At 38.2% G+C, this 131981-nt stretch overlaps 1 protein-coding gene across 8 annotated transcripts; it reads right to left on the bottom strand.

Moving 5' to 3' along the window:
* Nucleotides 1–11408: 11408 nt before the first annotated feature.
* Nucleotides 11409–114780, bottom strand: LOC127435398 (protein phosphatase 1 regulatory subunit 12A-like). Of its 8 annotated transcripts, XM_051688854.1 has the most exons (27): nucleotides 114444–114779; nucleotides 66833–66963; nucleotides 63836–63954; nucleotides 51171–51330; nucleotides 50146–50290; nucleotides 49944–50018; nucleotides 49760–49851; nucleotides 47086–47243; nucleotides 46806–46930; nucleotides 39217–39438; nucleotides 37906–37985; nucleotides 37084–37200; nucleotides 36255–36401; nucleotides 33702–33815; nucleotides 33478–33618; nucleotides 31571–31661; nucleotides 31045–31224; nucleotides 30668–30839; nucleotides 30205–30332; nucleotides 29335–29400; nucleotides 27025–27041; nucleotides 25609–25702; nucleotides 25414–25518; nucleotides 23804–23851; nucleotides 22356–22392; nucleotides 21521–21571; nucleotides 11409–13342 (listed from the first exon to the last, which is right to left on the bottom strand). In XM_051688854.1, the coding sequence occupies exons 1-26, from the start codon at nucleotides 114678–114680 to the stop codon at nucleotides 21540–21542; spliced, it is 3033 nt and encodes a 1010-aa protein (XP_051544814.1). In that variant the 5' UTR covers nucleotides 114681–114779; the 3' UTR covers nucleotides 11409–13342; nucleotides 21521–21539. The 8 variants fall into 8 exon arrangements, with proteins under 8 accessions (XP_051544814.1, XP_051544813.1, XP_051544811.1 ...); XM_051688853.1 differs by lacking the exon at nucleotides 22356–22392 and having other exon boundaries at nucleotides 23798–23851; nucleotides 37084–37170; nucleotides 114444–114778; XM_051688851.1 differs by lacking the exon at nucleotides 22356–22392 and having other exon boundaries at nucleotides 23798–23851; nucleotides 114444–114777.
* Between the last annotated feature and the right edge of the window lie 17201 nt (nucleotides 114781–131981).

The raw sequence follows: 131981 nt of genomic DNA, 5'->3' as shown, positions 1-131981 counted from the left end.
TGAAGTCTTGACCTTGTAGACTTGGTATTGAGACCTTTCAGGTGGATCTGGGTCTCAGGCAAGTTTATGATCTCAGGTAAGAGCACAATTTATTTGTCAGAGGGTGAGGGGAGACAAAGGGACCCAAACGCAGAAGGAAACAGTCAATGAGTTTATTAACAACAACATTTGTAAACAAGGACAGGCGAACAGGAAGGTAACCACACCTCTAGAGACAGGCAACCAAAAGACATACAAGCAATCTCCAGCTAAACAAGAAAGCACGGTTTACACTTGACAGCAAACAATAAACTGGCAAATAAAGAGGGAAAACACAAGGAATAAGTAGGGAGTGCATTCAGAGAGAAGCAGGTGGAACGGGCAAGTAAATCATTGCGATGATCAGTGCCTCCCCGGGAACGATCAGCATTCCCATGGAAACGCTGAGCACGTGTGCCGGCTCCACCTGTGAGACGTGAGGGAGAGGGAAAAATAACAACAGTATGAGCTGGTACAAATGCCAGAACTGTGACAGTATCCTTTCCATCTGAGGGTGTCCGCTGTGAGAGGACCGCTCCAACAACGACCTCGGACGCATCCACCTCCACTATGAACTGACTAGCAGGGTCGGGAGTAATTAAAATAGGTGCGGTGGAAAGCCACTCTTTAAGTTTAGAAAACCCACGAAGACCAACAAAAGTCAGTGCACGTGGAGGTGAGATCTGTCAGGGGCGCGGTGAGTTGGCTATAATTTCTTATAAACCTCCGATAAAAGTTGCCGAACCCCAGAAACCTCTGCAATACCTTGCGAGAATCTGGGGTTGGCCACTCAGAGACGGCTTTAACCTTGGCCGGGTCCATACGCACTCCCTCAGACAAAACGAAGAACCCCAAGAACGGAACTGACTGTGCATGAAAAGCGCACTTCTCTGCATTGACAAACAGCCGATTCTCCAACAGGGAGAAGAAATATTCTGGGAGAAGATCAGAATTATGTCAAGATAAACAAAAACAAAATGATCGACCATATCTCTAAGCATGTCATTCATGAGCCCCAGGAAGACAGTGGAGGCGTTGACTGATCCGAAAAGCATGACCAAATATTCAAAGTGCCCCCTATGGGTGTTAAATTCCATCTTCCACTCATTTCCCTTCCTGATACAGACCAGGTGATAAGCATTGCGTAGGTCCAACTTCGTAAAGATGGACTCCCCCTGCAAGAGTTCAAAGGCTGAGGACATCAATGGTAAAGGATAATGGTTCTTCACCGTCATGTCATTCAGCCCCCAATAATCTATGCAGGGTCTAAGTGAGCCATCTTTCTTCTCCACGAAGAAGAACCCTGCCCCTGAGGGCGAAGAGGAAGGGCGGATGAGACCAGCTGCTAAAGAATCATTTATATACCTGTCCATGGCCTCCCTCTCGGGAGCTGAGAGTGAATACAGCCATCCTCGAGGAGGAGAGGTGCTAGGATGCAATTCTATAGCACAGTCGTACAGGCGATGAGGAGGGAGGGTCGCAGCGTGAGATCGGCTGAACACCGCCCTCAAGTCGTGGTACGCCAACGGAACTCTGGACAAATCCGCTGACTCATCCTGCAACAAAACACAAGACTGGATGGGGGAGACAGCAGAGTTAAGACAATGTGAAGAACAAAAGGAGCTTCAAGCAAGGACAATGTTGGTTGCCCAATCTATGTGTGGGTTGTGCGTTACCAACCAGGGATGTCCCAGCACAACTGGTGTCGATGGGGACCGGATGAGATAGAAGGACAACTGTTCAGAGTGGTTACCGTAGACGAAGGTGATTGGCTTTGTGGAATGGGTGATGACTGACAGGGGCGTGCCACTAAGTGTGTGGGCGGTGATGGGCTCATCCAATCGGACCCTGTGGTATTGCCATTTGGAAGCCAAGTCTGTGTCAATGAAATTCCCAATGGCACCGGAATCCACCAAAGCCGAAATCGTTTGACTGTCCGTTCCATTCTGCAGCCAGTCCGGGAGAAGTGTGCGATGTCCAGGGGCTTTGTCCAAGGGTGTCACGCTCACCAGTAACCCCCTTACTACTGACGAGCATTATCTTTTAACGGGCATGTTGCAGAGAGGTGGCCCGAACGGCCGCAAGAAAAACATAGCCCCTTAAGAAGCCACCGCTGCCTTTCCTTATGTGACACCGGAAGTCTACCCACATGCATGGGCTCAGAGTCGAGACAAGAGTCAGGTGATCTGGTAGAAGGAGCGGGTCGTGGGTGAAGATCAGCTGCCCGAGTGGGCGAAGAGCGGCATCAACGATGATCACAATGCTGAGTCAGGCGTTGATTGACTCGGATGGCTAGGTCCACCAAATCATCCAATCTCATCCTGGATAGTATCAGAAAGTCCCCGCAAGAACAGGTCCCACATAGCATGATCGTTCCAGTTGCTGGAAGCGGCCAGGGTGCGAAACTCTATAGCATAGTCGGCTACTGACCGATTACCCTGGGATAGTCCTGATAATATCCTTCGAGCCTCCTGACCTTGAGCTGCATGGTCAAACACTCTGTGAAGTTCCAAGGAGAAAGCTTCATAGGTGGAGCAGCACGGATGTCGGTTATCCCACATTGCCGTTCCCCATTATCCAGCCCTTCCGGAGAGGAGCGTGATTACACACGCATTCTTCGTCTTGTCTCAGGAAAATGTGGAGGGCTGCAAGGAGAAGAACAGTGAGTATCGCGAGAGAAAAGCTCTAACAGATCTCTCACTTGAGAATGGAGCTGGAGGGAGGATGCGCGCCTCTTGGCGCCATGTTGCCGAAGGAGATGGGGGTGTGTCCTGTGCGAGACTGGGATCGAGAGGAGGGTGGAGCTGCTGGACCACCGCGATGAGTTCCATAAGCTGCAAAGCCATCATTTCCAGAGCGCAGTGAGAGGCAGAGATTTGATCTTGGTGTCGTCCAAGCAGAGCTACTTGTTGTGAAAGGGCGGAGCGAAGAGTAGTCTCCTCCACTGGGTTTATTCTGTCAGAGGGTGAGGGGAGACAAAGGGACCCAAACGCAGATGGAAACAGTCAATGAGTTTATTAACAACAACGTTTGTAAGCAAGGATAGGCACACCCAGCACCAGCTGCAGTGATGAGCAGAGTCAAAAGCTATAGCTGCTCAGTGGGCTAAGGAATGTGTGTGTTAGTATGATGAGTGCTTGCACTGTGGAAGTCAGGAGCAATCCGAAGAGAGTCCGTCGAAGCTGGTGTGGTGCGAAGCAAAGCCCAGGTGAGTTTCTCCCCTGACACGTGGGCAGAGGCCGAGGAATCCTCCAAGGGAACTGAGCGACAATACAGGCGAAGGCAACGGCAAACAGGAAGGTAACCACACCTCTAGAGACAGGCAACCAACAGACACACAAGCAATCTCCAACTAAACAAGACAACACGGTTAACACTTGACAGCAAAAAATAAACTGGCAAAGAAAGAGGGAAAACCCAAGGAATAAGTAGGAAGTGCAATCAGTGAGAAGCAGGTGGAACAGATGAGTAAATCATTGCCATGATCAGCGCCTCCCTGGGAACAATTAGTGTTCCCATGGAAATGCTGTTCACGCATGATGACTCTACCTGTGAAACATGAGGGTGAGAGAAAAACAAACAACATTATGAGCCGGCACAAATGCCGGAACCGTGACATTATTTGAAAGAGTATTCAGCCAAGGTGGTCATGACCCCATACTGGGCAAAGATGTCCCCACAGCTCATTTCCTCCTCGGTAAACTTCAGCTGTAACAAACAGCTGAGAGTCTTGTGTTTTCTGGTCATTAGGAAAAACTAGTCTGAGTTTATCACGTGAAACTGATTGAATGCTGCAATAAATTCAGCATTTTCTCTACTGCAGTTAATTAACATGGACAGCCTGGCTCTTAGACATACTCTGGATCTGGGTCATGGGGGTCTGGTATTGGTCTGGGTCTTATGAGGTTTGGTATTGATCTAGGTCTGGGTCTTAGAGGGGCTGGTATTTGTCTGGATCAGGGTCTTAGGAGGTTTGGTAGAGATCTGGGTCTGTGTTCTAGGGGATCTGGTATTGGTCTGGGTCATGGAGGATCTGGTATTGGTCTGGGTCTTAGGAGGTCTAGTATTGGTCTGAGTTTGGGTTTTAGGGGGTCTGGTATTGGTCTGGGTCCGGGCCTTTATACCAGCTCTGCCAGGAGCAGCAACAACAGAAATGAGTCTATTAACTAATTACTGTTCTGTTGAAGTTTCCTCCCTTTCAATGCATATTACCACTGCTACTATGACAGCCTTCATCCTCTGATTTAAAGTTATGGAAGCTATACTGTATCGAGAAACAAGCCATGTCAGATCATCATAATGACTCTAATTCTTTTGTTTCAAGTTTTAGGCACTCATCACCGGACATATTTATGAGAACTTGAGACCTAGACTAGTATGGAATTTGTTGTTTAATTCCAGGAACACATATGACTGGAATTTTCTAATAGCTTGCCAGAAAATGGCTTGATGAGTCATTGGCTAATTTCAGTCAAACCTAGTAGCTAATATACAATCCAAACCAATTTGTCAGAACAGTAAGGAAAGAAATTATTTTTATACTTGAATCTACTGTATAGTGCTTCGTCGTCACCCAACAACGGCAAGGCATTGCCCTATTGTCAATGATACACAGCCAGTCAAAAGTTTCGACACAACTACTCATTCTTATAATTACTATTTCTTCACATTTTGGCATAATAGGAAAGTCATTCAAACTATTCAAAAACACGCATGGAAGTATGGGAATTATGGTATTAATGAAATGTAAATGATGTCAGAATTAAACATTTTTGGGTGAATTATCCTTTTAAGTGAAATAATCCTAAAGCCAACAGGGCCATTGCAAATGCCATTTCCTACTACGGTGCCATGTCTATCTGCTTGGTTCTTCCTGGTATACTTTGACAAAGATAATTGAGAGGAATCAGTAGGGAAAACAATAAGGCGTCTGCTCTATAAATAGCCTCTGATGTAGAGACTGAGGTCATACTAAAGCATTTTTAGGATTTTTCAGTTTGCTTTTGGGAAACTCACTTACAGAGCAAACACTCATGTGTCACTCATTGCTTTGGGCTCTGACTCCAGCACAAACACTGCTTCTTTTTAAAGCAAATTCCACTTAACATTCTAATAATGCATCCTCCAAATGAGCAGATGAGTTGAGAGTTACTCCAAACAATTTTTTATACATTTTTTTGGATCCTGCTGTGAATACACAAGATTTTGCATGAAGAATATTTAAAAAAAAAAAAATCACAGCCATACAGCCATATATGGATCTGCACAACGAATGGAACTGGCTCCTTGTCACTTTCGCCATATTTGTGTTACATTTCAACCCACCTATCGGCTTATATTAGACTGGAAATAATGGCTTCATCATCGACGGAACGGTCACAGTGACAGACATTTCACTAAGCCCTAAAATGACTTCCACATTTCAATTCGGAACTGAGAATCATACAGGACTAACATGACAATCAAAAGTTTATGCCTACCAAAATCAGGTTTTACTTCAGGTGAAATTTTCATATAGATTCATACAGGCACATTTATATTTGTACTTCTCTTTAAATGAAATAAAGCAATACAGTAGATGTTAATGAAATGGTTGATGCCAACCATAGATTTGAGTCCTGTAAATGTAAATTACTAATACAGTGGCCCCAAAGAGTAGACTGAACACTTAAATGTCATTGCATTAGATAATAAAATAATAATAATAATAATAATAAATACAAATGTAACCAAGTGGCATTTATTTTAAAAGATAGCACAAGCACAAAATGAAGACAAAACTTACTTGAGCACTTTGATTTGAGTGTTTCTTACTGGGACAGTTCACCCAAAAATGAAAATTCTCTCATCATTTACTCACCCTCATGCCATCCTAGATGTGTATGACTTTCTGTCTTCTGCTGAACACAAAGTCTTTTAGAAGAATATCTCAGCTCTGTTGGTCCATATAATGTAAGTGAATGGTGGGCAGAACTTTGAAGGTCCAAAATGCATATAAAGGCAGCATAAAAGTAAACCATACAACTATAACAGTGGTTAAATACATATCTTCAGAAGTGATATGATAGGTGTGAGTCAGAAAAAGATCAATATTTAAGTCCTTTTTCACTGTACATTTTACTCCTCTTTCACTTTCACATTCTTCTTCTTTTGTTTTGGGCGATTCACATTTTTCATGCATATCGCCACCAACTGGGAAGGGAGGAGAATTTATAGTAAAAAAAAGGACTTAAATACTGATCTGTTTCTTAACCACACCTATCATATCACTTATGAAGATATGGATTTAACCACTGGAGGCGCATGGATTACGTTTATGCTGCCTTTATGTGATTTTTGGAGCTTTAAATCTCTGGCTACCATTCACTTGCATGGTGTGGACCTACAGAATGTTATAAGTCATCTTATAATGTAAAATAATTAACAGAGCATATGATTCATTGCATCACTATCTTCTGGTGGACATTGACCATTCATATGATCGCTGAATAAATGTTGCTTGGTAACAACTGTGCAACCAACAAATGAGGATACATACAGTAGCATATTGCAACATTCTGCACAGAGGAACATTTATCTTCAAACAGAATGTAATTGTTAGCCTTCTTGTATAAATATTGTTCATTATAACCTCTGGTCATTGTGACTCCCAACATCCTTGTAATCAGTATAAAAGCAAAGGCATGGTGGTTACATTCCCTCTTTCTCTACTCTAATGGTGGACAATAACCATGCCATCTGCTGAGATGGGTGAGGGGTGTTCGACAAAATGGGTCACTCAGCTTGTTCTGTGTGCCACCCATAATTTAACTGGTTTGATCTGTCTGTTAATTTGAGTTGGTGGCACCGGGGGTAACTTTGTGTCCCTGAACATCTCAGATGATCTTAATCAGTATGTTAAAATTTTGTCAGCATGTTTACTGGTTGAACTGAGGCATGGGAATGATTTTAAAGTTACAACACTTTAAAAAGTACCAGCTGTACTCATTTATACACCCGAATGTCAAATGTACAATGTCTTTCAGAAAGGCTACTTTTCTTTGTTTCAACACACAGTTATGCACTCCTCAGGGTGACCACGTGATATTAGTCATAAAACTGAAATTATTAGATCACTAAATGCTTCAATCAAGCACAATAACAGATGCCTTGCACAATACAAGTGTTGGGGAGTAGTTGACTAAAAGTAGCGACGCTACTAACTTGACATTTTTCAGTAGTGTGACAGAAGCTCAGCTATTTTCGCAATTGTGTAGCTTTTCCAGTAACAAGCTACATTTTCCAATGAGTAGCCTAGCGCTTTAGCATCACAAAACACAACTTTTGTCACAGTGTATTGCCAACGCAGCAATGGAGCCATGGAGTAATCAAACACACTCAGTGAATCGGTTCTTTTGGACAGTTCATGTAAATGAATCATTTAAAATAAATGAATCCCTTACAACTTAAGTTGTGTTCCAAATGACGCACTATACACTATGCACTTACAGAATACCCTATGCACTCAGCCATATAGTGTTTGAATTTTCAAAGTTTAGTATGGTCTCAAATGGAACACTGAAGGTGCGTCCCAAACCGCACACTTCACTCTTTTACATCATTTTGAAGTGTAAGTAGTGCGAGTAGCATGTTAACACTGAAAATGCAACAAAAAGAAGTGTACTACGAGTACCCGGATGATGCATTTTTCAGCCGTCAAAACAAAGTGTGGAATGTTGGACACTTCGTGCACTCAGCGCACGTGGCTTGCCGTACATAGCAGAAGGGGCGGAGTCACCGGCAGCGATGGTGATTTGGCAAAACAGTTGTAAATAATGGAGAAACTAGCGAAACTTTTGTGAAGACAGCACCTTACAAAAGTGAGTTAAATGCTTTACCATCATACCATGCTGTGTGAATATGTATATTATTGAGATATAAGTGTTAAACTGAGGGTGGATAGCGCGCTAAAGCTAGCTGCAAAACAGCGCTTGGGTTTGAAACGTCACTTCCGTCAGCTGTTAAACAGCAAACGCTTCCGTGTAGTAAAAAACCATCAAGTGTTCCATTTGGGATGATGTTACACTTTGAAAATTAATACACTACATGGCTGAGTGCATAGTAAATGTTTTAAGTGCATAGTGTGTCATTTGGGACACAGCTTTAACATCTTTTTTACTACACAGAAGCATTCGCTGTTTAACTGACAGAAGTGACGTTTCAAATGCATGCAATGTGTTACCGTTAGCTTTAGCGTGTTAGCCAATCTCAGGTCAACACTTGTATCTCAAACAATGTACATATTCACACAGCGTGGGGTGATGGTAAAGCATTCAACTCACATTTGTAAGGTGCTGTCTAAACTGAAGTTTCGTAGTTGCTTTATTCTCCATTATTTACAATTGTTTTGTCAGACCAGCAATGCAGCCAGGTAACTCCTCCCCTTCCACTACGTGCAGCAAGCCGCGAGCGCTGAGTGCATGAAGTGTCCAACATTCCACACGGTTGAAGAACTGTCTTATCCAGGTACTCCTAGGACACTTCTTTTTGTTACATTTTCAGTGTAAACATACCTACAACTCGCACTACTTACACTTCAAAATGGCGCAGAACAGTGCAGAAGTGTGCGGTTTGGGATGACCTTTAGCATAGGGAAATCCAATTCATTTTAGTGAACTGGGTCTTTTGGGGGTTCTGTAAATTAATGATTTCACATAAATGATTCACTGATTCACTTGAGTCATGCATGCAGTAATTTTGCCTTCTTTGTTTAAAGCAGTTAATGTAGTAATCATGACTGTAGTAACCCTTTTTCTTTTCTTTTTTTTTTTTTTTCATAAACCATGATTTTGATACAATTAACCATGGTTGTACAACAGTAATAGTATCCATATAATAATCATGATTTTACTATAGTAATATTGTAGTAACCATAGCTGCAGTACCCATGGTTAATTTTGTGGTTACTAGGGTTTTACTACAAAAACTATGGTTATTTTTATTTATTTTTTGTAAGGGAATGTGACATCAGTTTTTATGATGTAATAAAAATGGTTTTGTTTATCTGAGTGGTATAAGACTTTGTGACTTTTCCTTCACTAGCCATCTGAACACACACACAAAAATGTGGACTTTATCTGATAAGTCTAAATGATCGAAAAAAGAAAAAAAAAAGTAACCTTTGCTGTTAGCAGTCAAAATTGACTGACCACAGAAAATGAATGGGAAACACACACACACACACAAAAAGAGCAACTTTTTTTATTTGTCAAATAAAATATATAAATTAGCCACAATGCAGAAAAAACACATAAGAAGTGAGACTTGACAACATGCAGAATGCAAAACAAACACAAAATGTTTATTTTATATCTTCTCTTTGTAACACCAGATCAGGATTGACTGCAAGCAAAATGTGACATTGCAAAAAAGAAAAAAAAAAACTTTGACAAATAATAGTTTAATAATATTTAAATATATATTTATATGCATAACTTATGATAAAATGTAAAATTACTACACAGTGGGTGGCTGCACAGAACACTGCAGCCATCTACTGGCTATTATTGTCATAACATCATTTTCATGTCATGTCATTTTTTCTTTTTTCACCAGATGGCAGAAATTTGCCCTCAATACAGGACACATTCTCATCTGTTCTTCATGTTTCAACTAGACTTTTGCTGCAGTGATGTTTAATAAATGTGCTAATTTGCATATGCAAATGAGGTGAAATCGATAAATGTATATGTAAATAAGATCTAAAAATCATAAAATCCCAATAGAAGTGCATCATTTTATTGTGTTTATTTCAGATAAGAAATTTCATCATTTCTTTATAAAAAAAAAAAAAAAAAGACAGCAAACAGCAAAGTGGTTGATCAGAATAGGAGGGTTAGGTGACTGAACAATGATATACTGCCTGAAAATCCACATCCCAAGACACAAGTCACCTATCAAGATAAATCATATCAGTCTTAGATTAGCAAGTTTAGCTAATCACTCAGGAATGTATTTGGCCTAATAGTGAGGTAATTTAAGCAGTAAATCATAAAATCCTTAGAGTAAGCCTACTAATACTGCAATAGTCCTACTAACAGTGCAACCGAAAAAGTGTTTCATTGCAATTATCTTCATAATTTTATCCATTTTGTCCTTGTTAATTCAATCAAGCAACAAAATACTCACTTTCCCTTTCTTGTAATGCCAAATACTACTTTCTTGAGCACTTGGATATCTGCAAAATGCTGTGTGAAGCATGCACAGCTGCAATGTGACCAAAGTCGCCCTCCTGGTGCAAATCAGCTAAAGAAAAAATGGAATTCTTTTGTTTCTATAATTATCTTGCAATTACATATTTTTTCCCCTCTGTAATAGGAAACTATCCAACAGTTTTTTCCACATTATTTTTGGTAAAAAAATCAAATAAAAATCTGATTAGACTAGTGAGCTTTGAGCTAGAACTGAAGAAATGTGGGGGTCACCGAAAGACTCCAAGAGGGAAATGGAAAAATGCAAGTGCTATTTTATGACTATGTACAATTACTGCCCATACCACCACTTATCCCCAAAGCATTATTTGAGCTGTTCATGCTTAAACACCACAATGAAAACATGCTCTGCCAAACTCATTTATCAATGTAGTGTCACAAGTCTGGAAATGGCTTTGTTATTGTGGTGCAATATAGAACAGCTAAAACCATTTGTTTGAGATGTGTTAAGATGCCATAAAGATGAAATAATGTTTTTTTTTTTTTTTGGTTTGTTTCTTTTTCCTTTGGATATATGCCTTTGCATGAGAATGCCTGGTACTTTCAAGCCCCAAAGGAAGGGGCAAACAAAACATACTAGCAGACCTCACATACGGAAATGCAAGACTTATGTAAGACCAGGAAAAATAAACTCAACTCTCATCAGGCAACACTTTTCCTGTATTTCCTTTGAACAAAAGAATGCCAGGTTGAGAGCTGATTGGAGCAGAGCATCTGGTGCGAGACTGTTTGGACTCTGTCACGCGCCATCTAGTGGCACTGATGCCACTGTCAACCTGGCATCAGTAGTCTAACTCTTTTAGATGTCAAACGTAGATTTTCTCCTGCAAATTACGTTTTGGTCATTTCAAGATGAGCTATTACATTTAAGCATTTGAAAAAAAAAAAAAAAAAAAAAAAAAAAAAATTATAATAATACTTTTAAAAAATCCATCCAAAAAAACTTTTTGTACAATTGCATGCATGACATCACAGATCTCTAACTTTGTATGCCGTGATAGTTTATTACTATTAAATATAATTAGTAGTATATAATATGAACACTATTTTACAGTGTCTGTTACACATATTATACATTACTATTAATTATTGCAGTAATAACAATAGCAATATGAAAGAACAAACAGCTCAACAAAATAATTACACAGTAAATACATGTCGTTTATTCAGTAACTATCCATGTAAATACACAGTAACATGAACACTGTAAAATAAAATGTGACCTAGTTTTTTTTTTTTTTTTTAAATAGCATTTAACACCATGAAAATCCCCCCAAAATGTATTGACTTCTCATATTTAAATACACCAAGTTCTTCAGAGAAATCAAAAAACAAACAGGACACAAAAGGCGAAGAGATTTTTACAATGTACAAGTTTATTTTAATGAACTCTCAGTGGTTGGTAGTCACAGCACAGCTTGCACGGATGAAGCCACACATCTATTTTACAAGATGATGGGAAATTTAAAAAGGAAAAAAAAAAAAAAAAAAAAAAAAAAACATTTTTTAAAACCTTTAAACCAAAGCGGAGACTGCTGACAGTCCAACTACAGCGACATCTTTTTTTATTTCGACTACAGTATTTTAATTAAAAGGCCACTGAAATGCATAAAACATGTTTCAGATGCATGGACTTCATCTTACGTGGTGGCAAAAAAGTTCGCTAAACCGGACAGCACGACTCCTGACATGGCATTGACAGTGCATGTAGACATTGTAAAAAGGACTGAGTTAGCAATATCTAGGCTTTTCTTTTTAGTGACAACACCTTGGCTAACACTACAGCTTAAAAAAATAAAATAAAAAGGGGGACCAAAAAAGGGGGGGGGGGGGGGGGCGGAAATGAACAGCACTCTTCCAAAGATACTGAATAAAATGAGTGAAATGTAGTGAAGCAATTATATTATCATCATCATCTCACAATTACTGTGAACACTTAAAACTGAAAAGAATGCACTGAACACCTGCGGCACCTTCCCTTCCAAGAGGGTGGGGCTCTATTGTTATTCAATGACTATTTAGACTATAAAAGAAGAAAATAGTTAAAACACACTTTGTTGTCCTCTGGAGTTGGTATATTTCAATAGTAACAGACAGGTAACCATAAACGCATGCCATGTGCCGTCTCAAACAATACATACAGGTATATACAACTTCACTCAGTACCTGCTAAAACAACGTGAGGAGTACAAGATATAAACCAACGACTACACTACAAACTTAAAGAAACGGGAGAAAAGGAGAAGGGAAAGAGGAAGGAAATCGGGTGAGCCATGGAAGTGAACATTTACTAGTGATGGACTCATTCTTAAAGCATTTTTAGAAGAAATAAATGCGTATATTGCACATACAAGTGAAAGCTTAGATTCCACAAGGTCCACCTGTTCTGTAGAGCCAGAGGTCCATTGACTCGCTCGGTCTGAGTTGCCGAGCGAGACGAAAGTGTATAGAGTGTGTGTGCGTGCACGGGAGGAGAGTAAACGGGATTTGTGCGCCAACATTGAATGCTGGGAAGTCTTCTGCTGAGAGACAGTGCCTCCGACTCGGAGGCGGGACTTCGAGCGCAATGGGGAGGTTGGTCAGGAAGTAGGAAATAGAGCTAGAGCTGCACATTGCATACCACACCTATACAGGAAGAGATTAAAGAGCAGAGCAACAACAAAAAAAAGTGTGGCACAAATAAAATCAGGTGTTCCGTGACAGCCAAGAGAAACTGATGCAAGTGACGTATGTACAACTAAGGCTTATTGGTTAAATAGTTTTGTTTTTTTCAGGCATTCCCCGCCAGCAAAGGTTCAATGCCATTCACTCGTCTAGCGCTTTTCCTTAGTTCTGTAAACGCAGTGGTTCTGTGTGGGCCGTCGGGCGTTAGATGGAGTAGAGAAGCGTGGAAAAGCGAGGGACTGAGAAACAGAAGTTGCGACGGAGCCTTCTTGTTGCTGTTGTCTCGTATTAATATCTAGATGTGCAACGGGAGAGCTTCTTTTCTATTTGGAAAGCTTGCTAATAACTCGGATCAGCGCACCGTTTTCGTCCTTTAGTCTCTGGTTGTCTGCTTTCAAGTCTGGTAGCGTCTGAAAGAGAAAACAGGAGAGAAAGATGGTTAGATTAACCGGACAAAGGACAAGTGTTGTGTCATTAGCCCGGCTTTAGACATTGACGTTTGTTAATTGCCACCTCCCCACGTCCTTTAATCAGCACTTCCTGTCCAAAACAAGCCCCTTTTCCACCGACAGGTTGATAATGCATGATCTGGAACCATTTTGTGTATTTTCACTGTAAAAAAGACAGTTCTGCACTGTAAAAAGCTGGCCGTAACTTTAACGGAAAAAGAACGTAAAATTGCTAAAGTAAAAAGGTAGTAACTTTCCCTTGTTTTTAGATGTAAAAAATTTGTACAAAAACCGAGGTTCTACTGAGGCACATACGATGGAAGTGAATAAGGCCAATTTTTGGAGGGTTTATGGGCAGAAATGTGAAGCATATAATTTTATAAAGCACTTTAACTCTTCTGTAAAAACATATTGATGTATCATTTGAGCAGAAAAATTGTTTAAATCATCGTTTTTACGGTTGTTTAGGGTTTACAGCATTCTGTTATCATGTCCTAAAATTTTATATAACTTCAAACAGAAAAGGTTAGCAAGTTATTTGATCACACTACAATCATGTTAACACGCATTTTGTTTACATCTTGTGGCTATACTTTAAAAATAGTGAGAATTTTGGGGCCTGGGTAGCTCAGTGGTAAAGACGCTGGCTAACACCCCTGGAGTTCACTAGTTTGAATCCCAGGGCGTGCTGAGTGACTCCAGCCAGGTCTCCTAAGCAACCAAATTGGCCCGGTTGCTAGGGAGGGTAGAGTCACATGGGGTAACCTCCATGTGGTCACGATAATGTGGTTTGTTCTCGGTGGGGCGCGTGGTGAGTTGAGCGTGGATGCCGCGGCGGATGGTGTGAAGCCTCCACACGCGCTATGTCTCCGTGGCAATGCGCTCAAGCCACGTGATAAGATGTGCGGGTTGCCTGTCTCAAACGCAGAGGAAGCTGGGATTCGTCCTCTGCCACCCGGATTGAGGCGAATCACTACGTGATCACGAGGACTTAAGCGCATTGGGAATTAGGCATACCAAATTGGGTGAAAAAGGGGTGAAAAAAATCCCCCCCCCCGTTTATGGATTGGCCCCACTCACTTCCATTGGGAGTGTCTCACTGTAACCCAGATTTTTCCGCACTGGTTCCTAAAGCCTGCTGGTCTCGAACCAGGAAATCGGTTAGCATGCTTACTAACGTATTTGCATGTTGACTCTAAACTTGGCATGTCTCTTTGCCATTGCAAAGACATTTCAACTGTGTGGTGCAGTGTGTAAATCTCTGGAATAGCACCTCAAAGGTTGGGGGTTTGAATCCCCAAATTGAGTGTGGCTGTTAAAAGTGTACTTCAGCTGACCTGTCTCCACATTAGGCTTCCTACAATATAAACCATACTTCACTGTATAATCCCCACTTAAATTCAAAACCACTTTTTCAGACATTTCAGGTGGCACTTTGGGTAACACACTACAACACCAAAGGTTGAGTGGTCGTTTGCGAGGTTAGTGACATCAAATCTTTTAAAGATTTTCAGAGTTTCATTTGAGGCATGTAGCAGCAAGTAAAGAACGGCATATTCTGCTTTAATATATTAGTTATGTGTGAAATATTTAGTGTCTTTATTTATTTTTTTATTGTTTTTTGTGCTGCACTTTAGAGTTTTCCGTGCTGAGTGACTCCAGCCAGGTCTCCTAAGCAACCAAATTGGCCCGGTTGCTAGGGAGGGTAGAGTCACATGGGGTAACCTCCTCGTGGTCATGATTAGTGGTTCTCACTCTCAATGGGGCGCGTGGCAATTTGTGCGTGGATCGCGGAGAGTAGCATGAGCCTCCACATGCCGAGAGTCTCCGCGGTGTCATGCACAATGAGCCACGTGATATATTCTGAGATTGACTGTCTCAGAAGCGGAGGCAACTGAGACTTGTCCTCCACCACCCAGATTGAGGTGAGTAACCGGGCCGCCATGAGGTCTTATTAAGTAGTGGGAATTGGGCATTCCAAATTGGGAGAAAAAGGGGACAAAAATAAATCAATTAATTAAAAAAGGATGATTTATACTTCTGCATTCAACCTACGGCGTAGGCTCTGCGTAGTGGCCAACGCGTTGGATTGCATTTATAGTTCTGCGTTGGTTTCTGTGTCGTTCTACGATTACACAGCCAAAATGCTAATTAAACATTCATACGCTTGCTCGAATCACTTAAATAATATAAATAAATATTTTGGCATACTTTTGGCATTCCGTGCTGAAAAAGAAATCAAATTAATTAATAACTATACCACGCTTAGCGAACACTAAATGGATGTCATTTTAAAGTCTTTACAATGCATATAGGCAATATAAACAACTCTTATCAGGTGATTTTTATTTGCTGACAAATTAGAAGTGTTCCATTTCCATATCTTATGAAATGATTATTTACTGTGCACAATACTGTCAAACATACGGTCAAATCATCGTGCAGATTGGAAATTTCGTGAGTAGAATACAACACATATTGTTTCACTCACATATCAAATTAATGTCAAGTAAAAGCCTGGAGAAAAAAACTGTAAGAGTTTATAAGCTGTAAACCGATATCTTGTGTCACGTTTCGCTTGTAACAGAACATAAAAACAGCAGATGCTCCCGATGAGAATTGCTTTAATGGTCCCAAGTCCAAATACAATGTGATATAAAGCATGGATATTAAAATAATCCTAAGTAAAATGCGATGCTACCTCAGATATCGTTATCATCATCCTGGGGGGTGGTCTCTGGTTACAAAGTGCACCAATCAAAGCGGTTGTGGTCTGCGTCAACGCGGTGTGCAGTTAAATGTTTGAAGAGGTGCACGTCAGCCTACGGCGTAGGTTTCGATGCTGCAGTATAAATCGGCCTTTAATCGCAGACCTTTTGACATTTTACGCAAGTGGCCGTATAATGCCTGCACCAAGTTAAGATTTCTAAATAAAGGCAAAACAAAACTAAATGTGGCGTTGTGAGACACGTTCAATTCACAATCAATGTACTGTGTCACGTGGTGCACACTTCATTTTCTAGGTCTAAAATGATTTACATATATCATGTGTGTGAACTGATTGCAATGAATGTTATTTGTTTTAACTTCTGACCACTGCAATCAAAGGTAACTTGTGAGATGATTAAGCAAATTACTTGGGATGATAAAATGTTCTCAAGACTTGTATACAAAGACTGAGGTGGCATGTTTGTTTATGGGGAGGTGATGTAGTCACATATCAGTTGAACTATCACTATCATGGAACTGTGGGTCGCTTCTGAAAAAGAAGTTCGCAGATCCCCCTGGCCAAGCATCAGCTCTAGCATCATTTCGATGGAAAAGGGGCCACAGACCCACACACAACTAGCAGGCACACTGTCGTTCAATCGAAAACTGTAGCCATGCAACTCTCCACCACAGTTCTCAGATACAGGGGAAAGATAAGGACGGTGCTAAGGCCAGGCAGTCCACTCTCTCTGAACACAGAGTCCCTTTGTGTGACCTCCAGTGGATGGAATAAAGAGGCTAGAAAACAAGAGTTGTCTGTATGAACTGCTCTCAGTGGCACTTGTTACCCGACCCAATTCAATCTTCAGGTTAAAGTGTTTAGGTAGAGCACTGCTGCTTAGATTTTGTGAAGGAATCTGACCCACTGTCAACAGACAGATTGAATATTTTTAGTGATATCCAAGTGGAAATTTAGAGTAACAACTTTGGAAACAGCTTTTTCCTAATTGGACACAGACCCATGTAAACACATAGATTATATATACATAATTTAAAAGGGCAGATCATACATCATAAACTAACTTCCTTTCATTAACTTTAATGTAATAGATTATTGTGTTCATTGTTCACCCTTATGCTGTTCCAAACAAAGTCACGCATGACTTTAGGTTTTATTCCGTTAAACACAAAAGGAGTTAAAGTTGCTTTTTTATGGACAAAAAAGGTGGATAGTGACTGAGGGTGTTAAGCTCCAAAAGGGAAAAAAAAAAAAAAAAAACCCATATAAGTAGTCCATATGACTTGTGTGCTACATTTAAAGTCTTCTAAAGCCAAACAATAATTTTGTAGGAGGAACCAACCGAAACTGTATTTGTTATTCACTGATAAACTCCTCCACCGCCGTAGCTCTCCAATCTCTTTTGTATGCATACATTCAAATTTGCCACTTCAAGACGTGTCTTGGCAGGTTTGACATCAATGATACCAAACGGCATGGATTCTTGTGTGTCGTAACAAATCATATGATATGAATATGCAGAAAAGTGAATGAAAGCTACAGCAGAGGGGACGCTTTTCAGTGAATGGCTGCTGTGATAGCAATAGTTTGTTCCTCACAAAAAGTTAAAGGACTTAGAAGACTTATAGATTACTTTTATGATGCTTTTTTGTCACTTTTGGAGCTCAACGACAACCGTCCACATCATTCAAAATGTCTCCTTTTGTGTTCCACAGGTTTGAGAGGGTGAGTAAAAAAAACCTGTCTTTATTTTTTGGTCAACTATTCCTTTGCCAAAAAACGTCTGTGACAGTGTGAAAATCTTGAGTATTTCTCCTGGAACACAAAGAAACAACTTTCCTGTTATAAGCTAGTAGCTGAACTAGCCATTGACAATTACATTTAACAAGATACTCATGCCTCCCAGAGAGAGGTTTACAGTCAGTAAGCACTGCAGTTATAGACTGGAAACATCCATTAAAAAACAGAGTGCTAAAATAAGACCAAAATAACCAAAAAAGCCCTTTGTAAAGAAAATTTGCAGCAGTATAGTGTTTTAGGATTGTCGGCAAACAGACAGCATCAAAATAATAATAATAATAAAAAAAGAGAAAACTAGTTCTCATTTCTATTCAGTATATGTTGCCTTTGATTGCACAAGAGAAGCTTTGAATGTAATTGTGTTGCCAGCGACAATCTGTATATTAAAATGCATGAATTTCCAGAAGCCATGCAATCCAGATTAGCCACAGGCAGAGCATACATGGCAATTCAGCTCCAGAAAAATCAATTCTGAACTGGGATTGGGGGAAAAGGGGGACATCTTCAAAGAAATAAAAAAGCTGAAAAACTGTGTGTTTATTATTAAAAAATGTTTTTAAAAAGTTTTTAAAAAAAGGCAAGCACCTCATGCAGGATGCCAGAACCATCCAAAATCAGCACTTCAAAGCAACACTTTTAAAACTAGGGGCTGAAAAAAAAATCCAAACAAACTCATAAACAGTACAATTTATTGCTTAGAAATAGTTTATAAATAGCATGAACTGTGCAATGGATATGAGCAATATTTAATGAAAATGTTTTTTAAATTTTTTTTATGTGTCACGTGTCATTTGTAAAATTGATTCAATGTCATTGTAACAATTACAATAAATATAAGGTCATTTTTAATGTATGTTGCGAAAATGTATATTCTTCCTATTCATATAATTGTCAATAGTAAAAATATTATTATTATTTAAAAAAAATGTTAAGTACACATCAAAACATGGCATATTTTGTAGCCATTTTGTTTTAGCAATAATTGTATTGTGTAAAAAATACAAATAAAAAAGCCCCAAAAACCTCCCTTTAAGAAAAGCAGGGAGCATTAAGAGAGCCAGAGCAACAGCTCAGACACAGGCTGGCACCTGCCTTATATGGCCGTAGGCAGAGATGAATGGAGCATGAGGAGGGATGCAAGGGGAGGTGGGGGCGGGTCTACAGGTCTGCGGCAGGCAGGTGGCTGCAGCCCTGCGAGAGTTTGGAGAGCACGCGGGCCAGCGCCCTGTTCTCTGCCTGCAAACGCTCGTTATACTGACGCAGAGATTGTATCTGCTTTACCTGAGGAAGATTCTACAGAGAGAGACACAACACACAAAGAAAGAAAGAAAGCAGCAAAGAAAGAAACAAAAAAAAGGAAAGAAAATGTACGAAACAAAGATTAAAAAAGAAAAAGAGAAAGTAAGAAGAGAGGAAAAAGAGAGAAATAAAAAGGAAACAAAGAAAAAAGTACGCGAAAAACAGAGAGAAAGGAAAAAGAGAGAGAAAGAAAATGGAAAAAAGAAAGAAAAAGAGAGAGGAAAGAGAGAAGAAAATGGAAAAAAGAGAACGAAAAAGAGAACGAAAGAAAAAAGAAAGAAAAAGAAATAGAGAGAGAAAGGAGAAGAAAAAGGAAAAAGAACAAGGAAAGAAAGAAAAAGGAGAAAGAGAAGTGAGAAGAAAATGGAAAAAGAAAGAACAAAAGAGTGAAAGAAAAAGAAAAAAGACAGAGAAAGAAAGAAGAAAAGGAAAAACAAGAGAAGGAAAGAAAGAAAAAAGAAAAAGAGAAAAGGAAAGAAAGAAGAAAGTGGAAAAAAGAGAACGAAAAAGAACAAAAGAGAACGAAAGAAAAAAGACAGAAAGGAGAAGGAAAAAAGAGAGAGAAAAGGAAAGAAAGAGAGAAGAAAGTGGAAAAAAGAACAAAAGAGTGAAAAAAGAAAAAGAAAGAAAAAAGACAGAAAGGAGAAGAAAAGGAAAAAAGAACAAGGAAAGAAAGAAAAAGAAAGAGAAGAAAATAGAAAAAGAACGAAAAAGAACGAAAGAGTGAAAGACAAAGAAAAAGAAAAAAAGAGAAGAAAAAAGAAAAAGAAATAAAGAGAGAAAGGAGAAGAAAAAGGAAAAAGAACAAGCAAGAAAGAAAGAAAGAAATAAAGGGAGAGATGAGCAACATAAGGTAACAAAATAAAAGAGAAATGGAAGAATGTAGAAGAGTGTAAATGACAGATTGTAGACAAAGTCATAAAATGAAGATATGGGACCATCAAATTAACCAAAAAAAAAAACAAAAAAAAAAAAACACAACAAGCAACAGAGATAAAGAACAACTTCGGCCTGTCAATCAATTAAAATTACATTATATGCAGATTCATTAATCAAATTAATTGCAATTAATCGCATATCAATATTTGCTGAGAAAGACCCCAAATAAATACTGAAATATTCTTAGAACTAAAATAATTATAATATAAATCAAAATACACAATTATTCAAATACAAATCACATTATTGTGGCAGATGAGTAAAGCATTGATTAGACTACACAAAATGTGACTTTAGAAGTCAATATATTGTTTGTTTTATTTCTATATCATTGAACATAAGCCTATTATTGGCCTACTCTCAAGATCAATTCATTTTCAGTTCAGTTCGTCAATCTCTCAAAGGACACGTCTACTCAGCTCATGCTTTTCTATGCATGTTGTCATGCATCAGACGGATGCTCTTGAAGCGTCTCACTTTGGTCGCGTTTCACCGCCTCACGCCTTTAACATCGCGTTTAAGGACACTGTGTCAACTTAAAAGTAGGCTGAAACTTTAAAACTTCCTCGAGATCCATGCATTCTACTGTGCTCTGTCCAGCTATTTTAGAACGCAAAAGCACGTTCACGCTTATTCATTTTATGCTGCCTGCTCTCGATGGTCTGACGAAGCGCGTTGCCTGTACAGCTGAGGTTGCGCTGACTGCCCCCTGCTGACTGCAGAACACAAATATATCAAAGCTTATTACAGAATTTATGGACGGGTCAGGGGGCATGATTAATTGCGTACATTTTTAAAACGCATTATTTTAACATATAAAAAGATTGAAAATCATGAATCATGAACATGTACAAAGACTTTGTTCCAATACTTGAAATGAACACACTTTCATAAACTAAAACGAAAAGGACTACGCAATAACATCACACTCCACAGCACAAAAAAGCCAACTCATCTTCAGATAATCGAGTGAAGAGCGATTCCAAACAGCTTGCACACAACACGTCATATGTATACTTGTAGCTGTCAAACTCACTTTGGATCAGACATAACAATGACAGGCTCTTTATAAAAGCTGAATATGAAAGGGAGTGACAGACTTTCCTTGTGGTTCTTATGGTCTATTTATAGTTGTATTTGATGAAAGAGTATTGTACTGTTAGCAGTAAAGCAGACTTAAAACCAAATAAAGGTATAACCTCTTTTACTCTCGTCTAATATTTAGAGACCTTTGAAGTTCAAATAAAACATGTCAAATTAAGCTTGAATGTCAAAACAATTGTTCTCAATTATATATTGATTTTATATGAGGAAAAGGTGAAGTATGCACACAATACACACAAACACAAATTTGAAAGCACAAACAAAAATACCTTCAGTTCCTCCTCCATCTCAGAGATCTTCCTTTCTAGAGCTCTTCTTTCCTGCAGACACACACAGAGACAAGTTAACACACATACCCATAAAACACACACATTAAGAACTGCATGATCCACTGCAAACAAAGATACACACACACACACAGAAAGTGGATGCATTAAATGAAAAGATGTCAAAATTGAGAGAAGATAGTGAAGAGAAACACAAACCGCTTAGTACCGCAGGTAAAAACTAGAAACCTAGTCTAGTAGGTTATGAAAATGTTACATAATCATAGTTGTATAGGTCAGATAGAAACACTGAGTGTAGTTGTATCCAACTGGTCAGTGTTATTGAGATTAATAAGTGATGAGAAATTTAGAATGGGGACAGATTACTGAAAGTGAGCTCATAGAGCTATTTCGTCACATTCAGATCATGTTAACACATATAATGTTGACATTTTGTGGCAATCCTTTTGAAACAATAGCTATTATAATGTTTATGGACTGGCCCCATTTGCTTCCACTGTAAGTGCCTCAATGCAACCACAATATTTGCTTGTACTTGTATTGAACATTCCTTTAACAGAAGACTGCACACAAAGATAATGTCAAACGCATGCATATACAATACTTGAAAGAGAAATCGCACAATAAGTGTAGAAAAATATTCGCTATTACAACTTTGAAAAGTGACCATGTGTTGCATTAGTGACTCAAACACAAATCGTGAAAGAGGGCTGTTGTGATTGGCTGATGGGGTTGTTCCACCCCCTGCGGCTGTGGTAGGCATGTGATTCAGCCAATAGCAGAGCTGTAAACGCTTTAAACTCAGGTTAGACATTACCCATAGCACTCAGGTGGGACTGAGACCTGCCTGCAACCTTCAGACATAAACCAGTGGGCAACAGTTACCAACCACTTGGAGATGCAGGCCTGGATCAGTGTCATTCTAAACTGGCCGGCCCAAAAAAAAGTTGCATACTCTAATATTTTGTCGGACCGTCTTTAGCTTTGATTACGACGCGCATTCCTTGTGGCATTGTTTTGATGACCTTATGCAACGTCACAACATTTATTTCCGTCCAGAGTTGCATTCATTTTTGGCCGAGATCTTGTATTGATGACGGGAGAGTCGAACCACTCCGTAAAGACTGCGCATCCCATAGACTTTCAATGGGGTTAAGGTCAGGACACTGTGGTGGCCAATTCATGTGTGAAAATGATTCCTCATGCTCTCTGAACCACTCTTTCACAATTTGAGCCCGTGAATCTTTGCATTGTCGTCCTGGAATATGCTCATGCCGTCAGGGATGACAAAAATCTATTGATGGGATGACCTGGTCATTCAGTACATTCAGGTTGTCAGCTGACTTCATTTTATTGCCGCATAACGTTGCTGAGCCTAGACCTGACCAATTGAAGCAACCCCAGATCATAACCCTGCCTCAAGAGGCTTGTACAGTGAGCACTATGCATGACGGGTGCATCACTTCATGTGCTTACCTCCTTACCCTGACGCGCCCATCGCTTTGGTATAGGATAAATCTGTTTAGTCCCAGTCCTGTAAGTTCAAGTCAAACTGTGCATGCGGAAATGCTCTTAATTTCACTATTAAACATAGCCGTGAGTTCTACTGTCGATTTTTTACGATGTGACTTCAAGCGTTTTAGTGATCTCCAAACACAATCATTCAAGACTGTTTTCTGACCACATTTCTTCCGCAAAGCTGATGGTTCACCACTATCCTTCCAGGTTTTAATAATGCGCTGGACAGTTCTTAACCCAGTTCCAGTGATTTCAGTAATCTCTTTAGTTGTTTTCTTTGCTTGAATCAGGCCAATAATTTGTCCCTTCTGAAACACAGTAACTTATTTTCCACGACCACGGGATACGTCTTCCAACATGGTTGTTTAAGAAATGAGAAGCTAACACTGCATCAGTTAGGATTAAAAGAATTGTTGCCAGCTGAAACATATTAATCACTGCAATAATGATCCACTCATAGGTTCTTAAGTATCTGCTTATTTAAATCCAAACGGCAACTTTTTTTTGGCCAGGCTGTGTACATTTGCATTGGGATCCTAGAGACCCTTGATTTCTAACCCTATCTAAACACAGCTAAAATCTCAGCATTTGAGCAGAGATGTATGACTTGATTCTTTTATGGATGCAATGGCCCATGACTGAAACTGCGATCGACTGACTGAGATTGATGGTTTGATACATAATAAAAAAAACACCACCACAAATGTTTCATGAGATATGAAATTAAGGTAATGATATTACTTTTACCCTTTTCTCCATTTCCAGCTGTGATCGGTCAGCAAAGCGCTCCTGCCTCTGTAAAAAAAAAAAAAAAAAAATACAATAACAGATGAGTTTGCTACCAACAGCACTAAGGCATGTTAGGTTTCCGATCAGGGTTCTCACATGTTTTGAACACTGAATTTGCATGACTTTTCCAGTCATTTGTGATTACTGGATTAAAAAAAATATATTTTTATAAAGATTGCACTCACAAAGAGCAATTTGTAGCCTTTTAAATATTTCTGAGCTAAGAATTTAAACTTTTAGGGCAATTTTTAAAAACAAAGTTATGTATATTCACTATTCAATTTTCATGACTTTTCCGTGCCTGGAAATCACAATTTTAAAATTCCCTGATATTTCCAGGTTTTCCATGACTGTGGGAATCCTGTCAGATGCAACGAAACATATACACAAACTGTTTTCAGATTAAAGAATAACAGTAATCACTTTAACAATAAACAATTTTTTTTGCACAAAAAAATTATCCGAAACCAACTCCGACGAACAATTATTTATTCTTTGGAAAAAAATACAAAATAAAGGGAACCACTTTATATTAGGTGTCTTTAACTACTATGTACTTAAGCATTTGATACAATGTACTTAATATGTACATACATGTTGATGCACTGTACTTACATTTAATTACATCTGTAGTTATACTGTTAACCTTACCCTTAACCCTACCCCTACCCATACCCTAAACCCTTACCCAACCCTACTTCTAAACCTACCCGTACTTCAACCTCAGGAGCAGCAAATATGAATCCTGTGAGAATTTTGCAGAACAACATGTAGTTACACAATAAATACATTGTATTGTATGAATTTTTAATGTCAGTACATAGTAGTTAAAGACACCTAATATAAAGTGGGACCAAAAAAAGAATGGTTGGTGAGTTTAAGGCACAATAATCAATTAAAACAAAGGACCATCGAGGTACAGTTTTTATGGGGACTCAGAGTAAAGGCCTTCATAAAGATTCATCTTACAGTTTTAAAATCTTGTTGCGAATTTCATGTCCAAAATATGGACTTTGTGTGAACAGGCTTTTACGGCCCCTCGAAAGTCCGAAAGAAGAGGTGGCCTGGGTAGCTCAGCAAGTATTGACGCTGATTACCACCCCTGGAGTCACGAGTTCAAATTCAGGGTGTGCTGAGTGACTCCAGCCAGGTTTCCTAAGCAACCTAATTGGCCCGGTTGCTAGGGAGGGTAGAGTCACATGGGGTAACCTCCTCGTGGTCGCGATTAGTGGTTCTCGCTCTCAATGGGGCGCGTGGTAATTTGTGCATGGATCGCGGAGAACAGCATGAGCCTCCACATACTATGAGTCACCACGGTGTCATGCACAGCGAGCCACATGTTAAGAGGCACGGGCTGACTATCTCAGAAGTGGAGGCAACTGAGACTTGTCCTCTGCCACCTGGATTGAGGTGAGTAACTACGCCACCATGAGGACCTAGTAAGCAGTGGGAATCGGGCATGCCAAATTGGGGAGAAAAAGGGATAAAAAAATAAATAAATACAAATAAATAAAAAGTCAGAAGAACTGTACCAAGAACATTTTCTGGAAAGGAACCCCCAGACTCACCTGTGTGGCCTTCTCCAACTGCAGCTTCAGGTCAGATAGCTCCAGATCTGTATCACGTAACTGAGCTTTCAACTTTTCGTTTTCAGCTAAGATCTGCTCATAAAGCTGCAAGTGGAGAGAAAGTATCGAGTAAACACTGCACTGTAAGAAAACTATTATTTATCAGGGTGTAAGCATATAGGGATGTGTTTGTACCTTTTTATAATCAGTGGAGTCATCTCTGTCGAGGCGCAAGTACGGCCGACGGCTCTCATAGCGGTCGTAAGTGCTAGTAGAGACAGGGTCATTCCTGAGGCAAAAAGGGAAGGTCACTTCAAGTACCCACTAGTTTTCTAAAATCTCTTATAACTAGGGCTGTCAATTTAATTCAGTGCAAATTATGTGAAAAATGCTGTTTATGACGCCATGCAACCAAAGTGATATGCTCCAAAAGCGTCCGTCTGAGGCATGTGCATATAGACGTGTCCTACCTCGGACATATGGATGAGTTTTATTTCAAAATGAATTGCTGTGGACTGTAGGCCAATGATTAGATAATTCAATGATAGGTTTATGTTAAATGAAATTAACAATATTTTGCCTTCTAAAAACACTTTTTGTATTGCCTAATCAATGCTTTACTCATCTTCTACAATAACGTCATGTATTTTAGTTATAGGAATTATCATATTTATTGTATATAATATTTAAAATTATTTAAACATTTATTTATCATGTTATTTTTGTATTTTTTTGAGGGCCTGTCACAGCAAATATTAATAAATACATGCAATTAATTGCAATTAATAAATCAGCACATCATGTTTTTAATTCGATTAAAGATATTAATCGATTGACAGCCCTACTTGCAACGAATCTAAGCAAAAAAGAGTTTGTAGAGTCTTTGAAAATTATAAAGTCTAAGGAGGCACAAAGATAACATAATAACATTCTTAACCCATTTGACTTTTCTAACATGAAAAAACGTAGGGTAGGACTTTCAATTCCATTATTATTAGCTATTTGTAAGAGTGCCATCACGTTTATTACATTAACATTACATTAATCGCAAGCCCTTTTGACATTTAATTACGAGCAGGATATGAATTATAAATAATTCAATTTTCACAAATTATTGAAATCAGTTTTTACATTTGCACTAGTAAAAACATTATTTTTTGATACAAAAAATGACGTCAATACATGCACAATACTTGTATACCAAAAATGGAATTTCAACTAGTAAAAAACAATAATTCTTAATATTTCTAAGAGCATTTTTACTAGTAGAATTATTCAAAACACAATTACACATATCTATCTATATACGCAAGTGTATATATATATATATAGTGAAAAATGCAATTACAGATTTTTCAATTTTTTATATCAAGAATTTGTATTTCTGTGAGAAATTGTCATTTATTTTTTTCAAAAATAAGCATTTTTACTAGTGAATTGTTGATATCTATAATTGATATCCTTCACATGATTAAATGTCAATACGGCTTGCCATACATTAACCAGTATTAAAGTGATGTCTTGGTGGAATATACCTACAACGAGCTAAAGGACTCCTACAGTGTGGTATAAACTCTTATACAGTAAAAAGTGTATTCGTTGGGAACATACCTGGATAGTCTGTCGCTCTGTGAATGTGGAGAGAAAGAGAGAGAGAGAGAGAGAGAGAGAGAGAGAGAGAGAGAGAGAGAGAGAGAGAGAGAGAGAGAGAGGAGGTTGATACACTTATTTACTTGTCGTTAATCAATCACATGCTCATAATGCATTTACTGTCTCAGTTTTGCTGCGGTCTAGACTATCAGTGTCTAGAATGCAGATTATCAATTAGTTCAGGATGGATTGCGAAGCTCTTGTTCCCAACTCTGATGTCCTGCTTAATTCTGCTATTTAATGAGAATCTGTGCAGGTCAGAAATCAATCATTTCCCATTCATCAATCATTAAACACGTCTACGGAAGTGTTTAAAGACATCTGGGTGTAATCCTTTTTATTTTGTCCCCGCAACAATAAGAATTACGTCTCAAAAACCAAGGTTCAACTTCGTCACATTTAACCAAGGAGGTACTGTCAAAAAGGAAGTAAAAGGATGTCTTCCTTTCCTCTTTCCTTGTTCTTAGAGACCTTTCAGTTCGAATGCTAGAATTCCAGTCCGCACATAGTTGCACTGAAGCCTCAGTGCTGAGATAAGTGAACAAGCTCAGGGCATGGGCTGTTCGAATCTACAGCCCACTTACTGTAGCTGATTGCCCTGGAGGCGTACAGCAGCACTTAGCTTTGTGTCAGAACTTCCTCCGTTCCTTTTCAAAGCAGCAAAGCTCACTGAGAGGAAATGTGTGCTATTCATCAAACAAAAAAGAAGCTGTCTCTTGAAGAACCTAGAACATCCATTAGACTTGATTTCATATTGCGACCTGCTAAATACATAGCATTTGCATCTACCCAATCAGGAACTGATATTTAGCTCTATGGGACCATATGTAAGCTGATAACTGCATTTGGAAAAGTATTGAAATAAGAAGCCAAAGTGAGCCGTCTACTGGTTTCTCTTCCTCTGCATACACACAAGGATAAAGGGCACTTCCTGTTCTTCTTCAGCTGACCCAGCCCTCAACAACAAAGCTACATTGTAGTCTTTTGTTTTCTCGATCCTGCTCAATTTTCCTGACTCTACTTGTTTAATTCTATAACTTTTGTATCAGTCATTCCCAGTTTTCCGCCCAAAACGTGTGATCTCGTTCCAGGATAATGTTGGCACAGGATATCCAGGATATTGTCATATCCTCACAGTGATTTATAGTATCGCCCCCTGAACAAGAACACTGAGCGAATCTGCACAATAACAGACGATCAGAACATACATTTGATCTTTAGTAAACAGTTCAATGGAAAGGGATTTGTCCAATCAGATTTCACTGTGGGCAGGGCTTCCCTGCAGAGCGTTATAAAACGTCCTGTCGCTAGTCACTTCACCCAGTTTATTTGGAAGAGATACCCTTACAGTATCAAACTGCAATTAGCTCAGTTAATTGGTTACAGTAAGTAGTTTGTTTTTTAGATTACAAAAGCTACAGGGACAATTCCAGGAAGCTGGAGTGAGGGGAGGGATCACAGTCAGCAGACAAGCAGTAATGTGAGTAAATTGTTTGTCCTGCCCAAATTGAAGGAAAGTCAAACTGCTCTTAGACTATGCAAGGTGAAAGACAGTGAGCTGGGCAAAGAAAGCTCTTCTAACTCCTTCAAAATAAACCAAGCACAATAAGCTGATGATTTTAAAAAAAGGAATTCAGTAGCACTGAACTTCCAGACAGCAAACCATAACTCCGAAGACAATAAAGCTAAAATTTGCCTACATTCAAGTGCCTAATGACGACTTTATTTTTGCTATCTGTTTATATTAGAGGTTGACCGATAGTGGATTTTGCGATACCGATAACTAAGGAGGTGGGAAAGGCTGATAACTGATTAATCAGTCAATTGTTTTTAAACATTATTTATAGAATGTCAAAAACATTTCTTATTCTTTCTTTACTATGGCAGGTAAAAGCAAAGAGTCCAAAATGAATAAATTCTCAGATGCAGTTTTTGCTTCAATGAAAATCCCAATAATAACCAGAAAAAAGTTCAGATTTGGTGCATAATGTGGGACTTTTAAGCATAAACTACACTGAAACACACTGGGAACTCTTATTTTGAAATGACGAAAAATCTATCAGCAACTATAGGCATAGATTTTTGCCGATAACCGACAGTTCCAAAAAACAACTATCTGCACCGATTAATCGGTAAAACTGATATATCAGTCTACCTCTAGTTTATACCATGAAGGTTGTAACTTTAAATACATTAAAGAAAGGTTCTTATCAGGCAGTAGTCATTCAGTACTACTCTTTGCAGGTAAATTGTGGGTGGACTGACATTCACCTGTGACTCTCCTTTAGTGCTGCCATCTTCTGAATCTGACGGCTGATCCGGATCATTCTCGTCACTCTGTAACACACAAAAACAGACAATTCAAATTACACACTTGACTATTTTGGTTCTATCCAGTTTTTGCATTATTAAAAACTCTATCAAAGTTGTTCTTGCTAATAATGCTCCAACAATAACTGTAAACAATGTCCAAGAGTAACAATCAGCAAACGTATGCCAAAGGTGCATAAAATTGGCTTTTATCTTTAGGGGTAGGGTTTGGATTGGTCTGTAGTAATTAACTTTATTCATTACACGGCTCTCTGGAATACTCTATTTTGATTGGTCAATGGTGCCATCTAGTGGTCTGATATCTCTGAGTAACAACCGCACAGCAATCATTCCTGCTTCTTGGATCACTGTGCTATCTCTACAAGTAATAAAATACTTACTAAACTCAATGTTTCATGTGCATTTATTTTTTTATTTGGCAAGTAGTCTTGTAATAAGCTGTATAATGAGCAGTCAGGCGTTCATTAATTACAAAATAAACCAACAGAACTCTGGAGGTGGATTTCAACTGTTCAGCAATTGATTTCTTCTCACATAATAACAATTTCAACGCAAATCGATGTTTCATGTCCATTTGTTTGTTTATTTGGCAAGCAGTCTTGTAATAAGCTGGATAATGAGTCAGGGGATCATTTTCACAGAATAAAAACCACAGAACTATGACTCAAACTGTCTGAACACCCTGTCTGGGTTTATTTTGTGATAACAACTGGCTGACTGTAAATTATCCCTTACTTACAAAAATAGAAGTGTAAGGTATGTCCTCATTTAGAGAGCTTGGTGTGTGTATTTGTAGTATGTTTTTATTACATCCTGGGTCCAGAAGGATACTCCAGTGGAACGTCTTTTCTCTCGTGGTCGTCTGCGGTCTCGTATGGAGCGAGGTTGAGACTTGTCCTCTCCATCCTTGTCCTCATCCTTTTCTTTTCTATCAGACCCTGTTTAGAAAACAGAAACATGGTGCTTTCAGAGTACAAAAATCTGTTTAGTGTGACATGAGTTTTCCTGAAAGAGACATGCACATTTTAACTGTACATGTCTGCTATTTTGTCAACTTTTAGAGTACACTACCTTATAGATGGCTTCAAAACTAATAGACATGGACTAAAAGCCACAAAACAAAATTTCGAATGTCAATGCAAAAAATCTTTTTTTCTTTATGTAACAATTTCCTATTTGCTTCTTGATTTGAGTGAAATATGACCTGGATATTTCTTTGTAAGATCCTTCCATACAACTTTAGGACTGTAGTATGTGTGTTAGCATGCTATACCTCGCTCAATGTCGCGTGTGGAGAGGCCGTAGGTGGAGGTAAGGCCAGTTAGGCTGTTGGGCCTGTTCACAGAGGAGGTGCTATAGAGAGAAGAGGTGCTGCTGGACGAGGAGGAGGGCAGGGTGGAGGAAGCCGTGGTGGTGGAGGTTAAGGAGGAAGTGCTACGATACTTCTGGAGGAACAAGAAGAAATATGTTTGGTCAGAATATTTCATTCGTGATAAAAAAAAAACTAAAAAACGTAAAGCCATTTATTTAATCTCTGTAAAAACGAGGGAATAATATCAAACGAAATTCCACATAAACTGTCATCCCTACTAAAAAAAACAATCCAGCTAAAACCAGCTTCTGATGGCAGCTGGTTTCACATGGTTTCACCTCCTCAAAGCTGCGGTATCGTGACCTGTAGTCATCCTCCTTGGTCTCGGTCTCTTTCTTCTCCTCCTGTTTCTCTTTGTCCTGTTTCTCCTTTTCTTCTTTCTCGTCTTCTCGAGGCCGCGTGGGGCGAGCGTGACCGATGGTCTTCTTTGCCTCCTGGAGATCAGTTAAGGTCACACCCTGAAAAAGTCAAAGTCAAAGGATCAAAAGAGATGTTCTGCCTGGTAAATGATTCCACTTCCTAGAGAGACTTCCAAGATGTGGTTTCCAGAGTTGGGCAGTAACTAACCAAGTAGTAGTAACTACAAAGCATTTAGACCCGAGTCACAACCAAAGAGAAAACATGGCCTTGCTTTAAGAGAGGAAATGCTCAATTTCCTCTATATCCTGCTGAAAAACTCACGTGTTTAAAAAAAACCACAAAGCAATGAAAGATCCCAACAAATCATTCATAAACACCACTGTTTTCTTCTCCGTTACTAGAGAGACTTCTTGCAGAGGTGTTTGAAGGAGAGTCTAGACTTGCCTGTGTGGACCTCCTGGACTGCCGCGCCTGTTTGGATCTAGCTTTCCTCTGAGACTCGGACTCTTCGTCACGCACAGGGGTGAGGTATGATCTACAGACACAACACAAATGCACAAAATGCTCTTAATCCAGTGTAGTCATACCAGCAGCTGAAGCAACACGTTCTCACCTGTTGTTGTTCATTAATCAGCAAGTTCACCAATTAATTTGTATAAAACACAAATGTATGTTTTTTTTTTAAACCCTTCTATTGTCTTAGGGTCATATTTGACCCAGGACAGGTAAAGACTATATGTTATAAATACCGCCTAGTTTCGTCAAGATCATCAAAACAAATATATGTATATGTATATATATATATTTTTTTTTTTTATTTTTTATTTTTTTATTTTATATAAGAGAAATAATGATTTAAATCAAATTGTTCCTTCCATTGCCTAAACAGGTCAATTTTGACCCATATAGGAAGACCCAGCTGTGACCTTTTACCTTCAGAATTTCTGTATTTTATCCAGCTTTAAATAGTTTGTTGTGCATCTATGAATCAAATTAGACAAAACTATTTCAAATTTAGCCCCTAGCCCCACTGTACTGTTTTGAATGCTGGAATAGGCCATCGAGATTCATTTGTGAAATAGGCATGTACTAAATTTATAACTATAAAATGTACACTGTTATAAAAGTTAAGATAATATAAAATGCCAAACATTATTGAAATAAAATTTAAATTGAGGCATCATTAGCCAGTGTTTGCAAAGTTTTTAAACTTAAAAGAAAAATTTATATATATATATATTATTATTATTATTTAAAAACAATGTTACTCCATTAAAATTCAGAATATTTAATAACTCAAAGTAAATGCATAATAATGTCAAGAAAATGAACATCAAGATACAGAAATGAACTGCAAAATTCTGAAAATTCAATTACAGTATAGAACAGAACAATCAGAGTAAACATTTTGCAATTTCAAACTTACAATAGAAAAAGTTTATTTTGCAAACGTGTTCAGATTGCTGTCATCAGCTGGAAAACAACAGATGACTTGTAATGCCAACAATGACCAAAAGATGCCTGTAGAGATCCAATTATTGATGCCCTGGTTCTGTGTGTGTGTGTGTGTGTGTGCGTGTGTGTGTGTGTGTGTGTTATCGTCTCACTCCTTTACTGAGTTTGTGTGTTTAGCATTGTGACTGATTTACTGTTTTGTTGTTGTTTTGTAATAAAATAGTCTCACCAGTTCTTTTTGTAAGTATTTTTGTGGGTGAATGGGTGTGCATGTTTTGCACTGAGGATGTTTTAGAGTCTCACCCTGTAATTTCCGCATTGTGGCTGATTTATTGATTGTATTTGAAATAAAAAATAAATAAATAAATAAATAAACTGTTTTTGGTCATTGCCATTCATTTTCAATTTTGACCGTGAATACCAAAGGTGTCACTATTTTTATTTTTTTTTTACGACCACTTAGACTTATCAAGTCAAGCACAAATGTTCTGTGTATGTTCAGATGACAAATTGAGGAAATGTCACCAAATCTTGTACTGCTTTTTAGTAAATGAGGAAAATGTATTTCGGTCAAAAAATACCGAATACCATAGGAGGGTTAAGACAATAGGAGGGTTAAATTATTTTAGACCAATGAGACTTCTCTGAGGGTGGAGCCACACAGTGCAACATGATAAAAACACAATGTCATGTCATGCTACACTTTATCAAGTCACATTCAACTCAGATTTACTTGGAAGAGATGTGATCACTTGGTTTGTCTTATAGTGGCTGCTTAGGATATAGTATTAGTCTTCACATCTGCTCTTAGATACCTACTAATAGCAGATTGTGCATTCTCCCTTCACATATAAGCAACACCCACTGTGACATTGTTATGTGGTGTATTTGTGTACCTGCGTCTTTCTCGTCCATCGGAGCCCAGTACAGTTCCAGTAGTGGAGGTGGTAGTGGTGGTGGCTGCAGTGTTGATCGTGGGGAGGACTGTGGCCGACTCCTTCTCTTTCTCCTTGTCCGCACTCTCCTCTGCCCAATATCTGTGACATTCACATTTGTCACATACAAATCCTATTATGAATCACTTTGTTATAGTCTGGAAATCATGAGTGTGTGTGTGTACCTGGAGAACAGGCTGCAGTGTCCTGTGGGTGAGGTTACGGAGGAGGTGGAGGTCGTCGTCGTGGTGGAGGAGGTGGAACTTAAAGCATCGTCATGCCTCCTTCCATAGGAGCTACTATAACAACATATGAAACAGTCAGGGTACGGGACACAGAGAAGAGAGAAAAAAAAAGAAAAAGGGGAAAGAGGCCCGAAAGAAGATGTTGAAGACCTCAGCAAGGTTCTTAATGCACAAATAAAAAAATTTAAAAATACCTAATTTACAGGTACAATAGTTAACAGTATAAGGAAAACAAATGACATAATAACATTCAAAATCAACCCAGGTTGTTAAATTAGGGCTGGGTGATATACAGTATTTACAAAGCTGATATCTTGATATTTTTCAGCCTTTATTTAATATGCATATTGATATTTACTGGTATTACGGCGTTTATCAGATTACAGTAGGGCTGGGTAAATATATCTATTTTCTGATGCATTGCGATCTTCGTTTGAAAAATCTCGATATCGATTCTTAAATCCCAAGATCGATATCTCACTCTATGTGGCAACCCTCTGTAACGCAAGTAACTCACATATGGGACCAAATCTCACGCTATACGAATAAAATGTCTTTGATTAGCCACTGGCTGGTAAATGTTCAGATTTCACTCACATGAATGATTTGAGTAGCATAATGGAGAAGAATTTATTAGCAATAGCACAGAGGTCCATTCACTGTGTGTTGAGAGTAAAAGTTTGGTTTAACTCATTCTGTGTGTCTACAGATGAGAGCCATGGATCCAAATGTTATTGAATAATGTCTCTTAAAACCCTTTCTGTTCTTAGTCAGTAGTTGATTACATTTCATTCTAATCACAAATGGCTGTGCTACAGAAACCATGCACGTCCTCTCATATATGCACTCACTGGCTGATGCCGGTAGTCTTAAAGAGACAGTACCGATTTAGAACGTGTAACAAAAATATATATTCAACATAAAATATGCAAATTCAAGACAAATGGAGTGAATTTGAACATTTTTCAAAGGCTAAAATGTGACCAATTTGATGAAAAACTAATGATAAAATAGAATTTTTTTAAATTAATATTTTCGAATTGTACCTAGAAGCGTTGCCTAGAAGGTTCCTTTATAATTAAGAGCATTAGCTGAGAGTGAATTTATTTTATATGTAAGCAAAATGGACATTGTAACAGACATGTACCAATGTGAATCAGTATCTAAACAAATCAAGATCAGAATCAAATCAAAAGCTTGTGAATCGGAATCGAATTGGGAAATCTGTATCAATACCCAGCCCTAGGTTACAGTTTATCAGTGTTACGTTGTCATGACAACAATGTTGTAATATATTTGATAACTACACAGATTTAGTATGCAATTTTATCACACTACAATCATGATAAGACATACAGTATATTTACATATTTTAGCTATAATTCTGACACAGTGTGTATTTTTGTGTTTATGATCTTGCCCCATTCACTTCCATTGTAAATGGCTTACTGAAATATTTTTGTATTTTTATTAATGTGGGTTATTTTTTTTGTATAAATCAACATTATGCCACAAATGCTGTCGATTGAGATTAACTTGTATTTACCCAAAAACATTCCTTTAAAAGGTTGATCATCATTTAAACTGAACAGCCATTGTTGTCAAGATTTAGAATTATTTAAAATGATTATTCAGAACCCAAAGTACAGAAGAAAAAAAAAGTTGCTACAAAGAATTCAAGAATTTTCCACTCTGTGTTTTTGTTTTTCATAGTAACACACTTATCAATATTTAATTAGTTAAATTGGTAACACTTTACAATAAGGTTCCAATTGTTTACATTAGTTAACATGAACTAACAATGAACAATACTTTTACAGCATTTATTAATCTTGGTAAATGTTAATTTAAATATATTGTAATACATTTTTAAAATCAAAAGTTGTATTAGTTAACATTAGTTAATGCACTATGAACTAACATGAACTAACAATGAGCAATTGTATTTTTATTAACTAACATTACGATTAATAAATGCTGTAAAAATATGTTTTTCATTGTTAGTTCATGATACCTAATGCATGAACTAATTTTAACGAATGGAACCTTATTGTAAAGTGTTACCATTAAATCAAATCAAAAGTACAACAAAATGGCCCACTGGAAATTCTGTGTACACTTTTGAGTGATGACGCAAATAAAAACTTTTAACTGATTCACTGTTCGAAAGAATTGATTTGCGGAAATATGTTAATATTCCCATATTAGCAAGTTGCAAAACAGATAGGGTGTTTCTCAAGAGCCGTCCATTTTTTACAATGTGTTCTAATTCTATATAGGCAACAAAATCATTGTAAAAGTATTGTAAATATCCAGCATATCGCACAGCCCAACAGTCAATACCTTCTTGTTTAATTAAAAACTGCATAAACCCCCAGAAGCCCACAGACAAATAAATCAGACAGTGAGAATGGCAGGAATGCGTGTGGAACACAAAGACACATGAAGAACGTGTAGTGTGTGTGTTTGGCTGGGCAGAGGACAGGCAGGTACCTGTGGTGAATGCTGTAAGACTGGTAGTAGGAAGAAGGCTGCTGCCAGGCTTTAGAGTTGTTAGGTTCCAGACTGGAGGCAGAAGGCGATTTGGCGGGCAGGTCGCGAGAGCTAGACGTGCGGCCTAACGCTAGCGTGTGAGACGTACTGCCGCGCGAGCGTGGCAGGGTGAGAAAGGCGAGTTTGCAGGGAGCGGACACACAAACACATTAAAACATGAATACACACAGACAAAACACATGTTACACACGTTTAAACACTGACTCGCATGAGGTGGACTTGGTTTCGTATGAGGTAGCAACATAATAATGACTTTAGTACCAAAGAGTCTGAAACCAAGCGAAGTGGCACAAGTGCAGTCATGCAAATTCATCGTTAAACATTGACAGATAAGCGCTTGTGTCATTTGCATGGTAATTTGGAAGCTTTTATTTATTAGACAAGCGCATGAATACTCAGTCAACTATCACCTTCAAAGATTTAGATAAACCAAAGTAGGAAAATACTGAGTAATGAATAATAGTACATATCTAGACGTCTACTAAAGTTAGCTGATAGTTAGTTTTGCACCTACCCTGCGGCATAAATTGTTATGTGGTTTAAGATGGTTAGAATAAAGATCAAAGCATTCGGTACTTCAACGTAAGCCAATACAAGCAAGCTACTCTAAACACTTTACAGTAAGACGAAGGGGGCTAGATGCATCTCAGAAGGTAGCAACAGTGATTGACCTTTGAAATGCACTTTGTAGAATTGTTCGTACTGTTAACAGTTTTTTTTTTAGTAGTTCAGCAGTAAAACGGATATAGTTACTGAAATAAAAGCTAACCTGCGCTGATAGCCGGAGGTTCTGTTTAGCGAGCTCATTCCGTCGCTGTTCTTCAAATCATCTTCACAGCGCCTCCTGGTGTAGGAGCTGCAACGTACCAGACTAGCAGCTGAATCCCTGAGAACCACAAGCTACAAATAGTATCTCCGATTCCAGAGAACAACTACTCATACATTTATATATGGGGCCGTTCACACAGGACGCGTTCTTGCATCCGCCGGTGCAATTTTTTTAATTGTTGGTCTATGTAAACGTGCCGAGACGAGATTCCAGCGACTGAAAATTATGCACGATGTGGCACGATCACAGCCAACAGGAAGACATTTGATGCTAAACATATTGCTATAAAGAGTGGGATTTTGTCCCAAAGTTAGTTCGCAGTGGGCACAACACTGCAAAAACAAACCAAATGATGAATAGATCATGCCGCTTGTCAGCGTTTTAAAAAAACGCATCTCGCAACCACTGCGCTTCATTTCGCTGCACTTCAAGCTGTTTTTGAACGTAAGAACGTGTTCTGTGTGAACAGCCTCTTAATCTGCCAAAAAACCTTTTATCTACTGAAATACTGTTGATCGTAGTTCAAATGTAGAAATACAAATAAACATCTTTAAGACTTTTGCTCTAAATTGTTTAAAATTCTTGTATTGGTATATTGGACACCGTTTAACCAACGTAATTTGATTCCTCCAAAATCAAAGCGGGGCAAGTACAAAAAAACATGCTGCACTGGAGTTTGCTCTTCTCACACTGCAACACACAACATGGAGCAACAGGATGCGCTCTCAGCAATACATATCAGAATTTGCATTTTTTATTCACCCGTTTTCTTTCTCGTCGATGTCTGATGTGCTAACGTGTCTCCTCGGGATGGGTGCAACCAAACGCGTCTTCTCCTTCTCCTGTTGTAAATACAATGAAACGGACACGTCAACTGACATCACTGTAGCTCCAGAAAAATTTATAATTTGGACAGGATATTGCAAAAAGAACTCTAGGATGAAATGCAAACAGCTTCATGGGTCGCTATTCATTGACTGTTTTTTTTTTTATGTTTGACAATATATAAATGCTCCTGTTTCTTCTTTAAAAGAGCACCCAATTTTTTTCTCTCAATACAACTTTTTTACACAAAGGAAATGAAAAGTACTTAAAAAGTATGTTTAGAATGACGTACATTCACATACATTTTTTTTGGGGGGGGGGGGTGTTCCCCTTTTTCACCCAATTTGGAATGCCCAATTCCCAATGCGCTTTCAATTCCGCGTGGTCACGTAATGATTCGCCTCAATCCCGGTGGCGGAGGACGAATCCCAGTTGCCTCCGTGTCTGAGACCGTCAACCCACACATCTTAACACGTGGCTTGCCGAGCGTGTTGCCACGGAGACACAGCACATGTCGAGGCTTCACGCCACCAGCCGCGGCATCCATGCTCAACTCACCACGCACCCCACCGAGAACAAATCACATTATAGCGACCACGAGGAGGTTACCCCATGTGACTCTACCCTCCCTAGCAACCGGGCCAATTTGGTTGCTTAGGAGACCTGGCTGGAATCACTCAGCACGCTACATTCACATAAATTAAGAATTTACTCAAACTCTTTATTTGGAAACCTTCTCTTTGTAAATATATTAAAGCTGAAGTATGTAACTTTTTCGGTGTTAAATACTTTCTTCAATTCCAGCTTAATAAGCTGAGACAATTATAATACGGCATTCAATGATACATTTTCTCTGTAAGAACGGTGTTTCTGTGGGTGCTATGAAAATTGCTTTGTTCATTTTGAGCAACCCACTTAGACCCACCCTAACAATTTTACTCAACCAATGGCGTGAGTTGGGGGTGGGACTATCTCTTTGTTTGACCAACAGCAGATGGGAAGTGTATTCAGAAAACTGTTTTGAAAAAGTTAATTTTTGCAAATTTCGTTTGGTGGCGTAAAAATGACAAACTTCAGCTTTAAACGTAGCTGCAACGTCATCTTTGCGTGATTCTGCATCCACAACATTAGGTGTCAGTATAGGGTTCAAGATTCCAGTCATATCATCCAGTGCAACAAAAACAAAAAACGATAAAGTACTCCAGGAGACTATATAAGCGATCCGTATAAATGTGAAAAACGACCAACCTTTTCTTTGTCCTTGTTGTCCAGTGAGGACGAAAGGCGAGGAGAAGACGCCGAGCGCATTACGCCGGCGGTGTCCTTCACTTTCTGCGACTCTTTAGTTGTGCTGATTTCCGCCAGTGCTCCATAACTCCCAGTTTTCCGAAGGCCCAGTCTCCATGAGGCAGGAGATTCATCCTTCCTATCCTCCTCTTTAGGAGACATCTTATCTGCAGGTATGCTTACCTGAGAAGAAAAAGCAAAAGACATGATTAAGTTTTGGTTGTGCCTCCAGGGTCAATCTCACTACCCTAATAGTTTCAAACAAACTCAAATTTCCGATGTGGGAATGTCAGCAGTGGAAACATGATCAATTCTTATTCTAAACCCAAATTCTAGCTTTACAATGTTTTGATCACATGAATTTCTAAAGCACACACTTGTGGAGTGGAAATATTTTCTAGACCATAGCAGCACACTTAAATGTGTCGACATCAAGGGTTGTTTTGTGCGGGTGAGAAAACAGGGAATTCGGATCAGCTTGACAGGTAAAAGTGGGGCGTAAATACTGGGATCCCTAAAATTCAATGAACAAACAAAGGGTGGGCAATATACCAGTTGAACCTGTAAAAATTAACAAAATAGTTACATTTTTGAGTAACGCTTCTGTTTCAGCCGTGAATTTTCTTAGGAATTATTAGTACATGTATTAACCCAAAAAGGTCTTTAGTATGTCATGGATGGCTACATCCAAAACATGAAATTCGGAAGAGAAATGAACAAGTTTTTATCATCAACTAAAAAGAAGCCTCAGTTTAAAATAAATAAATATGCAGAACAGATGAAATAGTACTTTTTAATTGGTTATTTTAAAAAAAACAAAATAAACAAAAAAAAAAAACATGGCTGTTAAAAATAAATCAACATTCTTTCAATGTGTCATATAGGACTGTGAAACGATTTAATCACAGTTTTCTGTGATTAAATGTGATTAATCATAGTACATTGTACATTAAAACAAACATTTTAAAAAATAATCGAAAATACAGGTGCATCTCAATAAATTAGAATGTCGTGGAAAAGTTCATTTATTTCAGTAATTCAACTCAAATTGTGAAACTCGTGTATTAAATAAATTCAGTGCACACAGACTGAAGTAGTTTAAGTCTTTGGTTCTTTTAATTGTGATGATTTTGGCTCACATTTAACAAAAACCCACCAATTCACTATCTCAAAAAATTAGAATATGGTGACATGCCAACCAGCTAATCAACTCAAAACACCTGCAAAAGTTTCCTGAGCCTTCAAAATGGTCTCTCAGTTTGGTTCACTAGGCTACACAATCATGGGGAAGACTGCTGATCTGACAGTTGTCCAGAAGACAATCATTGACACCCTTTACAAGGAGGGTAAGCCACAAACATTCATTGCCAAAGAAGCTGGCTGTTCACAGAGTGCTGTATCCAAGCATGTTAACAGAAAGTTGAGTGGAAGGAAAAAGTGTGGAAGAAAAAGATGCACAACCAACCGAGAGAACCGCAGCCTTATGATTGTCAAACAAAATCGATTCAAGAATTTGGGTGAACTTCACAAGGAATGGACTGAGGCTGCGGTCAAGGCATCAAGAGCCACCACTCACAGACGTGTCAAGGAATTTGGCTACAGTTGTCGTATTCCTCTTGTCAAGCCACTCCTGAACCACAGACAACGTCAGAGGTGTCTTACCTGGGCTAAGGAGAAGAAGAACTGGACTGTTGCCCAGTGTTCCAAAGTCCTCTTTTCAGATGAGAGCAAGTTTTGTATTTCATTTGGAAACCAAGGTCCTAGAGTCTGGAGGAAGGGTGGAGAAGCTCATAGCCCAAGTTGCTTGAAGTTCAGTGTTAAGTTTCCACAGTCTGTGATGATTTGGGGTGCAATGTCATCTGCTGGTGTTGGTCCATTGTGTTTTTTGAAAACCAAAGTCACTGCACCCGTTTACCAAGAAATTTTGGAGCACTTCAGGCTTCCTTCTGCTGACCAGCTTTTTAAAGATGCTGATTTCATTTTCCAGCAGGATTTGGCACCTGCCCACACTGCCAAAAGCACCAAAAGTTGGTTAAATGACCATGGTGTTGGTGTGCTTGACTGGCCAGCAAACTCACCAGACCTAAACCCCATAGAGAATCTATGGGGTATTGTCAAGAGGAAAATGAGAAACAAGAGACCAAAAAATGCAGATGAGCTGAAGGCCACTGTCAAAGAAACCTGGGCTTCCATACCACCTCAGCAGTGCCACAAACCGATCACCTCCATGCCACACCGAATTGAGGCAGTAATTAAAGCAAAAGGAGCCCCTACCAAGTATTGAGTACATATACAGTAAATGAACATACTTTCCAGAAGGCCAACAATTCACTAAAAATGTTTTTTTTATTGGTCTTATGATGTATTCTAATTTTTTGAGATAGTGAATTGGTGGGTTTTTGTTAAATGTGAGCCAAAATCATCACAATTAAAAGAACCAAAGACTTAAACTACTTCAGTCTGTGTGCATTGAATTTTATTTAATACACGAGTTTCACAATTTGAGTTGAATTACTGAAATAAATGAACTTTTCCACGACATTCTAATTTATTGAGATGCACCTGTATATTTACTTTATACTTTGAAAGATCTTGCAAGAAATTGGTTAGTAATAATTTAATTAAACATGCACTTTTTTTGTTACAAAGTTGTTTTTTTGCAGATAGTTAATCAGACGCATTTTGACAAGTAAAAGTCTTTGATACAAGTATATGTTTACATGCCATAAAATCAGTGGACATGCTGTAATTAAAAGTTGGCCAAACTCTTCTGGGGTTTTCAAGTGGCCTTTTTTAATAATAGGATCAAATGGGCAGATTCCATTATATCAAGCTTTATTGGCAAGATAAACTTAAGTGTACATTGCCAATGCATTAAAAGACACTATATGTACAGATTTAAAACAAACTGAATGCTAAAGTTTGATTTGCTGAAATGTAAAACCTCTGGCTGTCATTGAGTCTATCGTGCACACGATGGGTTTCTCTTGACACTGGTTCAGATTAGATGTCGACCGATATTTCAGTTTTACAGATTAATCGGTGCCAATAGTTGCTTTTTGGAACTATCGGTTATCGTCAAAAATCAATGCCGATAGTTGCCGATAGTTTTTCATTATTCCTCAGTGTTCCTCTGGAGCTTATTGCTCATTCAGTATTTATAGCCCATATGACAATGTTTAGTTGTGTGTTTCTATTGAAATACACTGTACATGATTGTAAATGTATTGTAATTGTGCATGTTTTGTTTCCCTTATGTGTTTGTGTGAGCTGGAAGCACAGATTCTTCAAAATAAGTGTCGCCAGTGTATTTCGGGTTTGTTTATAGTTAAAAGTCCTGCATTCTGTACCAAATCTTAATTTTTTATTGTTATTATTTGGATTTTGGTTGCACAATAAAACTACATCTGGGATTTGATTCACTTTGGACTCTTGTTGCCTCGATGCCTGTGCCAATCACAGTAATGAAGGACTAAGAACAAATCTACAGATTAATCGGTTATCGCCATTTTCCATCACCTTAGTTATAGTTATCGGCAAAATCAATTATCGGTCGACCTCTAGTCAGATGAAAGTGTGTGAGCGTTATCAGATGATGCAAAGAGATACGGCAGCTTGCATGATTTCTCCCACACCTGGCTCATGCTTGCGGGTGAAGTCTCCATTCTTCGTACAGTAAATCTGCTCCTGTGTTTATTATGCACGGGACATGCATCGCATGTGTACCTCCTGTAAATTCATATATGCCAATTCTAGCCACAGGAAGTGATTCAAAAAGTTTTTTTTTTTAATAAATCTAAGTTGAAAAAAATAATAATAGTAATGTTAAATTAAAACTTTACTTTGAATATTATTATTTTTTCTGTAGTTTTTAAATCACTTTTCCATATCAGATATACATATATTTTTATTGACCAAGTTATTTTTTAATTACTTATTTCCCCTATCCTTTTTGGACCACATTTTGAATTTTTTTTGAGACTGCACCACCCTTAGACATGCAAACTTGAAACTCTTGCTAACATACATAACAGCATACTGGTGACCTGTTAGGGTTTAGAGTGTGTAAATGTAACCACCCTTATAAAACTGCTTATTGTACACACAACCCTGATGACACCCTGTAATACATGATCCACCACATTCAAGTATAAAGCTATGACACAGATGGCTTTGAGCAACAGAAAACAACACGTCATCACATCTGCGACTGACAGCAAAAACACCATGCAGTGAGCCAGTAGCAGGAAGAGGTCTTGGATTAGGCAGGTGTGACAAGGAGAAGGGCGGGGCCGGGCCAGGCCGTGACTATGCACGCCCGGCCCCCAGTCGGGCTAAACAGCCGAGGAGGCGGGAACCGGACGAAGCATCAAAGTAATGTTTTAATAAACTCAAACACAAAAACACACAAACATAAACGCATACAGGGAAGCTGCCTGTAGCTCTCTATCTGCCGAACTTCCGCATCTCGTTGCACTTATCCCTCTCCTCGGCTGATTAGCCCGATTGGGGGCCGGGCGTGCTTAGTCACGGCCCGGACCCGCCCTCCTCCTCGTCACAACAGGAGTTATTGGATTGGTTAGGTATGTGGTCATGTAGGGTACATTTAGGTAATAGGGTGGAATCACAATGCTGAACACACCGAGGCCTCACCATCGCTTTTTTGGGCACAAGTGAAATGCCAGTTTTGCGCAAGCCTTGACGCCACAACGCAGGACAGCCTGGCTCCCCCCCAGGCACAAGGGCAGAAAAGTTATCAGACTAAAGCCATCCAAGACAACAGCAATGATGAGTAGAGAGAGAAGAAAAAGACAAGGCGATTGTGGAAAAAAAAAAAAAAAATGAAGTAAAAAAAGAACCCCTGAACAAAACAAAAATATTGGTTATAGTGAGGCACCTACAATGAAAGTGAATGGGGCCAATCTGTAAATGTTACATTTCTCAACGTTTAAAATGTTAACCACTGATAAATAGAACTGGATTGCTGATGCAAAGGTTAACTGTCAGCAGGAGGTGAAGCCACCAGAAGTGTTCGATCGGCCATATTGGTATTTCCCAACTGCCATAGACCCTCAATAGCCACGTTTTCACTATTGGGCCAAATGAGGGTGCGCTAGTGCATTCCAAGCCAGTTGCGTTTCTACTGTCACTTCCAGGGCTTCATCGTGCCTCCTCTGTGCTTTCTCAGGGCCAACGGCCAAGTATCTTTGGCCTGCTGATAACCCTTAGGCCAAAGAAGGCCAACTGGGGATTGAGGTGGGGTCAATGTCAAACACGGAGTTTCGCTGAGTAAGGTCTCGCTTTCCACCAAGCCAAGACCAAAATAAGCGAACAAACGACAGATTCAGTCTCCACCATGTTCATTTTGAGGGCTAGCTAGTCTCCAGAGTCTGATTCCTAAGCTTGAGCTTCCCTCTTGCTTGAGAAATGGGCGGGGTGTGTGACTATGGCACCATGGTGGCGTAATAAGGGTAGTTTTATGGCACAGCAAAGATATAGGCAGCCCCTAACCCTAACCGTGTGTGGAAGTGGACGCCCCCTTTTGTAGTTGGCGCAACCTCATTTTGGAGTAACCCCTCCATCTTTTAGAGATTCCTCCCCCCACCCATTTGGAGATCTCTGGCCTGCAGCTATACATACTTGGGGCTATTGCCCTGATGGTGGGAATGCAGATCGATTTTGGTCTTGCTGCTCGAAGTCTATTGACACGGCTGATCAGTTGATAGCCCTGGCCCGATAGTGTAAACGCAGCTAATGACTGATAGCAGACTTTTACCGTCGCCACCCTCCATATACAAAAGTCGCATTTCACCCCCAAGTGACAGTAGTGGTTGATTTTTAATTTGTACGTTATGGATAATAATCACCACAAGGGAGATATACGCGGATCACGATGTCAGAGCATCCACCAGACCAGTGTGCTCCTTAATAATGCAGTACAAGTTTCACCAAGGGATGTAGCAAAATTGTCAAAAAGTTGAAATGCAAGTAGGAAAAGCATCCTTTTCCCCGGATATCCTCTTTCTCGGACCTTAAAGTCTGACCGGGATTTCTAAATTGCCTAAAACGCCTGTTTTCACATTGACAAAACCTCTATAGTCATAGATATATGTCATACATTCTGTGAGTGTGTTTGTCATTTAAAATTCATTTAAACCTAGCCTAGCATATGTTTAATTTGATCCATCTCAGAGAGAGAGAGAGAGAGAGAGAGAGCGAGCGAGCGAGAATGCGCGCTCTCAAGTTTGAAATTAGATGTTTTCCTTTTAAGTCAACAGGCACACTGGAATGTTTGGGCATACAAATATGGTGGTGCAGTGGCTTCAATGTTACGACGTCATCAGCAATCCAGTTCTAGTGCAATCCAATTTTAGTGTCATAAATTTGCTTACTAATTTATATGTATATGAGTTTATATAAATTACATAACACTAAACCCTGTAATCCCTCAAATGAAATTAAACAACTTTACAGCTCAATTACTTGAGTTTTAACAGAATTAAATGGAAGTGCTTTTATAAAATTATAAGCTTTACATTTCTGCCTTTAAACCCTCCAAAAATTGGCTCTATTCACTTCCATTGTAAGTGCCTCACTGTTACCTCGATTTTTGCTTTTTTTTTTTAAAGAAAAGGAGGGATGAGTTGAAATTAATGTTTGTGGTAATCAACATTATGCCCCAATTCCGTTGATTGACCTTAACTTGTGTTGAACCTGGAATATTCCTTGTCATTTAGCAGGCCCACTGGCTGGGAATCGAACCTATGACCTTAACATTGCTAGCGCCATGCTACAGAAACTATATAGTTATGTATGCAATATAAATAAATCTGAGAAATCATAATAAGCTTAGCCTACACATTTAAGAACAGTATTGGATAATAGCAAAGTTCAAATAACAGGACGTTTTAACCTGAATTATAACCATAAATAACTAAAACAATTATTTTAAAGTAATAATAGCCTAAACAATAACCTAAATTGTTAACGGTGTACAGTGACATAAAATGTGATGTCATTAACACGAAACAACAACAATTCCCCCATTATCCAGCAGAGGGCAGCAATCACATGTTAAAGAGATGTGGAAGACATTTTCTCCCATCTAGTCATGCACAGTACCAGAAATCACTGCACACTTACATTCCCAAATAAGAAAATCAGTTGACTTTTGAAGGCTATCAACCTGCTGTGTGGATGCTATGTCTAGTAACATTCGTATTATTTTGCTACGTTGTAAAATTTTGCTACATATCAGAATGCTTGCTACAGTCTGTTTACTTTGAAACAGAGACAATAACATACATTCTGAAAAAGTTGCATAAGCAAAATTTTCTCACTTAATGAAACATGCTCAAAACCATCACATATGCAAGCTATGCATGGAGCATATTTCTATGATGTCGTAAATGTATATACATTTTTGAATGTATAATATTTCCCAGGAGAACCCTTGCTGTGTGCTGATGTGTAAAACATGGAGACACTCCACTACACAGAGGCTGGGTGGAGGGGATGTTGGACAGCACTTTCAAGTGAAGAACACATACCTTTTTGGTAGGTGAGGTGGGGGTGGTCACCTGGTTGGTTGGGGTAGTTGGAGACATGACGGTGACACTAGCAGGTGTGGGTGCACTGTTGGAATTGCTCGTCGGTACAGAAGACTTAGTTTTGTCTGAAAAGAGAGCGGCAAGTACATAAAACGTATATTTTCACAGTATTACTATAATTTAGAGGCTGTGACTACCAATATTACTGTAAGCATAGTTGCAATATCATGTGAACCTGTGCAGTTGTGCGTATATTTGCATGTTTTGAACAGGTACGCACCTGCTTCGTTTTCAGACTCTGAGTCTTCCTCCTCCTCTTCCTCACTAGAGCAGCTGGACTCATCTTTCTTTCCCTCGCCCTCTTCTTCATCCACCTTCTCTGGCTCCAGAGTCTCGATTGGTGGGGCAGTCTTCTCTGGCTCCAGAAGCGTTTCTTTACTAAAAAAAAACAAACAAAAAAAAAAAAAACACACACAAACGCGCACACCAGTTACACACTAGGGAGGCTCCAATGAGGATTTATACAGCTGATATGGAAAATAAACATCCAGGTCACACTGCTTTCTTTTTGCATAAGTTTTTTGCAAACAACACTGTTTTTTTTTTTTTTAATTGCCAAATCAAGTTTGTTGGCTTGCAACATTCTGCCAATATTCCCCACACAATATCTTCTGCAACTTGGGTGATTGGTTCATGTGATTGGCCAATTCATGAGACCACCAACTGAGTCATAGTAAGGGAGTATCAGCCCATACCGATCAGTGGACAATCAATCGGAGCATCCCTACACACAGGATGAGTTCTTGTGTCCAAAAACAGATATATATGAAGCAAAGCAGAATGGAATTAGAATAAAGGGGTTTTGAAGTTTAATATCTGGTAAACTGACACCACGTCTTCAAAATGTGCTGCTCATAGCACAGGAAGCTGAGAACAAAAACAGCATGGAGAGATGGATCACAACAGTTATAGACATCCATCAAATGCATGTTTAGGTGGGCCGTTATGTAAGGGATAATGTTCAGTGTTATCGCAAAATAAACCCTGACAGGGTGATCAGGACTTGAAAGGTCTTGTATCACCTTGAAGGGGTTTATTTTATGAAAATGACCATCTTTTGGCATCAGGTTCAGTGTCAATAGTGATGCAAAAACTGTGATACAGTTGAAGTCAGAAGTTTACATACACTTAGGTTGAAGTCATTAAAACAAATTTTTTAACCACTCCACAGAGTTAATATTAGCAAACTATAGTTTTGTCAAGTCGTTTAGGACATCTACTTTGTGCATGACATGAGTAATTTTTCCAACAATTGATCACAGACATATTGTTTTACTTTTAATTAACTATCACAACTCCAGTGGGTCAGAAGTTTACATACACTAAGTTAACTGTGCCTTTAAGCAGCTTGGAAAATTCTAGAAAATGATGTCAAGCCTTTAAACAGTTAGCTTCTGATAGGAGGTGTACTGAATTGGAGGTGTACCTGTGGATGTATTTTAAGGCCTACCTTCAAACTCAGTGCCTCTTTGCTTGACATCATGGGAAAATCAAAAGAAATCAGCCAAGACCTCAGAAAAAAAAAATAAAAAATTGTGGACCTCCACAAGTCTGGTTCATCCTTGGGAGCAGTCTCCAAATGCCTGACGGTACCACGTTCATCGGTACCAACAATAGTACACAAGAATAAACGCCATGGGACCACGCAACCATTATACCGTTCAGGAAAGAGACACGTTCTATCTCCAAGAAATGAACGTAGTTTGGTGCGAAAAGTGCAAATCAATCCCAGAACAACAGCAAAGGACCTTGTGAAGATGCTGGAGGAATCAGGTAGACAAGAATCTATAACCACAGTAAACCGAGTCCTATATCGACATAACCTGAAAGGCTGCTCAGCAAGGAAGAAGCCACTGCTCCAAAACTGCCATAAAAAAGCCAGACTACAGTTTGCAAGTGCACATGGGGATAAAGATCTTACTTTTTGGAGAAATGTCCTCTGGTCTAATGAAACAAAAACTGAACTGTTTGGCCATAATGACCATCACTATGTTTGGAGGAAAAAGGGTGAGGCTTGAAAGCCGAAGAATACCATCCCAGCTGTAAAGCATGGGGGTGGCAGCATCATGTTGTGGGAGTGCTTTGCTGCAGGACGGACTGGTGCACTTCACAAAATAGATGGCACCATGCGGAAAATCTCAAGACAAAAGCCAGGAAGTTAAAACTTGGACGCAAATGGGTCTTCCAAATGGACAATGACCCCAAGCATACCTCCAAAGTTGTGGCAAAATGGCTTAAGGACAGCAAAGTCAAGGTATTGGAGTGGCCATCACAAAGCCCTGACCTCAATCCGATAGAAAAATTGTGGGCAGAACTGAAAAAGCGTGTGCGAGCAAGGAGGCCTACAAACCTGACTCAGTTACACCATTTTTCTCTGGAGGAATGGGCCAAAATTCCAGCAACTTATTGTGAGAAGCTTGTGGAAGGCTACTCAAAAGGTTTTACCTAAGTTAAGCAATTTAAAGGAAATGCTACCAAATATTAACAAAGTGCATGTAAACTTCCGACCCACTGGGAATGTGATGAAAGAAATAAAAGCTGAAATAAATCATTCTCCCTACTATTATTCTGACATTACACATTCTTAAAATAAAGTAGTGATCCTAACTGACGTAAGACAGGGAATGTTTTCTATGATTAAATGTCAGGAATTGTGAAAAACTGAGTTTAAAAGTATTTGGCTAAGGTGTATGTAAACTTCTGAATTCAACTGTACATAACTATGTTATGTTTGGTGCAAAAACTCCATTTTTTTCATGCAGTTTAAGTCAGCATCTAAAGAGCTGTGAAAAGGCTTCAAGGCTAAATCTTTACGATAAGGTCAAGACATTCGATCAACAACGTAAATCAATTGCATCAAGATGGTTTCCCTCTAGTAAGCAGTAGTTTTTTACCTCTTCAGTGTTTTCACAGATTGATTATTGTCCCCAGTGGTGGCAGTTTCAATCAAAGGGGACTTCTTAACATCCTTCTTTTCACTCAGAAGCTGAAAAAAAAAAAAGGAAAAAAAGAAGAAATGCCTTTATTTAGTTTATGTATCAAAGATCTGATGCTAAACATAGAATTTAAAAAGATTACCAGATTCTGTTTCTTTTGCAGCTCTTCTAAATAACCCAAGATATCTTCATCAGCTACATCAAATGCAGTCTGACCCTGAGAACAAAAATACAACCTTGTTAGCATTCATTTCAAATCAGATACATTTGTAACTGTATTTTAATCTTTGAAATGTTACTATTTTCAACTTTGCAAGCCAACTCAGCAGCTAAATAACCCATACCACTTTATTGAGGACGTCCATATCACACAGATTCTCTACCAGTATCCGGCAAGCCTCTTCTTTGCCCCAGTGTGCAGCAGCGTGGAGCGGACTCCAGCCGTCATAGTCTTTAATATTTACATCATACCCTGCTTGGATTAAAAGCCTGCAAACAGTCAGAAATCCACATTCAATACAAGTGACAAAAATAGCATGATGAGATTAGACAAATCTGGGTTTCATGGATTTTGGTGCCGCAATCTGAGCTTGGCCTCATTGGCCAAAGGTCTGGGATATTGTGTGCACCAATGGGCCTGATTACAAGTTTATTCTTTTTCCATTTCCTCGAAGGCACATTATGAATACCAACAGCACCTCAAAATGTAGGCGTTGGTCATCGAACATAAAAATATATATAGACAGAATGTTTTCCGAGATTCCACTAAAAAAATTAAGTCCAATTACAATCCTGTTTTGGTGTAGTGGCAAATGAAGCGGTTGTCATTGACTGACAGTCATTCAAATATGACTCTAAAGGTATCGTAAACGGAGACACAACTAGGCTTCCTAACTCCTGCCACCCATCCCGAGTAGTGTTTGTTCAACAGCTCATGATAATCTACTCTTAAGGAGACAGATAAACAGGTTACACTCTGTCTCACCCTGTGCACAAGAAACCTTAAGGATCTTTCACACAGAATGCGTATTTGCATCCGTCTGCACTGTTTTTCAATAGTTTTTCATATGCTTTATTTAGCGCAAGAATGCACTCAGTCTGAACAGCTCCTTAGCATATAAAAATAATTAAAAGTTAAAGAGGAATGGGATAAGTTGAGGAAAATGAGAAAGCCTCTACACCTGGAGTACAAAAACAGATCAAGGCAGTTAAAGCTCAAGTTTCATTTGATTTCACCAGCTTCTAAGTCACTTATTGGCAAAAGAATAAAGACAAATATTATTATAAATGCACAACCAGTGAAAAGCAAATGAATCCCCTTGAGGGCAACAAAATATGGCACCTTTATGCTTAAAGAATAAGAACTTACTTTAAAACCTCAGTGTATCCCTTGGCTGCAGCAACGTGCAGTGCAGTCCCCCCAGACTTGGTGTGCCGAACGTCATTGATCTGGCCGCTGTTAAGCCACTGTCGCGCATCCCGTAGCATGATCCGCTCCTCCTCTTTCCTGGCCGCCTCGATATCAATGCCTGGAGCAAGACGGAAGGAGGGGGCAGATCATTAGGATTAGTGCATATACTTAACCTGACATTCTCAAACCATTCTCAATCCAACTGACAGTACTGCAAGAGACTGAAAAACTTGCGTCTTCTAATACACAAAAAATTTTACAAATTCAGAACAGCTCATTTCACAATGTTCAGCTCCAGGTAAAGTGATAATTACAAAGGATCACTAAATTGATAAAACAAAACATTCCTATTGGGCTGCAAGGAAAACAATAATGGTAAAAATAACCACAGGCACAAAGATCATACTGGCCTGTAATGGAAATGCTAATGGTCCAATTCAAAAGAACCCATATCCAAGTTTCCACGATATTCTGATTCTTAAATATTTTCCCTCGTCACAAGTTCATGGGACTTTCCCCCCCCATTTTATCGTTTGTCAGGTGAAAGATCACCTTGAAAAAGTAGCCTAATAGCACATCTCTCTTCAACAAGCTGCACAAATTTAGGTATTATTCATGGCCATAGCACAAACTATGCTTCTGAAAACTCTCAAAATAGCTAGACAGCATCAAAGATAACACTAGATGAGGTCATTTAGAATGTGAACTTCTTGTTAGGAGCCAGAACTTTACGCGCATTTCAAAAAAATATTTTATACATACTTGAATTCATTGTATTGTTCCCCAAGCAAAACAAGTAAACCAGTCCATACTGGAAGACTGCCAAATGGGGCACTGTGTCTCTGCTCTTAGCATATACCTTGACATTTACACAGGCATGTAGAGATCTGACAACATTAGGTTAGAAAAGGAAGAACTTTTAGAAACTAATAGAAACTTCAGAGTTCGTAATTTTGGAGTGAGCGACCACATTTCGTGCCTCCAAATGCTTAGCAACATCACCATTGATAGAGAAAACAGTATAGGGTTCATGGATGAGTGAAAAACCCAAACAATATCAATGCTTTCAGAAAACACACTTATAAAATGGCTGTTTTTGTCCAAGTGTAGGCAGCAGAAAGCAGATTAACCAATTTATATAGCTATCGCAGAATCTGAATGTTTTTTAGCTATGGTTGCCAGAATATAGACCAGAAAAAGGAAATTTATCCTAGATTTATCCAATGTCCCTTTTTACTTATTTTACCTTTTCATTAATTTTATCCACAAAATGAATGTAAAAGGATGCATCCATCTTGGATTACAAATGAAAAACAAGAGGCTCCTGCCACGTCCCTTATATGGATAAAGGGCCAGCTGAATGGCTGGCAGGTGCAGCCGCTGGGGGAAGTGAACTGTGACATGATGAAAGAGACAGATTCTGATCAGTTTAGCTGAAGATGGGAGGCCTGACTTTGACGAGAGATGGGCATGAGTCAGTGGCAGGAAAAGACGGGGCCAAGGGACAGAGATCTGGTGACTCTGGAAGAATTCCTGTGCAAATTCCTTGACAGAGCTGCGCTGGTGTAACTACTAATTTCCAATCGTGGGAAGAAATTAAAAGACTCGAAAGCAAACCCTTCTGGTCTAAATGGGTTACCTCTACAAAAGTAATAAGTACTGATTATTTCATAGATTATTTCATTATGTTTTCGTAGACATAAATAACAAAACAAAAACAAAGTTTATGCACAATTAAAATAAAAATTGGAATATACAATTCTTCTAAATGGATATTAGAGTTCTGCAACCCAACCCAGGCCGGACGGGACCCAAGAAACCCTGGATTCATGATTGTAATTAAAAAAACAACAGGCCAACCTAACTTGTTGTTTCGCACACACACTCTCACTCACAGAGACGTACGAATGGACGAATTAGGGACGGTTCACACAGAACATGTTTTTGTCTTCATCAGATTTGTTTGTCCATTGTTTACCTATATAAACATGCTAGATGTACGTTTTTAACTGTTGCACTGCGTCTCGCTATTTCTTTGGCATCTCGTGCAGGACCGGTACATGTTTTGACACCGTGTCGAACTCGAAAACGCATGAGTCTAGCTTGTTTTTAGCACAGGTGTCACAAATACTTAATGTTCTGAACAAGTTCAGGCTGAAGAGAGGGAACTTTTACATTGTTTCACATTGTTCCAGATTGTTCTGCACCAAGCACAGTCTCGGCGCTTAATTAACAATAAGCCAATGTTTTGTTTTTCTTCTGCTCTAGTGTGATGAGGGGCCCATGCAGACCTCTAATGGACATCAAGTTAACATGTTCCCTAATGCTTTAAACCAATCTTTGAATATCTTTCAAAGATTTCAAGTCACAAATCAGGCACATTTCCAGTTGAAGTACATTTTCAAAAGCGTTCATTGTATCAAACCCGCATACTGTATCTTGTCAATCTTTCTAGGTGTAAAGATACAAAAATAAACTTGAGCTCGCACCATCAAGAAAGTCGAATATGCATCAGATGATCAGTGAATGGACTCTGGGCAGTCCGTGGGCATGTAGCCTGAGGCTGATACTAGGGTTAAGGCCAAAGTAGAGTGATGTGAAAAAAGTATTTGCCCCCTTCCTGATTTCTTCTATTTTTGTGTATTTTTCATACTAAATTGTTCTAGATCTTCAAACGAGATATAACATAAAACAAAGGCAACCTGAGTAAAAATACAGTTTCAAATATATATATATTGTTGAAGCAAAAAAGTTATCCAACACCTATATCACCCATGTGAAAAACTAACTGCCCCTTAAACTTAATAGCTGGTTGTGCCACCTTTAGCAGCAACAACTGCAACCAAACGCTTCCAATAACTGGAGATCAGTCTTTCACAATGCTGTGGTGGAATTTTGGCCCACTCTTCTTTGCAGAACTGCTTTAGTTCAGCCACATTGGAGAGTTTGAGCATGAACTGCCTGTTTAAGGTCCTGCCACAGCATCTCAATCGGGTTCAAAACAGGACTTTGACAAGGCCACTCCAAAACTTTAATTTTCCTTCTTTTGAGCCATTCAGAGGTGAACTTACTCCTCTGCTTTGGATCATTGTCTTGCTGCATAATCTAGTTGCGCTTGAGCTTCAACTCATGGATTGATGACCGGACATTCTCCTTTAGGATTTTTTGGCAGAAAGCAGAATTCATGTTTCCCTCAATTATCGCAAGTCACCCTGGCCCTGAAGCAGCAAAGCATCCCCACACCATCACACTACCACCACCATGCTTGACTGTAGGAATGATGTTCTTTTTGTGGAAGTTTCTGTTTGATTTATGCCAAATGTAACGGGACACCTGTCTTCCAAACAGTTCTACTTTCGACTCATCAGTCCACAGAACATTCTTCAAAAAGGTTTGAGGATCATCAAGATGTGTTTTGGAAAAATTCAGACAAGCCTTAATGTTCTTCTGGATTAGAAGTGGTTTTCGCCACTCTTCCATGGTTGCCATTTTTGGCCCTTTCTTTCTGATAGTGGAGTCATGAACAGCGACTTTTATTGATGGGAGAGAGGCCTGCAGTTCCTTGGGTGTTGTCCTTTGCTTTTTTGTGACTTCCTGGATGAGTCGTCACTGTGCTTGTGGAGAAATTTTGGAAGGTCGGCCACTTCTGGAAGGTTCACTACTGTTATAAATCCTCCATTTGGAGATAATGGCTCTCACTGTGGTTCTTTGGAGTCCCAGGGCCTTTGAAATAGCTTTGTAACCCTTGCAGACTGATGTATTTCAATCACCTTTATCCTCCTCATCATTTCTGGAATTTCTATCGACCTTGGTATTGTGTGCTACTGAGCGAGACCTTTTAGCCAACTTCATGCTGCTGAAAAAGTTCTACTTAGGTGTTGATTTCATTTAACAGGGCTGGTATTAATCAGGCCTGGGTGTGTCTAGTCCAGCTGAATCCCATTATGAATGCAGTTTCATAGATTTTGGGATTTAGTAACTAAGGGGGCAAATACTTTTCCACACAGGCCCAGTTGGTATTGGATAACTTTTTTGCTTCAATAAATAACAATATCATTTGTTTTATGTTAGATTTTGTTAGAATTTTTGAAAAAAATTAGCATGAGATATACACAAAAACAAGAGCAGCACAATATTTCTAGACAAACAAAAAGTTCACGTATATGCATGCGCAGTTGACTTTACTAAACGTATCACAAGGCAGTCATACTGAGCATGCATTGAACACTTCTGTATGGGGATGAGGTCAAAAGAGTATACATTGAAAGGCTGAGCGATCGACTGAGCACAAGTCGAAACAGCACACGAAAAATGAAGCATAGTCGAGCCTTAAGGTTGCTGCGCAACTGCCAATAAACAGTATATGAATGTTACATTTTTGAGAGGCTTTTCTCATAACACGGGTTACCATCTAGACACAACCATCTAAAACTGGATCTGTGTATAGCCATGCCAGAGAAATAATCTTCATGATTTGTTGTCTTTTGTTTTCAGTAGTGACCGCAACCTGAGAGGATTCTTAGTCACAGAGGACATTCAGTCCCAACACCACATTTCACTCTAACAGAACTATGCATGCGCTGCCATTTGAGGACTTGCAGCTCTGCTTGTAGCATCAATTAGCTCTTTATTTGGCTGTGCTGACCGGAGCAGCAGCACTCTCCAGCAATCCAGGACAAAAGGTTGAGGATATACTGCCTCTACTGGCTCTTGGGATGCAGATTACTCAAAATGGTGAGCACGCAGCGATGTCACCAGTGGCTCTACTGATTCAACAGAGCAAAGGGAGGAAAAAACAGCTTTGCTTTGTCTTTCCTCCTTAATAGGTTTGAGTGCATTGTGTAACAGACAGCTGATGAGCATAATAGCTCTTTTTTCTTGCCTGAAAGACTATGGATGTACATAACAAGTAAAAATGGGTAGTGTTCTACGAGTGCCTGGAGAATATGCTGCCTCAAAACTAAGAGAAGAATTGACCTCCAGAAGAGCACTAAAAAGCAGTGTACACTGGCTGGCAGTTTCCGGATGAAGAACTTACTCTCGATCAATCCTTGAAAAGTGTTCTTTTATATGAGGTATATTAATCCTCTCCCACCCTGAAAGTCAGTTTTCAGACAGATTATGTCACTGCCTATGATGGATTTAGTGACTGACATCTGACTTTCCAAGCAAGAAGCGCTGTAAAAGGATGGCAGGGGGTGGGGGTGGGCACCATAAATCACCTGATTTCCAAAGAACTGAGAAACAGCTAACAGGTTTGAGGGATGACCCTGCTGAGAGGGGGTGGTGGGTCTCAGCTTAACAAGTTTAACCTCATGACTGGGGTCTCGTTCTTAAGAGAACAGGAGACAGCGAGTGGGAAAACAGATAATCACATTAGAAGAGGTACAGGGTGTTATACAACACTCTGTTATGCAACGGCATCTCTGAACTTTAGGAGAAAAGCTTCTTCAATGCAAAACTGATACATTCAAGTTTAACCACCAAAGCAGAAGCCTCCTTGATCAGATAAAGAAGTATGATCCATTTCAGCCATTTAAATATTGAGGTTCACTAGTCAGGCGACTTAGTCAGTGCAGGCAGCATGCAATGCATGCAGTACTGTGTGTGGGAGCTCCCACTGTGTGTGGGAGGTTTTACGTCTATAACGCAGGACGACACCTCTTTTCCAAAGTTGAAGCATGTCCTTCAACCCTAAAACAAAATCTGACAGCTGTCAATGGCTAGGCCAGGGGTCGGCAACCTATGGTATGCGGAGGGGTAATCACTGGCACGCCAGCAACGGCGAGAGAGGAGTAGACTATTTTATTTATATGAAATTCTGCGCCTGCATTCCAAAGTACATTTTGATGTAATCCTTCCTCATTATCACGAGTGCTTTCACGAGCTGAATGGGAGGCTAAACAAGAAGTTAAAATGTGACGAGACTGCAGTATACCCAACAGACTCGTACAGCGCGTGCAAGCCATTCGCGCATCACGAGCCCGCAGTGTTTCACTTTCGGTTAATCGCACGAGTAAACACGCCCGCTTTAATTCGGTCAGGCTGCGCGAATGACAGCCTACATTCAGTGTTTCATTTGTTTCTCTTTGCTTTCAGAACAACACGTGATGTAATAAGGAAAACACCACTATTAATCCTTGAGATTTCAAACCCAGCATACAGGTTCACCCTCCTTAAACCATGGTCACACTCAAAATTACATTAAACGATAAAAAAGAGAAAACATACACCCACATCGTGGAGTATAAATTAAACCTGGAAATAAAGTTTTTGGAGGACTTTGGAGGTGCGATTCATCGAAAAGGGCTAAATAGTTTGATCTGCTTGTGATGTGCGAATGGCTTGCAAGCGCAGCGCGAGTCTTGTCAAACTTTAATTATGTTTAGCCTCCCATTCAGCTGATGAAATCACACTGCGTGATCATGAGGGTTACATAAACTTCATATAAATAAAATAGCCTGCTCCTCTCTCGCTGTTGTTTGCATGCTATGATTACACCTCCAATTTGGGACATTAACTGTGTTAACACATTTTGTATAAAAGGACAGGTTTTCTTTCATTAAAGCACTTTCACAAGATGCTCTGTGAAAATTCACATGCAGGATCATAATCATTGGGTTTTGCCAAAATATTTCAAATCAAACTGTTATGCTGATAATATCATTTGTAATGAAAAATAAACTATTAAATTAGAAAAATGCAAAATAGAAACATTTTCACAGCCATTAACCAGGAAAATATAAAATGGCACTCCATGTCAAAAAGATTGCCGACCCCTGGGCTAGGCCATGCTGGATTCCCATGGGTGTGGGCTGAATTCAGCATGTTATATAATATGCTTTTAGAAACTGTGACATGCAAACAAATAGCAGGTCAGAGCAATTATCAACAAATTCACTCCGCATGTTAATCCGTTAGGAGTGAAGTGATAAAGGATGATAAAGGATGGGCTTTGACAACAGCACAGGCTTTACATTTATATTGTACACTTATGCTTTTGACAGTGACTTTGGGGCCGTTCACACCGAACTTGTTTTTTGCACCCATCTGCATCATTTTTAAATTATGTAAACAGGCGCTAGACAGATGTCTTTGACCGTTACGCCACGTCTCAAGCATGACAGTCATGTTTATAAGACGCTGTAAAAGAACTTTTAAAAAGCCATCTACAGACAGCTGCATTCTGTTCAAATCGTTGTGCTGCATCTTGCTTTTTTTATCGCAAGCATGTTCTGCCTAATCGGCCCCTTACAGTAAATACATGATATACATTTCCTCAATTTGTGTGTTCTCTGGGAAACAAACCCTTGATCTAGCCATTGCTAGCGCCATGTTCTAAAAACTTTTTTTAGAACATTTGCTCTCAGAGACTTGACTTTGCTATCAGGACTTGGCTCAGGTTTCTGAAGCTTCTGTGGGCTTACAACTGGCCACAAAGCAGCCGCAAGGGCTGCACCTAATGGAGGCCTATAACTGAAAGACTAGACCAACAGCATTTGAGTGTATTGGTTGACCTACTGTATATAGGAGATTTTTGACATTGCAGGTAAACTTGGTTTTTCACTAATCATCTAGTGGAACATGCTCAATTGTGTGGCAGAACCCAGTTTGTAGATTTCTGCAAAGTGTAGAGATGCTACACTTCCATCACCATCCAACCTTGCAGCCTTGCCTGACCCAGCGTGGAGTCTCTATTATCTGCAGCTGATGCATACTGGTGAACGGAGGAGTCGTATGTCACCTTGAGCAGTTTGCACATGTCTGAACGGGGCCTCTCAAGTGTAACTAGCAGCAGGGTTCCGTTTCATCATCTCAAGTATGTCAAATGCAAAAAATAGAAAAAAAAACCTTCCTTCGAGTTTAGGATCACCACAATGGGCGCCGGGTTAAATGGATCATGTTTTTCCATTATGTAAGGCTCTCCACTATTGCAGGCCACAAAGTGTTGCTCAGTTGACTCCCTTAAATCCTTTATGACTTTGAACACGCATGATATACCTCGGACATCAAGTACCCAGCCAGGCCAATGGGAGGGTAAGAGTGGACGCAGGAGAAAGGGCATTGTGCATGGTGTTACTGGTTGAGCATGGCTCTCATTTTAATTCTGAATCAGTGCACCTCTTGGAGTGCTGCCAAAACTTGCAGCCAAATATGACTCGAGGACAGTGCAGCAGGGAAATTTAGTATGAAGAATAAACAGAACGGTGCACAGTGGAAGCGGAGTTGTGTGATTGTGCCTGGAGCAACCACAAAATGAAAAAAAATTGGGGTATATCTCTATATCTCAACTCACGTGGGTCCGTTTTGTAATCAGAGATAAGAGATAAAAAGACATCTGAGGTAGCGTCACATTTTCACCAAGATTATGTAAGATCTATGCATGATTGTGTCATAGTATTTGGACAGTTTCCATTTTTCAGCAGCATCTGCTGTTCGGTCACATCTGCGGTTTATATTCCGCTAATATTTCATTAAGTTACAAGTGAAAACGCAACAAAAAGACATCTGTTTAGCTTCATCTTATAAACTGTGCTTTTTACTCAGGGCTTTTATTCAATATATATTTGGTATTTGAGTGAAAATATTTTTTGTATGCTACTCAAGGCCTTTCCGATATCAATGATGTTTTTTGAAGGTATGTTTTACAGTATGGTGTACTGTAAATCATATTTCATATATTCCAGCTTCTAATCTTTAAAAAGACACCTATTTTGTGTTGGTCAAGCCTCAAGCAAATAGTTATTTATTTTTTCACGCAAGGAGCATCAAAGTATGTCAAAATATGTATTTCTTATTATTGAAGCTACTCAAGAGAAAGCATACGTTTATGCCAGATTTATTTCCTCTCTACATAACAGACAACATGTATAATAAACAGTGCTGTCAGTCAAGATATTTAACACTATATTCTTTTCCTCTCAAATTTAATTTATTTCCATCTCAGGAAAGGAAACAAAACAATGTAACAATAGAATGCTTTATTAACATTTTCCAAACAATGCCTTCCACAGTATAAAGATAGAAATGCACTAAAACAGCACCAATTCAAGTAACATTAAACGTTTCCCAAAATCTAATTGGGAGGTTGACTAATTGAAAGAACTAGCCTTCCCACAGGTTGCCTTTTCTTTGCAACGGGTATAAATCTCAAATTCTCCTCCTCCACAATATTAATCTACCGGTAGACCGTTGCTATCCACTTTGCTACTGTAATCACAAGGCCGTGTTCAAGATTCGCGTCAGGGTGTCAACTAGTGCCCGACAGATTTATCGATCGGCTGATATTATCGATATATCAGTATCGGCGTATATGCTTTCCAATATGTGCAGATATGAAAACATTTTTTTCCCCCAGAACATATAATGCAGAAAACAACGCTTGGGGTGATTTAGAATTGGTGTCATAACGTAGTTTGTTCAGCAGAGTGCGCTCTGACTCCATTGTTTACAGAGCTGAGCTGACGGTGGTTCAGCGGTGTCTTCACGGTAAGTTGCTAACTAGTTTGTGAAATACATACTGGAAAGTTAATAAATAAATGACCCCATCATTTTCCCTTTTCAATATAACTAATATAACGTTAACCCTGTCCCTGACAACCATGTCACTCATGTTTATCACATCTGTTTGCTGTTAGCCAGCTATAGTTATTCAGTGCAGTCAGTAATGTAGCAGACTGAAAGGTAAGCAGAGCATCTTTTTGCAGCTCATCAGACAATGGTACGGTGGTGGATTGTGTCTGAGTGTTGATTTCAGGCTACATTGTTACCTAGTTGGTGAGATGCTTGAAAGAAAATAAACAACGTCCATCTTTTACTCTCAGTGACAACGAGCTTATAGCTAACCACGTAGCTACTTTCATACCTTGTCAGCTGAGTGGAAGCTAATATATCGGCCACCATAGCAGTAATCTGTGATTCCCCCCCTCTAAAATCGGTATCTGTCTCAAAAATCCCATATCGGTCAGGCTCTAGTGTCAACACCAGCGTCAAGTGCCGCTTTGACCTCCACATGAAAAGATGAAAAATGTCTAATTTGGTTTTGGTGATAGTTAAGACTTAACGTGCTTCTGTAGTAATTAACATGTGTATTATATACAGATGAAGTCAGAAGTTTACATACACCTTAGCCAAATATATTTAATCTCAGTTTTTCACAATTCCTGACATTTAATTGTAGAAAAAATTCCCTGTCTTAGGTCAGTTAGGATCACTATTTTAAGAATGTGAAATGTCAGAATAAAAGTAGAGAGAGTGATTTATTTCAGCTTTTATTTCTTTCATCACATTCCCATTGGGTCATAAGTTTACATACACTACCAGTCAAAAGTTTAGGGTCACTTACTCATTCTTTATTATTATTATTTTTCACACTTAAGGATAGTAGTAAAAACATCAAAACTATGGAAGAACAGAAATGGAACTATAGGAATTGTGTTGACTAAAATCAAAACTATGTTATATTTTAACATCTTCAAAGTAGCCGCCCTTTGCCTAGAATTCGCAAACATGTACTCTTGACATTTTCTCAACCAGCTTCTTGAGGTATCACCATGGGATGCTTTTTAAACAGTATTGAAGGAGTTCCCTTCAATACTGGGCACTTATTAGCTGCTTTTCTTTATTATTCGGTCCAAGTCATCCATTTCAAAATCTTTTTTTTTTTTTTTTTTTTTTTTATAAAATTTTAGTTTTGTAATTAAATGAAATTAAAATTAATATTAATGTCAAAAATTATATTTTTGTCTACAAAACTAATTTCAAACATTTAAGCATATGCCTTCAAATCAAAAGGTTTTTAAGATCATGAGAAACATTTTTGTCAAGTGACCCCAAACTTTTGAACGGCAGTGTACACTTTGTTAGTATTTGGTAGCATTGCCTTTAAATTGTTTAACTTGGGTCAAACATTTTGGGTAGCCTTCCACAAGCTTCTCACAATAAGTTGCTGGAATTTTGCAAACTGTAGTCTGGCTTTTTTATGGCGGTTTTGGAGCAGTGGATTCTTCCTTGCTGAGCAGCCTTTCAGGATATGTCGATACAGGACTCGTTTTACTGTGGATATAGATACTTGTCTACCTGTTTCCTCCAGCATCTTTACAAGGTCCTTTACTGTTGTTCTGGGATTGATTTGCACTTTTCACACCAAACTACATTCATCTCTATGAGAAAGAATGCATCTCCTTCCTGAGCGGTATATTTGCTGCATAGTCCCATGGTGTTTATGCTTGCGTTCTATTGTTTGTTCAGATGAACATAGTACCTTCAGGCATTTGGAAATTGCTCCTAAGGATGAACTAGACTTGTGGAGGTCCACAATTTTTTTTTCTGAGGTCTTGGCTAATTTCTTTTGATTTCTTCATTGTGTCAAGCAAAGAGGCACTGAGTTTGAAAGTAGGCCTTAAAATACATCCACAGGTACACCTCCAATTGACTCCAATTAGCCTATCAGAAGCTAACTGGTTAAAGGCTTGACATCATATTCTGGAATTTTCCAAGCTTCTTAATGGCACAGTTAACTTAGCGTATGTAAACTTCTGACCCACTGGAATTGTGATATAGTCAATTAAATGTGAAACAATCTGTCTGTAAACAATTGGCTAAACTATAGTTTGCTAATATGAAATCTTTAGAATTGTTAAAAAAAGTGAGTTTTAATGACTTCAACTGTAGACTGAAAAATACTACCACAATTTCTACCACAAGCCCCATCTGGGCTTATTTTGTACATCAAATAGTGTTAAGAGGTCCTTTCTCCATTTCATCGCTGACACGGAAGCGCTGTTGTGTGTGTTGTGAAATGTGCGTCAGTGTTATGACTCTGTGTGGACACATTACAAAGGTTCCGCCCTTCCAACAGGGATTTATGTTGTATTAACAGTAATGCGCTAATCGCAATTAAGAAAAATTTACGTTAATTAATTGCATGCATTAACACGTTAATTCTGACAGCTCTAATAATTAATAATACGTACCTAAACACTACATACTTTGATTACCTTTTTAATTCAACAATAATCTAATAAATACTTCCACAATTACATTGCCTTTATTTATTAAATGTATAGCTATTTCAGAAATGAAGTGTTTTCTTTCAATATACTGGTACTTGGCTATGTACATGCAGAACGACGAAGACACACCAACGTAGAGCTATAAATGCAAACCACTGCGTTGGCCACTAATGGAAACTGCGATAAAATTATTACATTTAGTACACCTTGAGCCCAAGCATTCATGATATTGATAAAAACATTGAAAGAACTTTACAGTGGAGCAGTAACTAGGTGCAAATTTATGGTGTGAACCCAGAGCAGGATTTCTTCCAGTGAGGGCTGAGAAAATGGAACACTTGGAATAGCGTTGGAGCGGATTGATTAAAATTGCTGTCACTCCAACCTGCTCACATACTCATGCAAAACACATATTAGGCAATTAATTTTAAAACTCTGACTCATTATGACATGTCAGAAAGCAATGATCTCAGCTACAGCATGACATGGACATGACACTAAGCTTTGTACACCCTTACCAAATCAGGTGTGTGTGACTGTCAGTAAAGACTGAACTGCCAGAAGTTTGATCTGCCTGTGAAAATTCATATCAAGGGGAGGTAGCAGTACCTTGCCGGTTGATCTCGTTTTGCAGAAGCTCCTCCATGGCCCCCTCCTCTGCGATATCCAATGGCGTTTCTCCCTCACTGTTTACTACACTGACATTTGCACCTTGACTGATAAGATACCTGCAAAGACATGACAAGGTGTTTACAAAGACATCAGGTGCGATTAGCAAGATCACTCAAAACTATGAACTGAACTGACAATTGCTTGCACCACCTCACACCTGAGGTTTTGGAATGGAGAAAAGCAGAAATAACAAACAATCATGAAAGTGAGCTCAGTTTTAAAGGATGAATTATGCGCTTGAATGGTGATTTGCATCTTAAATCAAATTTCAGTGAAGTGGTCTTCCATTTTTGTAACTGGTTAACAGCTTGGATTTATGACATTGAGTACACAGGCTGGAGAGTTATGAAGGAGTGGCGGTGTCTTGTCTGAAAGATGTTTCAGATTGACCTTGGTGGGATCAGCACAGTGCCCTCACTAAACTCACTGCTTATTTGTCAGATTCAAGAACCATAGCACTAGGGACAAGACTACACCAGCCTGCCTTTACTATAGTCTGTTTCTTCTTACATATTCAAGGCACCTCAACAAGCATGTTCTTACTAAGAAACAAACACACATGCAAACCTTCCCCAGCGTGCAAAAACACATTCTGGGTGACATTTATAAAAAGCAGAACATCTTCAGAAACAATTGAAAACCCAGCCCTAAACTGATGAACTACTTCTGAATTGCTGTTCCCCAGAAATGTGCTTATTCTTTGAAACTTGTCATTCACCAAACTCTAGGAATTCTGACAGTCCCTTGTTGCTCTAAGGGAAGGCTTTGCTGAGCCTATTTCTGAGACAAGATCAATACACTTGTGGTCAAAGTCCACTGTGACGTCAGATGTGTTAACCCGACCACATGTAAATTGTGTGCAAGTCATCAGAACGTGTTGTATTCTTTCAGGCAAACTGCCATGACTACATTTTGAAAGAAGTGAAATTAAATAAGTAATGAAAATATTAACCAATAATTAATTAGTGAAATTTACCTTAAAAAAATAAATTTGTAAAACAAAAAAAACAGCTGTTTTCTTTTTAAACCACAGCCTGGTGGTAAATATATATATATATATATATATATATATATATATATATATATATATATATATATATATATATATATATATATATATATATATGAGCTCTCTCTCTCTCTCTCTCACCTCCTTAGATTGTCGTCATGATTTGTGAATGAGGAACTTTTGATTCTGATCCTAAAGTTTTGATTTTGGCTGATAGAATACACAAAGGTTCACATACAATACATACACTGCACAGTGAATAAGACATTTTATTATAGCGCATGAAGCGTTTTTACTTTTGAAGTAGCTTTGTCGCTCTCCTGTTGATCCAGTGAGAAGCAATCTCCTGACAGCTTTATGTTTACATACTGACATTATATCGGCCTATCAGCCATTAAAAAACCCATATCGATTGACCTCTAATCTGAACAATGCTCTATAATGAGTAATACATCCATTATGAACCATTTTGATTTTGTAATTTAGCTCCTACATGTTTTACCTGCGCCTAGGGGTTAACGATTTACCGGAAAAATGTGTCAACCAATATAAATTTGAGTATCATCTAATATTGCAGTTATTAGTTATTATGCAAAATGCCGCCATATGGTACAATACGCGCGTTCCAAGTAGAAGTTGTGCAACAATCAATCACTATCCGTTACTCTGACACGAGTTGTCAAATTTCCTTAAAGTCTAATTTTATTCGTCATTAGATACTTGCATGTTATTTTGCATTAAAAAGTGCCCTTTTCTCACAATCACATGGATGAGAGTTCGCTTCGTCACAAATACAGCGCGTGCAGTTTGTTTTATTTGTCAAAATGATGAACAGAATACAGAATTACAAGTCAATGTTTTAAAATTTGGTACATTTCAAAAATGTATGTTTAACATAACCTCTTGTTCCAATCACATTACATTCTGAGAAACTGTATAAGAGCTTACAAATAAAAAGTTCCATCCTCCATTGTGTGGAACAGGAATAACAGTAATTTGTATATCCGAGCCTTGGGGTTCAAAAGGAAGCAATTTTAGGTGGTAACAGAAAAAAAAAATGCAAATTTTGAGAAAAATAAATAAATAATGCTATTCATGACTTATGACGACTTTGGGATAGTGGGCTACTATCAACCTACTATCTCCCATGTAAAATTTGTATAGCCAAGCTATTAACTAATAAGCTATTAGCAATTGCTAATTCTAGGTTCTGGAAAACTAGCCCTATCAACAGACACAAAACAGGTCAGAGCACTCACTTTATTCAGGACAAAGCATGCCTGTTCCGATTTACTGTTTGGCCTATTTAAAAGTCAGCTGATATTTTCTCTAGAGTGTTGTGCTCCCTATACAGATTTCAACCCACCAATATAGCTCAAGCATGACATTCCGTATTAAAACGCACACTTTATCAACACTATAGGAGAGTGATTGAAATCTTGTGAAGACAGAGAAGCAGCAAAAGTAATGAACTCTAAACAAAAATGCCAAAGACAACAGTCAGCCTATCATAACTGCATCTATGTCATAAACTACATGGTTTATCAGTAACTTTACTCAAACTTTCAGACAGGCAAATTCATCATCAATTAATTGAAGAGGACATGCTGATCAATTCTTAGAAGAGAAAGAATGACTCTTTAATCAAAATGTGATTTCCTCAAGCTAAGTTGCAGATCATAAGCACCCTAGCGATCAACTAGGTAGCTGCTAATCCATCACTAGTGTGCACTGGGGTCACTTGGTTCTTGGAACCTGGGCTGCCCTCTTAACAAAGTTACACATAGCTGGCATAATGCCCTATGAACGGATAAACCACCAAGAAAAGTAACCAGGCAAATCAGCAAGTGCTCAAATATTTCAAAACAGACTATGGCTGAACACCCTGAAAGTTATATTGTCTGTTGAGTAGAAGCAGCACTTACTCGGCGATGTCAATGTATCCGCAGGAGGCAGCGGCGTGAAGGGGGATCCAGCCCTCATTGTCGGGCTGGTTGATGCAAGCCCCATGCTCCACCAGGAAGGTCACCATGTCCACATTATCATCTATGCAGGCCTGGAAACAAGAAGACATGGGTTAGCATCTTAATGTACCATCTAGTCACATAATCTTTTCATGTAAACAATTTGACCCCACTACTGAAGAGCCACAGTCACATGGTGCACCTCAGCATAGAGTTGTGACCAATGCTCCTGTGATTGGTTCACCCAGATTCTGCTTTCAAGGGACATAGGATTTGTCAAGATCAATGGCATAACTGAGGTGTCTGGGATGCCAAACAGCAAACCGTTGTTTTGGGGGAAACCATTTTCACCAGAGCTCTGCAAGGCTTTAAACCAGCTTAAAGGAGACATTATAACGGGAAAACCTCATTTTTCATGACAATGAAGTTTGATCTACCTGGCAGGTAGCGTACATGTTCCGACTCATTACGCGGTGATGCTGGTCCTTGTGGCCCAAGTATGAAATCAAGTGTGTATCCTTTCTTGATCAATTATATGGGTCAGAGATGGAAAATGGCAGTGTAAAACTAAAACAACTTTTAAGCGGACTGCATAGAAAAATGTTCGCAAGAGAGAGATTTTCAAAACAGGCAGTATACAGAATGTGTTACCTAAGGTTCAGATTAAGAGCCTTAGCAAAACAGTTTCATAAACCCTATAAAAATGATCTTCAGGCCCAAACATTAATACTTAGTGGGAGACCATTCCTCCAAACAAAAACACTGTATCATCAGGTAACCAAAATCACGTTGAGGGATATTTGTAGAGCCATAATTAAATCATGTCAACACTTGGTGAAACAAAAGAGCTTAACAGAGTAATACTGTCACTGCCAAGACAACGTTTATTCATTTTGAGAACAACCCATAGGACCGACCACACAGCACATTTAATATGGACTCTTGGATAAATCTGCACCCAATTCACAAACTCTCCAGGTCTTTCAAAGACTTTTGTTTGTCACACTCAAAACTCATGCAATTGGTTGAACCAACATTGCTGTGCCGGGCAGGATGGCCACTCAAACAATAGGAATATTTTTTTAAAGAATAACTTTTCAGGCTTACTTATACAGATGAAGTCAGACGTTTACATCCACTTAGGTAGAAGTCAATAAAACTCATTTTTTAACCACTTCACAGATTTCATATTAGCAAACAATTGTTTTGGCAAGTCGAGGAATTTTTCAAAAAATTGTTTACAGACAATTGTTCATTTAATCACAATTCCAGTGGGTCAGAAGTTTACATACACCAAGTTAACTGTGCCTTTAAGCAGCTTGGAAAATTCTAGAAAATGCTTTAGACAATTAGCTTTTGATAGGAGGTGTACTGAATTGGAGGTGTACATTTGGATGTATTTTAAGGCCTACCTTCAAACTAAGTGCCTCTTTGCTTGACATCATGGGGGGAAAATGACCCCAGGCATACCTCCAAATTTGGGGGAAAATGGCTTAAGGACAACAAAGTCAAGGTATTGGAGTGGCCATCACAAAGCCCTGACCTCAATCAGATAAAGAAAATTTGTGAGCAGAACTGAAAAAGTGTGTGCAAGCAAGGAGGCCTACAAACCTGACTCAGTTACACCAGTTCTGTCTGGAGGAATGGGACAAAATTCCAGCAACTTATTGTGAGAAGCTTATGGAAGGCTACCCAAAATGTTTGAACCAAGTTACACAATTTAAAGGCAATGCTACCAAACACTAACAAAGTGTATATAAACTTCAGACCCACTGGGAATGTGATGAAAGAAATAAAAGCTGAAATAAATCATTCTCCCTACTATTATTCTGACATTACACATTCTTAAAATAAAGTAGTGATCCTAAAAAAAACTGAGTTTAAATAAGTTGTATGTAAACTTCTGATTTCAACTGTAGTTATCTCTGAATATTGCTGGGATAAGACAAACATTTTAACATTGAAAACGTTATAAACTTCAGATTTAAAACAATCACTTAGCAAAATCTATCTACAATGGCTGCCAAGCGTCCAACCTAACCCTATGCCTCCAAAAAAAAAAGTGAAATGGATGAAAATAAACCTATACTGACAGAAAAACAACTTTTACCCTATGGACAAATCCTATGAATTATTTCTTCCACTGCGCAGCTGGCAGAGACAGTTTTAGGTCATTGTGATCATTTAAACCACCTAATTATCTTATAGTTTGAGAAGCCCATAATAATAAAAAAAAAAAGAGTACATATTATCATCACCAGGTTCAAACACTTCACTTTAAACTCACAACCTTGAGTCCTGTCCAACTACCTGTGGTTCTCCATGTGCTTCCCTCTTGAACGCCTACCCATTAAATCTCCTCATCTTACTGCTGGTTGCTATGACAATACCATAGACATACACAAACCAGCCTCGCGTTCAGGGCACACGACTATCTGGTTGAAATCCTTGCCCAAATTTGGACTGTTTACAGTACTGCAGTAGAAATGTGTGGGCCTCTTTGCTCTTATCAGGAACTTGTCAAGCTAGTGGTAGAAGAAACCAGGACTGTCCAAACAGCTTGCTTACAGCATTTTAGAACACCTTTTACAGGTCTGTTGTGGTTTCAGGACAATGCGCGATATTGCATATTTCTCAAAGCAGTTTGGGGACAAACTTAAAATAGCGATTTATAGGAATTGGGACTCGTAAGGAATTTAACGGTTCCGTTTCCGATTTTGGTCCCACTCAACAACTGCGGTTCCTTGATAAATTCTTGCAATGATTCTTTAAGTACTTTAGTACTGAGAAAGAACTGTTCAGAACCCAACGTCATAGAAAATCATACTAACTCTAATCCAGGGGCCAGATTCACAAAATTTCTTCTCAACTTCTATTTTCTTATTTTATAACTTTTTTTTAAACAGTCACATTTATAGCTAGATACCTTCTTACCAACTTATAATTTATCCCAAGATTTTTCTTAATTTTGTTCTTAAGATGTTCATGAATCCAGCCCAGGTTCTGAATAAGAACTGGTTCTCGCTTCTGAACCCTATTAAGTGACCATTCCAATTTCATGTCAGGTACCTTACACAAACACTTAGGGCAGCGTAAAAAAAAGATTTCCAGATTAAATCGCGATCGACAAGGTTGATTTTTTTCACTTAAAACTGTACTTTAGTTTTGGTTGTGTTGATTATTACAGCTGTTAAATAAATAGCAATTCAACGGAATAGCTTGGGCACTGTAATATTTTCATATTGTACCAAGTTAGAATGTTCTCTACATAATGTAAATTATCTCTTTTTTTCTACCTCTTTTTTTTGCAAGTGTACATTAATAGCAGATATACCCAAATGAATGAGAATCTTGATCAAATTGTATGAAAATTAGAATCAAAGCGAATGGAGAGCTTGTGAATCAGAATCAAAATGGGAATCTCTATCGATACTCAACCCTACAAAATACACCTTTGGGCTCATGTTTGCTTGGTGAAAGCAACTGTCCCACCAACTAGTAATTGGTAAAGTGGTGCAAAATGTAGTTAATTTTTAGACTTGAGACATTTCGGGGCACCCAAATAAGTACCAATGTCTAATTTCTTTCTCTCTGGCTTTAGCAAACATGTGCCCTAACCAATCCCCTTAAGGCAAGCATGCCTTCCCTCTTCCCTTAAAACACACCATGTTTATTATAAGCCTAACCTAGCAGTTCCAACAGCCCAACAATGGCAATCCCTTAATGGCTGTAATTGTTCAGGCCTGACAGGTGCGAGGCAGTGCCCACATCAGGGAATGTGGAGCTGGACTTTAAGCTACAATCAAGGGACAGAAAAGGGAAATAACTTTTGGAATAAAAGAAACTCACAGAGGGACTTATACCGTAAAACTAATACCGTAAAGTGCGTCTGAGAGCCATGTTGGAGACTCGGATTCTTTTCCCAACATAAGCAGGCACAGGGAAAGTTGAAAACGGATAGTTCACCCACAAAATGAGAAGTTAGGCAGAATGTCTCATACACATTAGTTGTATAAAAAGGTGCAATAAAAAGTGAATAGTGACTCATTCTGCCTATCATCTCCTTTTATGTTCCACGGAAGAAAGTCAAACAGGTTTAGAACAACATAAAGGTGAGTAAATGACAATTTTAAATTTTCGGGTGAATTTTCCCTTTCAGAACATCATCCGTGTGTACTGAAAAGAGATCTGGCATACAGACATCAAACAGATCCAGACAGACATGAAGGCTGCTTGAGACTTTGAGAGATAATCTGACTATTGAAGTTAGTAATAATAGCTCAGATTGCATCCAAATCCCACTTCACTGCTGGTCGGACAGGCACGTAAACAGACCACAAACATATAAAGACTGCACTGATACCATTTTTTAGAGACCAAGTACTAGTACCAATATTTTCCTTTTGGTACTTGCCGATACCGATATCTGTATTGTATTAATGTTGTAATGTTCAAGTACAATACAGTGGGGTTAATCACTTTAGAATAGCAGGTTTATCAGTATCGGTGCATCCCTGCTAACAAGTCATCACATCTCCATTTAAACCAGTTTGGCCAGAGCTGGAGAGAGATTCATCATTGATTAGTAGGCCTAACAGACAAAAGGTACAGCACCAAGGCCAGGTAAAAACAAATCTGCTCAAGAGCAGTCTAGCAGAAGAGAGCATCAGCTAGATTGTAAGTCTGTAAATATTTTACTTAGTGTAAATTAATAGATCTAAAGAAAACGTGCATGGTGCGTGCACATGCTAATCTTACAACAACAGTCCTGGGGCTATGAAGTTTCCAAGGAGCTCTGTGGTCACTAGGTGGCTGCTTACTGGCGCAAGTAAAAAGAGCCCACCCCCTAGTCTCTATAATTTTCTGATCCCAACATATGGCTTGGGTCCCTCCTTCAATACAAGTCTATTTAGCCTGTTTTATTGTTCAACGTGCACAAAAGTCTCTTAGAATAAATAGTGCAGATGAGTTATGCACAAAGTTTAATATTCAGAGCTGGAGGTTCAAATCCTAACCCGAAGTATGAGCAACAGCAAGAGTGAAACTTGTCCTAGCAAGCACCACTAATAACTTCAGGAAATGACTCATAGCACCTTGGCCACAGTAGAATTCTGCAGCTGATAGCCAAGTAGCCAAAAGTAAACAAGTAAACCATGAATCTACAGATATGACTGACGTTCAATTGAACTCAATGACTCTTGGGTAAAAGTTCCAAAATAGAGTAGGCTAGTTAAGCTGCTCTTCAGGAGCCAGAAGAGAACTTCAGAACGCAATAGCACAGTCTGCAAATATCCAGACAGCTGCTAATTTGCCTTGTAACCAAAACTTGTCAGTGCCATGCCGTGTAGGATCAGGTCTGTGACGCACTGCTAAATATAGAGTTTCAGACATGCTTCAAAATAGCACAGGCCTTGTTTTAGCCTTACAGCAAATGTTATGATAACAGATATGAGTAATTTTGTTTCGAAGTTCAAGCGAAGGTACTGCATCCTATTTTTGCAGAAAGACATGGCTTGAAAGACTTACGAGAACCTATACATGCAGAATTCAGTGAGAACAGTCCCAGCTGCCAACTGAGAATTTATATACTGCTGAGTGTGAGTTTAATTAGTGGCAGAATCAGTGTTCAAAAAGCAGGTCTGGCTGACCGAAGACTTTCAAAGTAGTGGTCAAAGATCACAGAACATAAAGCTTATTCAGACATACCCCTGGCAACACACTCAAAACCAAACTATGCTTGATCTATGCTCGATTATGGTAAACTCAAATCAAAAAGATGGAAGGGTTACAGAAATAACCAAAGCGGACAATTGCTCTTCATAGACCTTACTCAGGGTAGACGCAGAAACAAAAATCAGGCTGACAATGTGGGACAGTCCATTCAATAGGTTGTACTGTTGTGTACCTTGGTGTCCATCACTCAGCTGACAAGACATTGAAAACACCTCTTTCCAAAAAATATCAAGTAGGTTTTGCTGCAGGCCAGAGACCTCCAAATGGGGGCAGAATCTCAAAGAGAGTGGGGCTACTCCAAAAGGGGGTGGGGTTACTTCAAAAGGGGACGTCACTTTCACTCACGGTTAAGGTTAGGGAAATGGTTAGATTAGGGGCTCCCTACTGTATCTTTGCTGGCAGTTTGGAGCACTCGCCTCTTTTAGGAGCTCTGCCTGAAGCTATATCCTTCTCAAAAATATTTAGTGGACAAAACAAATATAGCTTTTTAGCCACTAGCAACCCAAGATCTCTGAGCGAGAAAGAGAACGTTATGCACACATTTCACACAAGGCACTGTTCATGTGGACTTCTAAACACTGCAACCAAGCAGGTTGGTTTTCAAACAATCAAAAGAGTGCTCTAAATCAGGTCAACACTGTTTCCCCTCACATATAACCTATGTCGGAATTTCTCGCACCTTGGGCAGGGTGTCAAACAGCCTGCAAGTGCTAGGAAATGACTGGCAGTTGAAGAGCCAAATCACAGAGAAAAACAGGTGCCACATCACAAAAATCACTGTACCCTAATGAAACCTGATCCCATACAAACACAATTAATTAACAGATTAACCACATCCAATACCAACAAGTTAAATCTTAGAATGCTTACACACTAGAGCCAAGGTACTCAACAGGCAGCCCATCTTTCTGTGGCCCGTGTGATGTTGTCATCTCATAAGATTATTGAATGTTTATGAATTTTGAGATGTCAATTTTCTAGAGCATTTACAGTAATTCTCAGTATTGAGAATACATTACATTTAACAGATACATTTGAAGCACTTTTGCAATTATGTGTGTCTTGTTTTGAGGGTACTGTATCTTTTGTGTGTGTGTGTGTGTGTGTGTGTGTTCACTAGGAGAGTTTTTATTTTTTAATGAACCACACTTTTACAAGAATATTGCTATAAATCTATATATAATAGGGATGGGCATTTTGGTCATTTTGTCTACTCGAGTACTCGAGGGGCAATGACATGTACATAACTGTATATATAACAACATATCTGACAAACCTCTTTGGCATTGCATCTTGTTTTTCCAGTGTATTGTCTATTCATTATTATAGGCTGTTATAAAATAATCCGTTACAAAATGTACAAAAGATTGCATAATCAAAATATAATGCATCATATTTTGTAATTGTGACGATTCGCTGCCCAACTCAATGAAAGAATGTGCACAATGCGCATCTGTCTTTTCTCCCTTCAGGTTACCGTAGTAATCTTAGGAAGTGCGCACCAGCTTTTTTAGTGACTGTGTGAACAGTCTATTTTCAAATCATGGTTGGCTTAACAGGAGACGCCTTTATAATCGCGTTTTTAATATGCGTGTTCCGACAGCTGGTGGACAACAGAGATGGCACGATAAAAGCTCCCTGACAAACCACCAGCAAACGTTTCACCTGAGAACCCTTCCAGATGCTGAATAAGAGATAGTGGGCTGTGGTCACCACACCTTCTTAATCACGCAATTCAGAAGAATGCAAACAGGGCTGATTACAAGAGTTATCTATGGATGATGAATCAAATGCACAATAAAAGGCAAAACATGGATCAGATTAAAGCTGAAACAATACAATGACCATCATATGCACCGACCTAATTCTAAAATAACAAAATCGCAAGAGCTCTGGCTACACAGGCCGAGATGGGCAAATCCATTCTCAGTGCGGAACTAAAATATGTGCCAGACATGCACATGGAGATGAAGCCAGAGACATAAGGGGAGGCAACAAACCACTTGTAGCTGCCTTGAGGTGTTACCAATATGGTCGCCATATAAACTTTATTGTCTTAAAGGGACTTTGGATAAAGCCTTGCTTGTCTCCTTGGATACACTCTTAAAATAAAAAAATAAAAAAAGACAAGACAAACGTTTGGTCATGTGTGCCCTTTGTAACTACATAAATAAATCAAATAAGGGAATTCATTTAAAACACACCAGGGGTGTTCCAACTGCCCCTGGAGATGGACTTTGCCATTGGAGAGATGAAAAGCAAGTCTTTCAGCAGAGGGCCGTAGGGGGTCCGTCTTCACAATTCGGTTGGAATTGTGCTGGTTGTTTTTTTGAGCCCTTCAGTTCGTCTTAACCAGTGCAATTCTCAAAGCCCTTTATGGTCAAACGCTCTACACATGATTACGGATCCTTGAACATTGGTTAAAAATCTGACAACATCTCTCCATAGTAGGTTAAAACCCAGAGGAAAACCCTCTATCGAAGTCAAGCAATGACTGTCAAATAGTAGACCACTGTATGAATGGTCACTGAAGGTTTTTAGTGTCAAACTTTAAAAGGAACAGTGACTTTAATCTACCGCAGTTGAGAGGAATATAGCTGTGCCCCATGTGTGTATGTGTGCGAGTGTGTGTGTATGCACGGACTGCAATGTGTGAAGCAGCAGCAAACCCATGAGTGATTATCTCCCAAATCATCAAGCGAAGCGTTTAGAGCTAACTATAGCAGCACTTCACTTCAATGGGAGAAGACACTTGAGGCCCCCTCCCTCTCACTTCCTCTGGTAGCCCCTGAAGACTCGCAGCTCAAACACCAGGCTTCTTTCCCAATTCTGCAGCTCTCTTTGGCCGTTCCACCATGTGCAAAACTCAAACTATGAAAGTATGCTGCAAAAACGTCTCACTCAGAAATTGTCACAGTATTGACATCACATTAACATGACTGCCCACATTAAGGCTATACATCAACGACTATTCAGTATTCAGCAACTAGGCCTGTGTTAATTACTGTCAGTAAACTACACTGTTACACAGAGGTTACTCAATCAAAACAGAGATATTTTCAAGGTACCACAGCAAAAACAGGCCATGAAATTCAAAGGGCAGGAACATCTTTTACGCAAGAGTACAAACACAGCCGTAGATGCTTGGCAAAAACATTGCAAGCATGCCGTACCATTGTACACACTTAAAGTGCATTATTGTGTTACTGTGGCAGTACAAACCACAGAACTCAATGGGAAGATTGACTTGCCTTCAAATGTCTGTGCCATTAAAGTAGATATTACTTACCTAGCTAACAATAAACAGGTTTATAAGATCTACCTTAAACAGCAATATTCTCGTTGCTTCACCGTAACAGTAGTTGTAGCAAACAGTTTTGCCAGCTATAAAGCAATGTGGCACTTTGCAAAAGCAAAACATACTTGCACTGCATTATGAATTGCACTGTGACTCATTTCGAGAACACGGCGATGCATGAAATTGAGCTTACAAAGCTAGCGTTTGCATTCACATACTTGCAGCGAGCATGTTTCAGGGCTATGGCTCCAAGAAAGGGTGGAAAACAGTCACCTTTGTTAACCAATTTGTGTCCATCTGCACTCTTTTTGATTGTTTTTCTATGTTGACATGCGCTATATGGGCTTCTTTCACCACTGCACCACGTACAGCTGGTTTGTTCAGCCTCGTGAAGGAGCACTGCATGTTTTAGATGTCATCAGGTTAAAAAAAAAAAGTTAAAACCATTTTTTTCTCAATTTGGAATGCCCAATTACACCCAAGTAAATCCGGGTGGCGGAGGACGAATCTCAGTTGCCTCCGTTTTTGAGACCATCAATCCACGCATCTAATCACGTGGCTTGTTGAGCACATTACCGTGGAGACATATCGCGTGTGGAGGCTTCACGCTATTCTCCGCGGCATCCACGCACAACACACCACGCGCCCCACCGAGAGCGAGAACCACATTATAGCGACCACGATGAGGTTACCCCATGTGACTCTACCCTCCCTAGCAATTGAGCCAATTTGGTTGCTTAGGAGACCTGGCTGGAGTCACTCAGCACGCCCTGGATTCCAGCTCACGACTCCAGGGGTGGTAGTCACAAATGTTATATATGTTGCGCTTTGTCTAGCTTTTGTTAGCGTAAGAACGCATTTGGTCTGAATGGCCCCTTAAATTAAATTTACAACTGTTTTTGGTGCAAGAAACCATCCTGTCAAAGATACAGATGATGGTGTCAGGATAAAACGGCTCTCAGAAAGAGAGTTTTCAAAGATACAAAGGTGCTTGATTCTTTATTGGATGAGAAGTGTTTGCAGCTGGCAGAGCAATCAAGCCCAGAACCAAAGGCAGTGTGTGAAAATACTGCCAAGTGCCAACGTTCCTTGGCATACCTGGCCAGCTATGTTTCCTTTAAATTCAGATCGAGTGTGCACAAACACACTCAATTCCCTTGATTCTTAGAAAGGAGCCATGGCTATGGAGTGGGGAACTCAAAAGTAAAATAAAATGTAGAATTGTAACAGGCTATGCCAGCTATCAAAGACTTTAAAGAACAGTTCACCCATAAATAAAACTTCTGCCATCATTTAGGCCTTTTCACCCTCATGTCAATCCCCCCATGAATATGGCTGCACGGTTTACTAACAAAATATTGTGATACCAAAAATGTTTAAATAATACGATTATGATATCATCTTGTTGCTCATTAATGTACTATACTCCAGTATGGTGCTATTTGCTAAATTTGACCGGATATGACATTTGAGATCAATGTAAATCTGGTAGTTAATCAAATTAAGATCTCAATATGGCCAAGTGTGATCAAGAAAGAGCAAAAGGATGTCATTAAGTTCAATAATATAAAGTTCTGCATGCACTGTGTGCTTCAGAATGAACGAGAGGTGCCGCTCTGCTCTCTGTGATGCTCATGCAGTGTGTTCAGTGAATGAACACTCACATGAACTTCTCCAATGCAGCTCTGAGATTTCAGGATTTCATTTGGAATGACATTGATGATTTTTTTTTTTTTATATACTTTTCTTTGATTAAAGTTATGTATACATTTGATGAGACACTGTTTTGATGATAACATTTAATTAGAACATAAATTTTATCCAAAAAAATTAAAACGGAAAACACAGAACTGCAAGACTTTATGCAGTTAATCAAGCAATTTTCTGTGAAATTTTATCAGTAATCTGAGGCTATTTATTTGTTTCCAAAGTATCGTACCGAAGCCAAAAATTTTGTATCTGAGCAACGCTACACCTGAATGATTTTTCTTTCCTCCATAAAATGCAGAATGGAACTCCATCCAATCAACAATTAGAGGACTGGATACATACGGTTCTTTTAAGTTTCATCTTAAAAAATGGTTAATTAATACTCAGCACTGTCTACATTAGAGTTTTATTTTATTCGATTTTAGCTTGTCTGTAATAATAGTTCTTGGTTAATTGTTATTCTCCTGTCGCTATCTCTCTGAACTCTTACGTAGCACTATATGAGTTTAGATAAAAATGTCCTACTAATATAATGTATTTAATATGATTTATTGTGTTTGGAATCAATTATGAGCTTGTATTTTTTTATTAGTATTTGATAATGTAGTTAATGTGTGTTTTTTTTTTTTTCTTTTCTTGTTATTGTATTAATATACGTTGCTTTGTTTTTTAGGGTGACTAACATTCTGTCAAGGGTCTACAGATGAAAAATAGCCATTTGGCTAATTCTGGCACATTTACAGTCATGTTCATTAATGTGCACTGGCCCTGTAAATAAATAAATTTAATTTAATTAAAATTAAAAGACAAGTGTGATTTATATATTATAAAATATTTAAATGTATTTATTTTAAAATATATTTAAATTATATAAAATCTAAAATATATTTAAAAATAAATATGTAATTTTTTTTTATTATACCCATGACCAAAAAAAAAATAAAAATCAGCTCAGATTTTCTTGTCAAAAATCTTGTCAGATTTTCTTGGAACAACATTATTTACACATTTGGATGAACTATCCCTTAATATTTTACAAGTAGCACAAAGAGTGAAACCACAACAGCACAAGCCAGACAAAAACAAAAAGGGCTTGACTGAGAGTAATGACTTACAGCCAATATTCTAAACAAAATCCATTGTATTAATATGAACACAAATGGCCCTGATCAAAAGTTTACAAACCCTTGAATGTTTGGCCTTGTTACAGACACACACAGTGACACACACAGGTTTAAATGGCAATTAAAAGGTTAATTTCCCACACCTGTGGCTTTTTAAATTGCAATTAGTGTCTGTGTATAAATAGTCAATAAGTTTGTTAGCTTTCACATGGATGCACTGAGCAGGCTAGATACTGAGCCATGGGGAGCAGAAAAGAACTGTCAAAAGACCTGCGTAACGAGGTAACGGAACTTTATAAAGATGTTAAAGGATATAAAAAGATATCCAAAGCCTTGAAAATGCCAGTCAGTTCTGTTCAATCACTTATTAAGAAGTGGAAAATTCGGGGATCTCTTGATACCAAGCCAAGGTCAGGTAGACCAAGAAAGATTTCAGCCACAACTGCCAGAAGATTTGTTTGGGATACAAAGAAAAACCCACAGGTAACCTCAGGAGAAATACAGGCTGCTCTGGAAAAAGACGGTGTGGTTGTTTCAAGGAGCACAACATGACGATACTTGAAAAATAATGAGCTGCATGGTCGAGTTGCTAGAAAGAAGCCTTTACTGCGCCAATGCCACAAAAAAGCCGGATACAATATGCCCGACAACACCTTGACATACCTCACAGCTTCTGGCACACTGTAACTGAGTGACAAGACCAAAATAGAGCTTTATGGTCACAACCATAAGCGCTATGTTTGGAGAGGGGTCAACAAGGCCTATAGTGAAAAGAATACCATCCACACTGTGAAGCATGGTGGTGGCTCACTGATGTTTTAGGGGTGTTTGAGCTCTAAAGGCACAGGGAATCTTGTGAAAATTGATGGCAAAATGAATGCAGCATGTTATCAGTAAATACTGGCAGACAATTTGCAAGGTGAAGGTTCTGGAGTGGCCATCACAGTCTCCTGACCTTAATATCATCGACCCACTCTGGGGAGATCTCAAACGTGCGGTTCATTTAAGACGACCAAAGACTTTGCATGACCTGGAGGCATTTTGCCAAGACGAATGGGCAGCTATACCACCTGCATGAATTTGGGGCCTCATAGACAACTATTACAAAAGACTGCACGCTGTCATTGATGCTAAAGGGGACAATACACAGTATTAAGAACTAAGGGTATGCAGACTTTTGAACAGGGGTCATTTCATTTTTTTCTTTGTTGCCATGCTTTGTTTTATGATTGTGCCATTCTGTTATAACCTACAGTTGAATATGAATCCCATAAGAAATAAAAAATGTGTTTTGCATTCTCACTCATGTTTTCTTTAAAAATATATTACCAATTCTCCAAGGGTATGCAAACTTTTGAGCACAAATATATATATATATATATATATGGCTTTGGAAATTTAGCCAGGCATGACTATAATATAATTAGATGATGAATAATATCATGAGACATGATGATAATTCTTAGAAGCTAAGGCTTATTTGAATCCTCACAAATGTTCTGGTCCTTTACCAAAGCATTACATAATTTGCTTTTCAAGTTTCATTTCAAAGAAGCCTGACTTTAAAGTAAACAGTTCTGCGAGCTGTATGCAAACTTTCTTGTCATGTGTTCTCTTATCTCAAAGCAATACGTTCCAGCAATTGCAAAAACGAAAATGATTAGCTCACTCTAGAAGTTTATTACCAAGTGGAAAACAGTATCTATCAAGACAAACCAAAACACAGTCCATCAATGGACTGCTCCAAAAATGAAAAATATCACCCCCCCAAATGCAGTTTTTTATGAGCCTGCATAAGCTAGTGCAATAACAAAAGATAGGGAATACAGTCTAAGGTCAGATAGCGCAGCACATGTTTTCTTTACATAGAAATCCAATTCACTCCCTTATAAAGCAACAGCATTGACGCTACTGCAACCCTTTCTCTCTCCGTAGGGCTCAAAACCTCTCGCAGCACAGGCCACCTAGCGAGGCTGCAGATGGGCCAGGCTCTGTACCACTGGAGAAATTCCCAGATAAGTAACACTCCACCACTCTGAGCCCTGAGCAAGCCAACGCCCCGCCTCCTCTAACTACATCACAGACACAGCACACAGCCACTTCCACAAAAGGAATTCCTTCTTACAGTGTGTGTATGTGTACAGAGAAAGAGATAGTGTATGCAACAAAAGAAAGAATTTGCAGGTGAAAGTGAGAAAGAGAGATGGTCATATTTCATCAGGTCATATTTCATACCAAAAATCAAAAGAAAAAAAAAATTGTAAAAGAAAATGAAACCTCTTTGAAAGACCATTGCGACATAACTGAATGACAATAATACAGTTTCCTCAAAATTTTCAAAGGTAGTAGAACAAATACTATCATGATGTATAAATAAAAATATATATATATATATTAGTGCCCGACCGATTTATCAGTCGGCTGATATTATCGGCCGATTTTAGCCTTTCACAGATATATCGTTATCGGTATATACAGGGTTTTTCCTGGCTCAAAATGAGGCAGAGGTGGTACCATCCTGATCATGTGCACACATACACTTGTACCATGCCTTGCACTGGCTGAAGCAAACACTTACAAGCAACGTATTTTAGGTGTTCTAATAATTAGATGATTGACGAAAATGACAATTATCAACTTATAGCATATTTAATTAAAAAAGCTAACCTGTTCAACATTAAATTAAATACAACATACAGCTAATGTGTTCATTTATAGTTAACAAACAGCAAACTTGATTAACCTCTTAAACCGATAATAAGATCATCTCTGATCTCAGGTATGTGGGTGGGTATGGTGGGAAGGGTTGATGTGTAGAGACCAATCGGCCACTGTTTTACAGCTTGGATTGGACTGATCGCTTAGATTGACAGGTCTTGATTTACCATGCGCACAACTGAAACAGTGCTGGATCTTATTACTTGTTACTTATTCTATGTAATTATGTTTCTGGTTTATTGTGGCATTTACAAATGTAAGTAGCTCTTAGGTTCAGTAAAACCTCAGATCACTTGTTTGGAGAGTTTTTTGGACTTTCGATAAAAAAAATAAAAAAAAAAAGGCTACCTTGGTTCAAAATGCCATAACTTGCTTTGAGATAACAATACAAAATTTTGATTGTAGTCATCATGTCAAGCATGAATAATTAACTAAATGAATAAATAAACTGCATCACTTTCTCAGCAGTGTTGTAACATAAGAGCCTCCAAACATGAGATGTACATGTTTGCATTGAGAAAATCAAGATTATGCGTGGTTAGCAATTTTTAAGTCACTGAAATAAGGCCATGAAACACATAATAGATTTTGTAGACTCCAGTTTTCACTCACAAAATTAACTTTTGTGAGACACTTTTTGTGTTAGAAAGGCCGTATCAGATCACGCTCTTCTTCTGAGGTAAATTCACAGCGTGTCTTCCAAAAAACGATAATGAGCTCAAACGGGAAAGACTGTACCTCTCGTTGGTTTCATACGGATTACTCAGAGAATATTTGTATTCGATTTAAACTGGTTCATTTAAAAGTAGACAATACAAGCTTTCTATAGACATATTTCTCATGTCTGCGAGGCAAGTATACAATGAGTTTTGGTTCATTTTCTTGACGCTTTCCAGACAGAAGCTCACGGAGACCGAGATGGCAGAAAGCGCATCCTGTATTTCTTTATTTTACAAAACCACGTTTTACTGTTATTGTGAGTGTACACAAATAAAAGTCAACCCTTTATAGTTTCCAATGATGTCTTACTCTTATCTGTATGACCAAAAATGACGGAGTATTTCTTTCTGCTGTTATCAGGGAAAAAGTCAGGTGATCGCGCTGGTGCCTCCGGTGACCACAGAGGATTGACTATGTTATGTTATCAATATAAAAAAAAATTTTTTAAAAAAACTCAAACAGGAGCAAAAAAATATCGAATTTTGGGGGCATTTCCGACCCTGCACAACGCTATTTTGAGCCAACGCCTGATTAGCTTGCTTGTCGTTAAGCTTAATGGAGGGCTATTGCCTAAGTTGCTTAAGTTCTGCTGGCTCTATGGAATTTTATTTATAATGGTTTAATTTCACAGCAGTGGCAAATAATGTTGAAGTTTAGGGCAAACATTATCCTTACCCTGACAGTCGGAGGCGGCACGAAATTTGACGGAGGCAGCCGCTTCATAATTCACGCTACGTTGTTACCTAGTTGGTGAGACGCAATGCTGGAGTAAATAAAGTCCATCTTTTGCTCTGTGACAACGAGCTTATAGCTAACTAGCTAACCATGTAGCTACTTTCATTGGAATTCAGTGTAAGCTAATGTGTAAACATGTATTCACCAAACTGTTCTGTTCAGGATTTGCAGTTTGGTACCCCCTTCAACTGAACAATTCCAGACGTTGCATTTATAAAATGTAATATTTAGAAGTCTGGTTTTCTACCGTTCAAAGTTTCCCCTGAACTTGTATAGCAGAATACGGTGTAACACCGCTGCTGCTGTTTATCTCTTGACTCGACAGGTGTAAATGCTTCTTGTTTTACAACCTGCCCCTAATTCACTAGCAGTATTAAAATAGTCAGCATTTCACTGATACTAAACAGTACTACTGATGTTTATTAAGCTATTTATTGTATTTTTATTTATACTTTATTTTCTCAGTGTTCATTTCTAGAATTTGTTGACAATGTATAATAATAATGTCAAATATTCTTTGATAAAAATATTTGTTTGAGAAAGCAGCATTCTGAGTACCTTTGCATAGTCATATCGGTGCAAAATCCACATAGAAAAGGTCTGTTTTCATTCCAGCTCAAATTAACTATATCGGCCACCATATCGGTAATCAGTGAATTTTCCCCCTCTAAAATCGGTATCGGTCTCAAAAATACCATATCGGTCGGGCTCTAATATATATACATGGCTCAGTATCTAGAATGCTCAGTGCATCCACGTGAGAGCTAACAAACTCGTTGACTATTTATACACAGACACTAATTGCAATTTTAAAAGCCACAGGTGTGGGAAATTAACCTTTAACTGCCATTTAAACCTGTGTGTGTCACCTTGTGTGTCTGTAACAAGGCCAAACATTCAAGGGTATGTAAACTTTTGATCAGGGCCATTTGGGTGATTTCTGTTATCATTGATTTAAAAAGGAGCCAAACAACTATGTGATAATAAATGGCTTCATATGATCACGATCCTTAAATAAAAGACAGTTTTTTTGCATGATCAGTCATTTTCAAAATCAGTGTCAAAATTTCACAATTTCTGCCAGGGTATGCAAACTTTTGAGCACAACTGTATCTTTGTACTCCACAGAAACAGCTCTTTCCACTCTAAGAAATGCCAGTTTCTGTGTTTGCGCTTTATACAACCTGCTTCATCACTTGAACAGTAGTATTTCATATGATTGCACACATAAAACTAAATAGCCATACAAGGATCAGAACTGATAATATAATACTGTGAGAAAAAGAATCACAATATATGATTATCAGCTCAGTTATACACTCATCAGCCACTTTATTAGGAACACCTGTACACCTACTTATTCATACAATTATCTAATCAGCCAATCGTATGGCAGCAGTGTAACATAAAATTATGCAGATATGGGTCTGGAGCTTCAGTTAATATTCACATCAACCATCAGAACGGGGTGATTTCGACCATGGCATGATTGTTGGTGCCAGACGGTTTGGATTGAGTATTTCCGTAACTTTCTGATCTCCTGGGATTTTCATGCGCAACACTCTCACAATTGTAGTGAGCAGAATAGCATCTCAGAAAGCACAATATGTCAAACCTTGAGGCAGATGGGCTACAATAGCAGAAGACCACATTGGGTTCCACTTCTGTCAGCCAAGAACAGAAAACTTGGCTGATTAGATAATCACATGAATAAGTAGATGTACAGGTGTACCTAATAAAGTGGCCGGTGAGCGTATATCACAGTAATGAAAATTGGGAGGAATATGTGCCTTGTTGTCATGAAAATAAGGTCAACTGTAAACAAAACAAAAAAAACGTAATTATCCTAAAATGGGTTTTCTTTTAGCAAAGTAACATTAAGTGAAATATGATTAGGACACGTTCTTGACACGTTTTGTGAGATTTACCCAGATAGGTGTATGAGATAGGGAAGAAAAAGAAAAAAAAAGCGCTACCGGTCAACTGCAGGAGGCCATAAAAAGGGGTAAAGCTTGACGAGAGAGAGAGAGAACAAGCAAAAGCCTGCTTTGCTCGCCAACCACCGACGACCATATATGGCCCTGGGATTCCCATGGAAAAAGAGGGCAGGGTAGAGAGCAGAGGGAAAATAATGAAGAGATTGTAAGTGTACGTTGCACTCCGGCTTACGCCCGACAGCCAAAACAATAGCAGCCGGCAAGAGCCAAGTTTGTTTCTGTGAGCTGTGGCCATAGAGGGGGTTGGTATTGGTGGCTGGTATTAGAACTAAAGCACCAGGGTGAATAGTACACTTGTATAATGCAGTAGCCTCGCTGCCCCTGCCCTGACATTTAGACCATGGTGGAAAAAAATGCAGACCATCTGCAACAGTGCCACATTTATCTGGAAGTGTCAAGGGGCATTCACACTGACAGCGATGAAGTGCACTGACGCACTAGAAAAAGCCCTGCCAGAGCATTTGATAGGAATCATAAGGATTTCAATGATCCAGGAGGTTCTAAATCCTATTTCATGTAACAATTCCGGTACCTTAAGGCCAGAAACATACTTTACACAAGTACGCGAATATAGATGTGAGTACTTAGCCAACACATTGCCAATGTGCGGTCTGGTTGAACATGCTTAACATGCTTTTTTGTATTACTGTGGTGGTAACAAACCTCAGTACTCAAGAGGATAATAGTTACCTTCAAATATTTGTGCAAATAAACCATGTTATTATTCAGGTAAGTTGCTATAAATACATTGCCTTTACCTTAATTGCTTAGCAACATTTTCTTCAAACTGTTGCTCTGCCATGACAGTATTTGGTTTGAAAGAGAAATCTTACCTTAAAAGCGGACAGTTCACACTATTGTCTACTATATCGCCCCTTGTGGCAACGTTGAGAATGCAACACGTACTTGCAATGTGTTATGAATTGCAGGTCTGACACATTTTGGAACGAAGAAAAAAAGCGTGAAACTGAAGAGTATGTTTTGGCCTAAAAAATTCTCATCATTTACTCACCCTCATGCCATCCCAGATGTGTATGACTTTCTTTCTTCAGCAGAACACATTTGAAGAAAAATAGAAAAATATCTTCACTAAGTAGTAGTGGTCAACCGAAAATTATAAATTTTCCCGTTTGGCTGATTTTTTCCTTGAGGACACCGAAAATCACCTGCTTGCATGCGAAGCATCTGAGACATGTAAACGACCAGTCATGGTTAGGTTTGTTGTTATGTGCCATCGTGTTTCTACAATAATAGACCAGTGTGCAACACAGTGTCATTTAAACGGCCCGCATATCAGAGTTGAGGCAGATGCGTTTGAACTCAATGTTAAAGTGCTCGCCTGTTTCATTCTCCCTCTCTCTCTTCAACAGTTCCCTGTAACTTTTAACTGTCTTGTCTAATGTTAAAAAGGCAATTATCAATAAACTAATATCATGTACCGTCTGCAAATATGCACATATCTCGTTTAAACAGATGTAATAAACCAACCTCACACAACTTCAGCAGATCCAGCAACCTGTGGAGCATTCACAAATCTTCATCTGAAGTACGTATTCTAACAGTCTCTCCTCAACAGTTCCCTGTAACTTATCTAAAAGGCAAATATCAATAAAACTTCTATTATATACCATCTGCATATTTGCAGATGGTATATATCTAATTTAAAAAGATGTCATTCACAAACCTCATGAAAATTCAGCATTTTCTTCCTGTCGAGCGCTCATCTAATATCTTCCTTTGAAGCACGTATTCTATCAGCCAGAATCAAAAACTTCAGGATCAGGATCAAACATTCCTCTCATTCACAAATCATGACAGTCCGTCTGTGACAATCCAAGTAGGCGATCCAGGCAGTTTAATCCGTCAGGAGATGGATCCGTAAGAGCGCGTGAGTGCAACTTCAATGCTGCGTCCGAAACCAGGAAAATGCTGCTCCAGAGGCTGTATACAGAGGTATGATGAAATAAGGTGCTTTTCAAACAGTTCGGAGACCAGTTTCCTTAAGTGTTCCATTCTTTCAAAACAGCTGACAATTAAGCCATTAATTGATTAGGCAGCAAGTCAGCTGCCTACGTTTTCGGATGCAGCCCAAGGTAAAAGCACTACACGTGTGCTAAAGGAAATGTCTTACTATGCACTGTATGTACAATTGGTTTGATTCGATAATTTTTGAGTAAATGCGATTGCTATCGTGGACATGCCATCCATGGTTGCTGGACTACTGTGTGTACTGTTATGTCCTTCTTCCTAATATATTAACATTTTATTCATGTGCAAATAAATTACGAAAATTTTATGACTAAACAGAATCTGAAGAAACTGCTATCTACCATTTAAAATACAATATTATTTTTTAGTTTTGTGTGAAATTGAGTAGTGCTAAATAAGAGTTTATTATTATTAATTATCTCAGTGATTATGTTTGTTATTTACTATATTAAATTGTGTGATATATCGGCATTGTATCGGCCTATCGTCCACCCTGCTCTCTGGATATCGGCATTGGCAATTTAAAAAAAAAAAAAAAAAAAAAACATACCGGTACCACTACTCAGTAGGTCCTTAAAATGCAAGTGGATGGTGATCTGACCTTTAAAGCTCCAAAAAAAAAAAAAAAATAAAAAAAAAACATCACAGAGAGTCAGCATAAACATGAGTAAATGATGAGAGAAATTCCATTTTTAGGTGAACTTTAATGCTTTTATTTGAGGAAGCAATTCAAATTGATAACTCGTAAGGTTGCAACTAATTTGTGAAGGCTCGGTCAAATGTACCTTAACACAGCAAAATTCTGTGGGCAAAATCCAGTTCTCAATCGGAATCCATGCGATCAGGAAATACACCAGATCTTCTCCTGAGGAGATATTAATTTTTCAGAGGAAAAGATCTTATTTACTTTTCTTACTTTGATAGTTATGTGCAAAAAGATGTTAGTTATTTAACCCATTTATTTGTCGAATATAGTTTAGTTATATAGTGCTGCGCTTTGCGTCTGTATAAAACGCTGAAACGTGTCTGATAGGGGTCATGTATAATTATACATTTATGGGTTCCTTAACACCGACTAGTCAACTATTCGTTTGGACAACCCACCGACTAATCGATTCTGAAAATTGTTAGTTTTGCACATCCCTAGTTGCTAGCCAACTCAACTACAGTATCTAACTGTATCAGGCGGCATATCACCTGAGCTTTACTGTCTCCACTCCCACTTGCAGTCGAATAATGCTCAACTTTACTCATTTGCCTCACATTACGTCTCATTTACATAAAGTTGAATTCTGCAATACCAACAGTCAATTTCTCTAAATAAATTTAAAATTAAATATAATGACTCCCGGCTTATTTGTTGCAGTAAATCGCTGTCAGTGTGATAATCTATCACATAAAATTTCACCACTTGATCCAGTCCGGTGGAATAAATGGCGTAATGGGTGAACGCAGGGCATTAGGAACACTCCATCAATCCATATCTATTATCACAGGAAATATAGATCAGCTATGAAGACACCAGGGTGGACCCGACAGTGCGCAGTTTGTTTGGATGTGGACCATGTTAAGTTCCCGGTCAAGTTTTAGGGCTTGCAACAATGTCAATGCACATGATCCGAGGTACTCCAGGGTGCTGCTTAATTACACGTCCCTGAAAGTAGCGGGTTACAGAGATGCCAAGAGTCAATTGACAGTGTGAAGCAGCTACTGCAGATGACAGAACATAGATCATCGAGGGGAAGGAGGCAATGAAAGAAAAAGTGAGATATTGCTGGAAAGAGAGCAAGAGTTAGTATTTTGTATGCTTATGGTTATTCAGAAGCACTTCAACAGTCTTGATTACAATATCTTGATTATGTGGGAAGTGTATAAATTTGGAGATGTGTGCATGAGTTCTAAGGGAGTGGTTGAGTATCATGTGTTAATGCGCATGCGGTGGATGAAGAGCACTTGTAAAGCCTTGGTGAGGAAATTACAAAATATACACTTGCTTCCTGTTCCTCCCTGACAAAGAGTTTTCAACACCCTTTTGCTGACCCCACTACACTGTCCAATAAGCCCATACAAACAAAATGACACACCTTAAACCATCTAAATGAACAAAAACAAATAAGAAACAAAAGCTCAGGAGCAGATCAGAAACAGCTGTCCCGTTAAAGGGATCGTTCACCCAAAATTATAGTGACGTCCCTTGTGGCACAACTTGTGTTCCTCACCTCCAATCTGTGAAAAATCCAAACAAGAATGTCAACATTTGGTGACGCAAGCTCTTGCGTTTGATTGGCTACATCTAGACTGCAGCGTGATTCACGATCACGTCAGCCCACATGACGTTCCACGCCCACACGCGTTGACGGTCATTAGTTAATTGCTTAGACGATGACTGCTGTTGACGTGCATCCACTGTGACTCAAACTTCAATGGCAGTAATTGAAGACCCTAGCAGCGCTTTCATGCCCACCTCACTACATTGGCTGGCCAATATACATTCTGTGCTTGATGTTTTTCATAATGACTGACAGTAAGGCTTAAAATGGTAGTTATTGTGGCCTCAGTTCCTGTTTTTGGTTCTGTAACCTGCAATTTTTCCTTCAAACGCAAGGAACGCATGTAACAGTCGCCACAACATTCATATAGTCCTGAATACAGGGCTCCAGACTAAAAAATGACTTCACAGCCACTGGCTCCTAAACTGAAACGTTAGAGCCAAATGGCTGATTTTAGTCACCAAATCACAGATTTTCTTGATTTAGATTGCTGTTCAGAAACAAGATAGAAAGCTGAAGAAAAGTCAGCTGATAACCCATTCATCAAAGGTTTAATAAACAGTATATAAAGTGAATGCAAATGAATGTTTGCACCTTGTGTAATAGTTGTGTACAAGTCCCTCAGTTGTCTTAAGTGTCAAAAGCTTGATTGAAATTATATTACATAAAATATTCAAATATTGCCTTAGTCTTTCTTTACTAGACACAGAGACTACAAGAGTGCAAGCTGAATGAAATCCCAGATGCAGTTTATTGTGCTACTCCAATCCCAAACAATAATTACCAGGAGAAAAAAAGTGGTACACAAAACGGGACTTTTAATTATAAAGAAGCCCAAAATACACATGGGACTCTTATTTTGAAATGTCTGCCCTCCCAGTTGTGAGCTCACTGATGGCTGATTCGCGGAGAAAGTGAATCTGATTCAAACTGCTAACCTGAGCTCCTGAGTTCAAACCCTCAGTTCTTTTTGGATGATTCATGAAAAAGATCCGGTTTAAAAGAGTCATTTGTTTATGACTCTCTCTCACTGGGTTTGTTGTTGCGGTGCAGCGAGCTCGTCAGAAACAGAACGGGTGAAAAGCGGTGCGAGACACACTGGCGCTCTTAAGATGTATTCAATAACTCACATGATGATATCTGACGAAACCGCATATGAACACACAACCCGACTGTCGCCAGCAGCGACTAGATTTTACATTATTGTCGCAATTTCAGTCGCAGTCCAGAGCCTTGGAGTACCAATGTTACTCATTCAGCCTAAGGGTCTATTCACACCGGGAAGAAATATTGGCCGCAACACCTATTACACTTCTATTCCACCTCTTAATTCTCAACATATTTCTTTAATCATGCTATAGGCCTAACTAAATTAGGGATGTGCAATCAAACTTTTATTCAACAGCTGTCTTGCTTGTGATAAATGGATTAATTATTGTTATTATTATTACAGATAATATTACATTTTACTATACAGTTGTAATATATTTTTACAGTTTCTTCAATTTCAGGCATCTAGATTTTATTTTGAATTGTGCTTTTATTATGATGTGTGTTTTTTGCCGGAAGCTTCACTTTTCTGGATAAACAGTTTGCAACATGGCCCAGTGTGATCTTTTAAGTCATGTCTGAAATCTCATCTCTTTACACTGGCCTTTGAGTCTGACAAATGGAATGTAGGACACAGTTTTGGAGTGTTTGTATTTTAGATTACTGGTGTTTGTGTATGTGGTAATTTTGAAATGTTATGTTTTAAATTGTATTACTGTGTAGCACTTTTGGTTTTAAATGCTATATAAAGCTGAGTTGAGATTAAAGCGCAAATGCTGTGATTTAATTATATAAACATATAATTTACATGTGCTGCGTGGTTCACAGTGGATTAGTGCTCTGCTTTGTCATCTCAAACAACGTGAATGATTCTCAATGTCTGTGGAGTTTCCAGAGTATGAGCAGTCAGATTTATACATTAAAGTACGCAGCTCATCCACGCTAAGATTGCCGCCTTCAGCGGTTTAATAAATCACACTAGGACAGGTCACTTTAATTGTCCATTTCAGCGTAAAAGGAATAACAGAGCGCACATTCAAAATAAGCCTGTGAGCATTATAAATAGGGCTGCAACCTGAAAGTCGACTAGAAGAGTCTTGGTCAACCAAGCTAGGAAACCAACGAACACCGGTATTACCGCTGGTTGGAGGTACTATGGGGTAATTTTCATTAAGCAGTGTTAGGGTTAAGCCTACACAATAAAAGACACCTTGATTTCAAACTTTGAACTAAATTTTTATTTATTTCAACTAAAATTTCTAATGAAACTGGAAAAAAAACTTAAGTGCAATCAAAATGCGTGTTGTTCAACTTTTTGAAAGATGGCCAATTACATCGGCAACCCTCGTGCTGAGGGATCGGCGAATATTCTTGCTTTAGTGATTTTGCATTGAAAATTAAATTTATTTAAAAAAACAAAAAACTAAAATACATTTCTAAATTCAAATTGCACTCCAAACGAAACGAAAAAACAAATAAAATAATGAAGTGATAACATTTTTTATATATATTTAAGTAACCACCTTTCCATTTTCAGGGCTCAACGCTAAGGATTTTTGTGTTTCTCCAAAATGTTCACTGGCCCCAGCAGTGGAGGAGATTGTGCGTTTTCAGTCACTCGTTTAGTCATGCAACTTTTGGCCATGTGTAGTGCGGGGACAGGCCTACTTAAAATGTTGCGCAAGACGTGCAAGTGTTTTTTTCTTCACACTGGTAATAGCTGCTGCTAAGACACTTGGAAAAAAGCGAGGACAGTGCTAGGAGAGTGCGCTCTGTGTCTGCACGCTTTTATGCATGCACACAACTGTGCCTTGGTGCGTCCAGTATATTACGCTCTCATGCATCTTTGCGAGCTAAATAGAATCGCACTTGCTCGTTGGTTACAATACTTTGTTTGCTCAGTGTAATTTTTGTGCTCTCTCGCTTGTTGTTTGCTTGCACTAATGTTATAAATGCAGCACTGGCCCGATCAGGCAAGTGACAGTTCCCGAATCTCTCTTACACTGGCCCCGGGCCATCGGGCAGTCCTTATTGTCGAGCCCTGCATTTACTGTCAGGCAAGTATCCGTCTAAACATGCAGGTGGAAAATTACTTACACAAATGAAGACATAAAAACAATTCTAAATGTAAAAATAATAATTATAACGATGATAATCACTGAAATGTAAATCATGGTTCGAGGTGAACGTGTTTTTTGTATTATTTTATGTTTTAATCACAGATGTATAGGCTGCAGAGTTGTGTTCACAATTAACTGCTCTGTGGAAATAAAGTGAACTGAACTCAAAGCACCCCCTGAGCTGAGATGCCTGAGGTCATTTGCGGCACTTATAGAAGATACTGTTCTTGCAACAACAACCAAAAAATTCAGAAGACAGAAACAAAGAAAGAGATAAAAAAACCTTTTACATGCGCGGGTTCCACAAGACTGCACGCCTCCGAACAAACATACATGTGCATAGATGACTTTTCTGTCATCTGTTCTTATAATATAATAAAGTGTGTTACTTCAAGCACGTATCTGTGTCTCTACGGGCAGATTATCTGTAATATTAATTTGATAATAATAGCCTAATAAATAATAATAATAATTTAATACATTAATGGGAAAACGAGCCAAATATTGTCTTGAAATCGTCAAAGGTATCAGCTATTGGTGATCACTAAGAACATCATCTGTCGGCACAACCCTAATGTTCATTTCTCTCTATAAATTAACAATATGTTCAGACAGTCTCTTTGTTGGTTTTTCCGACACATTCTGAATCATTACAGCTTTTACCAGTGTCACTGCGGCTTGCTTCGTGCGTGCGCTTATTTTAAAGGCTCATTATTACGGTTTAGTATTTCTCTAATGTAGAACAGGTTTAGCAATGTTACATCATGTGTGTTGCATTCTCTGAAAGCAATTCTTAACATCTTATACGTTTAAGTGTATCTTGTTTTAAGGATTTTTAGACAATTTTAAATGGAAAACAAGACAAAAACACTTGATAACAATGGGATTTTTGTTTTTACAATGATTTTGCCCTCGTTATTGTTAGCAACCACGTTTAATACAACCTTTTAACTCGGGGCACAAGCTGAATAGTTGGTTAAGAGCTAATGATTAATCGTTGCAATAATCGCTGAATAGTCGAATCATCATTAGATTAGTCGATCAAAATAATCGTTAGTTGCAGCCCTAGTTACAACGTTTACCAGATCACAGGTTTTAACTGAATTACATCATCATGAGAAGGAAGTTGTAATTTTGGATATATAACATTACCCAGATAAGGTTAGTAATCGATGTTATCACATTAAAATCATGTTAACATTTCTAAATTTTCACATCTTGTGACAAGTTTTGAAACGGTGTTTATTTTAACATTTATAGATTTACCATGCAATTCATTTAAGTTCCCCATTCCAATCTGTGTGTGAAAATATTTGGGCCATTTCATGCGGATATAGGCTAATGTAAATCAGGATACGTCACGATACGTCTCCCTGATGAAATTAAAGTAAATGTTGGTCTTGAGTGGGCCATAAGTGGCATGTCTTCTAAAACTGTTGGTTTCTCGCTATTTAAAGAGATGTGTGGCACATTGTTAGTCCTTCACAAATTGTTAATCCTATTTTTGTAAATAAGCTGCTCAGCTTCGGCTCTTTGAAAGCTCTCTCACTTTTTTAAAGTTTGTTTGAGCTCTGCAATAAACACATTAGAGGAGTAAATTTCATGTAGGATGTCTTGTTTCTCTAAAGTTGTCATTTAATTGTGCTTTGGGATTTTTTCAGAGGTTTTTTCAGAGAAGACGGTCCACGACCACCTCACATCAAACAACTATATCTAAATAAATTTGGTTAATCGTAAAGTGTGAGGCTGGACTCAGAATTGCAAAAACACTGAACTCAACCTGCAAACATTAACGGCTGGTCTTTACTCCGCTTGGCTGTCCTCTGCAGAGGCAACATCTAGCGAGACCACAGACCTGCATTAAACCACAAAAAGGTAAGAATGCACTCATGCCATTTCTCACTATCCCAAAGACCCTTGGCTAGCCAGGGCAGGATAACCCTGCCTTCAAAGCATGGTGTGAAAAGACAGGCATGCGAAGGAAAACCTATGATGATGTCATTCAACTTGGACCCAGAGCAGAGGACATACATCACATCTGAAGTCTAAACTGAGATTCCTTGGCTTTTCCATTTTTTGAACTTCTCTGCCCTGAATAACAGGGCTAAGCAATATAAGAGGCCCCATAAAGTATTTCAGCACTTACGTTTCACTTAAAAACATCTGTATATCATTGCATTAGCTGGCCTATATTTACAATAACATAAAATCAAGTGGCATCTGCAAACAAATGAAACTTATTTAAATGTGTTTTTTGCTCAGTGTTTGTGCCATATTTCTTTAAAAATAAATGCCACTTTTGCTTGATATTTTGCTATACAATTTAAAGACTAGTGGTCGACCGATATAATCGCAGAGGCCGATAAATCGGCTAATATTCGACATTTTTTAATTATCGCGTCGGCTGACAAATTTTCTCCTTTGGCCGAATTGTTTCTTGAGGGTGCTGAGAATCACCTGCTTGCATGTGAAGTGACTGAGACATGTAAACGACCAGTCACAGTTTGTTTTGTTATTACGTGCCATTGTGTTACTCATTAAAAGGTCCGCATATCAGAGCAGCAACAGACGCGTTTGAACTCATAATGTTAAAATGCTCGCCTGTTTCATTCTCACTCTCTCTCCTCAATAGTTCCCTGTAACTTTTAACTGTCTTGTCTAATGATAAAAAGGCAAATATCAGTAAAACTAATATCATATACCATCTGCAAATATGCATATATCTCGTTTAAACAGATGTAATAAACCAACCTCACACAACTTCAGCAGTCCCAGTGGAACTGTGGAACGCTCATAAATCTTCCTCTGAAGCACATATTAACAGCCTCTCTTCAACAGTTCCCGGTATCTTTTCTAATGATAAAAAGCAAATATCAATAAAGCTTCTATTATATACCATCTGCAAATATGCAGATATTTCGTTTAAAAAAATATAATTCACACACCTCAAGAAAATTCTGCATTTTCTTCCCGTCAAGCACTCATTCTTTTTTTACAAAGTGTGAAATTGAGTAAATATAGTGCTAAATAAGAATTTATTAATTTTTTTGCAATTTTAAGTTTGTTATTTACTATAATAAAATTGTGTGATATATATTGGCATTGTATCGGCCTATCAGCCACCCTGCTTTCTGGATTTAGGCATCGCCTTTAAAAACCCATATCAGTCGATCATTTTTTTTTATTTATTTGCCTTTTAGACGATTTTGATTATATATATCTGTACTTTTACATATTGGTTTTGAAGTTTAAGGTAGATTTTTTTTTCCAGTCATTCTGATATCGCCCTGCCATACTAAATGCTAGGGGTGTAACGATACACTCATCTCACATTTCGCTTCACTTCTGGAAATAAAAATTAGCCCTTGCTCAAACTTCATTTTTGCCAAAATTAAGAGAACACGTTTTTTTTTATCCATGATGCATAGTGCCATTTATATAGCGTGATATATGCTCAAAACATTTTCAAATTAAAGTTTTTTCCATCAAATTGAAGTAAATAATCTTTCAATTTTAGTCTTAAATCTATTTAAGTTTTATTAAATAAACTGTTAAAGAATACTCAATTCAATCTGATAGAAATTTATGAAATTAAAATGTATAAATCTTAAACAGGTTAAACATTTATATATCACAATATATCAGTACACCCCTAATCAATGCATTACTCAATGCCATTGCATTTACAAAAACATACCAAAGTCGCAATATAAATGGAGAGACAATTAGCTAGCTTGCAAATTTTCCAAACATATCATGCAAACTGGAAGACCATTGGGTTTACTAGAAACTTGTCCAAGAATGTTCAATACTTTCTCTTGAATTGTTTCCTGAAAACAGATACTGATTTTCTAGTGTAAACTGCTCATCACCATTCATGACTAAGCATTATAACATTCTGAAAACTGGTACTTAACGCACACCAACCTATTAGAAAGACAATCAAAGAACAGATGACACTTGTTGTTGATTGGATAAAGGCGGCAATCATACGTAAGAAAGGTTAAGACAATAATTTAGTGTGTTTGTGGGGTACAGGGTGGGCTTCAGGATTTATAACATTCCTCAAGGATTCTGGCATCTGCAATCCACAGATAGACCAGTTTGAACCTGCAGTGATGCTTGTCTGAAATAGTTCACCTGCTCAGCCATACAGACAACCAAATGGATGAAATTAGAGATCAAAAGTATCGTTCAGAAAACAAGCAAAAATCTCAAAACTCATTGGATAAGGAATAGACTGGTGACTGTTCATCAAGACTGTGATGTAACATACACAAAAATCAAACCTTTGATATAGTTTCAGGTTACATCACAAAACCAAGGCTTGGCTCTGCAATTTTTCACTCCCAATCCCACTTCAGAATCTGAATGGTGAGTCAACATGTTGAAAGACAACAGATGACAAGTCCATGGCTCTACATCAACGACAAAGACTTCCTGTACTTGATTACTGGTTTCTTTCAAACATCCAACGGAAAAAAAATTGACACTGCCTGCCTGACGGGGCCAAACCTGCTCATTACAAACTGTAAAACATGAACTGTTGGTGTGCAGCTTTCTAATATTAGCATGTCAATCAACCACTGCACAGACTGTTATGACGATAAAAATCTGTAGTGACGGCCAAGTATCATTTTATTTCCTGCTTAGCATAAAATAGCATTTTAAAAGAGCAACACAATGACATTTCTTTGAATGTCTTTGTTGTGTCTAAATAGCCCCCACCCATTTCCCATACTCAAAGAATAATTGAGTGACATGCAAATCACATGCTTATTAAGTATTCCTGAGAAGCCTGGTGATGGGATGGACCCCATCAGAAACCAATTTAAAAACAATAAACATGAATTATTTAATATGAAACAGCATTATAACATGTGCTCTTACTGGACCAGAGCACAATTGAAATGACATTACAGTACAATAAACCACCCATGGTAAATTGAATTCATAAATTATTTGGTTCTTTAAACACAAAGCCACACCCATTGAACCAAAACAGTCTCCAACATTTACAGTCTCGCTTAACCACAATTCCTTACGGTAATGGCAAAGCCAAAACACATGCGCTGACATCAGTTTTTTGGCTGTGTAAAAGCAGGCTCTTGCACCAACCAAAAGGAAATAAGGGTCCAATCACCTAATTTATGTCAAGACTGATTACCAGTAGACCTCTCTTCATAAGCTAGTTGGATGCTCATAGCTAGAACACTGACCAAGAGCAAACATGACTCCATCACCCTTTTACGTATCACTGACACGTATTTATGTTTTGACAGTCATTAAGTCATGCTGTCATTATGATTTAGCACAAACATCAATCAAGTTGCCCAGTGGAAATCGGAAAATAAGGCGAAAGCATGTTATTTGATTACTTATAAAATGGCTGCAATGTTTATGGCAGAAGAGAACTGCTTAAAGCACACAGTGTCAAACTCCCCTGTTTCCCAAGAACACGGACTAATTTAAGGTCCATTTAAGTCCAAATTACCCTGTCCTGGTTTTAGATTTCAGGCCTTGATATAATCGGTCTCTCAGCTCAGATCAGGTAATGTGTAGTATACCAAAACACTCCCTCTTTCTTTTGATATGATTTTCAAGAATTTAAAAGCATTTTCTGTGAGCATACCTTACAACAGTTTATAAATCATGGACAAATGTCCTTCAGAAACTTCCAGTTTTGCTACTTTTAGTTAGGGCTGGATATCTAGACTAGACTGTCAATTCGGCAACAGTAGGATGGAAGTTCTGCTGCTGAAATTGGTCTGTGCTGACTGAAATTCAAACTTACCTTCGCAGTGCCTGAAGCTTAAAGTGTTGTTAAACGTATGGGCACTTGTGAGCTTGTTTCTGGGTGAAATGTCGACACAGTCCAAAAAAGCAAGTTTTAGTTGTAAATGGTGTAATACAGTTAACAGGAATGAATATTTTATTAAATCTTCCCCTAACCTAAGCCCCAACGGTCAGTGAAGTAAAAATGTAATTTAAAAGCAAAAAAGCAACATTCCGAATCACACTCACCACTGTTTATGTGACCGTGATTACTTAATGGTTTTCACAGGACCAGAACCTGTGTCTTGGAGGTTGCATGAGGAATGCAATCAGTACTACCACAGGAAAAGGTAAAGGCTGGTGCTGTTAGTCGATTCAAATCTTTAAATCATGATTAATTGTATAATTTTACATAGTTTATTGTGATAAATCAGATTTGGAAAGAACTGCAATTTTACTCTATATCCTGTATGTTTCTTTTCCTGTCAAAATGCACTTATTTCCTTTTAAGGAAAGAAAACAAAAGAATATGTAACTTTAATGTTTTTTAAACATTTTCCAAACAAAGCCTTCCACAATATAAAGATAGAAATGGACTAAAACATTACAATTTCAAGTAATATTAAACAATTTGCTAAGTCTGAGTTTGACTAATTAGCTGCTTTTACACTATCGGGCCAGTGCGAGTCAGGGCTATCAACTGGCCAATAGCCTTGTACCCCGAGCCACGAGACCAAAATCGACCTGCATTCCCAACATCGGGCCAATAGCACTGCAGCGTTGCCCTATAACCCGCCCTTAATATGCCACCTTGGTGCCAAACTATCGACGATGGTTATGTGGGATAGTGGTGTCCCATGGAATTTTTTTAATCGTTACTGTGCTAGCAAAGCTAGCTAGCTAACGTTAGCAATCTGCCTCTTGCTGCATTCCATTCAACTCGGAAAGTCGGATTTTCCAACTTCCTACTGGGAAAAGTGCAATGGAATCCCACTTGAAGTCATAATTACAACTTGGAAAGTCTGCGGAAATTTGAAACTCTGATTTCGCCGAGATGCAGGTGCGTGACGTCACACAAGCTTGTCGGCACCCAGGAAGATGTACAAAATAAGTGATTAACATTCACTTTTATTAAATAATATCAATAAATTAATGAAGGAATTTAAGTTCCTACATTACATGATATTAAAGCTTGCTTAAATGTTAGCAGAGTAGTAGGTGTTCTAAACATGGTAAATTATACTCTCTCTCTATATATTGAGGGATGTAGCTAACGCAGTGTTAACTTTGTGAGAGATTGAGGGGACAGGGCATGTAGTGACAAATTGTTGTTCCCATGTTACCTTTTTGCTTGTTATAAACAATGACATGACAGGCCACATAAAGATATGTAGCTAATATATATATATATATATATATATATATAGTTACGTTACATCAACGTTAGCTAATGTCAGCTCCGACACACGCCACGGTAACGCTCCCTCACTTGGGTGAGAAAGCAAGAGATGTGACTGCAGAGAGTAAAGTAAATTTACATATTAAATAGGCTGCTTTGCTTATGTTTGGCATTCATCTATTTACGAGATTTAGCTATGTGGTTAGCAAATTGCACACATTTATACAAGGCTTCTTGTTGGTTCAAAAAACAACAACAAAACTTAATATATTGTTTAAGAAAAGAGAGAAAATTGAAGACTTAAGTATTAAATAATTGTTTGAAATATTCTGTACTTAATGATGGTTTCTAGGGGAAGAGTCTTCCAGAAAACCTGAAGCGATGCTTGCACAAAAATGTTATTGTTTTAGATGGATTGTAAAACTTGGAAAAGGAGTGTTGAATAAAGATGGATAAGTTGATTTCAGCTCCTTAGTGTTTGTTTGTATTTGTTTGCTCATAGAAAACAAAGGAAATTTACACATAAAATTCACCTCTGCAGTGCCTTTTGATTGTTTTATCAAGACATTTCTCATGGTACACTGATACACACACACAAACATATATATGGCAATAAAAGAGATGAATGAAGAGGAATCTTCATTTGATTCCTGTGGGTGTTTTTATGGGAATTTGGACCTTTCAGATTAATTTGAGGAGTGCCTATGGTTTGCATGTTCCACATACATACATATATATGAGATTCAGGTTTTGACACTTGCCAGTTGAGGGACTTGTACACAACTATTACACAAGGTGTAAACATTCACCGATGCTCAAGACGACACCACACTACTATATGCATACTACAGTTGTGCTCAATTTTGCATACCCAGGCAGAAATTGTGAAATTTTGGCAATGATTTTGAAAATATGACTGATCATGAAAAAAAAAAAAAAAAACTTTTAAGGATCTTTATCTAAAGATTTATTAAATTGCAATTAGTGTCTGTGTATAAATAGTCAGTGAGTTTGTTAGCTCTCACATGGATGCACTGAGCAGGCTAGATACTGAGACATGGGGAGCAGAAAAGAACTGTCAAAAGACTTGCATAACAAGGTAATGAAACTTTATAAAGATGGAAAAGGATATAAAATGATATCCAAAGTCTTGAAAACAGCAGTCAGTACTGTTCAATCACTTATTAAGAAGTGGAAAATTCGGGGATCTCTTGATACCAAGCCAAGGTCAGGTAGACCAAGAAAGATTTCAGCCACAACTGCCAGAAGAATTGTTCAGGATACAAAGAAAAACCCACAGGTAACCTCAGGAGAAATACAGGCTGCTCTGGAAAAAGACGGTGTGGTTGTTTCAAGGAGCACAATACGACGATACTTGAACAAAAATGAGCTGCATGGTCGAGTTGCTAGAAAGAAGCCTTTACTGCGACAATGCCACAAAAAAGCCCGGTTACAATATGCCCGACAACACCTTGACACGCCTCACAGCTTCTGGCACACTGTAATTTGGAGTGATGAGACCAAAATAGAGCTTTATGGTCACAACCATAAGCGCTATGTTTGGAGAGGGGTCAACCAGGCCTATAGTGAAAAGAATACCATCCACACTGTGAAGCATGATGGTGGCTCACTGATGTTTTAGGGGTGTTTGAGCTCTAAAGGCACAGGGAATCTTGTGAAAATTGATGGCAAAATGAATGCAGCATGTTATCAGAAAATACTGGCAGACAATTTGCAAGGTGAAGGTTCTGGAGTGGCCATCACAGTCTCCTGACCTTAATATCATCGACCCACTCTGGGCAGATCTCAAACGTGCGGTTCATTTAAGACGACCAAAGACTTTGCATGACCTGGAGGCATTTTGCCAAGACGAATGGGCAGCTATACCACCTGCAAGAATTTGGGGCCTCATAGACAACTATTACAAAAGACTGCACGCTGTCATTGATGCTAAAGGGGCAATACACAGTATTAAGAACTAAGGGTATGCAGACTTTTGAACAGGGGTCATTTCATTTTTTATTTTGTTGCCATGTTTTGTTTTATGATTGTGCCATTCTGTTATAACCTACAGTTGAATATGAATCCCATAAGAAATAATAGAAATGTGTTTTGCACTGCTCACTCATGTTTTCTTTAAAAATGGTACATATATTACCAATTCTCCAAGGGTTTTCAAACTTCTGAGCACAACTGTATGTATTGTATTTACTTATGTAAATATTTGCTTATGTAGATTCTTAAGAGCAGTACTAAATAATAATAAAAAAATGTTGTATCTCTTATATTTGTATAAATTATGAAAGGGGTGTGAACACTGATGAGACAAAAGGGGAATGCAAACTTGCGTATCTTCAACTATACTGTTTATTAAACCTCCAATTAATGGGTTATCAGCTGTCTTCCTTTTCACCTGCTTTCAATCTTGTTTCTGAACAACAATCTAAATCGAGCAATTATATGATCTGGCGACTAAAAACAGCCATTTGGCTCCCTAATTTTCCAGTTAAGGAGCCAACGGCTCCCAAGTCATTTATTTAGTCTGGAGCCCTGATATACATAAGAAGCAACATATAATATATTTAGACTTGCTTTCAGAGAATATATCTTTAATATAAGTATATTTTGACTTTTCTGCACTGGCAGAAGTATAACCAAGTGAAAAAATACACATACACAAAATACACTTATATTCAAGATACACTCTGTCTAAATACCTTATGTTGCTTCTCAAGTAAAAGTATCTTGTTTTAAGGATTTTTAGACCATTTTAAATGGAAAACCAGACAAAGCACAAGCTGAAGAGTCGGTTAAGAGCTAATTATTAATCGTAGCAATAATCGTCCAAATAGTTGAATAATTGTTCTAATAATCGTTAGATTAGTCGATTATCAAAATAATCGTTAGTTGCAGCCCTATTTTGAAAAATAGTCACAGTTCAAATCGCAATATGATAAACAAACAAAAAATGGTAATGCCAAAAGGCTACTGAGGTTTTCAGTCCTCTTAAAAAGAACCAAACTGAGACCTTTTTTTACACTCACTCACTCACCCACAAACAAATAAATATATAAACAGTGAAACAAAAACAAAAATACTGTCTTAATATTCAAATTGTACCCATCCACCGTGTACCTGTTTTTGTCCATTTTGTGATAGGGTCTCAGTCAACTAATCATCATCATTATAGTTTTTGAAACCCAGTCAGATTGATTATTAGGGATGCTCCAATCAGGATTTTAACATCTGATAATGATCTCCAATTCTCTAATTTTCTTTTCATCTAATCGTCCGATGCTGATCATTTAACTTTTTACCAGCAGCTATTCATATTAAGGCGTCAACATCAGCGCCGAGCGCCGCTTTGAACTCCACATGAAGTGTTTGCAAACGTCTCGTTCTGCTTTTTTGTTATAGTAAAGACTTGACATGCTTCTGTGGTAATTCAATCGCGCCTTACAGAGTCCGCAAAGTACTTGATATATCCCATCTGGGCTTGTTTTGTACAACAAATAGCATTGAGAGGTCCTTTCCCCATCACTTGATCACTGACACGGCTGTTGTGCATGTTTGTGGTGAGTGCGTCAGTGTAATGACTCCGGGCGGACACATCACAAAGGTTCGACCCTTCTTCGACCAGTGTATATGCTAGCTTATGCTTATTAACGGTAAATGTGTAAATCGCGATTGAGGAAAAATGAACGCGTTAAACTTTGAAAATTAATCGTACAGGTTAACGCGTTAACTTTGACAGCTCTAGTAAACACATTTGAATTGGATAAAAAAAAAATGTCAGATGGGGGATGGCGCTTGTCAATAATTCAGCAGAATGGGGTCGATTACAGAAACATTTGGAAGCAAAATGTCAACTTATTAGGTATCATCAACGTATAAATCCAAATCATGGGTCACGTTTCAAAAGACATCCAGCATCATGAGAGACCGAAGCAGCTTGTTTAATTTCAAATTCTCATAGGTGATTTTCTTTGCGTTTATTTAGTAAAATCTGGAGACAGGGATCGAAAGTAGCAGTTCTCAACAGTGGATCACATGTCTGTTCAGATTGGGTCTCAGACAGCAGGGAAAGAACAATGCTAAAAGCAAATATTAAAACACAACTTAAAATAATGCATTGCTAACGTTGTAAATGTCAAAGGCTGTGCGTCTAATCAAACACTAAAATATGCTGTCAACTTGGTAGAAGCTTGACAAATTAGATACTAACAATGACAGTTTGCATGACATGCCATCACCCTTGACCTAGTCGACAAAAAATACAAGTTTACACAAGTTGTGCCAACCACAATGCATTTTGGCAGGAGCATGAAACCATTCAATTTTGCACAAACCAATTTTAGCAACTTGATGTCCAATGTAAAATCTTGGCTCTGAAGCAAAACTAGTTGAGAGCATCAATGCAATATTGTGAGAGAGAATCACAATATCAATATTTGATTGAAGACTGCTGAAAAAAAAGTTTACGTTGTGTGCAGGTGTGCTTTCTCACATGCACAGCCCTACACACACTTCCTAAGGATTAAACACAAGAGCTCACTGGGCTTTCCATGCTGACTCACAACATACAGAAAAAACAAGACCTCTCACGAACAAAAGTTTAAAATCACAATCAATTCTGAGCAGTGCGCCATGAGGATCTTCAGCAGATATCAGCTCTGACATGCAAACTGGGCGGCTCAGACTAGGGTTGCCACGATGTAAGGTGTTACCGGTTTTACTCTGTACAAGGGACAACACCGTGTGAAAGTTTATACCGGGTAAAAGGGGGAAACATTATGAATGGAACTTCCAATATCAATACAATAGCCTAATGAATAGAATAGCCTTAATTAAGAATAGTTGCCTATTGAAAAGTTTGCTACCCATGATAAATGAACCTAAATAACGCATTGAAAGCCAGATGTTCTTTAACAACGTATCAAATTACACAGGCAGCAAAGAACACGCACTGACAGAAGACGTTTATTTGCAGGTAGCGAATATAATGTGCATGGTGGGTAACTAAGACGTTTCGGATTCGGAATGACACAAGAAATGCTGTTAGACACACAGACGTGCTTGAAGAAACACGCTTTATTATATTTCTAAGAACAGATGACAGAAAAGCCATCTATGCGCATGTCTGACGCGCTGTTTGTTCGGAGGCGTGCAGTCTTGTGGAACACGCATATGTAAAGGGTTCTCTTTCTTTGTTGTCTTCTGAAATTTTTTTGCAAGAATAGTATCATCTATGAGAATTCTGCAAATGACCTCAGCTCTGAGTTCAGTACGCTTTATTTCCACAGAGCAGTTCGTTGTGAAAGCAACTCTGCAGGGTCACTTTTTATATAGCCGATACATCTGTGATTAAATCACAAAATAATACAAAAACACGTTCACCTCTCATTTCAGTGATTATTCTCATCATTATAATTATTGTTTACATTTATAATTGTTTTTAGATCTTAATATGTATTCGTAATTTTCCACCTGTTGTCATAGACGGATACTTGCCTGACAGTAAATGGAAAGGTGGTTATATATGATTTTTTTTTCTGACCACTTCATTATTTTAATTGCCTTTTCGTTTCATTTCTTTGATTTAAGTTTTTAATTTTTGATGCAAGTCACTAAAGCAAGAATATTCACCAACCCTTCCGAAGCAGCTAAACTGGGTCCTGGGATGAATGGTAATAAAACACCAACATTAAACCCGCAATAACACACAGTAAGTGATGTATTTGCCCGGACAAAGAAAAACGCAACTGGTAGCCCATGATGAAGAGAATGCACGTATGAAGTAGATTCATTGCCAAAGAGATGATGACCTTCACATCTGTTTTAAAAGCATATTTCAAAAAGTTGAACACCACACATTTTAATTGCACTTAATTTTTTTCAGTTTTATTTGAATTTTTAGTTACATAAAAAAGTTCAAAGTTTGAAATTAAGCTGCCTTGCGTTACTGTGTAGGCTATTGCTTAACAAAAATTACCCCATAGTACCACTTAGCGTCCAACCAAAAGTAATACCGGTGTTAGTCGGTTTGAATGTAAACACCGCACCGGTGTGAAAATTATGATATCGTGGCAAGTCTAGCTCAGACACAGATGGGACTCTTTGGATTGGCCTATTGTGTGTTGAGACAATTTTGTGTGAGTGCTATGCACGATGACAGAGACGTTAACTTCAAACGGCAAAACATTGTGACAACATTTTACATCAAGATAGAGTCTAAGCTGTCAAGTTGGGTCTGAAGGTGGTCGCACACCAGACGAGAAGTGCCACGCCACGGCGCAGCTAGGACACGGAACAGGTATCAAACAAAGGGCACGTCAATGCGGTTCACGTGGCAGATAGTACACACAAAAGTTAGCAAGGTTTTTCCCCTTCTTAAAGAATGAACAAGGCTGGAGTAAGCAATATATGTCCATTGATAACAGTTTGGGTCAAATTTAATGGAAAATATTCGAGTTGCGCTCCATGGAGAGGCAGAAATTTGAGCAGCCTCCGGATTTGTAGGTGTGCATACATTCATAGAAAACAATTGTTTCAAATTTTAGAACACGCCATATTGTCTGCCAGACGCCTCCGGTGTGCGACCCCCTAGGAGACAGTATTTACTTGTGCTTGGTGTTGCTTTGCTATTTTGCTTGCTAATTTTATCAATTAATTTTATTTAATTGTAAAGACAAGAATAAACCGGCATGACCTGGGAGGTGTCGCTTGTTTTGGTGGTGGGGGGGTGTAAGTGACAGCTGAGGAATTCTGAGTCTGCATGGTTTCCAATGTGAGACACGCCAGGAATGCAGGCACAGGACGACACAGCCGCAACCCTTCCCACCCGACATATAACCACATATTTTCACCTACCTTACAACTCAAAACAACCTAAAGCCTGACCTCACAGATGAAAGCAATGCAGACAATTCCACCAATGTCGTAAGTGACACGTCTTTGACTAAAAATGTTGCCGCCAGAATCTGCTTCCATATCAAAGCAAACAGACTTCAAAATGACATAGGTAAAGCCTACATTTGAAAAATACTGCACTTATGAAACACACATTCTTGGAAAATGTGAAGGAACAGTCTTTGAGACACCAACGCTTCAGGCCTCAGGCGCAATCTGCTGTTTCTCGCCCCCATTTGCATACCGCCTCCACAAAGCCATTCAGCCACTTGATAAATTCAGCCATTTACTTAACTGGTTAACGAGAATATTTATTTTTTTAAATATGGCACAAAAAAAAAAAAAAAGGTAAACCAAATTCTGTCTTCCTGTCTGGGACATATTTCATCCCAAATCTGAATAAAATAGGCTAATTATATTTAGGCCATGTCCACATTAATCAATTTTCATTTGAAAATGCAATGATTTTGCTACATTTACAACTCTCATCCAAGCTTGAGGCCACAACATTAACCTGTTTTTGCTTGAAAACACCATTTTCAGTTTCCTAATGACAGGGTTTGCCAAAATATGTGGTAATGCAATGTGTTTTCGAAACGGTCCGTTTTCAGCAGGGGAAAACATATTAGTGTGGCCAGAGACTTACGAAAAACACTATTACCATATACAAGTTTTCAAATTAAAACAGATTAGGTGAACGTGGCTTTACCGTAAATAAAAATGTTGCCAATTTTAAGGATTTTTTTGCAGTGACATTATTTTCATTGCATTTAGGCCCATTTTCCTTCCACATTCTCATTTACGTAATTAGTTCATTCTCTCGCCAGCTCGTGTATTTGTTACATTCATGCACTACAGTGGAAAAAGAAGCTTTAACCATGCAACAGGCCCTTATCAGCACAGAACGGCACGGTTTCGCAACAAGAACCATTTGGCCCAATGGTGGAAAAGTGGCTTTTGTTAAAAACTGTTTCAAGGGTGTTGAAAGACAATGTCAGTACAAAAAAAAATCCCAAAAATAGGGTTAATTTTCAAAGCAAAATTACTTATATATATATATATATATGATATGATACAGACATGTTCTTGACAGGCTTTTTGAGGTTCACCTTTCTATGTATGGTTAATCTTTTTAAATGCTTTTTTTGCCATTTCAACATAAAAGTTGAGAGAGACAGGAAGTTAGGGGGGAGAAATGGAGTTGTCCGAAACAACGTGGACAGTTTCTAAGTTCAAATCAATCACATCACAAACCCATGGCAGGTTTCTTAACTTCAAAGTCGAGCAGAATGTGGGTTGGATGGGTGCTAAAATTAGCGTTCTGCACTTGCCTGCAGGCCAGTCTGCACATGGTATTTTTAAACCAAGCCATACTGCTACAACTGTCACTGGAACCAGCACACGGTGTCCCTCCCTGGATAAACAGCAGTGCGCTCAAGGTGAGGACACTACCTGTCACTAAAAGGTAGTGACCTCTACCTTTAAAAGAGACACCACAAAAGAGAAACAGGTATGCTTAAAGATTACATAGTCCCAATCGGGCCCCTATATAACCTTCAGTACACTACCCTATGTATCTACCCAAACACTTTTAATCTTCAACATAGCTTAAGGTTTTAGCTAAACAGAGTGGTCAATACATTACTTTTGATTCACATTTTTACAACTATGTCTTTTGTTGTCATATTGACAGCTGGAAATAAACTTATGTAACTTGAATACTTCAAAACACAACACTCCAATTGCACATACCTAAAGTCAAGTTGTATTTCCTACGCTCAACCTCCTACACATATTTCAAAGCACCTTTCTTAATGAATGACCCCATTTTCTGTCAATATACTGTAAAATATGATTACATAGATCATATAAAGGCCTGGACATATAAAAAAAGTCTAAATGAGATTCCTTTTAATACCCCTAAATAAGCAACTGCAATCCTACATACCTAAAATCAAGTTGCGAATTGTAAACCACCATTCCGATCATGTAAAGTGCAAACTGACAGAAAATAAATGCACAATAAGAGCACAAACACCGCATTTAAACAGGAACCCTTATAAATGTGTAATGAATTATTCTAAAGCTAAATTGAGTAACGCCCAGTCGCATAGCTTCTGAAATGTTTCTCAAGCAGCTTGTAACGTGTCTGTTTCCACAAGTTTAGGTCCATAAAGACTTAACATGGCACGTCATGGCACGGTGCAACTGTGAATCCATTTCCTTCCTTTTAGTTTGAACGGTTGTTTATCCTTTGTCGTGAGTGTCAATGATCCTAGCAAACGCTGATTTGTTTGAGCAAATACTGTATGTACACAAGAGGGCAGGTCCTCACATCAGTGGTTCTCAAATGGTTTTGCTTCAAGACTTAGGCAAGATTTTACATTGGACATTAAGTGCTGACCCAACAGAGTACCAAAATTGTTTAATCACACAAGTCAACAAAAATGTCTTTACAATAAAACACTGAAATGTATTAATATTTCCATGAACTACATAGACCCAACATTATGCAAAATTATTAACGTGACAAAGGGTGAATATGAAAATTGACAACTCTGCAACACAAATAACAGCAGAAGCGTGACTATAATTAGACTAACACATGGAACCAACACTGGGTCAAATATTGTATTAGTATAAGCCATGTTAGCAGATGACAGATGAATTCACATCAAAATAATGCAGTTTGTTTGGCTATATAGCCCTTAACACCAACAACAAAAATATAAGTAAAGCGTTCTCCCCAACATAATTTCATTGCCTAGTTGATTGAAAAATTAAAGCCTATTTACACTCAAATTTATTTCTGCTGCTTGTTCAATGTACTTAATTAGAATGAACTAAGGCAACACAATTCTAAAACATCGTCACAACTTAATTTTTACTGTGTTCTATACATTTAAGTTTGTAAAATGGAAGTTTATTTAATCCACTTGAGTTGGGACTACATGAATACTTTTTGGCGTTAATGACCACGTTTACATGCACTTAAGAAAACGGCTATTCCGGGGGTTTTTAAGAAAGCGGCGTTCTGAAAAGTCATGTAAACGAGAACACTGATTGCCTTACTCCATTTAAGGAATTAAAAGAAAGCGGTTTAACACACATGGGTTTCTCCTGGAGAACGCAGCTTAATGTGGCCATGTAAACGCATAAGCAGCGTTGTTACATTTTTTTTGAAGAGTGCGCATGTAGGTGAACAGACTGAATAACAAACGTCGTAGGATGGAGCCCAATAACAAAACAACATAGTGGAAAGATTTCAACATTTTTGGGATAACAGTGGGAAAAGCACATGCTCCATAAACTACACCCATTTGTAGACACCATTGTAAAATATTGACGGTCCCTCACGTTCGCGTATATGCACTCTTACATCGAGGAAATCCTGGAGTTTTATGTTAGCGGAAAACCCCATTATTTCAGCACGATTCCACTGCATATCACAATGGAAAGTTAAGGAAACAAACAAAGCAACAACTCTGGAATATCTGGAAAAAAAGCAAAGCAACAGGGAATAAAAACGGGGAATGAAGTCTGCCTCGGATACTATGTTTGTTACTTACACAAACGTTGCAGGAAAATTACATTGCTGTGGAGAAAGCTGCCTACTGACTGAGCCGCATGATTAAGCCGCTTATACAGTGCATGTAAACAGGAATGCTGTTTTCTCACAATAATCCGCTTTCTCGCAATAAGCCGCTTTCTTGTGTCCATATAAACGCAGTCAATATAGCACTGATGATATGGTTATATCATGTTGGCATGGTTAGCTGCATGTCAATTTGCTGCATTAACATTTAGCACTGTTTATCCCTCCATGACCAGAGGTTGCGCTTTTTTTTTTATTTGTCAAAATGAAAGCATTTTGAATTATCCGTCACTGTTTCAAAAAACATTATTTGCTAAATAACTGAATTTTCTTCTAACGCAGTAACTCGACCATAACACAACAAATCTGTGACCCACCAGTTGAGAACTAATGCTACAGATTGAACCTAATTTTTTAAAATTTATATAATGTATAGGGATACACCGATACCACTTTTTCTCTTCCGATCCGATACTGGAAATCTCAGTATTGGCCGATACCGATCCAATACCACTGTTGTTTTTTTTGCATAATCAGTTTAGAATATCTTTACATTATTGTGTTGAACTAATTGGGAGTACTCTTTAATATGTAAAGAAACACAAACCTCTAACTACACATTATTTCAATATAAATGTATAGCTTATTAAGAAACACTTTATTATTAACTAGTACACTGGATAATGTAGCAGCAAAATTAAAATTAAATTTTTTTTTTATGTTTCAACTTGCATCTGGACTTTAAAGGATTCAGATCTCTCTTATGTTCAATTTAGTTGTAAGACATCAGTCCAATTTTCATTCACACAGTTATTTTTTGAAACCCATTCAACTTAAATATTGTTATAAATTGTAAACAAATACTAAAGACAATAATAATAATAATAAATTGTTATTAATATTATTATTATTGACTTTTAATTTAATTTAAATACAACAGTAATATATTTAAACTGTGCACTTTTTAAACCCTCACGCTTTTATTTTGACATTCTGAACTCTCCAGGAAGTCCTATAATTTGTAGTTTAATTTGCTTCTTATTCAAATTCTGGTAAAATGCACCTCCGGTGCCATTCTAAATGTATATTATAAGTGAACCGAACTATTGAGCATCTACATCTGAGATGCTGTTTTTGAGTAGCGCTCAAATATTGCGCACCGACGAGCGCATCACCAGCCTGTGCGTGAGAACAGAGCAGCACCATTCACTAATGCGCTGGAGCGGAGCATACTGTATATTTACTTATTAAACACAGCCTTTTGTGATTCACAGAGCTATCACACATCTTCAAGTGGCTTTGAATAAAATGCAAATGAGTCATTAACTACTTTACTGGAGTTTTTATGGTTCTTTTATGTCATTTTTGGAGCTTGACAGTAACGAACATGACTAACACACAGTATCGGATTTGGATCGGGCTCGTCGGACCGATACCCGATCCGTCTAAAAGCTTCAGTATCAGAGCCAATACCGATCCAGGTATCGGATCGGTGCATCCCTAATAATGTACGCACTGGATAACTTCAGCACTGCTAGACCTGTCTGTCTTTAATAGTAAGATCACCATTAAAAACAAATCCTTTATCCACATAACAATCATATATAACCTTATTGCCTGATAGTCACATGACAAACTCTCCGCTCCCTCACAAGACAACATATACAAACACACACTAGATCGACCCGAGAGAAGCCTCTCCAGTCATGGTAAGATCTCAAGAGCAGCATCCAAATTCTTTCCTCTCCCAGCCTGAACAGCAGCCCAAAAAAAGGCAAGTGCTTTTAAACCGGTGAGGCTGTACTGAGAACCTCCTGTAGTCCTATCAAACCCAGAAGAGTTTTGAAATTGTAAATATATTGTGATGTATAATTACTCATATCATGATATAAGATTTTGGTCATATCGCCCACTATTAATATAATGAAAACTGCTAGTTTCATTTTGCATTACTTCACCAAACATCAGTGCTAATCAATTCATTTAATCGCAACACATTGAACGTGATGTCCAAAAATGGACAGCACACTGGGTTTTGAGACAATGCATATGTACTCACAGGTAAATATAAATTGGTTTGCAAATGCTAAATATATCTTTGCCAGAATCATTAGTGTGTTAAACAGTTATAAGAGCTAAAACTTAAACCACAGTGACATCTTTCACAGATGTTTAGTCAAGCCAAGCACATTCCCTTGAAAGTCTAAATCGTGTACAAAAAACACATCCCCCTAGCAAAATTTTAGGAAAGTGGTTCTTAACAAGAAGCAACTTCCATCCTGTTTATGTTGATACTGCGTGCCGTTACGCTCTTCAGACAAGACATCAGGCATTCTGACAATCAATCGTCATTAATATGACCTTACATCAAGACTTCAACCTTAACTGATGTGGTGTAATACTGTCGCACTGCCCTATTTTTGCTCAACCGCAGAATGTCTGAGAACTTGCAGAAAAATTAATTGTTAGCAATTCTAATGCCACATCCAAACAAATTCATCAAAAGCTCCAGGTGCATTCATGTACCGAGATGTTTTATATTAAACTTCCAACCCAGAAATTATATTGGTCACATTTTACAATACGGTTGTATTCGTTAAGAATGGGTAAAAATACAGCAACTTGCAGGTCAACTGCATTTTACGCACTTTCAGTGTTATTCAACTGCATTTCAGACCAGCGGACCAAAAGAATATACGGAATATACACACACTGGTGGCCAAAGGTTTGGAATAATGAACAGATTTTGCTCTTATGGAAAGAAATTGGTAATTTTATTCACCAAAGTGGCATTCAACTGATCACAATGTATAGTCACGACATTAATAACGTGAAAAATTACTATTACAGTTTGAAGAAAATTCAGAACTTCCTAAGCTACTTCGAAGTGTTCTCATCAAAAAATCCCCCACGTAGAGCAATGTCAGCTTTGCAGATCTTTGGCATTCTAGCTGTCAGTTTGTCCAGATACTCAGGTGACATTTCACCCCACACTTCCTGTAGCACTTGCCATAGATGTGGCTGTCTTATCGGGCACTTCTCACGCACCTTACAGTCTAGCTGATCCCACAAAAGCTCAGTGGGTTTAAGATCCATAACACTCTTTTCCAATTATCTGTTGTCCAATGTCTGTGTTTCTTTGCCCACTCTAACCTTTTCTTTTTGTTTTTCTGTTTCAAAAGTGGCTTTTTCTTTGCAATTCTTCCCATAAGGCCTGCACCCCTGAGTCTTCTCTTTACTGTTGTACATGAAACTGGTGTTGAGTGGGTAGAATTCAATGAAGCTGTCAGCTGAGGACATGTGAGGTGTCTATTTCTCAAACTAGAGACTCTGATGTACTTATCCTCTTGTTTAGTTGTACATCTGGCCTTCCACATCTCTTTCTGTCCTTGTTAGAGCCAGTTGTCCTTCGTCTTTGAAGACTGTAATGTACACCTTTGTATGAAGTCTTCAGTTTTTTGGCAATTTCAAGCATTGTATAGCCTTCATTCCTCAAAACAATGATTGACTGAGTTTCTAGAGAAAGCTGTTTCATTTTTGCCATTTTTTACCTAATATTGACCTTAAGACATGCCAGTCTATTGCATACTGTGGCAACTCAAAAACAAAGACAATGTTAAGCTTCGTTTAAAGAAGCAAATATCTTTCACCTGTGTTTGATATAATGGCAAGTGATATTCTAGTACCAAATGAGTAATTTATCATGATTACTCAATGATAAGGTGTTGGAGTGATGGCTGCTGGAAATGGGGCCTGTCTAGATTTGATCAAAAATGACTTTTTTCAAATAGTGATGGTGCTGTTTATTACATCAGTAATGTCCTGACTATACTTTGTGATCAGTTTAATGCCACTTTGGTGAAAAAAGTACCAATTTCCTTCCGAAACAGCAAAATCTGTACATTATTCCAAACTTTTGGCCGCCAGAGTATATGATATCTACAATAAGATGCCCATTTATAAATACGGACTGCTATTTGTGTGTTTGGTGTTATCCGCTTGTCACGACTGAAATGCAGCACCTAGTGTTGTGATGATCAGACTGATCTGACTTTGAGCAGAGAGGCTAACTGGCTAAAGCAGCAGCTAGCTTCCAAAACACACCCGAGAATCAGACAGACAGTCCTCTTCCTGCCTTCACACGTTCAATTAAACAAACACACACACACACTCCACGATCATCGATCCAACACAATGTGCATTCAACAAACGTAAATATCCTGGATCTCTCGCTTAAGAGCCCGTTTAGCTTCAACGGCTACATGGATCTGCAAAAACAGCCCAATGATGATGATGATGGTGGAGATGATGATGATGATGATGATGATGATGTCGGTCTGAGTAAACACACATACACAAACCACCAGCGAGTCATCCGTGCACAACAGCCCCCGACCCGTCGCTCGGAGCCAGAACAAAGCCTATCTTACCTGGTGCAGGGCGGTGAGCCCGTCCACGTTAGCGTAGTTGATGTCCGCGCCGCGGTCGAGCATTCGCAGCACCTCCTCCGTGTCGCCGCTCGAGCAGGCGGCCAGAAACACGGCGCCATCGTCGAACTTCACCTTCGTCTTCTTCTTCTTCAGCACGGACGGCTCGAGGTCCGTCTCCGACCCTATCCACCTCTTCAGCTGCTCGTTCCTCTTCTGCTTGGCGTCCGCCATCTTCATCCCCTCGAGCCTGGCGCTTCTTATCGCTCTCCGATGAAAGATATACTTTATACTGCCACTATTCCACAGTGAGCGCGCTGCTGGGGCGTGGGAGGGGACGGGACGTCTTACGCCGAGATATCGCGAGATGATGCGACGTCATGCCCGGATCTGCAGCATGACGTCATCTTTGAGGGGGCACCAAAGCAATGGAAAAGAGTAACAACCATGCAGTTTAACACGATATTGATTTTAAAAAAAAACATTTGTTCTGCATTGTTAAATATTTGATTTACATGAACAATGTTTTAGATTCTTTAGATTCAGATTTGAGGTCTTTTTGGTCGAATTGTCTCACATTCTACACTCTCTTAAAGGAATATTCCCTGATCAATACAAGTTAAGCTCAATCGACAGCATTTTTTGGCATAATGTTGATTACCAACAAAATTCATTTTCACTCGTCCCTGGGGTGGAAAAAATCCGGGTTACAGATACTGCCACTATCTGCACTTACAATGGAAGTGAATGGGCCAATTTGTAAACGTTAAAATAGTCACTTTTTCAAAAGTATAGCCACAAGACGTAAACAAAATGTGTGTTAACACACTTACTAACCTTTTCTGTGTAAAGTTATGTATAATGTTACAACTTTGTTGCCATTATGACATAATGCTGTAAACCCTAAAATGACCGTAAAAATGATGATTTAAATGACAATTTTACAGCTTAATGCACAAATTTTAACAGAAGATTTAATGTAAGTGCTTTTATAAAATTATAAGCTTCACATTTCTGCCTTTAAACCCTCAGAATATTGGTCCATTTACTTCCATTGTAAGTGCCTCACTGTCACCTCGATTCAAATGAGGGGGGACGAGTCAAACATATTTTTTGTGGTAATCAACATTATGCCACAAGTGCTGGTGATTGAGCTTAACTTTCACTGAACACAGAGTATTCCTTTAAACTCATTAATAATGGCAAGAATGTCACATTTCTAAAACATTGTAACCTTGTTTTTCCTTCTGGATGAATTTTTTTTTTTCTTTCTTTTTTATTATTGTCTTATGCAGTGCTATTGTTCTATATGTAATGTGCAATAAATATGTTATAGTTATAGTTACTAATGAGAACTCATGCACAGCACTTTTAGTGTACTCTAATTGTCTGCATATGCAGACAATACAAAGCATGATACTCAAAGCAAGTGGCATAGTAAGGGGAAAAAAAGGAATTATACAATGAGAAAAATGAAAAATTACAATAGTTTGATAATAGTTGAGTTATTGCTGAGCTATATACGAGTATATCGGTCTCTCGCAGTCAATATAAGTAAAAATACTGTATATAAGCTACTAATATTACTATTAAACAGTAGATAAATAAATAAAAAAGACAACCCTGCTGAACCCAATACTTTTAATATCAGAATCATTATATTGTACTCCAAAGTACTTAACCATGCTATTACCATGATACCATATCCAAAAATACATAAAGTAGTTTTTTGTTATTGGTATATACTTAAATTGTGACATAAAAGTTATAAAAATAATAGTTATAAAAACAATAGTTTAGAAACCGTTTTTTTACATTGAAGTTGTGAAACTTTGCTGAAATTTATATCTGCAAAATGTATTTATAAATACATATATATTAAATATATATTTATAAATAAATATTTTACATTTGCAGCAATATGTCTTAGACACTTTTTCTCTTATTACACTTTTTATGACATTTCTATAACTTATATGTTGAAAAAGTAAAAATATGGAATATAATATCAGAAATATATAGAATGCATGAAATGTTTTTCAGCAACAAAATAAAAAAAAAATGTTTTATCCATTCACAGCAATGTGTCTTTGACACTTTTCCACATATCACTTGTGAAATGCAGGACTAAAACAATCACCTCATGTCTACAGATGCTGGGAGGTCTTTTCCATTGCATTCTAAAAACGGATTTATTGTCCATATTTATTGAATTATCCTTCTAAATTTGATTAAAAAGCACTTTGAGCTGCATGCCATGTATTAAAATTTTTGATTACAAGTACATTTTAAAAATCATTTAATCTGGTTACTTGAATGAATAATTAAATGTATTAATTTAGCATATGCTTTTTGAACAGTATTTCAGGTACAAAAATCATTGCACAAATATTACTACACATACTGGTTTATTGTGAATTTACAAATAGTTTTAAGCGATATCAAAACCGCTTGCTGTTATCTGTTTCTTCTTGTATTTTTAACGTGCCATTCACAAGAACTGGAATTATCATCATTAGTACTTCCCTGCCATTATTTTTTGTATTAAATGGGGAGAACAACATTTTTATAATAATCGCACACCCAGGGATTTTTAAAGGGATAGTGCACCCAAAAATAAATGAAAATGAAACTGAAAAACACTCTCATTGTTTACTCACCCTCATGCCATCCCAGATGTGTATGACTTTTTTTCTTCTGCTAAACACAAATGAAGATTTTTAAAAGAATATCTCAGCTCTGTAGGTCCATACAATGTAAGTGAATGGTGGCCAGAACTTCGAGGGTCCAAAAAGCACATAAAGGCAGCAAAAAAGTAGTCCATACGACTCCAGTGGTTAAATCTATGTCTTCAGAAGTGATATGATATGTGTGAGTGAGAAACAGATAAATAGTTACGCCCTATTTTCTATAAATATCCACTTTTACTTTCACATTCTTCTTCTTTTGTTTTTGGTGATACAGATTCTTTGTGCATATTGCCACCTACTGTGCAGGGAGGAGAATTTATAGTAAAAAAAGGACTTAAAGGTGCACTCAGCTATTTTTTTCCTCATTAAAAAAGTTTATCTCCTAAAGTAATTTTGCAATATATGTAGGAAATCATGAGCACTCACATTAAAATGAAGACTCCAGTCATATCAGTAACCTTATAAAAGCTGTTTTATTCTACATGGAGAGGGTCCGCACATGGGGGCTGCCATGTTAGAATCACATGACAAGCCGACTATTATTCGCTTAATCTCAGTAACCGTCCTGTTATTTGACACTTTCACTCATTGATTAAAGTTATCATGGCTGAATGTGAATAGTGACATTTCTACAATGGCATCTGAAACTGAAAACTATTGATTTTAAATGATGCTGCATCCAAGCCGCCAGGTGTCAGTGTAAGTCCAAGATGACACAAAGACAAAAGTTCCTTAGTGCACCTTTTAAATATTGATCTGTTTCTCACCCACACCTATCAATATCGCTTCTGAAGATATTGATTTAACCAGTGGAGTCTTATGGATTACTTTTATGCTGCCTTTATATGCTTTTTGGACCTTCAAAGCTTTAGCCACCATTCACTTTCACTGAATGGACCTACAGAGCTGAGATATTCTTCTAAAAATCTTTGTTGTCATCAGAAGAAAAAAAGTCATGCACATCTGGAATGGCATGAGGGTGAGTAAATGATGAGAGATTTTTAGTTTTTGGGTGAACTATACCTTTAACAAAGGGTCCCTGAAGGTATTCCAGGGGGTCTTTGGAAAAGATATATAAAACATGGAATTGTCTTGCATTTCCTTGATATTTCTAACTATTAACTTTCTAACTTATGATCATTTAAACATTACTGTATATGATGTAGTAATGTTAGTTCATGTTCTTAATGAAGGTTATTTAGATTTTATTATACCAAAGGATCCATTGCTCAAATTGAAAGTGACTTTGTTTGTGACAAACGCAACTTAACACAACTGACTACTTAGGAAGAGCATTTGATCCCTTTCTAAGGCTTTTAGAAGTCTCCTCATCTGAGTTATTGAGTTCACTTTAGACTGGGGTGGTCCCACTCTATACCGCACCGGTAAAGGGTGTTATTTTTCTTTTGGCACCATGGTGCATTATTGTCGGCATACGCCCATGCGTGTGTGGTTTGTGCAGGTTTGCGGGGCGCTGGCAGAGCAGGCTCAGATGTTTGCCATCTCTTTTACTAACTATAATCATCATGATGAGGTGTATGACTTTAAGTGCAATAAGTGTCAATGTAATTGCCCAACTAATTTGACTGAGAGACGATCCAGGTGTGTGTGTTACCACAGATTCTTGCAATGAATGACAGACTAGTGTAAAACTTGGTTTCTTCTTTCATTATGATACTGTATATGCTGACTAAATATGACCTGTAATTGATACACTTACAGTGTGATTCAAAGATCTAAAACCATACTGAAAATCAATGTTTTTTTTTTTTACTTTTATAATTTAAAGCTGGATATAAACAAAGTTTTAGGGTTTTTAAAAATGTAAACAAAGAAAAGCTATGACGTAAAATGAAAAAGAGTTATTTAAGGTTTGGTCTGTTTGTTTTGGTCTCTAATCAAACAAGAAAAGCTCCCTAGCTGGACAAGGTCAGATTTCCCTTTTTCAATTGAGTAACACAAGATGCTCTTTAGAACATTTTCAAATCATGTTGGGAAAACATGGATCATCAGGATTTGCACAAACTTGTGCAGTGCATACCTGAGTGCATGCTGTCATTAAAACAAAATATGGACATAAAAAATGCTAAGAAATTCTGAAATGTGTATTTTAAAACTCAAATTTTTATGTTGATAATATCATTTGTAATGAAAGAAAATTGTAATAAATTACAAAAATTGTGCCCTCAACGGTATGTTTCCACTACCCTCATGACACAGAAACCCTTTTAAGAGTAGGAGTAGGACAAAGCAAGGGAAAGTCATTCTTCTGAGCTCCAGAAATCAGAGATTCTCCTCGCTGCAATGTTTTTACCATACTCAAATCGAGCCCATCTTTCAGCTCCTGTGAACTTTTCAAGACAGGAGTTTTATGTTAATGGATCTGAGCACAATCAGTGCATGAATCAGCTTTTGGCAAGCCTATGTGTGTGTCTTGATCTTTATAGTTAATGAAAAAAACATCTTTTGTCCAGTAACTAGGGCAAAGATACTCTCACTGGTTGCCTAAGTCGGGTTCCTTAAATTTACTGGTGCACCAAAATCTGAAAACTGGCTATTTGAGAGCCATAAAGGCCTATATCGACTATAACGATAACTATAACCATAAAGTTTTAAAAATCGTTCTAACTCAAAGAGAATAGTGTAGTTTACACCACAACTATGATGATAACGACACAGAGGAATGACATCGTTGGGATCACTTTCAGAGCGATCATTTTCCCAGCTAATGAACAATAAAAAACACTGACAGCCAATCAAAATCCATCCGACTTCAAAGGGGTCAAGCATTTAAAATGGCAGATGATATACCAAATAGCACACGTACATCTCTGAAATGTCTTTCATCTGAAAAGCATCACAATCTATTTAACATCTGCTAAACTTCTTAAAAAGATGAGATTTACAAACATTCTAAAGCATAAACGTCTCAAAGACATCAGCTGGATGTCTTATTGACATCCGAGACATACATATTGACATACGTCTTATAGACGTATTTCAGATGAGCAAACAACGTAAAAAAACACGTCTTCACAAATACGATGCATCAAATAGACGTCTGGGTGATATACGTGTGCCACGTATATATACGAGGATTGCAGAGAAGCTCATTGCTGAGGTCCAGAAAAACCCACCACTGTTTGACAAGTCAAAGCCCCTTTTCAAAGATGCCTTACAGAAAAGGGATATAAAAAATCACGAATTAATGGTGAGAAGTATTAACAGAGATGAGATAGTGAAAAGCTAACGCTAGCTGGCAGCATAAAATTACCTCAGGTTGCCAGTGCTAATATCGACAACATTGTCCTACCTCCTTTGAAGTTGCTGTGAAAATGACAAAGTTAGCTAAATCTGTTACTTATATCTAATGTAGTGAAGATCTATATCCATTTTCTTGACTGTGAACATAACTGCAGCGCACACACATAATAAACAGAATTTCATCATCCGCTGGTGTGGATGCTAATGTAGTTATCATTATAGTTATTGTTGAATTTATCGTTCTTGCTGTTAACGGTCCTGAAGGGGTCATGTCTGTGGTGTCAGTCATTTGTGTTTAATATAAATTATGCTTATTGCAATATCCGTTCCAGTATTACCCTTACAAAAAAATCTAGAGTTCTGGCAAACTAGCTGCAAACGTGCCACAAATTTGCCACTCATTATTTTCACACTCATTATTTTCGCTTGTGATTCACTGCAAAGGTGTGCAAGATGTTTGCAGCTCTTCACTGGTAGTGGTGAACCTGTAGCAAACCTTTGGCAACAATGGACAATTCACTGCAAGTTTGCCTCAAAGCTTGTTTGGATGTGAAAATAATCAGTGGAATTTGTGGCAAGTTTATGGAAAATTTGCCATGAACTCTCGATTTTTTAAAGGGTAAATTTGAACAAATGGAGCAGATTCAAAAATGTAAAGATTGTCACTCCGAAAAAGGTGCTGTTTTTTTATCCTAAATCTTTACTCTAGCTTATAACTGAAGCCAGAGCAATGTAAACAAAATTGTTTCCATGTCCATCAAAAGGCAAATTCATCGGATTTTAAACAAACAAAGAGCGGAATTGGCCCTTATAGTTGAGCAGGTGGAGAGAGTGTTATATCCATCTGTGGGTACCTGTTCTGCCAGTGTTCTCCATCCTTAGGGGATACAATTTGTTAGCTAAAGGATTATGATCCCACCTCAGAGAATTCAAGGTGAAATGTATAAAAAAAAACAAGAAAAAAAAAAAAAAATTAATATATTTCGCCCATTTCAGCTCAACGTGCAGAGACAACTATAAGTAATCCATTTGCAGGATGATTTCCCCGAAAAGTGTAAACACTGAAATACTTAACAAATATGTTTCTGTTAGTTTGAGCATCCCAGACTGCCTGGAATACTGTAGCAACATTGGCCCAACCAGTGGTGTGAGTTTGTGATGGGACTATCTTTTTGTCCGACCAATAGCAGATTGGAGAGTATTCTGGAAACCTGTTTTTTATTTTATTTATTTTTTATAAAAAAAATAAATAATCTGTTAGATTACTCAAGGTCAGTAACGTATTATAAATACTTTGGATTACTTCTTCAGCACTGGTAGATTTTTTTCACTTGTTTTGACTATAAAAACTCTGCCAGTACAGTAAGACAAAATACACATGTTAAAAATACATTCTCTGAAAAACCTAAATATCTTATGCAGTGTTGTTTCTAAAACAAGATGAATCTAATTAATCTTGTTTTAGGGATATTTAGATATTTTGTTACAGGAAAACAATATAAAAATTATTATCAAGAATACGATTTTTGCCCTAATATCAAAGGTAATATCAAAAAAGAAATTATGATCCAATGTGAATTTACTTGATTAAAAAATATGATCGTGCCTGGAAACATGTGCATGTAAAATGGATAGAAATAGCATTTTAGTTTAGCATAAAGCTGACAATTTACACAAGGATTATTTCTATTTCTTCTGCTCCAAACTTACTTTAAACTTACTTCTCTGTCTGCTCGTATGAATGTAACACATCATAAGAAAGTGTTTCACCGCTGTTCAAATGCACTTTGGATCACATCATTTATATGTATAAATGTTTTCCATCTGAAAGAACTAAATATTAAATGAAACAAATGACAATAAAATGTAAAGAAATCTTTTCAGTAATCAAAATACTTTTTGAATGTAACTGTATTCTAATTACCAATTATTTAAATTGTAACTGTAGTGGAATACAGTTACTTATATTTAGTATTTTAAAAACGTATTCTCGTTACATGTATTCCGTTACTCCCCAACACTGTATGTATATATATATATACATACACTGGCAGCCAAAAGTTTGGAATAATGTACAGATTTTGCTCTTATGGAAAGAAACTGGTACTTTTATTCACCAAAGTGGCATTCAACTGATCACAATATATAGTCAGGACATTAATAACATGAAAAATTACTATTACAATTTGAAGAAATGTTCAGAACTTCTTAAACTACTTCAAAGAGTTCTCATCAAAAAAATCCTCCATGTGCAGCAATGACAGCTTTGCAGATCCTTGGCATTCTAGCTGTCAGTTTGTTCAGATACTCAGGTGACATTTCACCCCACACTTGCTGTAGCACTTGCCATAGATGTGGCTCTCTCATCAGGCACTTCTCATGCACCTTACAGTCTAGCTGATCCCACAAAAGCTCAGTGGGTTTAAGATCCATAACACTCTTTTCCAATTATCTGTTGTCCAATGTCTGTGTTTCTTTGCCCACTCTAACTTTTCTTTTTGTTTTTCTGTTTCAAAAGTGGATTTTTCTTTGCAATTCTTCCCATAAGGCCTGCACCCCTGAGTCTTCTCTTTACTGTTGTACATGAAACTGGTGTTGAGCGGGTAGAATTCAATGAAGCTGTCAGCTGAGGACATGCGAGGCGTCTATTTCTCAAACTAGAGACTCTGATGTACTTATCCTCTTGTTTAGTTGTACATCCGGCCTTCCACATCTCTTTCTGTCCTTGTTAGAGCCAGTTGTCCTTCGTCTTTGAAGACTGTAATGTACACCTTTGTATGAAATCTGCAGTTTTTTGGCAATTTCAAGCATTGTATAGCCTTCATTCCTCAAAACAATGATTGACTGATGAGTTTCTAGGGAAAGCTGTTTCTTTTTTGCCACTTTTGCCCTAATATTGGCCTTAAGACATGCCAGTCTATTGCATACTGTGGCAACTCAAAAACGAACACAAAGAAAATGTTAAGCTTCATTTAACAAACCAAATAGCTTTCAACTGTGTTTGATATAATTTCAAGTGATTTTCTAGTACCAAATTAACAATTTATCATGATTACTCAAGGATAAGGTGTTGGAGTGATGGCTGCTGGAAATGGGGCCTGTCTAGATCTGATCAAAAATGATTTTTTTCAAATAGTGATGGTGCTGTTTATTACATCAGTAATGTCCTGACTATACTTTGTGATCAGTTGAATGCCACTTTGGTGAATTAAAGTACCAATTTCCTTCCGAAACAGCAAAATCTGTAAATTATTCCAAACTTTTGGTCGCCAGTGTATGTATGTGTATATATATATATATATATATATATATATATATATATATATATATATATATATATATATATATATATATAATGTATGTATGTACAGTACTGTGCAAAAGTCTTAGGCACATAAGATGTTTCACAAAAGCATTTGTCTTAAGATGGTTATTTATATCTTCAGCTTTAGTCTGTCAAGAAGAAATATAAATGTTAGACTCCCAAACATTACTTTTGCAAATAGAAAAGATTAGACAAGAAGAACAGGGAGCCCTGCAACAGATGTCATGGCCCCCACAAAGCCCCCCACTGAACATCAAGTCAGTCTTTTTTACATAAAGAGATTACATAAAGAGACAGAAGCAATTGAGACAGCCTAAATAGATAAAAGAACTGTGGCGAATTCTCCAAGAAGCTTGGAACATCCTATCTGCCAACAACCAAGAAAAACCGTGTCCAGGTGTACATAGGTCACAATGAATATTGATTTAGCTTTCTTATGTATAATGGACTTTGTATGACATTAAGTGATAAATGAAAACTATTTATGTCATTATTTTTGAAGACATCTTCACTATGCAACATTTTTCACAAGTGCCTAAAACTTTTGCACAGTACTGTATATATATATATATATATATATTCAGTGTTTTGTTTTAAGTGCTTATTAAGTAATCAAGATATCCAAGAGCAAAAATGTATATTAGTTAAGTCTGCTCTTATTATTTTTGGACAGATAGAAATTCTGAAGTCAATTGCAGATCAACCATGCTGTGTAACTGCTTGAATACAGTTTTTCCACAGATGTCTATTATTGTAGTATCAGTTATTTCAGATAAACCCACCCCTAAACAGCATGTAAACACCAAGCAAACTGTGACTGGTCATTCTTCTTGTCACTCACACATAGACCTTTCATTTAAAGCCCTGTTCACACTTCTTCGCTTGATGTTGCTAGTCTCTGTACTGTGATGTCACTAGTGGGCGTTCCTACTGCTGTCACTCTAACATTATTGGTGAACTGCAAGTCTGGACATACTATCTTTAAAAAATCTGATCACAGATGAGACACATTGCCAGTAAAACTAAGATATCATTCTAATTAGACAAGGAATTAGTTTTCTTGATGCTAAAAATTAACATTCTGCAGTGGAGAGTGTTTTTATATAAACTACAGCAGTGCTCAGTGTATTAAATCATTAATAAGATGAGCAATCTATCTATGTATGAATTAAACTCACTCAGACTGCTGATAGTTTCTGTTCCATGCATATTTTTTTTTTAATCATATCCCAAATTATATGGAACAGTGAAAACACTCACAGAATCTTTAACTTCTACACTTGCCTACACTTGACTCCAGTTTCTCACAGGAGATGGATGACATGGGCTCCACTGACATCATCTTCTCTCCTATTGGTAGTCCTAGTGAAAGTCGCTCCTCATTTGCATAAAGTTCAACTTTACTCAGCTTTCCAAATTTGCTGGACACGCCTACGCCAGAAGTCATGAATGAGATCATGTCGCTTTATCGTTAGAAGTCGCTCCATGTGTGAACGGGGCTTGAGTGTGTTCTTGGCCAGAATAAGCTGCAAACTGCAGCAGATTTATGCCAATAGTCAAAAGTCTGGCTATGCTGGCGTGTTGTCTACCAAAATGAATCAAACTGACAAATCTGGCTAACAAAGTAAGCCACTGCAGTAAAACTCTTGCAAACTGTGCACATTGCTGATCTTATAAAAGCTTTCTCTCTGTGTCGTTGGTGTAATGCTGAAAACCCTGCCCCCCAGTTTTAGGGTCATAGGCTCTGCTCAATTAAATCTTGTTACTCTGATCTCCCATTCAGAGATTTTGTTAAGCTTACTAGTAACAGAGCTGTAAACCTGAGCACATCAGAAAAACAGTCTCATTGCTCTTTGTTTAGCAGTCAGCTGTGTTCTCTCCTCAACCCTCTGTCACTTAGCCAAAACTTTTATTAAACTTTGGAGTGTAACTTGTCCCACAGCCAGGGCCGGATCTAGGTGGGTGCTAAGGTGAGCTTAGATCCAGGTATGGTCACAAAGTTTGATAATACCTCAAATCATGCGGCTTTTTGAGAAGATATGTGTTATTATTTTGCTAAGCAATCAGACTTATTATTTTCAACTTGGAGACAATAAAACGGGTGAAAATTTTTTGCACTAGCACTTTTGATGCACACCTGGGTTTAAATTACGTCAAAATTTGGTTCGCTTGGGTGATATGAACATTGTTTTCCGAACTCGTGCGCGCACCTGGGAACTGCACATGAGTCCACTTGAAAAAGTGGTCTGGGCTATGTTTCTGTCCCAAATAACATGGCGTGAACAGAGACCAGCGGGGCAGGGAGAGGTGGGAGGAAACAAACTCAGGTTTGGTCCAAGCAAACGAACCAAGTGTGAAAGCACCCTTAGACTTGCATTAAAGGAGGTAGCTGATCCATATCTAGGGAGACTTGGGGGTGGACTCTTTTGATTTTGACCAGTAAGCGAGTAATGCCCTAGCAACCACCCAGAACACCTTAAAAAGTTAAGAATCACATAGCAACACACCAACAGTCACTCAAAACATCTTAGCAACCGCATAGCAACTCCCTTGCATCCACCCACAAAACACAAGCATTGTGGTGGTGAGTTTTGCACGGGCAAGCGCCACTCACATTTTCTTCAGGGAATGTAAAAATCTAGTTTTGTGTTACTAGATAATAGTATTTCTTGGAGACTATTTCTAGTCAGTTTTATTTTCAGCAGCATAAAAAAAAAATCAACATATGTAATGGAATGATCATTATTTAAAGAATCTTGGTATTAATGAGTGAATGCACTAATCAGACTTACTCTGGATGGGGTGATCAGTGGTCTAGTTATGACAAATAAGGATGATCTATCTGTGTAAACCCAAACATCCTTGCCATTATGGCCTGTTACCATCGTTCTTGTGACACAATCTCACTCCCAGCTGGTCCAGACTGTCTTGCTATCACACTGATGGAAATACCCAGCCTTTGATCTTATCAGGGATGTAAGTGCAATGGCAATACACGCAAAGATGCCGATGGCAGCACAATGCAGCAAGCCTGCTCATTTTTAACCCTCTTGTCCAAGATCAACATGATTTTCATGATGTCAGCTACATGTATTGTTTTAAGATTTAAAAACTTCTTAAAGTTATCATTTACTAACCATCATGTTGTTCCAAACCTATATGACTTTCTTTTTTCCCTCGAACACGAAAATAGATTTTTAGCAGTATGTTGGTTTCAAACACCATTCACTTTCATTGCATCTTTTTTCCATACAATGAAAGTGACTGGTGACTTTCAGGCTTTTGATCTTTTTTTGTGTTCCACAGAAGAAAGAAAGTCTTACGGGTTTATGGTGAACTTTCCCTCTAAAAACATCATGCTAACATTACTAAATACTCCATTTGCAAACAACCCACATTAGCAGCACTTCTGAAAGGGGAAGCTGTCACACAATGGGCAAAGCTCACGTCTGAAGTAACATTCAAGCGTGGTTGCATAATGAGCACTGTGCATTATACAGTTCCTCCCATTCAAATGAATTCAACCACAAAAGTGGTTTCATATACTGTTAGCTGTGTTGAGCATTGGCGGAAAGCATTAGTCATAAACAGCTAGATGTATGGAGGTATATGCATAAATCAGCTGATCAATCTATTCACGTACATGTATGCATTAATGTATAGGCTTTGTTCTCCTACTGAACATGTACATACACTGGGGGCCAAAATTTGGAATAATGTACAGATTTTGCTGTTTTGGAAGGAAATTGGTACTTTAATTCACCAAAGTGGCATTCAACTGATCACAAAGTATAGTCAGGACATTACTGATGTAAAAATCAGCACCATCACTATTTGAAAAAAGTCATTTTTGATCAAATCTAGACAGACCCCATTTCCAGCAGCCATCACTCCAACACTTTATCATTGAGTAATCATGCTAAATTGCTAATTTTGTACTAGAAAATCACTTGCCATTATATCAAACACTGCTGAAAGCTATTTGGTTCATTAAATGAAGCTTAACATTGTCTTAGTGTTTGTTTTTGAGTTGCCACAGTATGCAATAGACTGGCATGTCTTAAGGTCAATATTAGGTCAAAAATGGTAAAAAAGAAACAGCTTTCTCTAGAAACTAGTCAGTCAATAATTGTTTTGAAGAATGAAGGATATAAAATGCTCGAAATTGCCAAAAAAAACTGAAGATTTCATACAAAGGTGTACACTACAGTCTTCAAAGACAAAGGACAACTGGCTCTAACAAGGACAGAAAGAGATGTGGAAGGCCAGATGTACAACTAAACAAGAGGATAAGTACATCAGAGTCTCTAGTTTGAGAAATAGACGCCTCACATGTCCTCAGCTGACAGCTTAATTTAATTCTACCCACTCAACACCAGTTTCATGTACAACAGTAAAACGAAGACTCAGGGGTGCAGGCCTTATGGAAAGAATTGCAAAGAAAAATCCACTTTTGAAACAGAAAACCAAAAAGAAAAGGTTAGAGTGGGCAAAGAAACATCAGACATTGGACAACAGATAATTGGAAAAGAGTGTTCTGGATCTTAACCCCACTGAGCTTTTGTAGGATCAGCTAGCCCGTAAGGTGACTGAGAAGTGCCCGACAAGACAGTCACATCTATAGCAAGTGCTACAGGAAGCGTTAGGTGAAATGTCACCTGAGTATCTGGACAAACTGATAGCTAGAATGCCAAGGATCTGCAAAGCTGGCATTGCTGCACGTGGAGGATTTTTTGATGAGAACTCTTTGAAGTAGCTTAGGAAGTTCTGAAAAAACAATTTCAAATTGTAATAGTAATTTTTCACATTATTAATGTTCTGACTGTATATTGTGATCAGTTGAATGCCACTTTGGTGAATAAAAGTACCAATTTCTTTCCATAAGAGCAAAATCTGTACATTATTCCAAATGTACTGGTAAATTCATGTAAATTCACTCATATTTAATTCAATAACTGTATATACCCATACCTTGCACATACGCCATTCTATGTTATATGCCCTATTTTGTTGTATGCCTATTTATACTCTTACCTTGTTTTATATTCTGTGTCTCACTGTAATGTTCTTTGTGCACTTGCTTGTTTGTTTCTCCTATAACCAAAATAAAAAATAATAAAATCCTTGTGAGCACACTTGGCAATAAAGCTCATTCTGATTCTGATTCTGAACAAAGTTCTGCTTCTCACTAATATTAGCATCTTGATCTGGAAGTGTCACATACTATGACATCTCAGCTGTGAGTTCAGCTGTCTGCTTGTTTGTGCGTGTTTGGCTCAAGTTCTATGAGTCATTTAGGTTAATCTGGGTTGTGTTCAAATTTTTTTAAGTTAAAGGTATAGTGTGTATTTTTTAGACAATTTCTCTTATCCCAGCTTAATACGTAAATACAACTATAAGTAAGCTACTGTATTTGTAGGGTGATAGTTTGTTTGAGCATTCTGACCAGTCCTACACTGGCTTCATCAATGGCACAATTTTTGGGCGGGACTATCTGTTTGTTCGATCAGTGGCAGACAGGGGGAGCATTCAGAACAGAATGATCAGACTGTGAATTCGGCGACAGAAGGTCGAAAGTTCTGCTGATGAAATCGGTCTGTGCTTACCAAAATTCATACCACTGCCCCCAGTGGCCGAAGCTGGAAGTGTTATTGAGGTGAAATGTCCACAGGGTGGCACCAAAAGTGAGTTGTATTTTTAGTTGTGCATGACGTAATATAGTCGACTGGAATGCATATTTTATTAACCCTACTCCTTAACCCAAACCCCAACCTTAAACCTAACAGTCAGTGTAGTAAAAAAATATTTTAAGAGCAAAAATGCAGCCTCAAAATAATTTATGTGAACACGATGGACATCTTTGGTGGCATCTTTAATTTTTGACAGAAATGACAACGAGGCTGTGAGGGATAGATTTCAATGGGTTGTACTTTTTGTTTAAAGTGTTTTGGATACAGTGGATGCCACTGAAGAGACTGTAAGTCTATCCCTCACAGCCTCATTTTAAAGATCATCTTAGACAAACATGAATTTCCATTCTGTTTCAGGTAAGTTAATGCCGGTAAGGGCCGGTTTGCAGCTGGTCAATCTGGTGGAACAACCCCTAAAACCAAAAGAGAATGATAGGTTTATAAGCATGTTGTCATACCCTCCTGTAAAACCAACTTTGACCAACATGAATTTCCATTCTGGTCCAAGTTTATTCTGGTTAGTGCTGGTTTGGTGCTGGTCTAGCTGGTGGACCAGAATAACAACTCTGTTCTCCTTCAAAATTTAGCTGGTGAAACTGGTCAACCAGTATGGTCTTTCGAGTGAAGTTAATGCTAGTTAAACCAGTTACAAAGCCTGGTTGGGCATCCAAAACACAACATACAAAACCAGTAAAGCTCTAAGCCCTAAACTGAAAATCTGATGGTAGATAAAAAAAAAAAAAAATGGTTCCAGGACCAACAAGAACGCTGGTCCATTTTGTTCTATTTGACAAAAAATAGTAGGCTAAGTGAATACAGTATTTCTACAGTCTTAATGCTAAGTCAACTGATGCTTGATTTCCGTATGCTGCACAATAAAGCACACTTTTTCTTGCATGTTGGGAGGGCAAAGTGCTGGTGACAATGCCAGTCAGACATGCCACTGTATGCCACTCAGCCTAGCTGTATGTAGCCATCAGTGCTAACCCTTACAGAAATCGAGAGTTCATGGCAAATTTGCCGCAAACTCTCACTGCCTAACACACGTGCCAAAATGACCTCAGAGGCCAAGGGACTGCTAGACAACTGAATGCAAGAGTGATCAAGCATGGATCCCCACTCAGACAACAGCTGAGCCTTAACTCGGGCTAGAAATAATGTCCCCTTTTTTACTTAGCTTCATTTAAAGCTGTAGCATTATCTTATGATAGTGACTAAAGGCTAAATAAAAACATTCTCACCCAAATAGCCTTCTAGTGGCTTGCAACTTTAATTATGTTCTTTGCATGAGTATGCTATGTAGTCATTCTTCTGAAGTAGCCTCCTAATTGGTAGATGCAAAAATGTTAGCAAGGCCTGCTATGCTATCATCTAAGCTAAGACCAAAAGCATGGGCCAGCTTCGGAATAGAATACTACCATACCATTCTTACTTTTGCTGCTGTATACAGTATGCATGCTAAGCACAGTATGCACATTTACTCCATGCATGGAATGGGCAGTATACTGTATAACCAGACCACACTGCACCGAATATTGCATTACATTACGAACTGCCAAAAGTGAAGACTTTATTTCTTCAGATAATGTAATTAAAGGTACACTCAGTATTTTTTTCCTCATTAAAACGTTGTACACCTAAAGAATTGAGTTGTAGTTTTGCAGTATTTGTATAAAATTATAATCACTCACATGAGTTGAAGACTCCAGTTATATCAGTAACCTTATAAAAGCTGTTGTATTTTACATGGAGGGGGTCCACTCATGGGTGCTACCATGTTAGGATCACACGACCAGCCGAATACTAGTCGCTTAATCTCAGAAACTGTCCAGTTATTGGGCACTTTAACTCATTGAATAAAGTAATCATGGCTGAATGTGAAAAGTACATTTCTACAATGGCATCTGAAACCGAAAACTATTGATTTTGAATGATGCTGCATCCAGGCCTAGATGTCAGTCCAAGATGACACAAACACAAACATTACTGAGTGCATCATTTAAATATGCAAAATAATCATTATTATTTCCAAGATGATAATAGAGCTGTTCAGGCATGACGTCAATTGGTAGGTGAACCCAGTAGGCCAATTCGCTATGGTTTCCCTTGGGTTTTTCCTATAGGTTTTTATAATGGCAGTTTGAATTTATGAGTAAAACAAGGTCTGTGGTAAATATTACTTGAATACTAGCACATTTTGTTCTAGAAAATAAATTACACACATTCATACCTCAAACATGAACTTTGAAGCCACTGTAAAAAATGTATGTTGCTAATAAGTTGCTAAAACAGGACTACAACTACAACAACCATGTAACTGTATGTGTCTGACAAAACAGAATACCGCTGTAGTCCTTTGTGGCGAGCAGGGCAGGGCCGAGCTGCGTCTTGGCAGAGCGAGGCCGGGAAGATAAGTGGTGAATGAGTTCCACCTGTGTGCCACATCGGTCTCGCGTTCCAGTGAGAGGTGGTGGGAGTATTTAAGTAGAGGAGACAGTGGCAGATGGGGAGAGAGAGACGCACAAAGCTGTCTGTCTGCGTCGTTGGTGTAATGCTGAAAAGCAATATGTGT

The sequence above is a fragment of the Myxocyprinus asiaticus genome, chromosome 45 (assembly GCF_019703515.2).
Source record: "Myxocyprinus asiaticus isolate MX2 ecotype Aquarium Trade chromosome 45, UBuf_Myxa_2, whole genome shotgun sequence".
Classification (NCBI taxonomy): domain Eukaryota; kingdom Metazoa; phylum Chordata; class Actinopteri; order Cypriniformes; family Catostomidae; genus Myxocyprinus; species Myxocyprinus asiaticus.
Note: the sequence above shows the minus strand (reverse complement) of the source record. Positions and strands in the feature narration are given on the sequence as shown.

Coding starts and splice junctions, on each gene's coding strand:
- LOC127435398 (XM_051688858.1), bottom strand. CDS start 114,680: ATGAAGATGGCGGACGCCAAGCAGAAGAGGAACGAGCAGCTGAAGAGG. Junction 30,333..30,667: donor CACACGCGACATTGAGCGAG/GTATAGCATGCT, acceptor TTTTCTAAACAG/GGTCTGATAGAAAAGAAAAG. Junction 25,519..25,608: donor ACTCCACTGATTATAAAAAG/GTACAAACACAT, acceptor CTCCACTTGCAG/CTTTATGAGCAGATCTTAGC.